The sequence below is a fragment of the Cucumis sativus genome, chromosome 3 (genome assembly GCF_000004075.3).
Source record: "Cucumis sativus cultivar 9930 chromosome 3, Cucumber_9930_V3, whole genome shotgun sequence".
Lineage (NCBI taxonomy): Eukaryota > Viridiplantae > Streptophyta > Magnoliopsida > Cucurbitales > Cucurbitaceae > Cucumis > Cucumis sativus.
In genome coordinates this window covers 30,185,853-30,316,568 of record NC_026657.2, presented here as the reverse complement: position 1 = coordinate 30,316,568, position 130,716 = coordinate 30,185,853, and the positions used below count along the sequence as shown (strand labels likewise).

The following is a 130,716-nucleotide window of genomic DNA, read 5'->3' as shown; positions in this document are numbered from 1 at the left end:
TTTTTGCTTTCCCTATATCAAAGTTAATTAACTAATAACTAAAGAGTTCAATCATGGGCTGCTCTCCTCCATCCTCAATTTGTTTGTTGCAATGCTCTTTAATTAATTACGACACTAAAATTTGAATTACACACTTGCCCATTAATCAATTATTATAAGTCCAAGTGAAAGTTGATGCACTTTCTATCCAACATGTTCTTATTCTATTATTTTATTTGACAACAATCATTTTTATGGTTATTTCTTATATTGATTAAATTATTGACATGTGCTTAACATAATTATTGACCACAAAAAATGTACTCATTATAATACTCCACCTCCAGACAATCTTTTATTATACTATCAAATATAAAGTTTAATTTATTTTTTCCTTAACTCTCAAAGAATAATCAAATATTTATGTACTCAAAAATATCATATCTTAGTATTTTCAACTTGGCATTAAGAAAAAACCATTTTAATCATTGCTAATTATTTGTAAATTCTCTAATTGAAACCGAGATATGCTTAATGGTAAACTAATGATCATTTAGAGAGACTGGAATAGAAAATTACAAGAAAAATGTAATTGAACCTCAATGTTATTTATTTATTTATAAATGTTGGATCTTTCCATTTCATTTATAGATATGCTTTTATTAGAGGTCTTCATTAATTTATTGTATGGAAGTGGTTGAGTTTGGAATTGGATAACACTATGAACTTATCAAACTAAAAAAATTTATATTTAATTTATTATTTGTATTTTTGAATTGGTATATAATATTTGATATTTATTAATTAAAAATTTTAATATAGAAAAATTTATTTGTTGGGTGTCCATTCAGGGAAATCTTATGTTCCCAAAATAATAATTATTATTATTATTATTGAGAGAAGAGGTCTTTGATGAAAATGATTTTTTAAAAGAAAATCTTTAACTAAATTTATTTTTAAAGGGTCAAAAGAAATGGTCAAAGAAAGGCCGAAATGTTTGAAATTATCAAACATCGTGAAGAGACTTCAACATCCCATTTCCTTTCTTTTCTTTCTCCTTCAGATGTTAATGTATTGAAATTATTGTATCTAAATTTTCCTCAACTTTGAATATTTTTTGTTTATCGAAATCTAGATTTTAAAAAAAATGAATATGAGATTCTAGTAATAATTACAATAAGTTTATAGTTGAGAGAAAGAAGATCAACAAAACATATATGAAAACAATTTGATGTCAAAAGTTAAAACTATATTGTAGAGAAAATAACTTTGGTGTCTAAGAGTTCATCTTAATACTAAGATGATTAGAATATAATTTTTTCTTAATCTTAAATAAATTATGATTAAATCTAATTATGGAACGATATGTTAGATTTTACTTATTTCAGCTGATTCTATTTTGTTTTGAACTTATTCTCTTTATCCTTCCTTTAACTTTTGACATATTTCATTGAGTTCAAATTTATACCCATAAAAATTTTAAATATCGATTCGATTAAAGGTTAGTTGTTGATTTGTCTCCAACTATATCAACTTAAAAACAAAAACCAAATAATAATTTTAAATACGGTAAAATTGGAGTACCAATGAATGAACTTTAGAATTTAGGGTTTAGTTAAAAATATGGGAGTGTGGGGTTTAGAATCCTTTATGCTTTTAGTCTAGGATATTAAATCTCATTCATAAATTTGTGATATTTAGAGTTCCTTCGTATTGATTTAATAAACAAAATGTTTTTCAAAAACCTAAATTTTATTTATACACCTCTATAAAAAAAAGTGGAATAAAAAAATTTAGACCAATTATAAATTGTCATGCCGTTTACTAAATCAATAACAAAAAAATATAAATAATTGAAGTTGAGACTAATTATAAGTTGCGATGTGTTCTAAACTAAAATTGAAAGTGAAATTGAAGACATAAATTAACTAATTTGTATGATGCAACATGTTTTGATTATGGTCCATGGATCAAGTTAATTATTTTGAGTTAATTAAATATTATTCGCTTAAGCTAAAGTTGAGTTTCATTTCATTTGTGGTGGACATAAATTTTTTACTTTTACAAGAAGGTTGAGAGAGAATTCTCTCAAGAGCCATAACACTCCTAATTCTTTAAGCCGACCACACCTCTCCAAATACTAAAATTTATTTGAATATACAAGTTTTCTTTCAAAATTCCAACTTAAAAAACATTATGTGCTCCGTTTTATCAAATCAAACATAAGCATCCAATTGAGAGATAATTAGAGGATCAAATACTAGAGATCAAACTACATTGCATCAAGTCAATGTAATAACAATATCAACACAAGTTCAGCTTCACAAATTAAATTTCTCAAGAAATCTCGTGTGAGAAGAAATATTTAAAATTTATTTTAAAAGTTATTTTGCAATTTTAACCTTTTTTAAAACAACTTATTTTTTAAATACACTTTGAAAGTATTTCAAATACAAGTTTATTGGAATGAATCTCAAAGGATAAAATAAGTATCAGCACTTCCATGATGTTGCTCCTTTGGCCTTTGAGGAATTTCGGATTATAACTGCTTTCATATGGTTTGTTATTTTCATTTTCTTTTTCTTCGTCTTTAAATTGCCATTAAAATTTGGATATCTCGACGAGCTTTAGAATGGGCTTCGTAACGCGGGCCAGTTTTCCATTAGGCCCTGTCTGGTGGCATTAGTTTGGGCCTTTTAAAGCTTTTTGGGCCAATCGTGAGATGACACCGAACTCTAATGATTGTTGAAGGGCTTTTCTGACATTATGCAATAATGCTCAGCCATTTCTCACTTCCAAAATTCTTTTTTCATATTTTGTAAATATTTTCCTTTTTTAGTACTTGTAAATAAATCTATTTGTTTTTTTTTTTTTTTGATTGATTAGTTATTTAACATGGTTTAAATTAGGATATCAAGTAATTTAATCGACTCACACTCCATTTAATAGTCTATGATATAATTTTTTAAAGATATTTGTGTTAGGTGTGAAAATTCATACACAAATAATGTAGGATGTCATATTTTTTATACAATGAATGGGTGGAGTGTTATTAGACATTATATAAAATTTAACCTTATCCACAGGCTTCATTTTTTTGATCAATTAGTAATTTCATGTGTATGAAATCGTTACATTATTTTCTCCTTTTCATTTAGGCTTAGATAATTAATTTCATTGGTTGTGTCACAACAAAAAAGTAAAAAGATCATAACTCACTCTTTCAAGCACACCACCCATTTCAATAAATATTTGATTATGCGAAACCAATGTTACACTTGATTTCTGTTTTTATACATTGAATTTCACTCCATATACTTTTTAGTGTCAAATTTTACTAGTTACATTATCAACAAATATATGTAGTAAATCTATTCACAAATTTTGAATTTAACATTTTCTAGTTAACTCTAAAAATTCATAACGAAAATTGGACAATTATCTAAAATAAAATGTAATAGAAAGTATATAGGACCAAAATATTCATAGAAATGAAAGAAAGAAAACCACAGACATGACCAGCCTCAAATTTGAATTTTAACCACATGAAAACTATTTAAATTAACTATATTTCAAATAATTTGGCATAAGTATTTATATATTTTCTACAATAATTTGACAAATTATTTATTAATTGTTTAAGAGCGGTGCACAGCAATTTGAATAACTCAAAGCAGAGGAGGCCCAAAGCGGAGAGAAGCTTTTCGCCGTTTCAACAAAACAGAGAGACCCCAATAGCAAAATCCAGCCAAAAACGTACTCACAAACCATGCACTCCCATATATAACACTGAATACTTTCGGAACTTTCGACACAAGCTCCACCTTCTCCAAAAATCCAGGTATCACCGGCAACACTCCGACCACCAGCGCCACCACAGCTACTAAATTAAACCCACCGGAGTAGTAATAAGCCGCTGTCGGACTCGTAGAGTACAGATCCTCAACACTCAGTTCCTTCCCCCGTATCAAATAGTAATCCGTCATCATCACGCCGCCGATCGGACCCAACAGTGCTGAATACCCTACAAGCCAAGTGTAAACGAAGCTCTCACTCGAGCTCAAAAGTCTCCATGGCTGAAACAGAATTCCGATCACAGCAGTCAGAAGAGCCCCTCTGGTGAAAGTGAAATAAGAAGGACTGAGATTCACCAACGCATTGGCTGGCGCCACCACATTGGCGGCGACATTTGTGGTCACGGTGGCTAAAATAATCCCAAAAATTGCCAAGACTTTAGTGGCAAAACCCCCAATATGGTCAAGAAGATCGATTGGGTTCGAAATTATATGTCCAAAAATCACTCCGGTGGAGGAAGTGACAGCAACGCCGACAAAAGTGAACGCCCCCATGAAAATTGGAAGCCCCAATTGGCCGATAATTTGGTCTTTTTGGCTTTTGGCATAGCGAGTGAAATCAGGGATATTCAAAGCCAGAGTAGCCCAAAAGCTTATATTAGCCGTAAGTGAAGGAAAAAACAGAGCCCAAAATTCAGAGAAAGATAATTTGGAGGTTAAAGAAAGCATATGCCCAAATCCACCGGCTTTAACGCAAGACCAAATCAAGAGACAAACGGTGAGAAAAACAAGAATCGGAGCAGAGAAGGTTTCGAGTTTACGAATTCCATCCATTCCTTTCCAAACACTTGCTAATTGAATAACCCAAAAGCCTAAAAAGCAAGTAAATGCAAGAGGAGAAGTTCCTAACCATGGAAGAGTCTGTGAAAATGCGGATTTCTTGATACTTTGAGGTAATAGAAGAGAAATGGCCTCACCGGCGATCCACGTTTCGATGCCGTACCACCCACAACCAATCAGTGCTCTGAGAAGTGTAGGGATATGTGCGCCATGGATTCCAAATGACGATCGAGCAAAAACAGGGAAAGAGATGCCGTATTTAGTACCTGGATGGCCGTTGAGAATTAGGGCAATTAAGGTTACAGCGTTGGCAGCGACGACGGTGGCAATACCCTGCCACCACGACATTCCAAGATCGACTAAGCTTCCAGCGAGATAATAAGATGGAACTCCAACGATGAGGCCAATCCAGAGCAGGGCCATCTCCGGCCACGAAAGCGTTCTCTGCTCCAGCGTTGTTGGGCGGAGATCTTCTTTGCCGGAATCTTCGTTCTGAGTATCTTCCGGTGGATTGGCGGTGGCGGAGGCCATGGGAGAGGTGAATTGAAGATTAGAGCGACGTTTGAGAAGTAATTTGGGGGTGATCGGAGAAAAGGGTAGAGGAGAGGGAGAGGCGGTGGGGCGGTAGCGGAGGGTGGAGAAAGAAGGAGGGAGGTGGAAAATGTGGCGGTGGAGATGGAGGTTAATGCAGTGAGTCACCATTTACTTGACCGGAATCCTTGGAGATTCCAAAAAGGGCATCGGAATTGAATCTGAAGAAGATGATGATTGAGAAGTGGGTGGTATAGAATTACTGATATGTCCTTCCGTTCACAAGTAAAGATAAACCCTTTTTTCAAATAAAAATAAACTAATAATGTAAGTCTTTTTTTAATAATATAAATTGTTCAATAATTTGTAAATGACAAATCTTCAAACGTAATGTAGCAAACTTTTATATGATTAAATGATCTCCATTATGTTCATTCATCTTTGATTTTATATTAGTTATTTTGGTAATATGGGTTTGATGTTGAAATGGTTTGAGAATAATATTTTTAATGGTTTTTTAAAGCTTTCTTTCGTTTATTCCTAGTAACATGTTTAAGGGTAAATTGGAAACAATAACAAGAAAAGTGTGAGAAAGAAGCATCAAGCAGAGAAGGAAATAAATCTAAGGAAGGGAGAGGTGTTACCAAACTTGACCACCTAGGCCTTGGCTTAGAGTTGGGCGGGTCATTTGGCCCAACTTACCCTCCTCAATTTCGGATATCGAAGTCGAGGATGGTCATTTTAAATCCATTTGATTGGTCTCAATTTGTATTCTCTATTAATCCTTTGTAAGTTCAAAACTCCAAGTCCACTCTACTATAAATAAGATGTCATAAGCAACACTCAACATAACTCATCTTTCCATCTATAATATATTCTAAACCCTTTGTTAAATGCTAACTTAAACATCCCGCAAAACACCACATTAGGGTTCTCTTTTATTCTTTTCTAGATCATCTTCCTTCTAAAAACAACTATAAATTCAAAATGTAGATAAATTTTGTTAGATGTATTCTAAATTTTGCCATCAACACACTTCTAACAAGATTTGAACCTTAAGTTCACAATAAAAAGCTTAATCAATAATCTATGTTATATCAATATATTATTGATATTATTCATACATCCAAATGTTTCTAACATTGAAATCTCAATATTGATAAATATATATGTTTAAAAATTTGGGCTCTCGCAAAAATAGCAACAAAATTTATAATAATAAAATCTATGATTATCGTCTGATATCACTCATTTCTAAATTGCAAAAATAAGAAATTTAAAAATCGATAATTTATGATTATCATATGATATCACTAATTTTGATATATTTGTAATATACAAAAAAAGTATATATATATATATATATATATATATATATATATATATATATAATGAGCTACTTTTTTTTCTAAATGTTTTTATGTTTTGATACAGTTTTCCTTTCAAATCAACTTTAGAGTGAGTTCTTTCCCTCACATCTATATAAAATTGTTTTGCTTTACAAAACGTGCTAAAAATGGTTTTTGTCTCTGGAGGACCATTGACAACTGCATTTTATTTATTCTTTTTCAACTTTCAATATTTATCTGATTATTATTATTAGTACCGTGAGACAATAATATTGGATTTATTTAAGGGTTTAAACATGTCATAATAAATGATCAATGTTAATAAAATTGTAATAGTCCTTTTTATGTGTGGATCTATTTTCATCTATATATATATAAAATGTTTACCCAATACTATTTCTACCTTCAAAATATTTATTTTGTTTACCTTAAAAAAAACTTGTACTGATCTTAAGAAACCGAAATATTTTAATATTATTATTATAAGAACAATAATTCGATGGATGCATCTGTTTCAAATGTTTCACATTTCACTACCACACAAAATACAATATTTTTAAATAATATTTAATAATTATTTTATACTGTATTTTATTTTTATAGTGTAGATAAATGGAAAGATTATATAGTACAAATAATTTTTTTTCTTAGGATGATTATTTAAATTTACAAAATGTATGCAGGAAAAGAAACATATCATTTTATTGTATTTTTCATAAGGTTCAATTTTAAATTATATATAGATAAATATTGCTATGTATAATTCAAACATTTTCCGTAGAGAAACTTTTTGTTGTCGTTAGATTTTTTTTATGAAGTTTCACATGTTATATTATTGTTACTAAAAATTATGAGTTCCATTTTAATTTGACCCTTAATTAGATTACAAACGATTGTAGTATTACTTTTTAGTTTTGTTTTCCATTTGATCCGTATGTTTTAAAATTTGTACGTTCACTCTTATTTCAAGTAATTGCTCAATTACAACCCTTCACATTCATGTTCAATCATTGATAGAAAAATAAAAACAAATTAATTACCATATTTTTCATCATTATCGAGATCAATCTCAATATTTTACAATTTGTTCAATTCTAATTCATTTACTCTCAATTACTCAAATACAGTGATCATACTTAAAAAAAAAGCTAGGATTAAATAATTCAATGTAAAATATTAAAGAATGTGATTAAATAAAAATAATGATAATTTTCATAAATAAATTAAATATGTAAATACATTTCAAGATAACAACAAAAAATTATAAGAAAAGGAACCCTAAGCTCGCACTATGACGGGTGAAAATATATGGATAAAAATTGAACAATTAAAAACGTATGGACTGTAGATAAAAACTAAATCCAAAAATTTAATATAAGAATATATAAAAATCAGATACAAAATTCATAGATTACTGTTTTCTTTAACAATAAAAGAGTTGTTTCTCTAATTAAATCACAAATCCCGAATCTGAATCTGATCTGAAATTTCCCAAGCAAATATTTATTATTTAAAAACCCAAAATAAATATATATTTTTTTTAAAAAAAAAAAAGAGAAAGTCAACGAGAATCTTTAGTTTTCAATTTAAATAAATAAGAGAATCTTTTAATATTCGTGCTGACCAATCAGTTGTTGCCAGCTCAGATGTCAAAGCCACCACTTGAAAGAAAATACTAATTTTTAACCCTAAAGTTCTCTTCTTTATGAAGTTTTCTCTTTTTATTATTTTATCATCAAAATTGTTTTTTTTTTATTCTCACTATAAAGTTATAATTCTTTAAAACTTCATTCCATATTCTAAAATCTAAATTATTTTTCTCTATGGTATTATTGTAGGGAAGTTCATGTTCGTGAGTTCATCCCATATATGAATTATTTTTCTCAATGTTAACTTCACTATTAATTATATTAATAACAATAACAATAATAATCCATTTTTATACTTTTCTTTTTTTAACTATGATAGATTATTAAAAACTTCATATTCATGTTTTTCAATTAAATGATTATTTAATTTGTCAAACCCACACATTATATTTCTAAAGTTTATAGATAGTGTTTTCCAAAACAAATTGAGATAATCCGAATAAAAAACCCATCAAATTAATTTGACCACTTTAATCTTACTATCGTTATTGTAAGTTAGTAACCAAATTTAATGCAATTCACTAGAAATGTTTTTGGGTTAAATTGTAAAGTTGGGCTTGAACAAAGTTAGAGTTAGAGTTTAATCTTTAGTTGTAAACATTAGACTTTAGTCCTTACAATTTAATCAATATCATAAATACTCCTTACTAATGCTTTGATTAAAACATTGTTCTAAAGCTTTTATTGCAAATTATATAAACTAAATTATAATTATAAAACATATGAGATGAATATACGAGCTAAATGCTTTTCTAAGTACATGATAAATGGAGAAGTATAGGAAGATTTGAATCTTCCATCACCATTGAGCTATCTTCAGTTTAAAGATTCATTAGAAATAATGCTTTAGTTTTTGTATGGTTGTGGTAGATTAATGTAAAAATAATCAATCAGGTTAATTATCTTGTTAGCAATATTATTTGACCTTGTAACAGTAATAATAATGATGGGCATTTAAATATTTAAATGCAAGGTTGAAGTAAATTTTATGGCTACAGCTTAGGTACTTTCACCATAGAATTTGGGGACAATAATTAATGGCTTGATTTCAAGGTTATGTTAACTCAAATTTCCAATCTATAAATTAGTCATGATCAACAAATTTCTAAATTTATTACAACAAGCTATTACCTAATTAGTTCTTGAAAATTAAAGTTATAAATCCAATTTTCAAAAAACAACACCAGCACCACCAACAACAAAGCCTTGTTTTGCTACATCAAGGGACAAACCCATTTTTCAAAATCACTTAATAAAAGAAACGAAAACACATTAAGAAATAAAAAACCAAAATTAAAAATTAAAAGGTAAATTGTCACAATTTACATAAATAAGGTAGTATACCTAATTGTTTGGCCAAATTGTGGAAGATGTGTAGTCTAAGAACCTATAAATCCATCAATCCACATCAACACTACCTACTTGGTTTCCTCCCAATACACCCCCTCCACCTCACATTATTATTATTATTTCATTCATTAATATAATTTTTTATTTATTTCATTTATATCCCATTTAATAATTAGGATTTTGTTTCTACTTATTCATCATATATTCCAATGGTTTTTTTTTATTGATATTTTCCTCTTCCAATTTTCAAAAAAACAAAATGTAGCTTTTTATATATATTTCATCCAATACATAGTAAAATTATATGATTTTAGTAAATTAGTTGAAGTGTTTTATATCATATCATTTTTTTCCTTTCTTTTTATTTATTATCTTCCTATATTTTGATCTGATTTGTTGTAATACATGTGATAAAGATATAAATGTCATAATTCATAAAAAGTAAAAGCTATTAAATAATAAAGTCTCTAGCATAACTATACATAAATCATTTTTTTTAAATATAAGATTAAAGAAACTCAAAACTATATATATAAAAGCTAAACTTGCCCCTAAAATACTAATTAACTCAAAAACTTAGGTTAGTGGGTGGATGTAAATACAATTATATATAATTTTAGTCCACCCTTATTTAACTATTTTAACCAAAGCTAAGGAATGAAAAGTTAATTAAACTGATTTGAGGTTTAAATTGACTAAATTGTCATTGAAATTAGGGCATGAATTTAAAAAAACAAAACAAAATTAAATAAGAAGGAAAGGAAGGGGGAAAAAAACAAATAGATGAAATGATAATTATAATTAAAGAAAGATGAATAATAATATGGTTGTTTAACCATAAAAAAATATATTAATAAAAATACAATTAAAGTATTTATTTATATAAACGACCCATGTGGTCAGTGGGCCCCCGAGAACTATGAAACGGACTCCACAAAGACATGTTCTAATTTCTCTTCTTTTTTCTTTTTTTTTTCCTTTTCTTTTTTTCTTTTTCTTTGGGGAAATTTAATTTCTCAATAAACAAATATACATCTTGCAATTATCAACATAACAATTCCTCTATTATTGCTTCTTTCACATCCTCAAGATAGAATTTGTTGTGTATGGGACCCAAGCTTTAGAAAGAGAAAGAGAAGACCCTTTTTTTTCCCCTATATACCCTATTTTTTATATATAAAAAATAATTATTTTTTTTTATTTTATTTTTCAGGGACATACCCACAATGAGTGCCCTATATTTTTATGGACAAAGACCTCAAATTATGGTATGTAGAATGATTAATTATTTTAAAAGAAAAAAGCCTTCAAAGAATTGGGTTTTGGAAGGCAGTAATTAATAATTAGGACCCAAAAGGTGCCCTATGAGGAATGCCTTTTCTTCTCCTTGATGAAATTCCTTCTCTTCTTTCTATTCCCATTGCCTCTTTCTTTGCCTCCAAGTTAAAGCTTGCATCCCCATTTCTCTTTACCCCTACAAGCTATACACACACACACACATTCACACACATTTTTATTTTAATTTCAACGTATAAATTACATGATTACCCTTTTTTTTTCCTTTCAATTTTTCACTCCTTTCTCCATAATATATCTTTAAATCTTATGGTAATGCAAAAAGATGATGAAAGGGAAGAAAAAAAAGTGGGTGATGATGTGTGAGTGATGGGTCACTAACTTATCATGAATTATGAATGATGATGATGATGGTAATGAAGACCCCAAAAATATAAATTTTAAATTAGGAAAAATTAGAGAGAAATGCTAACCTTACAGCCAAGTGAACAGAAACGAAAAGGATCCAATAAACTTCTTCCACAAATTTCACAAATATGAGCTCCTCCTTTACCAGCTTTTGGTTGTGGTCTTTCATTCAAAAACATTACTCTAGCACTATTAATCACATATGTTTGTACTCCACTTATATCCAATGCATCTTCAATTTCTGCTACTCTTACCACATCATGATACGAAGATCTTCTTATCTACACACAAAAACAAATGAAGATCCTATTTTTAATTTCCAAAAATTTAAAATTAAAATCTCATTGCACAATGCTTAATATTACAAAACCCATTTCTCCAGATTCCTAAATTCAAAATAAAAATCATTAGATTACTTTAATGAAAAGGAATCAAAGAGACCCAGTTTTTATTTCAACCCATTTCTGATAACACAATGTTTAACATTAAAACCCATTTCTCCAAATTCCAAATTCCAAAATTCAAAACAAAAATCATTACTTCGATTAATTAAACCCAAATTATTACCTGAATGACTTGATGATCATTGTGGTGTGATGAGCGACAATAAAAGCAAAATGCATCAGAATGGCAATCAAGACAATACATATTCCGTTCACTTCTGGCGGAGTCACCGTGCGTGTGACAAATTGAGAAGAACGGCGTTGTCAGCAATGGCTCAAGCCACGGCGGCGCCGACATTACTGATTTCTGCTTCATTAACCATAATTATGAACCAAAATACAAAAATAAAACAAAACAGAGAAAATTAAATGAAAATTGGGGTTCTAAAAAAAAATCTTACCATTATAAATTATAATTCCCTTCCCCCTCTTGAAGAAGCTGGATCAATGTGCGAAAATAAAATTGAGAATCAGAAACAATGTGATTTTTTGCCTTATTTTCATAACTCTCTCTCACGAGAGAAATGAGAGAGAGGAGGAAAGAGGAAAGAAGAAAGAAGAAAGAAGAAAGAAGGAAGAAAGAAGAAAGAAGAAAGAGATGCCAATTTTGTGAGAGAATTGGAACAAAATTGAATAGGCCAAGACTGAAGGGACAAGGTTAATGTATGTTATGGACGGTGTGGATGGGATTTGGTGGCTTAGGAGTAATTACGCCCGTCAGATTGAATTGACAGAGATGGCAAAGTTTGGCGCTTACGCTGCTTTTGGATCTTCCTTGCGTCTCTACGTTGGCACCAGGTCGGCCTTTCCTCTACGCTTGATCTTATTCTTAAACATTCTCATCAACGGCTCTCATTCCTCCACGTGTCCTGTATTTACAGCTTTGATCTTGACGTCGAATCATGAACGTCCATATTCCCGTTTACTTTCCCCACATGAGGTTCTCGCATAACAATTGCTTTGGTGATGTCAACTTTTATTTTTTTATTTCTTTCTTTATAGTTTCAAATAAAATAATTACGTCCGATTTCGTTGCATAAATTTCGTGGATAATTAACCCATTAACTTTATACATTTATTGAAGTCTTTTGGTTATATTAAAATTTTCGTTACCAGGTTTGTGTTTATTTCATTTATGCATTTTAAATTATTTAACTTTAAAAAAAACACATTTTTCATTTTTTCTCACACTAAAAGAAATATATATTTTACTATTTCGTGGAGGAAAACGAAATATTCCTTTGAAATGAAATGGGATCTAAAGTTATAACTTCTAAACTAAATAAATTCTTTTTTTAATAATATATAATATTTCATATTGCATATTGCATATATAATGTGGCCACGCTGACGGCTGACTAATTAAAAGCTAAATTTAATGTCATTAAAACAACCCTTTTTTCAAAAATAATATCTTTAGTATTGTTTTCCATTTCCACAAAATTATTTTTGTATTTTTTAAATGGAGAAAGATTAAAATCATATGAAAATAATCCCCACCCACCACTTTTTTTTCACAACTTTTTTATCGTTTGTGTTTGTCTTCTGTTTTGTTCATTCATATAAGTACAATCAAACTCCAATACCACACAATACTTTCTTTATTTGGTTAATGAAAAAAAAATCTAATATTTGTATATTCCAAAAAAGTATAAAGTAAAGTAACTTTTCTTTGTGTGTGTGTGTGTGTTTGTGTGTGAATGAAAATGAAATGAATGTAGATTAAATATACAGTTAGATAATTGTACAAATTTGGGTTCAACTTTTCCACTTGATTAAAAATATTTTAGGTAAGGTTTGTGAGTAGGTTTGGTTGCAAGATACAACTCAAATTTTTTGCCATATTTTGGTTTTTATTTGCTTCATTTTATTTTTCTTTTCCACAGAAAATTCTCCACGAGAATTGTAAAAAATTACAAAGTGGGTAAAATATTTACCCTTAAAAAACTAATTTCCTTTCCTTTTGGTTAAGTTTGATCATGAAGCTTTAAACAATATTTTACAAATCAAACAACCATTCAAATAGAGTTTGATATATATATATAGATTGAAGTCTTTTAAAAATAAGATTCTCCCATCTTTCAAATTAAATCAAAATAAAGAGCCTAGTTTAAAATGGAATGCAATTAAACTTAGTTAATTAGATTCAATTCAATTTTAAACTAAAATTGAAAAATCAACCTACCTATGATACACAATTAATGGACAATCGTGAACATTTAAAATAACTTAGTTTAGCTCTTTAAAAGTTGAAAGTTGAATCTTCATCTTTATAACGTTGAACTAATTCTTTTTATAACAAAGACAAACTATTATTAATCGCACAACCTAATCAAGATACAACATTGTTTTTGTTAATTTTCTAATGATGAAAAATAAACGACAACGATGTTATTGACTTTTCATTTTGTTTTCATTAAATTATGTTTGGATTGAAACCACACAAATTGCAACCAAATAAGAAAATTCAAAGCTGCAATAATATACTCAAACCTAATCACAGAAAAGTACCTTGATCTAACCATAACATCAAGAATAAATTATTTTAAAATAGTTACCATAAAAATGTCCTAAACCCAACCAAAAGATAATAACAAAAATCTAAAGAAAGGACCCAAATAACCTAACCCCACTTTCAAACTAATTATTATTTTGTAGTTTTATTTGACTACTAGACATTATCGAGTTGTTAATTTATTAGCTTACATTTTCAAAGTTTAGGTTAAATTAAACACAAATAAATGATAATAACACATTTATTTTCATCTCTAAGCTAAAAAAAAATAAATTAATCACTTTCACCTCCACCTTCACCTTTGTTAGAACTCAAAGGAAAGAAAAAATGTAATTTTCACCTCCATCTTTTTAGGATTTGCTCGAACAATTATATTATTCTACTATTATATTTCTTTCGATATAACCTAGAACTTTAAGCCATAGACATTCAAACCTAACCGAACTAGTCTCAAACACAAACATCTCCCAATAGTTCGATCTCATTGCAACATACAAAAAAAAAAAATAGTCCCCTTGGAAAAAAGTAGAGGAAAATGAAATGTGCAGGAAGAAGGCAATGAAGTAAAGTGTATGTTAGTGGGAAAATATAAATGGCCTAATATTTCGGTACTTAGCAGTGAAGGAAAATAGTGTCCTTGCATTGCATGTATTGCGCCGACGGGAAAGGATATGGCAGAACCCCTCCCATAAAGAAACCCAACTTTTTCTAATCCCTCTTTTTCTTTTAAATTTTTCTTATTTTTAGAAGAAAAAAAATAGTGTTATTTCATTATTTTTTTTTTGTGAGAATAAAAAAAGAAAAAGTAAAAATAAAATGAGTTTATATACATGCTTTTCGTGAAAGGCAAATGTTTGTTCCTAAAAATATGAAAGAAAATAAAGTGAACAAAAAGAAAAAAAAATGGAATTTTGATTACTGGATGATGAATCATATGAAGTGGCATTAGATTCGAGTCTTTTATGTAAAGTTCGGATCTCTCAATAATTCTTTTCTATATATAAATAAATACACTCTATTCTTTTGTGAAGTTTTCCTTTATTATGATAAGAATTAATGCAATCCTTCTTCTTTCTTTCTTTTTTATTTAATTTTTGCTAAATTGTATATTGAGGTAAAAAATTATAAGCTTAAGAATATTTTTTAAAAATTTAATAAATATCAAATGAGCTACGTTATTATACAAGCTTGAATCTCTTAATCGACTTTTCATCTATTCTTTGTTAGATTGTATAGAAAATTAGTATTAAATTGAAATGCATTGGAAAGGTAGGAACTATACATTGAAATTAGAAAAAAATGTTCACATCCATAAAACTCGAAGATCCATCCATACAAATCCGTTCACATTTACTTTTGTATGTTTTTGTTTTTTGAGACGACATTTACTTTTGTAATTGATTGATACAAAAAGCTATGGCGATTCCTCCACTTGGCACTCTCTAAAGTCATCCAAATCCATGTGAAAATCATTTATATATATATATATCCAAAACCAATAATTGTTTAAAACCTTTAATTCAATTCTTCTTAAAACCTTTTTAAAAAAATCCCCTCAACACAATATGTTTGTTTGTTTATTTTTTTCTTTTAAATACTATCTTTCTTTTTTTTTTTTGTTATACTTCAAATTTAATACCCAACTGATTTTTTTTTTACTATTAATTTGAAAACATATTTACATGTTTATTAAATTTTGTATACTTAAAAGACTTTTTTTTTCTTTTAAAAAAATTAAGATTTATTGAAATAACTAGATTAGAATTCGATAATAGAAAGTACATATCAAACGATTAAAGCTAAGGACAAAATTGTATTTTAATATTTTTTTTCCTTATAAGAACCATCAACTCAATATATACTATTGAGAAAGTTATGATAAGAAAAACATTAAGTTGATGCGACAAAATAATGAAGTGTTAGGCATCGATTTTAGTGGGAAAGTACGCGTAAAGTGCTTCATCTCTTCTTTCCTTTATATCCTTTTATTTGCACACATTTTAAAATAAACAACCAAATTAATAAGAAATTTTTGAATCCAATGGAAATTGACATGTGCATGATATTTTTTTTAGATAAAAACAATTAATCTTACACATTATTTATAAATAATTTGAATTTCAGATTTTATATAAAGAATGAGAAGAACATTGCCTATAAATGGCCATCAATGTGTGATGTAAATGATGACAGAACACAAAGAATTTCTAGAAGAGAAAGTTAGGTAAGAAATATTGAAGAATTTAATTACTTTTTATCCTTCCTTTGTGAGTATAGATTTAAATATTTAATTCTTTGCTTGTAATGTAATTTACTCCTCAAAATATATATTATATAAACATTCTTTCTTAATAAAACACTTACCTAAGATTTGAAAACCCCTTCCCATTTCCCCCCTCATTTTTATTCCATACCAAACCATTAAAATTAATTTTTTTTATTATTCCACTCTCAATAAATCTTAAATTTAGTCTCTCCTACTAAATTGATATTCAAATGCATGGAATTACTCATTGTTACTTTGTTGTTGTAAGGTAATGGAGGGTGAAAGTTGTTTTTTGTTTCTAATTTTTGAAGAGATGGGTGAAGTTTTTGTTAATGAATGATGATTGTTGTTGGTGTTGTTTTCGACTTTGGAAGCTGAGGGAAATGAAATGTCTTTTTCGAAAGAAAAAAAAAAACAAAAAAAGGATTTATGGAATATTTATTAAGAGTAAAGAAGTAAGAAGTAGAATTGAAAATATATATTAAATTTGAAGAAAAGAAAAGGAGTGTTTTAGATAATTGAAAATAGATTTTGCTATAAAAAAGAATAATTCCGTAAAATGGGAATGATGAGGTAGTAGAAGTACAATGTGTCAGTGAAGAATGTTTTATATATATAAATTTTAAAGAAATGAAAATAAAAGAGGAGGGAGTTAGTGAGTGGGACACCGAAAGGTGAGGCGAAGAAAGTTGAAAGGTGTGGTTCCCAAAAGGGGTCTACAGTTGGAGCCGTTATTAACCCCATATGCCCTCACACACACACCCTTTCCCCTTTTTCTTTTCTTTCCCTCTCCCCCTCTATTATTGTTTTTAATTTATTATTAAATTATATGCCTTCCAACAACAACCTCTTTTCTTTTTCATATAAGTAATGAAACACTTTTCCACTTTCCTTTCACAATTCTATTTTATTTTACCAATCTATTTTTATTTTTCTCTCTTCCTCCCTCTACAACTCAACCTTTACAAATATCAATTTAATTTGTATCAAATTAAACAAAAAGATTGAAAGAATATTTGGAGAATTTGATGATAGAAAAAAGAGGTGTGCAATAATTTTATTTAATTTTACATATAGTACAGATGTGGAATTTAATAGGATGCATAATAATGAATGTGAAAGGACTTGAGTGAATAGAATACATTGCCCTTTATCTCTATCAACATTACCTTTTTAAAACTTTCGATTTTGATATGTCTCATCATCATGGAATGTACATCAGTTTTAGGTTAAATGTTACATTCTTCTTCTTTTTTTTTTTTCCACCGTCACATAAACATATATTCAATTTCATTGTACATATATATAATAAATAAATGTTAAGTGAAACATCAATATGTGAAATCATGTTATATTTTATTTGTTATTATCGAAATTAATTGAAAGAGTTTGAAATTGATGATTAAATCTCTAATCTATCTCCATCTCCATCCGAGTAGAAAGAACAAAAATACCTTATAGAACAAGTTGATGTTGTTGATAGAAAGATGATAGTTCTATTTTTACGATTATTAATTATTTTTTACGTGTCAAATGATAATAAAACTAAGATGAAGATGTAAGAAGAAGGGTTTTGGTACAGTTAAAATGAGATTTTGTCTTTAAGACTTTCACATCTCAAACCTAATTAAAACTTAATGAATGAAAAGAAAAATGATGGCCATTAGAAAGGAGGTAGGGGTGTAAGAACAAGGTGGAGTGATGATGAGAGAGAGTAATAAAGTTTAGGGTAATTCACAAATGTTAAACAAGGAACATGATTAACTAGCTTTGCTTTGCCTTGTGTTCAATCAATCATTTAATATTTGCAACTTTATTATTCAAATCACATTTATCAAATCTCCAAAAGATCTCTCTACCATAAAGCATCTATCTTATTTGTATCTACCTAATTTTTAATAATGCTTTATCAATTTGTTTTTCATATAATGTCCCAGAAGCCCATTTAGCCTACAATATACACAGTACACACAATCTCATTAACGATAAAACCTGAAAACTTGGTTTGGTTTTGATATGTGCAGTGTGCACCCTAAGTTTGACTCTTCATTTTTTAAATTCAATTCAAATGGGTTTTTAAACATGTTTAAATTGAAAGCCTAAAGCTATGTAATAACATGTGTGTTTAAGATTTATTTCAATTAAATCTTACGAGTTGAATTACGATTCTTAAATTTAATACATTTTGATTGGCAATTTATTTTTGAAAAAGATCGATAATATAGTAAGTTTCAATCAAAGCCATTTTTCAAGGAGATCAACCAATTGTCAACCTAACCACAATTATTATTATTATCAATCATATTAGCTAAGAGTATAATACTATACCTTTTTCATTATAGCTTTTCGTCCAGATTGTTGAAAGGAATTCTGATATTTTTAATATGTTTGAGTGTCTATTTCATCAATCTTACGTAAATGTAAAAAAAAGAAATAAAGTTTTAGAAGAAAGGTAGAATGTTTATTGTTATTTAAACAAGCAATGTAGAGGATTTTGGTAGAAACAAGTTAATAAAATTGGATACTTTTATTTTCCTTCAACATCTGCCCTTCTAAATTAAGAAAAGAAGAAGAAGAAAAAATGAATATTTCATTTTCTCTCTTTTCCAAAAAGAAAAGTAAAGCACATATTTAATTTCATTTCAGTTAGTTACATTACGTTTGTATTAACTATTAAGAAGTCATTTCCATTTTTATTATTCTATTATAAAAACCGCTTTTATAATCTATAATTTTCTCTTCTTTTGAAAAGAAAGCATTTAAGAAATCTGCCCACTTCTGTCCACTAGCTCTCACCTTTTTAGTTTTTGTAATTATGTTTGCTTGATGCTTAGGGTTAATGGGTTTGGCTTTTCTTGATTTCAAATTATTTTATTCGTGAAATTAATCTCTAAAATAGTATTGATTCTTCCTCGAACGAAAAACTAATAAAATTCTCTTAATTTTAAGACTTATCATACCAATACCATCAAAAATGTTTTATTTAGTTACACCTAGTTGTAAGTTGTTCTAAAAATTACTTCTTTTAAGACGTTATATTTGGCAACGACTGTTTTTGTATTCAAGAGTAAATTGGATATTTTGAATCATGGGTCATTTAACGGTGGCCCAGTTAGATTGAACTGAACAACATCGGCCCAAGTTGGGTTAAAAGGCCCATTTCTCCAAGTTTGTACGGCAAGGTAATTAGGCATCTATAAATTCAGTTTATGAAATGAAATTATATATCCTAATTTTGCCTTCAGATATCTTTTCCCCTATGTTATTGAAGGTCGAAATAATTACTATTTTTCAAATCATAATATTTCCCCTAAGTGTGATTAATTTGTTTAAAATTTACAAATTACCTTTAAAGCTATATAAAATTTGACATTAAAATTCCAAGAAATTTACTATACGCACTATTTTAATTAAAAGAAGCAAATCAATGAATCAGCCTCGAAGGAAAATTGAAGAAGAAAAGGACAGCATCGGTGTTTGAAGTCGAATTAATCATCATCAAACTCCTTGCTCTTAAAAATTCCGACTTTCTTTGATTCCTTGCTAAGGAACTCATTACGCCCACGCAAATTCCTTTTTATTTCACTTCTGATTTGTTCGCCGGATCCTTGCCTTTTCCGGTCGGAGGATTCTTCATCCTAGGGTTTTGCTTTTGTTCTTAATTATCTCTCCTCAATTTCATCCTTTAACCCCAGGATCAACCATCCTTCCGACCCATGTTCAAGTTTTGGTATCATTTCTTTCTTCTTTTCATCTTTAATTTCATGTAGTTTAACTCTTGATTCATTTTCTTGTTTAAGCTGCTTTCTTGACTTCGCCTACGAATTGATTTTAGATCGAACTTGGTTTCATCATTGGTTCTCGATTTTTTTAGTCAATTGGAAAATAGTCTGAGGTCTTTGTGGCTGTCAATTGAGGGGTTTAATTGCGCATGTCTGTTTGAACTTCATTTCTTCAAGTGTCTGCTGGATGTGTGCCGTATTTGATTTTAATCTCGTTTTTTTTTTTTTTTTTCCAATTATTGCAAAGGTGAGCTTTTGGGTGTTCGATATCGCTGAGAATGTTAGTGGGTCTTCTTTCGTTTGAGGTTTATTAGGGATAGATATACTGTGCGTAGAGCTTGGTCGGACTGAGTTCAAGAATTTTCAATCCCATATTCCCCCTTCTATACCGTGTTGGCACTTGGAAAGCCAATTTCTTGGGTCCCAAAGAGGGTATAACCTTAGAGCCAGTTTCTTCAAACAGTATTTGTTATGAGGTGTGATGGACTAATTGCTAGCGAAAAATATATCATTTAGACAGTACGTACTTCCGTCCGAATTCAGCACTACTACATTTTTTTATAATTACTGAACACTGTATTTCACCTGATTTTGCTTTGGATTCTTCGTACTCCCCCTTAGATCAGTTGATAGTAAATATTTTGTTCTTAGTTGCAACAATTTTTGTTGAATGGTGATTTGATCTGAGTCTATTTGATCCCTTGTTTATTTTATGCTACTTGGATAGTCGTTGACACCTTTGATTATTTTTGTATCCACCTTCAGGGGATCTCAGGAGGAACAGGTCCGCCCTCCACCAGATGTTTCCACACAATCATGGTATCCACCATCTGTTAGCTCCTCTCGCCCTGGAACTCCAGGTAGCACCTCCTCCAACCATTCCAGTTCACAAAGGCTTTCTGATAGGCCACAATCTCCATCACACGTTTCACCTGCTGAAGCTGCAGGCATTATTTCTGCATTGAAAGACAAAAGGTAAAACTAAAGGTCCATGACTACCACAATCTATGCTTGTGCCAACTGCCTTCTTTGATTCTCAGCCACTGCATTCGTATTTAGAAGTGTGTGCATGTATTCCATAGATGTATTAGGTTGTTTCTTTTTTAACAAATAAAGATAGTAATGCTACTAGTAACGTTCTCTCTATAGAAATCTCTATGCAAGTTCTGAAGTTTTTCTAGTCATGCCTCTGAAGCTATTCATTTGATAACACTCTCGCAGAACTCACCCTTTTTTCTTAAACAACTAACTTTAAAGTTGCTTGTGAGCTATTGAGGCTTTTGGCAGAAAGCGCCAAACTAAATTGAAATCTTGGAAAAGAGAAAAAACCACATGGCTTGAGCATAGGAACAATGGAGGAAAAGGATGAAAATTTTCCCCATGGCTGAAAATTGCCGGTTGGTAATAAACTGGTGTGATGATTCGCCTTCTAGTAGGCATTTCAGCTATTTAGGCCCACCCAACAAGTGATTCCTACAGAAAAATCTAGTCGTCCTTGTTACTCCAGTGATCTAGATGTAGAGACTTCATTTCATAAAATGAGCTCTACAAGGATGATCTACTGATCTTTAGATTGGTCTAGTGTTCATAGGATTTGATTGAAGATGGGATTTTCCCCCCTCTAAAGAAAATAATTTTCCTACTTCTCTAGAACAATAAGCATAGTTTCTCAATTCCCCTTCCAGTACAAAGATTCTAGAAACGAAAAAAACTTTCATCGTATCAGCGCTTGAAATCTGGTATAAGTTGTAGAGATAACTCTTAAATATTCCACCCAACAATTGTTTTAGAAACTAGAGTTCTCTCATTGTGGTTTTTTATGGTCATTTCCACAGCTTCATAATTGGGGCAATTTGTTTTTACTACATTATGAGTAGAGGCAAATTTACAAATTTATCCTACAAGTTTTAGTAGAAGGCATTACCATCATGTTCATATATGTGCTTTGTGCTAAAGTCAACATCTGGAATAATGAGAAGTTATTTGTTTGTTTTCTAGATTCTCTCATTTGTGATCACTCTTGGTGTAAACTCTCAATAATTTTAGTCTTAATAATCTTTTTATCATTTGGAAGAGATTTTTGTACTCTCCAATTGCTAGGGGCTTGACTTTCCTCCTCTTTTTGAAAATCTGTACCATCCACTAAATTGTTTCCTCCCATTTTTCTTCCTTGCTTTCTTTCCAATTGAAACTCCAAACTCCAAACTCTATTATCTCTTCCTTTAATTTTTTGGATGGTGACATTCTTTTAGTGATCATTCTTGTGATAGTGTTTGCTTGTCTATGGGTCCTGTTAACCATTTTTTTAAAAAAAGTTTAATATTATATTTTGTGGCAGTTATGAATTTTCTGAACGAGATTAGAACATTCTTTGTTTCATCATTCGAGGATATTGATCACCTTTTTTTCTTCCCTTTTAAATTTGGTCAGTGTTGATGAGTTACGAAAGCTTTTGTCAGACAAGGATACATATAATCAATTTTTCCTTTCACTTGACCAGGTCAAAATACAGAACAATGTAAGTTACCCTTTTTCCCCTTAAATCTTGAACTTCCTTAATTGTGAAGCTGAAATGTAAGAAATTTAAGTTTGAAGGTTAATTTGATTGTTTCTAATAGAATATAACTAATATGGTCGTCTGAAGGTTCTCCAATGTTTTTATTTGTTTATTCATGCTGTTATGCTGTTCTCATTCCATACTAGCTAAATGTAGAGTATTTTCGTTAACTTTCCTAGTTTACTGTTTTAAGCATAGCATATTCGTCCTGTATCTTCATATTATTTAAATGAATAGTTCATTTCTTGTTCAAACAAAGCATTGCATATTCATCTTGGAGAAACTTCAGTTTAGAGGTAGTGCAATAACTTGGTCTCCAAAACCTAATACATCCTGAAGTCTCATTTAGACTGAGTGAGTAATAACTGTCGTAGACTGGCTCTGTTCTAGTGCCTACTTCTGTTCCAAGGTCGGATCAGAAATCCTTCTTGGCTTTTGTAAAGCAAGGTAATCAAATAGGACTGTAGGTCCCACAGTGAACTCTCCATATGAAAGGAACAGCAAGCTCTGACACAATGCATTCTTAACTCATATTAAAACTTGACTGGATTTTCATTCTCGTATTGTCTTTCCTGGCTTAGAATTTGTCAAGCTTGGACATATTTTCCATTAAAGGTGGAAATTAGCAACATGGCAACAAATAGGATTGTAGGAGGAAGTAAATTTTTATATGTTGCGTGTATATATAAATTAAATTTCCTTGCCGAAGCGTGGAAAGTTTAGGCTTGGATCACTTCTTTTATGGATCCCTCGTTTGTGGAGGCAGATCGAGATTGATATCTCAATTGCATTGAGGAAAAGGGTTTGAGCGGCACATTGTGCATTAACCTCAAACCATCAAGCCCTTGTCTATGTTGGGAAGCTGCTTGCTGCCCCTTCACTCGGTCTAAGAGTCAAAGCCATCACTTCTGTTAATTGCCTCGTCGTGTTAACTGAGGAACTTTGCAACTATACCAGTTCTATGCGTTAAAACCATCATTTTAATAACTGTTTGATTCATGATTTCTGATGTTTGTTAGGTCCATATTATGTCTCTCTTATGGAAGTGTCATCGTATAGCTTATACACTGAATTATAATACAATGGTGTTTCTAGTGTTTCTTCCCTTCATAAATTTAAACCATTCCTGATTGGGTCTTTCATGTTTTCATTTTTTATTAACTGTCACCAGCTGAGAGATGAGCTGCGTAAGGAGACTCTTCAGCTTGCTAGTAAGTAACATATCTTTATTTTTGTAATGACTTTTATGATTTCCTTTTCTTCTAATCACTTCTTTACACAACAAATATAAACCGTGATTTTAACTTTAAAAGGTGAGAACTTGGAAAAGGAACCACGTATCATGGAACTCAGAAATCAGGTATGGGATTATCAGAAGATAGTGCATTTTCTTGCTTTGTTGTATTAAGTATTAACTCACTCTTCATGCTGACTCCCTTCTGTATATTATCTCAGTGCAGCATTATTCGGACTACTGAACTGGCTGCCGCCAAGGAGAAGCTAAATGAACTTGACCAAAAGAAAGAGGAGATTTTGAAGCTCTGTTCTCCTGCTTCACTTCTACGAAGACTTCAAGGTAATCGTAATGGTAGTCTTTTGGGTTTTGTAATCATTGATAATTACCAACAAACCTGCCAAGGAAACCGGGTCTACAAGAAACTTTCCTTTCTATGTTAACGAATAGAGTAGTCTTACGCAACTGAGAGATCCTAGTGTAGATATATTCCAAGGGTTTGTTTGGGGGGTTAACTTTTCAAGTGCTTTGGATATTTATCTAGTACATGAAAGTGGTTCCAAGATTACAAGATACTAGTGTGCTTTGGAACTTCCTTGAGATCCTCTACTTGAGAGAACTAATTTCAAAAGGTCGGATTTGTTTGCCTGTTGAAAATTGTTTTTGATTATCTGTTTGTGAATCCACTCTTACATGTTATTGTAGAAGTTCAATTTGAACAAAATCATTATTAGTCCATCGTAAAATGAATCGTCGGGAAGTTCCCTTTTAGAATTAGAGAAGACACACTTTCTAGTTCTCCTGTTGTAGCATTTTCACACACCATAGAAAATATCAGCTATAAATCTGGTCATCGTCATGTTATTCAAATATGAAAGGGTTTTGTTTGCAGAGAGTATGAAGGAGACAGAAGAAGAGTCAGACAACCTGCACAGGCAACTTCTTGATAGAGAGATAGATTTGAGTTCTTTTACTCATAAATACAAGAAGCTTCGTATTAGTTACCACCAGCGAGCTCTCATTCAACTTGCTGCTAGAACCACCTGAAACTTAAAGAACCCTGACAGTGGCAGTCAATGTATATTCTTACCGTCGAATTTTACTGCCTTTACTGCTTATGCAATTGCTACAAACTCTTCTTTTTCAGGGTTAGAGGTTGAAATCATTTGAACCCCAGATGGGTTTTCTACCAAGTTCGTGTCTTTTCTCTAGTGAATGTTTGTTCGTTTTACTGATGATAATAAATTGATTCTTTTTCATTTTGATGTTCTTCCTTTATTTCCTTGTATTCGTTGTAAAATGATATTTGTCCTCTTTTTGTTTCACATTATTTTTCTATACATAGTTTACAAGGTTGCTAGTTAACTACCCTTTTGCATTTTTTTTGTACTCTTATGTAGTTGTACTTTATTAGTGAATTATCAGATCTTTTATCGGGTTGCTCTTGCTTTTGTGAATTATTGTCTTGTCCTACGAGTCTTGATTACAATTTGCTCTGAAAAATGTGAGTTTCTTTTGTGAGAAATGTGAAAGGATGCAAATAAATATTTAAATTATTGGTGAATCTAAGTGATAAGAGTTTTTTTTAACTCATCCAATCCATCTTTTCCAAGTCACCCAGTTTGTCAAACAACACAAAAGTTTCCTATGCTATGTATCATTTGAATAATGGTACTAATAATACAAATCCACAAATAATCGACACTCCCCCTTTCATTTTGTATTTGACAATCATCTTTTAATTTCTCTATAATTTCGTTTGCTGTCTACGTTCTCTAGTTGTCATCATCGTACTTTCTTCCTAAGAGTATTGGTTAATGGGTATTGTTAGTTCATAGTTTGATTGCTTCGATATTGGTATGGTTCCTTTTACAAAAAAATGATTTCATCAATAGACAGACTTTACACTGTTCCTGAAAAATCGAAATTTGTATGAAATTCTTTACAAGTATGTATTATTAGATAAACATCAATTTAAAATTATTGGATGATATAATATTAAATTGCATGTACACCCGCTCGAGACAATTTAAATGTGCATCTATCTGATATATTACTAAATGAAAAATTCAAGTGAACACAGTTGAAAAATAAACGCCAAGCTGAAGAGAAAAAACAATTCATGAAGAAAAAGATAATGCAATTTGTAGTTAATTCTAATTTAATGAATATTCTAAACTTCTAATTAATTAAATAACAAATGAAATAAAATAATTTGTATATGGAAAGAAAAATGCTGAGAACACTCACTAAAAAGTTCATTTCATATAATTAATGAAACGATTTTTGCTACTACATTCTTAAACAACTTTCAGCTGCGCCTATGAAAGTGCTATCATTTTGTATATGCCAACATACTCCAAATTCTTTTCTTCTTAATTCTATGACTCCAACAAATTTTATATCTCTAAAGATATGAATAATGCTGATTTTACCTGAAAAGCAAAACCAATGCAAGCTCAAAGAGAAGAAACAACTTATTTCATTCTACTAGACGATCCATCTCTTTCTCCCATTTCAATCCAAACATTTGGCGCCCGAAAGGAACTATTAAGTTATACCGAAAAACCTGCAAGTGTAAACTACATTGTTTATAATGGTTGTGAAATGTAATGCATAAACTAACTCAACGCTAGTTGATAACACGATGTTTCATCTCAAAATCAATTAGTAAGGAGTGGAATAGTTCGTACTTGATCCCTTGATTTCTTCAAATTAGAATATCAAAAGTGATCAAGTTTCGTTAATGGGACCAAAATCGAGCATTTTCTATCAAATGTTCAATTTTAAAATCTAGGGTCTAGTTTGGGACCAACCCAAATCAAATTGACTAGTAATAGTCTTGAGATAGAAGAATTCCAGCAAGGAACTATTTTAGAATGGTTGGATTAACTAACTTCTGGTTATGTTAGATAATATAATATTAAATTTATTTTCAGTCATCAAAAGTTTTTAGATTCAGTGATTTAACATGCTAGAAAGTATACGATATTGAATAAGAACTTAGGTATCAATCTTCCATTATCAAGAAGCCATGAAACTGATAACTAACCTTGTCATTTATGTGTTGCAATTGAACTTGCAAACCCTCTTTACTCTCAGTCCATATTGAATGATCACCATTGCCTCTACTTTCGAATGCTTTCTTCAACGACGATCGCCATTCGGATATGTTACTCCTGATCTCTTTGTTGAGTTCAACCCATTCAGGTGCACATCCATTCTTGGACAAGATCCGATACAGTGTGTCTTCTGCCGGATCAGCATGAGGATTGATAGACAGGTTCAGAGGTTTTCCTTTTCCTGGTAAATTCTCAAATTGCCCTTCTTCCATGGAATTCCAAATCCTTCGCTCAACAACATTTATCAGATCAGTTTCTGACCTGTCCAAAATATCCTAACGAATCAACCCAACAATAGCTGAAAAGCAAAGCTCTTCAATATAGTGCAAGATAAAATGTTCATCATAGTGAAGAATAAGATAGACTTAATTTCAATAAAATGTTTCAGAAATTGAACAAGAACCATAATGATAGCAGATAGGCTCATGCATAATATGAATATGACCAGTTTTGCCGTTCACATAAACTAAAGGTTTGTTTGTTTGTTTGTTTTTTCCAACAGAGATAGAAGTATTGGTAATAAGTTGCTGCATATTTGGTCGATAGTTCAATACCTCTAAGTTTCAAGGATTGGAAGGAAGTGAGTGACAATGAAATCACATAAAGGGGATAACAATCTTCAGTAAGCGTATTTGTGATGATAATCTTTGTAACAAGAAAAGGAATGCAGAATTCATAGAACACGATCAATTTCAGATACAAAAGAGGTAGACACTGTTTCATGAATTAACAAAATATCAACCAAAACCAACAATCAGGATTACATCTCGAAAATAAAAAATGAAAGAACGAATCAGATAGAGGAAATCAAATATAAAGTAAAAGGCAGGGATAACCTAACAGAGTTACGTTGGCCTCGGAGCTCTGGAGGGAGTTTACGGTCGTTGACTGCGTCTATCACCGATGAAAGACGGTCCACTAACTTCTTCTCCGTTTTCTGTGATTTACCCGGCGGCGACGCCGTCGTCGACGACGCCCACCTTCGGCTAGATCCGATGAGAGCGGCAGCCAGAGAGTTTTCGTCGGGAAATAATCTCGAAGTTAGAAAAGAGAATGGCTTCGTCGTCGGAAGGCGAGTCGCCATGGCGGAAAATCGAGCGGAGGGTGGGCGCGGCGGAGGGGTTTCCCAAATTAGGAATTTGGCAGAGATTATTGGCCACAAACGGCAATTGGAATTTGGAGCTCTTCCACGTTGCTTCGGTAAGGCCTTGCCACGTTTTCTTTCCAATAAATACATTTCGATTATTTATTCCCAATTGATATCTTCATTTTCATGCCTCTCCTCCCTTTACTTTGAGTTCAATTTGTAATTATTATAAGAAAAGTATTTGGATAAATATGAATTAACGGTTTAAATTAAAAATTTGTAAAATTTAAAGTGCACATGATTGATTTTTTTTTTTTAATAGACTAATGTTTGATGAATTGAGTATGTAACTTAGATGGAGATGTTGTAATTAATGCTATTAACCGCGCCAATCTTGGTATGGAAGTTGAGAATTAAGAAAACGAATCTATCAATTCACTTTTTACACAAAGAGATTAGAACACTCAAATTGGTATATAGATTTTATGTCTTAAACAATGTAACCCTTCCTCCATTGGAGCCACTGAATTAAAATATGTTGAACACAATCTACAAAGTGCACAACTAAAAGTTCTAATTGGATAAACAACAGAAACAAAAGGATAGTCGAGTTTTTAGCATTCAAAAGTAGTAATTGAAATAAATTTAATGGACACATTCAATGTGGTTCGGTAATTCAATCATAAGTTCATAACCATATTTTCATTCATTCACAAGATCAGTAGTAACAGCAACTTCGAATTGATCCACAAAAAGAAAATTTTGAAAAAGACGATGTTTTCACTAATATTTCCCGTCGTTATCATCGGAACCACTTGTATCAGGTTCCTCACACATAGGCGAAGTGAAGTAAAATGGTCCGAGGACATACTTTACAAGATCGCGGTACACCAAGCTCGGTCCCCGGAGTTGAACGCCGGAGCGACCACCGGCGAAATCGGTCATGACGTTGCACGCAAGATCCGGAGACGAAACGAGCCGCACCGAGCATTTCTTCGGATTCAATTTCTTTCCGTTAATAAACTTGTTGATAGTGATATCAAATTGCCCTAATTCGTCCGTCAGATCGCTCGCGTAATGCATCACTCTACTTCTCTCATCCAAACACGTTACAGATACTTTACAATCTGAGGTCAAGAGCATCGATAAACATCATTAGAAAATGCGATTTCAGTTTTGAAGTACTTGTTCGTTAATAATTGATTTGTATTACCTTTGAGAGGCTTTCCGTTGATCCACTCGTTCCAGCCCTGAGTGCAGTCCTGGCAGAGAACTTTTCCACCGATATGAATGACGTCGCCGGCTGCTACAATGTTGATGCAGCCGATCAAAAGTGAAGCTGCCATTGTGAGGCGCAATAAAGGTCCCATTTTGAGCTTTTTGTTTCTGAAAAAGCCAGTGTGTGGATCGGGCAGGGTTGCGGAGGTTCATATAGACAAGGAGAAGGAAGAAGAAAATGGAGAGGCACTACTTGGCGACGTGCGTTCCACCATTGGAGCTCCATTGATTATGTGTTTGAAAGTCAAAGGCAAGGAGATGCAACGTTGAAGGGGGAAGAATAGAGGTTTAAATATTTACTTGGTCTCAAACTTTGGAACAAATTCTTTTTTCTCATTTAAGTTTTGTCACAGACCATTTTTATTTGTTTTGATTCACCCTCTACATTTTTACTTCAATCTGTCACTAACCATTTCTTTGCAATTAATTTAATTTAAAATGGAAACCCAATAGGTTTTGAGTTTCGACAATTTTAGCATTGATTTTCATTAAATACTCCTAAGTTTTTTCAAGTTGATGTCTTTTATTAATTAATTGCAAATATCAAATGCTCGTAAGCTAACCTACACTACAAAACGCTTGCTTTTACCGATTCTATGATCCTTGATTTCCGTTTCATTTGAAGATTGAAAAGAAAAATAAGGCTATTCTTTCCAACAGGTTTCATCGATAAAAATTATTTAGCAAACTTGCATGACTCTTCACGATATATACCTCAGAAGCCAAATGTTAAGTTGAAGGCAAAACAAAAACTGTGCAGCGTTGCTTCAATCCATTTCTGCATCCATCTTGTTCCAAGGTTTTAATCGCCTTTTTGGTGTGTGGTTGGCATCAATGGAAATTAGCTATGTAAACTCCTTTTCTATACATCAAATCAATCCAGCAGATTTTAAGGCTGCTTCAATGTCCTCATCAGTGTCTCTAACCTGAAATATACATTTCAAAAGGTACTGAGATAGAAATTCGATATCCAGATAGGTCAGAAAACGGGTGGAATTCAAATGTTGTCAACCAAAGAAGGAATCTTACCTCTATTACTTCAGAGCCAAAATGCTTCTGAATTTTGTCCATTCGCTTGATTTCCTGATCGCCACAGAGCAAGTTAAACACAGCTCCTGTAGTGATCACACAACAGTCATGAGCTTTCATTTAACAATATACCCAAAAGATTGTATGTTTAGCAACTCTTCATTGCAAATGATACTACAAAAGCGTTTGCAAATCAAGAAAAAAGTGATGGACGCAATCTATATAAATAATTTTTATATCCATGAGTGTCCGGGACAACCAAGAAGCCAGTTTAAAAGATTGCTTCTAACCCTTGTAAAGTTGCTTAGCATCAACAATCTAGAAACATGGAGGCATATCCAGGGTTTAGGGCTGGAAGAATTTAGAAACATAGATATGAAAGTACAATAGCAACGGAAACTTACCCTTGCGCCCAAAACGACCTGCCCGACCAATTCGATGGAGGTACACCTCGAAGTTAGGCTCTGATGATGAGGAAGATCTGTATTTCATTGCTTGTGAAGAAGGATCGTGTTTAAGAGGAAGATCATAATTGATAACTAGATTGACCTAAAATAAACATATATTAGAGATCTGAAAAGGCATCACGTTATATACTATCACAGCAAACAGAGGAGTGGATGGAGAACTGATATTCGTACTTGCTGCTGATCAAAGCCTCGAGCTAGAAGGTCAGTTGAAATAAGAACTTTTGTCAAACCATCCTTGAACTCTTTTATTATTTTGTCTCTAATGTCATTGGTCATTGCCCCTTTGATGGTAGTCACATCATAACCAAGATCAACTAGTGCCTTGTGTAACACTCCAGCACTCTTTCTTGTGCCCACAAATATAATTGTTTGACCCAATTTGTCTGCTAGTTCAAAAATTCTATCTTTTATGACTCGAATTTTAGTTTGTTCATTTGGACATATCAACTTGAATTGCTTCACACTCTCCAAAGATAGTTCTTCCTTCTTCACAAACAGTTGGTTGTAGTCTTTAACCACCCTAGAGACAAAGTTTTTAACATTCTCATCGAATGTAGCAGAGAACAGAAGCACCTGAAACAAAGTTTTTAACAATAAGAAAAGGAAAAATGAGATTACTATGATTAGAAATGGTTATGTGATAATATAGACAAACCTGGAAATGAGAGCTACTTCTCTCAATGTCCCTCATGATTCTCAATGAATCATCCTGAAAGCCATCCTGAATAAAAACAAAAGACAAAGAAAAAATAACTACCATTGTCCACCCTCACAATAACTCAAAATAACTAATACATTTAACGGATCATTAATGATACAAAAATATACATTACAAAACTATGATCTTGAATAACAGATCAAGAGAAGATACTGCTTCCCATGGACACAGATGCTACAATATGTCCAGTCTATACATAGTAACTTACCTCGCCAAGCATATGATCAGCCTCATCAAAAACAAGAATCTTCACGCAACTTACTCCCAACTTCCTCCCTGACATCCATTTCTTTATTGTGCCAGGAGTTCCAATCACAACTTGTGCAGTTGTGGGTGGCCGCTTTGATACTGGCATATAGTTTGCACTGTCAGCGGGAACAGCACACTCTGAAGTTATCCCGGTGTATTTTCCCATTTTCTTAAGAACCTCAATATTCTACAATAATAATATTCAAGAAGAATTAAGATCTAACATAGATAGAAGCCAATGGCATTCATTTAAACATAAAAGAGAGCTTCTTACTTGCATTGCTAACTCCCTTGTAGGACATATGCAAAATGCCTGAGGAGCCTTTAAGTTCACATCAACACGACTCAACATCCCAAGCACAAAACATGTAGTCTTTCCAGAACCATTGTGTGCTTGAGCAATTAAATGTTTGTAAGGAGGAGTCAGGATCATAGGCAAACTTATAGCTTGAATTTTACTTGGCTTATGGAATCTCATCTCAACATACAAACCCTTCAACAACTCCTTAGACAGATTCAAATCCTCAAAAGTACTAGCCGATGAATATGGAGTATCACCAGTTGTCACCTACATCAAATAAAAAATAAATTAACCGAAAAGCATAACAAGAAACCCCGCATTGCTATACAACCGAGCACACAAACTAAAACCTCAAAACAATTTCACCGGTTGTCAACGATCTAAAAACAGTTCTTTTATATCTATGCAGGTCGGAAATTTCAATCATGTTAATTCCGATACACAAAGAACCAAATCCTATCCTTAATCCTCGCTTAAACCCTACAAGTTTCATCAATTAAAATATGACAAGATTCCGCCTCAAATTCATATTTCATTGCCTTTTTCCTATGTCCTTGATTCCTAGACGCCATTTAAACACATTTGATGGAGTACGTGAGAGACTTACAGCTGTGATGTTAGAGTCTATGGGTTCTTCAAGCGTTGTTTCGTCTTCAATTTTAAGGGATTCCATGACCTCGGACGGCACAGAGGATAAATCTCCAGTATCAGCAACCACATCATGGTGTTCTTCATCGCCCCAACCTCGTTTTGGCAATGGTGAAACTACGAATGGGGCAGTAGTCGGGGAATGAGTGATGGTGGCGTCACAGTACGAGTCATTGGTGGTAGAACCTGGAGCCGCATCATCTACCATCGCTGGTACACAATGGGGAAGGTGAAGAATCAAATAGTAAGCTTGACGCGGGTGTTGGAGAGGGCGAAACAGAGAACGGTAGAACTTAGGAGGGAAGAAAAAGAAAAAAGGGTATGGTTTATATATATATATATTTTGGGGGGGTGAGGAAACAACAAATATATTTTATTTATTAAATTTAGATTTTTATTAAAATTAATTGGGTTGTAACTAAAGTTAAAATTTTAAATTATTTTAATTGGCTTAAAAGGTAAATAATAAAAGTGTTTACATTTGATGAATATATATATCAAAAGTTGAGGACCAACCTAGATATTTTAATAGTTTATGTTAAATGGGCAACATTAAAAAAATCATAAAAGGTTTAATTCCAAAATTTGAGATTTTCTTTTTTGGTGGGAAAGACCCAAAATTGACCTTTAGAAAGTTAAATAATCACCTACAAGTACACCCAAAATGATATTTAAAGCATATAATATAAATTTATATCAATAGATAAAAGAAAGGGGTACTTCCGACTATTCACATCCAATTTGGACTGTACATGCTGGAGCAGATCCATGGCGGTTTAAAGCTTAAAGCTTCTTTTATAACTCCAACTTTATTTCTTAATCCAAAACCAAATATTTTCTCCCCAACTCCATGGCAATGTGCAGAATCAAACCCATAACTCCATCTTTCCTCATAAATCTTCCCATTTGACAACTCAAAACCAACCCACAAAATTCCACCGGAAATGCGGGCCTTCTCTTACTTGATCTTGGCCTTAGCATCCGTCCTTCTGCCGGCGACGGTGGTCTACTGTCGCTTCCCCGTTCCACTTCTCTCTCTGTACAGGGCTCTCCCTTCTTCTTCCCCTGTTCAACTCGAAACCCTTAGAGCTCGGGACCGACTCAGACATGCCAGAATCTTGCAAGGTGTTGTCGACTTCTCAGTCGAAGGTTCTTCCGATCCATTGCTCGTTGGGTACTTTTTTCTCTCCATTTCAAATTTCTTTAGATTTTTGTTGTTTTTAGCAGTTGGTTGTGTTCGTATATCATCAACTCTAGGATTATTGTGCTTTTCTTGGATTATTATCGATTTCTGTGTTTTGTGATATTTTCGTCCCTGTGATACTCTGTTTAGCGGTTGGTAGGTCGTTCAGGAGTGAGCGAGAGGAAGATATGGAATTAAATCAAAGAAAGCGAAAGAAGGATAGTGGAATCGATATTATTGACTTGAAACTGAAAAAAAATGCTTTATATTCTCCTTTTTCTTTTCTTCTGTTATTCTAACCTGGAAGAGTAGTAATAATTAATAAATGCTACTTTACTTCTTTATTTGATTCTTCTTGTTCTTTTATTTAAATATTTCTTGTGTTTGCCACTTTACTCACGCCGTATGTTATAAAGCAAATATAGCCGTTTGAATTTCATGGATGGTTCTGTTTTGATTTAATCAGACTAACTCTCTGAACTTTATTTCTGAGTGAACTTTTTTTTTTTTTTTTTTTTTTTTTTGTTGATGGATTGTTCAGGCTTTACTTTACCAAAGTCAAATTGGGCACTCCTCCAATGGAATTTACGGTGCAGATCGACACTGGAAGCGATATATTGTGGGTCAACTGCAATTCTTGCAATGGCTGCCCCAGATCAAGTGGACTTGGAGTAAGAGTCTTTCTTTTTATATTCTCTTTTGGTAGTCTTAAATTACCCCATGGCCTGCATGTTGAAATTCTTATTTTAGTTTGCCCTGTGCAGATTCAACTAAATTTCTTTGATGCTTCTAGCTCATCAAGTTCTTCACTCGTCTCCTGTTCTGACCCAATATGCAATTCTGCATTCCAAACGACTGCAACACAGTGTTTAACTCAGAGTAATCAATGCAGTTACACTTTTCAGTATGGTGATGGAAGTGGAACATCAGGTTATTATGTATCTGAGTCCATGTACTTTGACATGGTCATGGGACAATCTATGATTGCTAACTCTTCAGCTAGTGTTGTTTTTGGGTGAGTTTGGGTGCGCACAAATTTTACTTTCTGAATATCCTAACACGCGTAATTCAAATAGACTCAATCAGAATCTGGTTTGAACTAACCTTTTACCTCACTGTCATGCTAATTGTCGTATTATGACTGTTATTATGTCTATGCACATGAAGAAGAATATGAGTTTAATGTTTGTCTCATCATACCAGTTATATATTGATACCAAATATAATATATCCTCTGGTACATTTTCAATATATTTTCCCCTTGCTCGATGCAGACATGCATTTATTTTTACATTTTTTGAAAAGACACTGACATTACTGTATGAATCTTTAAATACAGTTGTAGCACCTATCAATCAGGAGACTTGACTAAATCAGACCATGCAATAGATGGCATTTTTGGATTTGGCCCCGGGGATTTGTCTGTTATATCACAGTTGTCAGCTCGAGGGATAACCCCTAAAGTATTTTCCCATTGTTTAAAGGGAGAAGGAAATGGTGGTGGCATATTGGTTCTTGGTGAGGTTTTGGAGCCAGGCATTGTGTATAGCCCACTTGTGCCCTCTCAGTATGTCCACCTTCATCATTCCTTTTTCTAGAAATTTGTTATTTTAAAATAAAATGTCAAAGTAAAACAGTAAACATAGGGGATCATCTTTTCTGAGAACAGTTTTTCAATATTATAGGCACATGCAAATTATATTCAGAAAGAATTTAGTATCTTAGAAGCCTAAAAATAGAGAGTTTACAACTGGAAAACCACAATTAAAAAAGTTGCAACTAATTTCGTTTTATTGGATTAATTTTTTATGCCAAGACTACTTCCAATTTGAATGTTCCTTTTGCATTCATTGCTGATTTTACTTTTTGGAAAGCATAAGCTACTTGTAGAGTTTCTTTTGTCACAAATGGTTGTGCTTTGATGATTGTTTTCTTCTGAAAGCTACTCCTTTCCTGGATGATCCCACCCTAGCTTTGAAACTAGGAAGTAGTAAAATTAAAGATTCTATCAATTTAAAATTTTATTTTATTCCAGCTATGACACTCTTTCGAAGTTATGAATTTGTGTTGCCATCCAGCACGAGTCACCTGTTTCAGGTTTTTATTTCACAATTGTTCTTCTGTAAATAGAAAAATGTAGTATTTCTGTTGAAAGTTTATGTTAGGTCCCTCCTCCCTGTAATCAGTAAAACCCAAGGCATCAAATATCCATGATAACAGAGCAAGAGTTTCTCTGTTTCTATATCTTTACCAATGGAAAATATGAACTAAGTTCAACAAACAAACAAGATAACAAGAACAGAAAATACAATAAAGGAATGTAGGCTTGCCACATTCGAGAGAGCTCAGCAATTCTCTCCAAGAATACTCTTCCTCCTCCACATTCTTCACACCCAGCCATATTCCTCAAAACCCTACTTAACCCCTAATTCCTTCAATCTCACTTTTCTATTTCGTGTTCCACTCTCTTTCACTATGCGTTCCCACGTTCCACTCGGTCTCCCCGTTTCTACTCCTCTTGTTATAATATGTATAATTGGGGGTCTTACAGTAACTCTATTTGGAATATCAGGCCTCACTATAACTTATATCTGCAAAGCATCTCTGTCAATGGTCAGACACTGCCAATTGATCCATCTGTGTTTGCAACCTCAATAAATCGAGGAACTATTATAGACTCTGGGACAACATTGGCTTACCTTGTCGAAGAAGCATATACTCCATTTGTCAGTGCTGTAAGTTTATTCCCCATGTTCAAATAATGTTTTGTTCTTGTTATGACATAGTAATTGTACAGGTTAAGGAATAAAAATAAAATTAACATTGAAAACTCAGCTTCTATGTCAATTTCCATCATTCATTTTGAGGGAAAGTATTCAAAAGAATTGTTGTAATACCATTTTAAAGGTTAAAGGTCACTATGGAACTTTTTAAAAGTTAACCAGCAAATATTCTTATTGTCTTATACATGCAACTAATCAATGTGTGTTTTTCTTTTGACTTGTTTAGATAACTGCTGCTGTTTCCCAGTCTGTAACTCCTACTATTTCAAAGGGCAACCAGTGTTATCTAGTATCCACCAGGTTCGTCTCTACTTCTAACTATATCAAAAGAGGTGTAGTTTGATCTTCAACTAACCCAACAATTGAACGGGGCAAAACTCTCTTCTATGTGCAGTGTGGGCGAGATATTTCCTCTGGTTAGCTTAAACTTCGCGGGCAGTGCATCCATGGTGTTAAAACCCGAGGAATATCTTATGCATCTAGGCTTTTATGTAAGTTGTTTGAGATTCATTCCTTCAATTGTACATTGACTAGAGTGTTGATAGAATACTAATTTGCCATAGTCCATTGGGCTTAAGGTTTTAGGTTGATTGGTGATTTTACATGGTATGAGAATAGGAGGTTCTGAGTTTGAACCTTGTAAAGTTATTTCATCCCTAATTATTAATGGATTTCAACTTGTTGAACCTTCAACAAATTTTTGAGCTTGAGCTCACAAGTATAGAGAAGTGTTAGATTGTTGATATAGTATCAAATTTTACTGTATAACTCCATTAGTTAAGCTTTTGGGTTGACCGATAATTTAACACCGATCATTTAGAAATATTTGATATTGCTCTATCCTTGCAGGATGGTGCTGCATTGTGGTGTATTGGTTTTCAGAAAGTTCAGGAAGGAGTAACGATTTTAGGAGGTTAGTACCTGAACTTGGACACTTCTTTTTTAATATGAATGTCTGCCAAATCTTGGGCAGTAAAATGCTCAGACTCCTTTTTGTAAAGATCAAATTGCATCTGTGTATCAATCTGATCCCACGAATTAATGTGTACTTGTGATTAATCATTGAACCTCCTTTTATGTGTCTTCGTCTTGCAGATCTTGTTATGAAAGATAAGATATTTGTATACGATTTGGCTCGCCAGCGAATTGGGTGGGCGAGCTACGATTGTAAGTTGAATGGACGAACAAGGCATTGTGTATAATAAATACGTACAACCCCATTGAACAACTTTAATTCAGTTTTATTTTGTGAAAAACAAACTTCATTTCCAGGTTCTCAAGCTGTAAATGTATCTGTCACATCTGGGAAGAATGAGTTCGTCAATGCAGGACAGTTAAGCGTGAGCAGCTCGTCCCGAGATAAGCTCCTTCAGTCACTAACTATGGAAGCACTAGCAATGTTAACGAGTCTCATTTTGTTCATCCACTCCCAGCTTCTGTAACTTTAATATGTAGTGTTCTCGCTTCTGAAATCCCCATTCTTTACACCAATTGTTTGCCTCTCCAGTCTATATTTACGACGATTGGTAGTGGCTGTGTAGTGTGTTGTGATCTTTAGACCATGAGAGATGCAATGGGCCGGAAAGTCGATTCACAGCTTGAAGATATTCTGGCCAACTTCTTAAATTGGGCCTGGCCCATATTTCGAGCAATGCTAGAAGTGTAAATTATGTGCTAGTTTGTTGTAGAGAGAGGTTCATGGTGATAATTGGCTCTTGATGAGTGATCTCGAGAGGTAACTGTATTTTAGCTTGAGCTTTTGAACAAATATATTGCTCTTAGTCTTAGATGGTAGTGTCTGGTAGATTTGAATTCCTTATTATTTTTCTTTTAATGTGCATTTGTAATGTAATTTTGTTAATTTTGTTATTATTTTAAGATGATTTTTGTGGCTTATTCCTTATTGCTTTCCTTGGATTATATTATATCCAGTAATCTTTTAGTACATAACATTATGATCAAATTTTCGACCTTGTTTTTTAAGGTTTCTGAATTTAAGAGTTTATAATAATTTAATAAATAAATTCTGAAGATTAAAATTTTCAGTCTAACTGATTCATTCCTAGAAGTTAATAATTTGAATCCAATTCTCGGTAGTTGTATTAAAAAAGTTCATTAACAAAGAAATTTGAATTTTGCGGTCTACTCTTAACTTCAACTTTGTATACCAAATATCACTAACAAACGTATAAATTAGATCCAAATAAGAAGAATAAAAAAAAGATCAAGATAACTTACTTAACAAATTATTAACTTTACTTAAGTTTTTTTGTTTGGCCCAATAAATTAGTAAAAAAGGGTTTATTTTTCACAAATAATGAATTAATTTTTATTAATTGACTTCGTAACCTTTTCCGAAGTGGATTCTTACTTCTTCCCCATCACAAGACAGCCAAAAAAAGAAAAGGAAACGGATAAAAATAGACCTCCCGCCCTCTTGTTTGAAGAATTCTCTATTTTATTACTAATCTCACCCTCTTCCGCCCTCTTGTTTTCTACACATTCCCTCCTATTTTCATGCAACCCTCCGTTGAAATTTCCAAGTACTCTCATTCTTACCGTCTACCTGCTCTACCAGTATACCATTTACTCCAAAACATCAGTATAACCATTCACTTCTAACACGACGCCGTTTAACCACATTAAGAATATTACACTTTTACAATAATAACAACAAAAATTTCACGTTAATTATAATTTCCACGTCAGATTAAAAAGAATCAAGAAATTAGCGAGCGGAAGTTGGATTCCAGTGTGGGATATGGCGCGTGAGCTCGTTTCTATACCGAATCTTTTATAGCTAACGGCTCAAGCACTGGATCCATGCAAAAGCCTCACTCTCCAAATTCCTTCTCTTCTTTCTTTCTTCTTCTTTTTCCTTCTCTCCAATCTCCCGTTCTAGAAACCGAAATTCAATATTCTTCTTCTTCTTTCTCTCTCACTCTCTCCATTTATTCCATAATAATCAACCACACAGATTCTAAAGAAAACCGTCACCACCATTATTCAGGTTTCGTCGTCTGTGGCTTTCTTATTATTATGAAGTTGTTGATGATGATCTGCTTTTCTTTCCATTGCAGGTGTTTGTGTGATTTGCGTTTCAATGGCAGCAGTTTCTCAGCCTACGGCTCATGCCTCTCCGGCTTCCCTCTACGTTGGAGACCTTCATCCTGATGTTACTGATGGACAGCTCTTTGATGCTTTCTCTGGATTCAAGAGCCTTGCCTCTGTTCGTATCTGTAGAGATTCTTCCACTGGACGCTCTCTCTCTTATGGCTACGTCAATTTTATTTCTCCTCAAGATGGTGCGTCTATTCGTTTTTTCTTCTCTTATTCAATTATTTCTCGTCTCATTCTTAAGTATTCCGTACATTTGTTTCGTTCGATTTTTGTTTTTTCTTTTTATTTCTTTCTTGTTTAGAGAAATTATTAAATGACGTACGATCGATTAATAAAAGACTATATGAGTCTTTGGATTATATTCGTTGAGATTCTGATGAATTTATTATTGTTATTATTTAGTTTATTGCAGAAAAGAATGTTTGCTGATCACGGTTTTAGTTAATTTAATTTGTTCTTGTTCTTGATGAGATTTGATAAGAAAAAAAAAGGAAAATAATAGTAATAAAGAGGTTGTTTAACAGCCGGTTAAGGCTTCTGTTATTTCTTTGCTTTCACCAACTTCCTTAATTTTCTGTTTTTTAATAAATTTTTATTCATCATTTTGCTGCTTAATTTGGAAATGGTGGTTTCTGAGATTAGTTCTTGGATGAGTATTTGAATCTCTATAACTGTTGAGTAAATGATCTTGTGACGACTATGTATTTTTGTTCTGTCTGTCTGATTTAAAACAGCAACCAATGCCATAGAGGTAATGAATCACAGTATGCTGAATGGAAGAGCGATTCGAGTCATGTGGTCACGTCGCGATGCTGATGCAAGAAAAAGTGGAATTGGGAACGTGTTTGTTAAGGTTTATGCTGTTTTTACCAGAGAGAATAATTTGGCCTGTAAAATCAATATCACGTTATATGCCTAAAATTGACATTTTAATAATTGTCTTCTTTTGTTCTTTTTCTGGTTAACTTGACTAACCAACACAGAACTTGAGCGATTCAATCAATAGTTTAGGACTTCAAGAGCTATTTAAGAAATTTGGAAATGTTCTGTCCAGCAAAGTTGCCACATCCGATGATGGAAAGAGCAAAGGATATGGCTTTGTTCAATTTGAGTCTGAGGAATCTGCAAATGCTGCCATAGAGTCACTGAATGGATTTACTGTTGGGGATAAGCAGATGTAAATACAGCACTTCTCACTTCATCAGCCATGCAATGAAATAATTAATATACATGAGAATTCACAATTTTTAGTAACTGTTCGATGTTTATTATTTGTATGTGTTAATTTACATTCATAACATGTGTCACAGATATGTTGGAAAGTTTGTCAGGAAAAGTGATCGAGTTTTGGCCAATCCTGATATTAAATATACCAATTTGTACGTGAAAAATCTTGACCCAGAAATTGGGGAAGAGCATTTGCAGGAGAAATTCTCTGAGTTTGGAAAAATTTCCAGCATGATTATTTCAAGGGATGAGAATGGGGTGTCAAGGGGTTTTGGCTTTATCAACTTTGAAAACTCTGATGATGCCAAACGTGCATTGGAAACACTTAATGGATCACAACTTGGTACAAAATACATCTTTTTTTTGTCCCCTTTGTTCTCAACTAGATTATTTAATTTTAACTCAATTAATGTCACTATGGGTCTTTCTTTATCAGGTTCTAAGGTTATCTACATTGCGAGGGCACAAAAGAAGACCGAGCGTGAGGAAGTATTACGTCGACATTATGAAGAGAAATGTAAGGAGCAAGTGTTAAAATACAAGGTACCTTTTAAAACTCGTCCTTTTCATTCTTGGTATAATTATAGTCTCTTTTTTCCTAACAAACAACATGTTCCTATCACACATAGGGATCAAATGTGTATGTGAAGAACATCGATGATGATGTTACTGATGAAGAACTAAGAGAGCGTTTTAGTCAATTTGGCACCATCACTTCGTCAAAACTTATGCGAGATGACAAGGGAATAAACAAAGGGTTTGGATTTGTCTGCTTTTCCAATCCCGATGAAGCTAAAAGAGCTGTGAACACTTTGCAAGGTACATTAGTAGTTGATGAGTGCACAGGAACTACTAATATAATTTTTTTCTTAAACGTTCAATATACGTGTTTAGTTGTGTTGCTCGTGTTCCTGAATTGTTTAAGTTTTGAAGGAAGTTTTCATTTTCTTCCTTACTCGAACTGAAATTTGGTTAGGCAATCTTGTAGAAACTTGAATCCATGGATTTGTAGAATTAAGTAAAGTTTAAGAATGAATGTTCAAGTATGAATTGTTAGATGGAAAAAACTTAAAAATATATTTCACACAGCTTAATTGGCATCTATTTCTTGTTTTATTGTCTACCTATCATATATTTCTTATGTTCTATTGGTTAAGTCTCTGCTAATTGCCTTTCCTTGGACACCGTATACTGAATACTGTATACCCATAGGATGCATGTTTCACGGGAAGCCGCTCTATTTGGCAATAGCACAAAGAAAAGAGGATAGACAAATGCAATTGAAGCTTCAGTTTGCTCAACGGCTGGCAGGGATACCAGGACCGTCAACTACAATTTTTCCTGGTGGTTACCCACCTTATTACTACCCAGCACCTGGTGTTGTTCCACCTGTAGCATCTCGTCCAGGTCTGATGTTTCAGCCTTTAGGTATGAGGCCTGGGTGGAGACCTAACACGTATACATCTCCTGCACGACCTGGCTTTCAACCTTCACCACTACCTATTGTAAGTTAAAACTTTTCTTGGATTGAACCTATATGTCGGTTTTTTTGTAAGCCATTTTGTAAGCCATTTTTTGTAAGCCATTTTAAAAAAAAAATTAAGCATTCTTTCTTCATTTTGTCTTTTCAGCAAGAGTGGAATTATTATTATGATTCTTAGAATCTCTAACGTTTACTCCACAGATACCGACTGCTTCGAGGCAACCCAGACAGAACAGAGGCAAAATGAATGGACCAATTCTTTCTCATCAGAATGGAGTCCAATCTGTCTCATATATGCAAAATTCACAAGATGCCAATCAGTCAGTAGTTACTGCAAAATCATCCAGCAATCAGCAGGTAAACTGTTTTGGTCTTTCTACGAATTATTCACTTGCCTTCTTATGCCCTCGTTTTTGTCCCATTATTCTGATTTTTAGAGTGGGATAGACTTTATCGGAATGGTTTCTATGGTAATCTATTTTTTCTTATCTGTTGGGATCTTTTCAATTTTAACCATTCTAGGGATCTTTTCAATTTTAACCATTCTAGAATCACTCTCAAACATATGCTTGTTAGAATCATTACCAAACATGTCCTTAATCAGTCATTGGCCACTCTAAGGTGTTATATTCATATGGTGTGTTCTACTGTAAAATATGATTTTCTGAGGTTTCTGTTGTAGTGGACCGGACAGGTTAAGTATGTCCCAAATGCTCGCTCATGTGAAACGAACAAAACTTCTGGAGCCTCAGCTGCTGCTGCTGCTTTTAATTCTGTTGGAGATGTCTCTCAGGGGTCACAAATACTGAGCAGCATGCTTGCTTCCTCTCCCCCAGACCAACAGAAACAGATCCTTGGGGAGCATCTTTACCCCTTAGTCCAAAAGCGCAAGGTACAACTGATTGTGACCATATTACTTAGAGCATGTTTGCTTTTTAGGAGCGATTAAGAAATGATTGTGCCAAAGTTCACAATTAATTTGCATGCCCTGCTTAGGATACTGGATGATTCTATAGTCACCACACACACACCAACGCTAGAAAATAAGGTAAGGATTGATTGCTGAGAATTAGAAATGACACTTGCAGCCGGACCTTGCTGCGAAAATTACGGGCATGCTTCTGGAGATGGACAACTCGGAATTGCTACTCCTGTTAGAGTCACCTGAATCTCTGGCTGCCAAGGTTGAAGAAGCAGTGCAGGTGCTTAAGATCTCAAAGACTAAGCTCTCCAACCAAGACACACTCAGTTTCTTACCAGCTGAGCTTGCAGTTAACTGAAAAGGAAGCAAAACTCTCTTCCAACTCATCAAATTCACTTCCTCAGCGAATTTTTGGTAATTCATTCCTTAACTCGAAGTCCTGTGAGAGTATAATTTTTCGGTACCGAACATCAGTCAGCTGGCAAGGCCAATCAACCATCTCTAGTTTCTGGCCTGGAAGATTGTTCTACTTTCCAGATTTTGCAGTCATCTTCTTTTTCCATCTTATGTTGAGGAACACTTCAATCTTCTTCCATTTTGCTTAGAAACTACTAACCTTTTACTAGTCTCTTGGTAGTACCTTTTCTTTCGTCAGGGTCAGGATGGATGGCTTGTTTGGAACTTGGATTTGTTGAATGCTGTTTTCTAATTTTGATTGATAAAATTGTAGAAAGCATTTTTGATTTGTTTTTAGACTTGATAACTTCAATAATTCTAGTTTATTCTGTTTAGAATTTTAAAATAATGCATGACAAAGTTCTATTCACTAAAGTTGCGTTTTTAGGAAATCCCTCAGCTCAAACTCTAAATGTTTTTAGGGGAAAAAATGTTTTAGGCTCTCTATTCTAATAAAACAAATTGTATTTTTTAAAAGTTCTTTTTTAATGTGCTTAATTGGAATATTATAACGAATAAACAAAGTGCTTAATTGGAATTCCTTGGAGAAAAACGTTTTTTTTTATAATTACTTTTATATGTTTGGTTTTTTATTTATTAAAAATGTTTAAATTAATATTTTCAAGGTCAGTCGATGACAATCCGATCGAGTTGATCGTCAATAGAATTATCGAAAATGATAAAAATGACAGTAATAATTGGCCTGCAACGACCATCATATGTAGTATTTGAAAGTTGATGGACAAACTTTCTAAATTAAATTAAGAAAAAATAAAAAGCAATTCACAGATTTGAATAATGTTTGTCATTCAAACTCATGGAAAAGTTAGGAGGAAGCACAAGCTTCCAGAGTATAAAAAACAATGAATGGACTACAAAATAGGTTGTCAAACAATATATGTATTTTTTTTTACATTTTTCTTCCAAAGTGCAAATGAAAAATTAATGCAAAAGTGACATTATTCATTATTGTTAAAAAATCAGAGGCCAACGAAAAAAATAATATATATACTTATTAAAAAATATATTTTTTAATTAAAATAATTTTGAAATAATATTAACAAGTGAATTATAAGAATTTTGTAACAATCAATGATTGGTAACTACGTAGCATATAAGAATTCCCAATTGATATTCATATTTGGGTATAAGAATTTTCAATTTATATTCATATTTTATTTCTTTTCCTTAAAAAGCTTTGTTTCCAAGGATTTTAAAACAGAATTATCTAATTTGTAACATTAAATACATTTCAATATTAACAATAATATGTGTATTCAATATAGACTAATATTAATATATGATAATAACGAAACTGATTTATAGGTTGTGATATAATATAATTAAGGATTTCTTAAAAATGCCAACACTGACAAAATAAGCAAACTGATATTATTAGCAACCATAAAAATAGTAATTATATTGTATATATATTTTTAATGAAAAAACTAATTATTAATATGCATTTAAATTCATTATGCTAATTCTATTTAAATTATTGTGTTTACAATCCATCATTATTCATTTGTTATTTTTGTTGACTTAATTTGTTAATATTTCAACAAAAATTGAAAAAGAAATAAGTTTTGTTATGTATTAAATCTATACATTAAAAATAAACATTATACTCTAAAAGCAATACAATTTTACTGTGTGAAAGCTAAGTAACAAAATCTAAACATTAATTAAAATAATTTGAAAAATACTAAAACTCATATCACTCAAAGAACATACATCAAACAATATGACTTACAATAGTAAAACCCGAAAATACTAAAAATCGTAATTGATCATATCTCTTCCCCCTTCCACCGGTAACAAACTCTCAATAAAAAGATCATGAGCTTCAAATCTGTGAGGTTTTGCATAAGTTACATCCCCTTCTATTGGAAGCTTTTTGAATAGTTGAGTTGCCGTGTTATACATAATCACATGTCCTTCACTGGACTCCATTAACAGTTCTTCACAACTTACAAACAACAATGGATGCTCAACTCCAAAAGGAGGGTCAATGGTCAATAGCTTCGACCACGAAACAACACTAGATTCATCCTTCTCCATCTCCCAAATGTCAATATTTGTCTCATTACTTTCAAATGGATAGACAAAAAGGATAATGGATTTATTCAAAACCCTTAAACTTATTTTATGCTTTGTGTCATTGAAGCTCTCCGGTAGTGAAATTTTACCAAAAATCTCTTCACTCATGTCAAATGTTATAATAGAGTCCACTTCGTTAATCCTTGGTTCACCATATCCCCACCAATAAAATATTCCTTCGTGACACATATCAAATGAAGGTATAAATCTCGCATTGCCACACAAATCAGGAGCTTCAATTTCTCTCCATTTATCTTTGCTCAAATCATAAATTTCCACTCTCATACTGGATTTTGCTTGTCCTCGACAACTCACAATTCTAACAACTTTGAAATCGCTAGATTTTGCATCATACCCAAATCCGATAGTAAATGGTATTGCAGAGTAATAATCAGGATCGTCATGATGGCAACCACGAAAGATAAGAATCGATGGCGGAAGTTTATGAAACTGTCTGGTCATAGGATTAACAAGGAACGCATCGTCACAATCGGAAAGACAAACTAAGCCGTGAGAATGGCCACAAAGTTCTAAAAGTGGATCGATCTCTTGGAATGTCAAATTGATGTCCATAATAGACACAGATCCATTGAGAGAGAATTTGAGGATGGAGAACACAAGTTCTTGTTTGCCAGAGTGGTTGGTGAGGGCACGTTTGATGAGGACATGTTTATGGGGAAAAGAATCTAAGAGATGTTTTGTTACAAATTTAGGATGGTTGATAAGATGATACCAGGATTTGCAAACAGACTTGAATCGAAGAAGAGATTGTGGTGGAAGCTTGGATAGAATTTGAATCACAACATCAGAAACCACCATTATTGTTATGTTTACGATGAAAATACTAACTGTAAGAGAAAAGAGCAAAAATTAAAATCAATAGAAAAGAATAGAGTGTAAATGTGAAGTTTTACCGTGAAGAATGGTGAGGCTTGCAAATAATGGAGTGCGGTGGAGATTGGAGATCAATCTACCGTTGTTTCAAACAAGAACCTGAGGGAGGAAATGGAGAAGATGATAGATGTCTTTAGGGTTTTTCCTTTTTCCATATTTGGTTTCTGAGTTGGGTTGCCATATCGGGTGACAAAGGGAAATGACCAATTAAAACGTTTCATTTCAAAAAATCACAAAAATGACAAATCGTTTTTAGGGTTGTTTATTTTCATATTTGGTTTCTTAGTTGGGCTTCCATATATTATCTAAAGGGTTTTTTGGTTTTTCATTTTCATATTTGGTTTCTTAGTTGGGCTTCCATGTATTTATCTAAAGGGTTTTTTGGTTTTTCATTTTCATATTTGGTTTCTTAGTTGGGCAGCCATATTCGGCTGAATGGCTTTTCTGATTGATTTTCTAATTTGTTGTGTTATTTAATTTTGTAGGAGTTGCTAGATGATGTTGAGCCACCATTAGAAGATGCACGGAGATACTCGCAAAACAATAGTTAACACTTAATAACTTGAACTCAACAATCAAAGAACAAGGGCAGTATTATATGTATGTAGATAAGTAGAACTAAGAATGAAAAATATTTTAGCAGCAAAAATCATACACAAATGCAAGAAGCTAGATCGTTAAGGGAGTTGAGAGTTCTAACATGTTGAGGTTTTATACACCAAATTTGAAAAGAAAATTTATATATATCTACGACTTTTTATCCTAATAATCGAATTTAATATACTTTATTACTAATAGTCTAAATTTGCTCCATCTGTTTTTTAAAATGGTGTTTTAGTTAGTAGAAATTTCATTAAATTATTTGGAAAAAAGCGAAAAACAATGAAATATTCACGAACCATAAAAATGTATCAAAGTTCTGCAAGGATGCAATGAAAACATCAGGCATCAACTGGCAAGTACATAAACATCTATTGGGTGGTCAAAATCAGTCCAAATTCAAAGCAAAGGAAGAGAAACCTGAAGCGGGAGCTGGAGCACAAAAGAATATATGAAAACTTGGAGCACAGAAGAATATTATATCTTCATAGCCCTAAGCTGATTCAGTAGAAATTGGATCCATTTGCCCAAATTTGATCTACAACATCTTTTCTCCAACTAACTCACATCTAACCCAATTATATTAACTCACATCTAACCCAATTATATTAACTCACATCTAACCCAATTATATTAGTCTATAAGTTATTGCAAACTCCATGTATCTACAGAAGTCATTGATTCATGGGTCAAAAGTCATCGATTCATGAGTATGAGAACAGAGAAAAAAAAAAAACACATTTCACAAAATTTCAACAAGAAACACAATACTCATCTACTAGGAGACATCATACCTCACACGAAGATTGATAATTTATTTGGAACAGATTCAAAATGTGGTGGGGTGCATATTAGGGTTGTGGTTTTAAAGAGTGGTACATGCGAGATCATAGAGGTGCCAATTAAGACTTAAAATGTTGCAGTTTTGAAAGGGAAAAATCGGAAAGTATATATGGAGAAATCAAAGAGAGTATACCTCTGTCTCCAGTGTGATGACTACGAAGGGGTGAGAGAGACTGATGGATGAGGAGGGAAACTAGAAGGACGATGGGCGAGACGCGGGCATTCGTTGCAGCGGTGGTGGAGAACGATGAGTGGGTTTATGTGTTGTATAAAGAAGGAGGGAGAAGAACCCAAAACAACAGAGAAAACGACGTTGGTACAAAGCAATAGAGATTAGAGACAGAGAGGAAAGGGAGAGGGAGAAGGAAGGAGAGAAGCGTTCTTTTCTTTTCTTTTCTTTTCTTTTCTAATCTAATGCTGAACCCCAACCCGAACCGAACCTTCCGGGTGAGTGATAATTATGGTTTATGAATAAATCCAAACCGAAGCGAAAATGACAATATTATCCTCAACAAACTTCTTTGTGGAGAACATATTTCCGCCAAAATTTACAAAGTAAACACTCGAAAGAGAGTGTTAATATCAATATCAATATTCATTAAGTAAACACCAGAAACAGATAAGGTCTTATTAATATTTGTTTCTCTCAAGTTACCAAAAACCAACATCCCATCATAATAATACGAAAATGTTATTTATTATTTTTTAGTATATAATAGTTTGTTTTTAAGTACATCCTAAACCAACTTTCTACCATACAATTGATTTTGCACAAGTGCTACTAACAAATGTAGGGCAGTCGATGAGGGTAGCACCATCTTTTTCCAAACACAGTACAATTTCATTCAACTGCGACTTGCCCGTTTTAACATTTTTGTAGCAGCGGATGCCAGGATACTTTTTGGTTGTCCTTTGAATAGGGGTCATGATGTTTTGGATTCCAATGTTTTGGGAGGTTTGAGGGTTGAGCCCGGCAGCCTTTAAGATGGCCAACACATCAAATTTTTGTAGAAGATTCAAAGACATTTGAAAATATTGAAATAAGCTAAAAGGAGGATCTGAACATTTTCCATGAAAATTCCATTCATGAGTCCAAAATTCATTGTTCATCCCACCTTTTAAATCTGGCCAAGATATATTCAGTTGTCTTTCAAGTAATAAAACCTAAAATTAAAGCATGTTACAACGTTATATTAGTTAAAATGTTAAAGATAGATTAAAAAGAACACATACAAATATTAAAGAAGATGGAAACCTTGGTATATTTCGTTATTGATTGACAAAGAAGATGAGCATTACTGTGATTACTTGGCCACAAGCCATGAATAGTGAACTTGGCTTGAGGCGGAGTATGACATGGAGAGACACGAGCGCCAGTATTACATACATTCGGCCCCCACTGTTCCACGAATTGGAAGAACTCAAATGGAACGCCGCCATTAACGAACACCACCAAACTCAAAAAGTAAATAATTAAAATAGATTGAGTCATTGAGAATTGATAGAAGAGAACAAAACAATGAGATAGAAGAAGGTGAACGGAATGAAGAAAACAAGGGTATATATAGACTTATGATGTGTCACTTATACCAAAAATTGTAGAAGTGCTTTTAGAGAAGTGATTCTAATAATGTCGAAGGTAAAACAAATATTAAACTTGAAGAATTGATATTACATCCATTTGTATGTATAATGGATTTTAAAATAGTGTGATTAAGGAAAAAAATATACATTTTGGAAAGTGCAAAACTAAAACAACACGTTATTTCACATCAATAAAACCTAAATAGAAAACAATATGATATTTTATATTATGACCAAATCAATTATTCGTTTTTTAATAAATTCATTCTATGACGTATAACAGCAAGATTCAATAAATAGTAATCATATAACGACGTATAACCTTAGGATTCAATAGATAGTAATGATATGTGATGTTTGTGGGTGAGGATTAAAATTGGAATGGGAAGAGATTAGAGAGAGTTTTGAATGATAATACTGAAACAAGTAGAAAAGAAAAATAAAATAGAAGAATAGAAAAGGAGCTTTTATAAAAAAGAAATATTATAATGAATAAACAAAGTGGGTAAATGAGAATTGAAGGTGCATATGAAAAAATTAATGCAAAAGTGACATTAATCATTATTGTTAAAAAATGAGAGGCAAACGAAAACAAAATAATATATATAGTAACATATTTTTCTTAATGAAAAATAATTTTGTAATAATATTAATAAGTGTTGTAATAACCAATACTACGAGAATAAAAAATATGATATTTGTAATAGCCATATAATGATTGTATAGCTGACAATTATTTGTATATACCTAACATATAACATTTTTCATTATATCTTCGTGTTTGATTTTTTTTCTTCGAAAAGAAAAACAATAGGTGGGATACATTTCAACATTAATAATAAGTGATTTCTTTTTCTTGAAAACAAAACTATAATATTGTATAGCTAACAATGATTTGTAACTACATGACCTATAAGAATTGGGATTTCACAAGAGAATGATCTCATTTGTAACATGAAATACATCTCAATATTATCAATAATATGAGTAATACACTATTTAAAAATATAGACTATTATTAATATATAATAATAATCAAATTGGTTCATATGTTATGATATAAATTAAGGATTTCTTAAAAATGCCACCAACAACCAAATAAGCAAACTAATATTATTATTAGCTAACCATAAAAATAGTAATTATATTATATTTTCTATATTTTACAAAAACTAACTATTAATATGGATTTAAATTCATTATGCTAATTCTATTCAAATTATTGGGTTTAGGATCAATCGTTATTCATTTGTTAATTTTTTGTAACTTAATTTGTTAATATTTCAACAAAAATTGAAAAAAGAAAAGATGGTTTTATAAATAAGTTTTGAATTTCTTAAAAACAAACATTCCACCCCAAAAGCAATACAAGTTTATTGTGTGAAAGCTAAGCAACAAACGTCATTTACTCCATCTAAACATTAATTAAAATAGTTTGGAAAATACTAAAACCCATATCAATCAAACAACATACATCAAACAATATGACTTACAATAGTAAAACTCGAAAATACTAAAAATCATAATTGATTATATCTTTTCCTCCTTCCACTGATACCAAACTCTTAATGAAAAGATCGTGAGCTTCAAATCTGTGAGGTTTTACATAAGTTACATCTCCTTCTATTGGAAGCTTTTTGAACTGCTGAGTTTTATTATTATACATAATCACATGTCCTTCACTGGACTCCATTAACATTTCTTCACAGCTTACAAACAACAATGGATGCTCAACTCCAAAAGGAGGGTCAATCGTCAATAGCTTCGACCACGAAACAACGCCAAATTCATCCTTCTCCATCTCCCAAATGTCAATATTTGTCTCATCGGTTCCAACAATTGTCTCAAAGATTCCAATATTTGTCTCATTACTTTTATATGGATAAACAAAAAGAACTATGGATTTATTCAAAACCCTTAATACTATTTTATGCTTTTTGTCATCATAGCTCTCCGGTAATGAAACTTTACCAAAAATCTCTTCACTCATGTCAAATGTTATAATATGGTCCCTTTCCGAAATCCTTGGTTCACCGTATCCCCACCAATAAAATATTCCTTCGTGATACATATCAAATGTACATGTGCATGCAGCACTGCCACAAATCTCAGGAGCTCCAATTTCTCTCCATTTATCTCTGCTCAAATCATAAATTTCCACTCTCATCCTGGCTTCTGATTGTCCTCGACAACTCACAATTCTAACAACTTTGAAATCGCTAGATTTTGCATCATACCCGAATCCGATAGTAAATGGTATTGCAGAGTAATGATCAGGATCGTCATGATGGCAACCACGAAAGATAAGAATCGATGGCGGAAGTTTATGAAACTGTCTGGTCATAGGATTAACAAGAAACACTTCGTCACAATCGGAAAGACAAACTAAGCCGTGAGAATGGCCACAAAGTTCTAAAAGTGGATCGATCTCTTGGAATGTCAAATTGATGTCCATAATAGACACAGATCCATTGAGAGAGAATTTGAGGATGGAGAACACAAGTTCTTGTTTGCCAGAGTGGTTGGTGAGGGCACGTTTGATGAGGACATGTTTATGGGGAAAAGAATCTAAGAGATGTTTTCTTACAAATTTAGGATGGTTGATAAGATGATACCAGGATTTGCAAACAGACTTGAATCGGAGAAGAGATTGTGGTGGAAGCTTGGATAGAATTTGAATCACAACATCAGAGACCACCATTATTGTTATGTTTACGATGAAAATACTAACTGTAAGAGAAAAGAGCAAAAATTAAAATCAATAGAAAAGAATAGAGTGTAAATGTGAAGTTTTACCGTGAAGAATGGTGAGGCTTGCAAAGAATGGAGTGCGGTGGAGATTGGAGATCAATCTACCGTTGTTTCAAACAAGAACCTGAGGGAGGAAATGGAGAAGATGATAGATGTCTTTAGGGTTTTTCCTTTTTCCATATTTGGTTTCTGAGTTGGGTTGCCATATCGGGTGACAAAGGGAAATGACCAATTAAAACGTTTCATTTCAAAAAATCACAAAATTTCCAAATCGTTTTTAGGGTTTTTTATTTTCATATTTGGTTTCTTAGTTGGGCTTCCATATATTGTCTAAAGGGTTTTTTGTTTTTTCATTTTCATATTTGGTTTCTTAGTTGGGCTTCCATGTATTTATCTAAAGGCCTTTTTGGTTTTTCATTTTCATATTTGGTTTCTTAGTTGGGATGCCATATTCGGCTACTAGATGATGTTGAGCCACCATTATAAGATGCACCCAGATACTTGCAAAACAATAGTTACCACTTAATAACTTGAACTCAAAAATACATGTATTAATCATCTTTTTAGAATTAGAATTGTATTGTTTACCTAAGAACTTGGTAAAATTTGTCATTTTTAGATCTCACTTTCCCATTCCAAATTTCAAAGTAACCTCTCCATCATTCCGACATTTTTTACATTTCACCAACCTAATCAATTGCCTGTCAAGTTAGAATTTGCAAGATAATGTAAGCATTTTAAAAGATAAAGACACCCTATATTGCCGTTTCTGAAGTTCTTTCCATTAACCCCTTCATCCCCACATTTGCTAAACTAAAATAGAAAATTAAATAAACAAATAAAATTTGCAACCGTCGTTCTATTTGTAAATAATAAAATTATCCCCTAAAATCTATCTCACAATGAACTATATAATAAACACATGGGATATTTAGGCAGTTGAATATTCACAAGCACGCATTGGGTTACCAAGCATGAATGGGAAAAAGGGTGTTTAGAATGGCTAGTGGTTTTTGCCTAAAACCATCACCTACCAAGACCGTCTATATAAGGGCAAGGGCAAATGAGAAGGTTCGAGAAAGCTACATTTGAATATGTAATATTAACTAAAATGGATATTTAGCTACCCTACCACTGCTCTCACCTTACTGAATATCCTAAAAACAGGAAAAACTTTGTAAGCTATACACAGACAAAGCTACAGAATGATATGGTGGAAGAGAGGAATGGAGAGAGGAAGGGGGAGATTAGAGGGAACCTCACACCCTTCCATGGTTGGTCACAAGGGAGCACCTACAACCCGACACGACGGAACCGTTTTCTGAAGCATGGATGTCCCTTTGAATGTCACCATCTGGCAACAACTTCTTCTATAGCTGCTGAGCTGCAGAGAGTCGACACAGAATTTCATTTAGCCGTGGCTGGAATTCAAACCGTTTCAGATAATGAATATGTGCTATTCTTATGATCCTTGAAGTATGTACCTGGTCTGGTTTTATTCTCTCAAAACCAAATTTTTCAGTCCAAATGGACTCCGCTTCTTCAGCAGCTGGTAGAACAAGGCATTTGACTTTCAAGAAAGCTAGCAGCCTCTCAATGCACGAAAACAATGTTTGGAAGTAGCCCTATCATCGTTACATGTAGAAAAGAGTCAAATCAGAATGGCCAACAGATTGCAAACTCTTGATTAGAAAGTCGAAGAAGAATTCAAAAGCATTCCAAATTGCTTTACAAACTCGTAATAAGCCATGGTGTAGGGAAAAATCAAAGAACGCAGTATAAGGTAATTGTCACAGGCAAAAGCAAAAAACAAAAAAAGAAATGAAATTGACTGCTCAGACCTTGCCATGGTTACCATTACTTGTCGCAACCAATGGCAGCTCTGCAATATCTTGCCCAAAAACTTGAAGGATTGCAGCGGATACAACAAATGAGCTGTGCAATATAAAGAAAGATGTATGTTATTAGACTTTGTAACAGGTAATGGGTCGCATCGATAAGCTAAGATTCTTAGTTGACAATTAATATGGCACAATACATGCCTCCAAACTCTTGTCCACCAACATCCCTCCTGTGAGATAGAGTGACAGAGAAGAACACAAAAATAGATATTACCATTAATAAAACTGAATATGGCCACTACTATTATTGATAATGATGCACATTCTGCAGACACGAATGAAATTGCAAATCAGAAACTCTAAAAGAACGAAACATTTGACAGAAAAATTGGTGCAGGGGGTTATGGAGGAATTAATGGATTGCACTTGTACCCAACCATAACAAACACAAGAAAAACTGTAACCTAACCTCCATTTAATTTATGTTCAAACTATCCTAAATCTTTGTTCACAAATTACTAAATGTAATTAACTAAACTAATTTATTATATAGTAAATAACCAATTATCTATTTTGTATTAATGTTTTAGAAAATGAAGCCAAATTTTAAAACTACAATTTTTGAATTTCTAAAGGATAATATTTGGTTTGTTGAAAGTTTTGTGTGTCTTCTTCTCTGAGGGCAGAGGAGATGTTTGTTTGTTAGTTCATATGCTAAGGGCAACTCCCATCCTTTGGCATTTCTCCAAATTCTCATAGAAAGAAAAATCTCACACTGTTCTTCCATTCTCCTGATGTGGGCATCAAGAAAGTTCCGTATTTTTGGACTCAGTAACGCTACGGTTATATTATATGCTTTTTATTTATTTACTCTTTGGTAATTTTTTTGCTCTTGATTTTGTATCCTAATAATGCAACGGTTGGTGGTAGCTTATTAAATATGTATATATATATAATATAATATATAGGTATGGCCACTTGAATATTATCAATAATGCTGTGTACTCTTTCTCTGTGTTGTTGGAAATTTGAAATTATATGTTCTTTTCTTTGATTGACTTCCAACCATTATTTTGATTATGTAGAACCAAATAGAAAGAGTTATTCTAAGAATTTGAAATCAACTCTGGTTCAAATTTCTTATCCATACCAGAATTATTCTAGGAATTATATCAATATTCATTCAGTAAACACTAGAAAGAGAGAGGGTCTGATTAATAATTATACCAACATGGTATTGCATGATAATAATATGAAAATGTTATTTATTATTGTTTAGTATATAATAGTTTGTTGTTAAGAACATGGCAAACCAACTTTCTACCATACAAATGATTTTGCACAAGTGTTACTAACAAATGTAGGACAATCGATGAGGGTAGCACCATCTTTTTCCAAACACAGTACAATTTCATTCAACTGCGACTTGCCAGTTTTAACATTTTTGTTGCAGCGGATTCCGGGATACTTTTTTGTTGTCCTTTGAATAGGGGCCATGATGTTTTGGATTGCAAGGTTTTGGGAGGTTTGAGGGTTGAGCCCAGCAGCCTTTAAGATTGTCAATAGATCAAATTTTCGTAGGAGATTCAAAGAAATTTGGAAATATTGAAATAAGCTAAAAGGAGGATCTGAACATTTCCCATGAGTGTCCCATTCATGACCCCAAAATTTATCGTTATTTCCATATTTTAAATCTGGCCAAGATATATTCAGTTGTCCTTCAAGTGATATAACCTAAAATTAAAGCATGTTACAACGTTATATTAGTTAAACGCTAAAGATGGAGAAGAAAAAAACACACATATACAAATATTAAAGAAGATGGGAACCTTGCTATATATCGTTTTTGATTGACAAAGAAGATGAGCATTACTGTGATTACTTGGCCACAAGCCATGAATAGTAAACTTGGCTTGAGGCGGAGTATGACATGGAGAGACACGAGCACCGGTATTACATACATTCGGCCCCCACTGTTCCACGAATTGGAAGAACTCAAATGGAACGCCGCCATTAACGAACACCACCAAACTCAAAAAGTAAATAATTAAAATAGATTGAGTCATTGAGAATTGATAGAAGAGAACAAAACAATGAGATAGAAGAAGGTGAATGGAATGAAGAATAAATGAAGAAACAAGAGTATATATAGACTTATAATGTGTCACTTATACAAAAAATGGTAGAAGTGCTTTTAGAAAAGAGATTCTAATATTGTCAAAGGTAAAACAAATATTAAATTTGAAAAATTAATATTACATCCATTTAATGAATAATGCATTTAAATAGTGTGATTAAGAAAAAAAATATAGATTTTGGAAAGTGCAAAACTAAAACAACACGTTATTTCACATCCATAAAACCTAAATAGAAAACAATATGATATTTTATATTATGACCAAATCAATTATTCGTTTTTTAATAAATTCATTCTATGATGTATAACATAAGATTCAATAAGTAGTAATCATATAATGACGTATAACCTTAAGATTCAATAAATAGTAATGATATGTGTAAGAATAGAATTCAATAAACAGTATTCATATCTCAATGTTTGTAAACAATGAAAAATAATTTTGTAATAGTATTAATAAGTGTTGTAACAACCAATACTATAAAAGAGAAAAAATATGATACTTTTTAATAGTCATATATTGACTGTACAGCAGAGAATGATTTGTAAATACTGACATATAAAAATTTTCATTATATGTTCATGTTTGATTTTTTTTTCTTTCAAAAGAAAAACAATAGTTGAGATACATTTCAATATTAACAATAAGTGATTTCTTTTTCTTGAAAAGAAAACTATAATATTGTATAGTTAACAATGATTTATAACTACATGACGTGTAAGAATTTTTAATTTATATTCATAATTCATTTATCTTATTTGAAAAGCTTTGTTTAAAAGAATGATCTCATTTGTAATATGAAATACATTTCAATATTAACACTAATATGAGTAATACACTATTTAAAAATATAGACTATTATTATATATGATAATAATGAAAATGGTTTATAGGTTGTTATATAATATAATTAAGGGTTTTTTAAAAATGCCAACACTAACAAAATAAGCAAATTGATATTATTAGCAACCATCAAAATAGTAATTATATTGTATATATATTTTTAAAGAAAAAACTAATTATTAATATGCATTCAAATTCATTACCCTAATTCTATTCAAGTTAATTTTGTTGACTTAATTTGTTAATATTTCAACAAAAATTGAAAAAAGAAAAGATGGTTTTATAAATAAGTTTCGAATTTCTTAAAAATAAACATTCCACCCCAAAAGCAATACATTGTGTGAAAGCTAAGCAACAAACGCTCATTTGCTCCATCTACACATTAATTAAAATAGTTTGGAAAATACTAAAATTCATATCACTCAAACAACATACATCAAACAATATGACTTACAATAGTAAAACCCGAAAATACTAAAAATCATAATTGATCATATCTCTTCCCCCTTCCACAGATACCAAACTCTCGATGAAAAGATCATGAGCTTCGAATCTGTGAGGTTTTACATAAGTTACATCTCCTTCTATTGAAAGTTTTTTGAATAGCTGAGTTTTCGTATTATACATAATCACATGACCTTCACTTGACTCCATTAACAATTCTTCATAACTTACAAACAATAATGGGTGCTCAACTTCAAAAGGAGGGTCAATCGTCAATAGCTTCAACCACGAAACAACACCATATTCATCCTTCTCCATCTCCCAAATGTCAATATTTGTCTCATCAGTTCCAATATTTGTCTCATTACTTTTATATGGATAAATAAAAAGAACAATGGATCTATTCAAAACCCTTAAACTTGTTTTATGCTTTCTCTCATCATAACCACCCGGTAGTGAAATTTTATCAAAAACCTCTTCATTCATGTCAAATGTTATAATATGGTTTCCTTCAAAATCAGAACTGCTTGATTCACCCTCTCCCCACCAATAAAATATTCCTTCGTGATACATTAGAAATGAAGGTATAAATCTTGCATTGCCACAAAACATAGGGGCTTCAATTTCTCTCCATTTATCTTTGTTCAAATCATAAATTTCCACTCTCATCGTGAATTCTGTTGGTCCTCGACAACTCACTATTCTAACAACTTTGAAATTGCTAGATTTTGCACCATACCCAAATCCGGTAGTAAATGGTACTGCAGAGTAAAAATCAGGATCATCATAATAACCACCACGAACGATAAGAATCGAGGGCGGAAGTTTACGAAACTGTCTAGTCATAGGATTAATGAGGAAAACATCATCACCATTCGTAAGACAAACTAAGCCGTGAGAATGGCCACAAACTTCTAAAAGTGGATCAATCTGTTCGAATGGCAAATTGATGTCCATAATAGATACAGATCCATTGAGAGAAAATTTGAGAATGGAGAACACAAGTTCTTGTTTGCCAGAGTGATTGGTGAGGGCACGTTTGATGAGGACGTGTTTATGGGGAAAAGAATCTAAGAAATGTTTTGTTACAAATTTAGGATGGTTGATAAGATCAAACCAGGATTTACAAACACACTTAAATCGGAGAAGAGATTGTGGTGGAAGCTTGGATAGAATTTGAATCACAACGTCGGAAACCACCATTATTGAAGTGTTTGCGATGGAAAAATGAAGTGTAAGAGAAAAGAGCAAAAATAAAAAAGAATAGAAAAGAAAAGAGTGTAAATGTAAAGTTTTACCGTGAAGAATGGTGAGGCTTGCAAATAATGGAGTCTGGGGTAGAGATTGGAGATCAATCTACGGTTGTTTGAAACAAGAACCTGACGGAGGAAATGGAGAAGAAGATGGTATATGTCTTTAGGGTTTTTCCATTTTCCATATTTGGTTTCTGAGTTGGGTTGCCATATTGGGTCGAAGGTCCTTTTTATTTATTTATTTTATTTTTCAATTAAAACGTTTCATTTCAAAAAAATTACAAATCCTTTATAGGGTTTTTTATTTTCATATTTGGTTTCTTAGTTGGGCTTCCATATATTTATTTAAAGGGCTTTTTGGTTTTTCATTTTCATATTTGGTTTCTTAGTTGGGGCTTCCATATATTTATCTAAAGGGCTTTTTGGTTTTTTGTTTTCATATTTGGTTTCTTAGTTGGGCTTCCATATTTGGCTACTAGATGATGTTGAGCCACCATTAGAAGATGCACAGAGATACTTGCAAAACAATAGTTAGCACTTAATAACTTGAACTCAACAATCAAAGAACAAGGGCAGTATTATATGTGTTACAAATAAGCATTGATTTATTTGAAATTAAATGGTTGACAAAGTACTGTTGATTTGTTGATTGATGAGCCATTGATTTCCATCAACATACGAAACATCCAAGTAATGCTGAGCTTCAACTTGATTCAGCTGCTTTGAATATGGCACTCTCAACCTATAATTTGCACCATCTCCAAAGCATTCATATTCCCCAAACAACACACTCCTGATAATAAAAATGAAAAACAAACATCACCACTTTGTTTTTAAGTGAAAAAAAGAAGAAAAAATTGTTTTTGAACACTCAGAAATGACTCTGATATTACTGGTCTCTTGAAGGGTCTCTCCAGTCATTCCATCCGTCCACAGCAACGACATCGGTCATATACGTTTTAGAGAATACGACGGTGGCACAAGCGCCCCAAGCACGACCAAGCCACACCTTCCCAGAGCCACTGATGGTGCAATTGATGAAAGCAAAACCAGTTTCCTCACTTCTTGTTTGCCTTCCATGAGCTGTGATGGCTCCACTCACCCCACCACCCAACACTTCCTTTGCTATTGATTTGATCCTACAACCCTGAACCATTTACCCAAAACAGACAAATCTTCTAATTTTAATCCCCTTTTTTCTTTTGTATATAGAAATGATGATTACATACATCGTAGAGCGATCGAGCATTGCCGAAGATGAAATCAATGGATCCTTGAATGAAACATTCTTTGAAGTAATGCCTTCCTTTGTCATCATAAAGTGTGTCTTGAGCTCCATAAAATCCACATCCATAGAAAGCAGCTTCGTCTCCTGCAATTCGAACTGCAACTGCTTGTCCTCCAACAGTCCCTGGAGTTGCCTCAGGAGCTGTGTTCTTTTCCCCCAAAAAGAAAAGTCAGTCATTAAAGATTAAAAGTAATAAAGACAACACATTTTGATTTACCTTCTAAGTGCGTAAAAACGCTTTTTAAAAACGATTGAAGAGGCTTACAAAAAGAGAGTTGAACAAGAAAAGGGAAGATGTTTTTTTGTTACTTTGAAGCTGATGTTGTAGGCAATGAAGTTTGAAGCAAAGATGGTGACTGAAGAGCTGTAAGTGGTGCCTCCTGTGGAATTGGCTGTGTCATTCCATTCTATTGCAGTGTTGAGGTAACCTTGACCTTCAATTATCAAGTTTGTTTTGTTGGCTTCTATCACTACCTTCTCCCTGCCAACAATTTTTCTTTTAACTCAACAAAAAGAAAAAAGAAAAAAATAGCGAGTTTATGAACCTCATACCCTTTAATTACGAGGTTTTTGTAAGATGGCCATCTCTCAAAGGTTCTACTCCTAGATTAATTATTCACTCCTTAAAAATATATGAAATCCAACATTTTACTTATATCATAGCACACTTGCAATCTTAGACTTGATATCACATTAGGGACATCTTGCCCATCGTGAAATAGGCGTAGTTCGATCCCGATGGTAATGTCTATCACGGTTTTCACTTTTTTTCACCCTTTTACCGGTCGGCCTCTCGGGTTCCCTCCCACCCCGATACTTAAGCGTACCACTTCAAGAAGAACCTCACCCATATACTTCAAGGACATTTCATGTCTTGTTTAAAAATCACAATGTTTTTTCAAAAATTGTGACAGAACTATGTTTGAATATCCCAATTGGATGGCACCACCGAGGGCGATTATTGGCGAAAGGGTGAGAATTTTTTTTTAAAAAAAATTGTCATGCCCATCGAGTTAGAGCTACAACCATCTCACGATGGACAAGACATCTCTAACGTTATACCAAGGCCAAGGCAATAAGTGCGAGACAGACGTAACGTTTTTGTTCATATTAAGGAGTAGTTCATTGATCCTTAGGGTGTCTAGAAGAACATCCATATAAAAATTTGATTTAACGTTTTAACTAAACTTGATAAAGGTAATAATAGGACTTAGAAAATTCTAGGACGAAAATAAAAGATGGTTTAGAAGAAGTTAAAGAGAGACTAAAATCACATCAAAATCAAAAACTTCTATTGAAAGCAAAATATTTTAACTGCCCTCGCTTGCCAAGAATCGATGTAGCTGGAAGATTTAAATGTGTTATGGAAGTTAATGACCTATAGATTCCAGAGTCAATTAGGATAAGGGTCCTTGAAGAGCCATAATCAGGAACAGCATCCACTGCAGTTTGTACGCTGCTGAAATTTGCACATCCCTTCAAATCAACAGTTAAAGTGAGTGAAACATTGTACAAAGATATCAACTTGGAGTCCCATTTCTTCTCATCACAACTTTTCTCATCTCTCCATTGGTATTGGGTTTTGGACAGATATTGAGTCACAAGAGATAAAATCTCATCCAAACCACTCCCTTTCACTATACTACTGAAAACGCCAAGTTCAAAAGCAGTGTCGTGAGGACCAACAGTGGCAATAATAGCCGTCAAGGGAAGCGGGAATGAACGCAGGACAATGGTGATGAAAAGAGCTACAATGAGAAGAGTATAGAACCAAAAGAAGTTCGTTTTGATCCTCATGAGCTACAAGTTTTGTTATATATTTGAACTTGGGGGAAAATGGGAGTTCAGTGGGGGATTGGCTTGGCAGGTAAGAAACCTAAAGACTTTGGCCATGCATTATTGTTTTGGTTTCTGATAATGATGTCAATGTCAATTTCAATTTCTTAAAGGAAAAGGGTTTTTGAAATCAAAGAGTTGATGAGCAAAACATATAAAGATGTATATTTTATAAAGAGAAGTTTAAAAAAAATGGAATCTTTTCAAGGATTGATATTTAAGGTAAGTTTTGAGTATCATTACGCATCTTTCTCCATCTCTATTACTAATTATGCTTTAAGGCAAAGCATGGAGGCTGTTGTGAGTGTGACTATTTGTGCACATTGTCTTTTACTTGTAAACCAAAATAGTACACTTTTCACTGTTTTTTTATACCATTACTGTAGAATCTAAATTGAATAATATCTTACAATAATCTCTTCTTAGTTTGGTTAAAATATGTATTAATAATCTTTTTAGAATTAGAATTGTATTGTTTACACAAGAAGTTGGCAAAATTTGTCATTTTTAGATCTCACTTTCCCATTCCAAAGTAACATCTCCATCGTTCCTAAACAGTGGTATGACATTTTTTACATTTCACCAACCATATCAATTACGTGTCAAATTATAATTTGCAAGATAATATAAGCATTTTAGAAAGATAAAGACACGCTATATTGCCGTTTCTGAAGTTCTTTCGATTAACCCCTCCATCCCCATATTTGCTAAACTAAAATAGAACATTGAATAAACAAATAAAATTTGCAAATCAGAAACTCTAAAAGGATGAAACATTTGACAGAAAAATTGGTGCAGGGATTTTTTGAGGAATTAATGGATTGCACTTGCACCCAACCATAAGAAACAAAAGAAAACTGTCCAAACACACAACCTAACCTCCATTTATTTTATGTTCAAACTATCCTAAATCTTTGTTCACAAATTATTAAATGTAATTAACTAAACTAATTTATTATATACAAAATAACCAATTATCTATTTTGTATTAATGTTTTAAAGAATGAAGCCAAATTTTAAAACTATAACTTTTGAATTTCTAAAGGATAATATTTGGTTTGTTGAAAGTTTTGTGTGTCTTCTTCTGTAAGGGCAGAGGAGATGTTTGTTTGTCAGTTCATATGCTAAGGGCAACTCCCATCCTTTGGCATTTCTCCAAATTCCCATAGAAAGAAAAATCTCACACTGTTCTTCCATTTTTCTGATGTGGGCATCGAGAAAGTTCAGTACATTTGGACTCAATAACTACTATAATGCATTCTAAAAGAGTGATTAAGGAAAAAAAATAAGCATTTTAGGAACTGCAAAACTAAAACAACATTATAATAATAGGAACCTCAATAATTGGCTAATTTCAATTTTTCTTCTTTTAATAAATTTATCCTACCGCATATAACAATAAGATTCAATAAATAGCAATTCTCTTCCTACATAGTAATTAAAATTGCAATGGAAAGAGAAAAAGAGAATTTAATAGTAATAATAAAACGACCTCAAAAGAAAAAGAAATTAGAAGAATGAGAAAAGGATTTTATTATCATGAATAAACAAAGTGCGTAATTTGAATTCCTCGGAAAAAAACGTTTTTTTTCAAAATTAATTTTTCTATCTAAACACTTCTGATAGATACTTCTTCAAATAGAAACACAAATGTGTTTAATAACTATTTTTAAAAGTAAAAGTTTGGTTTTTTATTTACTAAAAATGTTTAAATCAATATTTTTAAGGTCGGTAAGTGGCAATCGAAGGTTGGTCAAGGTGGTCATCGATGAAGTTGTTGAAAATGAGCGTTAGAGATAGGCCTACAGCGATCACCATCACCATGTGTGGTATTTGAAAGTTGATGACCGAACTTTCTAAATTAAATTTAAAAAAAAAAAAAGCAACTCACAAATAATAAAATTTAAGATGTTCTTTCTTTTTTTTTTTTTTTTGTGATTTTTCTCCAAAGTGCAAATGAAAAAATTAATGCAAAAGTGACATTATTTATTAGTAACTACATAGTGTATAAGAATTCCCAATTTATATTCATATTTTATTTCTTTTCCTTGAAAAGTTTTGTTTCCAAGGATTTTAGTACGGAATTATCTAATTTGTAACACTAAATACATTTCAATATTAACAATAATATATATGAGTATTCAATATAGACTATTATTAATATATCATAATAATGAAATTGATTTATACTTTATGATATAATTAAGGGTTTCTTAACAATGCTACCACGAACGAAATAAGCAAACCGATATTCATTAGCCAACAATAAAAATAATAATTCTATTGTATATATTTTTTTAAAGAAAAAACTAATTATTAGTATGCATTCAAATTCATTATGCTAATTCTATTTAAATTATTGTGGTTAGGATCAATCATTATTCATTTGTTAATTTTGTTGACTTAATTTGTTAATATTTCAACAAAAATTTTAAAAAGAAAAGATTGTTTTATAGATAGGTTTTGTATTTCTTAAATCTATATGTTAAAAATAATCATTCCACCCCAAAAGTAACAAACCTCATTTGCTTCATCTAAACATTAATTAAACTAGTTTGACAAAATACTAAAACTCATATCACTCAAACATATATCAAACAATATGACTTACAATAGTAAAACCCGAAAATACTAAAAATCATAATTGATCATATCTCTTCTCTCTTCCACTAATAACAAACTCTCAATAAAAAGATCATGAGCTTCAAATCTGTGAGGTTTTGCATAAGTTACATCCCCTTCTATTGGAAGCTTTTTGAATAGTTGAGTTGCCGTGTTATACATAATCACATGCCCTTCACTAGACTCCATTAACAGTTCTTCACAGCTTACAAACAACAATGGATGCTCAACTCCAAAAGGAGGGTCAATCGTCAATAGCTTCGACCACGAAACAACGCCAAATTCATCCTTCTCCATTTCCCAAATGTCAATATTTGTCTCATCGGTTCCAATAATTGTCTCATAGGTTCCAATATTTGTCTCATTACTTTTATATGGATAAACAAAAAGAACTATGGATTTATTCAAAACCCTTAAAACTATTTTATGTTTTTTGTTATCGAAGCTCTCCGGTAATGAAACTTTACCAAAAATCTCTTCACTCATGTCAAATGTTATAATATGGTCCGTTTCAGAAATCCTTGGTTCACCTTCTCCCCACCAATAAAATATTCCTTCGTGATACATATCAAATGTAGATTTGCATGATGCCCTGCCACAGAAATCAGGAGCTTCAATTTCTCTCCATTTATCTTTGCTCAAATCATAAATTTCCACTCTTATTCTGGATTCTGATTGTCCTCGACAACTCACAATTCTAACAACTTTGAAATCGCTAGATTTTGCATCATACCCGAATCCGATAGTAACTGCTGCAGCAGCGTAATAATCAGGATCGTCATGATGGCAACCACGAAAGATAAGAATCGATGGTGGAAGTTTATGAAACTGTCTGGTCATAGGATTAACAAGGAACGCATCGTCACAATCGGAAAGACAAACTAAGCCGTGAGAATGGCCACAAAGTTCTAAAAGTGGATCGATCTCTTGGAATGTCAAATTGATGTCCATAATAGACACAGATCCATTGAGAGAGAATTTGAGGATGGAGAACACAAGTTCTTGTTTGCCAGAGTGGTTGGTGAGGGCACGTTTGATGAGGACATGTTTATGGGGAAAAGAATCTAAGAGATGTTTTGTTACAAATTTAGGATGGTTGATAAGATGATACCAGGATTTGCAAACAGACTTGAATCGAAGAAGAGATTGTGGTGGAAGCTTGGATAGAATTTGAATCACAACATCAGAAACCACCATTATTGTTATGTTTACGATGAAAATACTAACTGTAAGAGAAAAGAGCAAAAATTAAAATCAATAGAAAAGAATAGAGTGTAAATGTGAAGTTTTACCGTGAAGAATGGTGAGGCTTGCAAAGAATGGAGTGCGGTGGAGATTGGAGATCAATCTACCGTTGTTTCAAACAAGAACCTGAGGGAGGAAATGGAGAAGATGATAGATGTCTTTAGGGTTTTTCCTTTTTCCATATTTGGTTTCTGAGTTGGGTTGCCATATCGGGTGACAAAGGGAAATGACCAATTAAAACGTTTCATTTCAAAAAATCACAAAAATGACAGATCGTTTTTAGGGTTTTTTATTTTCATATTTGGTTTCTTAGTTGGGCTTCCATATATTGTCTAAAGGGTTTTTTGGTTTTTCATTTTCATATTTGGTTTCTTAGTTGGGCTTCCATGTATTTATCTAAAGGGCTTTTTGGTTTTTCATTTTCATATTTGGTTTCTTAGTTGGGATGCCATATTCGGCTACTAGATGATGTTGAGCCACCATTATAAGATGCACCCAGATACTTGCAAAACAATAGTTAGCACTTAATAACTTGAACTCAAAAATACATGTATTAATCATCTTTTTAGAATTAGAATTGTATTGTTTACCTATGAACTTGGTAAAATTTGTCATTTTTAGATCTCACTTTCCCATTCCAAATTCCAAAGTAACCTCTCCATCATTCCTGACATTTTTTACATTTCACCAACCTAATCAATTGCCTGTCAAGTTAGAATTTGCAAGATAATGTAAGCATTTTAAAAGATAAAGACACCCTATATTGCCGTTTCTGAAGTTCTTTCCATTAACCCCTTCATCCCCACATTTGCTAAACTAAAATAGAAAATTAAATAAACAAATAAAATTTGCAACCGTCGTTCTATTTGTAAATAATAAAATTATCCCCTAAAATCTATCTCACAATGAACTATATAATAAACACATGGGATATTTAGGCAGTTGAATATTCACAAGCACGCATTGGGTTACCAAGCATGAATGGGAAAAAGGGTGTTTAGAATGGCTAGTGGTTTTTGCCTAAAACCATCACCTACCAAGACCGTCTATATAAGGGCAAGGGCAAATGAGAAGGTTCGAGAAAGCTACATTTGAATATGTAATATTAACTAAAATGGATATTTAGCTACCCTACCACTGCTCTCACCTTACTGAATATCCTAAAAACAGGAAAAACTTTGTAAGCTATACACAGACAAAGCTACAGAATGATATGGTGGAAGAGAGGAATGGAGAGAGGAAGGGGGAGATTAGAGGGAACCTCACACCCTTCCATGGTTGGTCACAAGGGAGCACCTACAACCCGACACGACGGAACCGTTTTCTGAAGCATGGATGTCCCTTTGAATGTCACCATCTGGCAACAACTTCTTCTATAGCTGCTGAGCTGCAGAGAGTCGACACAGAATTTCATTTAGCCGTGGCTGGAATTCAAACCGTTTCAGATAATGAATATGTGCTATTCTTATGATCCTTGAAGTATGTACCTGGTCTGGTTTTATTCTCTCAAAACCAAATTTTTCAGTCCAAATGGACTCCGCTTCTTCAGCAGCTGGTAGAACAAGGCATTTGACTTTCAAGAAAGCTAGCAGCCTCTCAATGCACGAAAACAATGTTTGGAAGTAGCCCTATCATCGTTACATGTAGAAAAGAGTCAAATCAGAATGGCCAACAGATTGCAAACTCTTGATTAGAAAGTCGAAGAAGAATTCAAAAGCATTCCAAATTGCCTTACAAACTCGTAATAAGCCATTGTGTAGGGAAAAATAAAAAAAACGCAGTATAAGGTAATTTTCACAGGTAAAAGCAAAATACAAAAAAGAAATGAAATTGACTGCTCAGACCTTGCCATGGTTACCATTACTTGTCGCAACCAATGGCAGCTCTGCAATATCTTGCCCAAAAACTCGAAGCATTGCAGCAGATACAACAAATGAGCTGTGCAATATAAAGAAAGAAGTCTGTTATTAGACTTTGTAACAGGTAATGGGTTGCTTCGATAAGCTAAGATTCTTACTTGACAATTAATATGGCACAATACATGCCTCCAAACTCTTGTCCACCAACATCCCTCCTGTCAGAGTGACAGATAAGAACACAAAAATACATATTACCATTAATAAAACTGGATATGGCCACTACTATTCTTGCCGTCAGACAAAATAATAATGAAATGTGTCACTAACCCATAAACCATGGCTGGAATAAGATCACGTCCACTTGTTATATCAACTATAGGATCAAACCGATCCTGTAAATTAATGATACGTTTCAATCAGATATTGCACCTATGGATCATAGTTCAAATGCTGGCAACAAACTCTACACAGCTGAAATTCAGAGACTTCTAATAATATGATATCCGTACATGCACACAACAAAGAAAATCTAGCATGAATTGGACAGTACTTCTTGGACTCATCAGCATTGTGCTTTTGTATTTGTAACTTCCAAGACTGAAATGGTATTTTAACGAAAAATAAAATAATGAGACAGAGAGAGAGAGAGAAACAAAAATGTTATTTAAAATAGCATCTTAAACGAAACAGATCATTGATCAAGCCTCAAGGAATGAACTTAACAATCAAAATAAGAAAAAAATAGTAAGACATCTTACATGAAAGATAGCAATGGCCTCTGACAATAGCAAACGAGTTTCAGGTGAAGCAATTTTGCCACTGATAAGCCTCCAACTGACGTCAACATCAACCTGAATGTCTGAACAATTTTCTCCAAGTTTTCTATTGACAGCACCTAAAAGTGAATTTGGAAGCTTTTCTGGCCCACGAATTAGCAGCTTCTGTAGAGCAGAATGTATCCTCGTACAAACTATGCTACAAAACCACTTTCCTCTTGGCAATTCCTGTTTCATTAACGGTCTTTCAAATTTTTATTCCAGAAAAAGGAGAGCATTGAACAAGGGAAGAAATCGTTTTCACACAAAGGATTTCAAGTAAAAAGCAAGACTATGATCTGAGTTAATACCTTAAGAAATGCCATTTTGTGGTCTTTTAAACAGCCCACGTGAAATTCCTTCTCGCACTGACCAGAAATCAAATGAAGAAATTTGAAGAAAAAGCACAACAGCAAGCAACATGGCAAGGAACTGGAAACGAGTCAATAAAAACAGCACTTGAAAGTTCAACTGGAAGTTAAGATGATATGATAAAATACCTGATCACAAAGTATAATTGTGCGGGGACCAAAACCTGATTTGCTGAAATCAGAGCCACTGCATACAAAAGAGGTAAGGGTTAAACTTCAATGCAAAAGCAACATATAAGATAGCACGATGAAAAGAGAAATGATGAGAAGTCTTAGGCAGGGAGAAGGAGAATTGATATTATTACCGACATAGCACACATCCACTAAGATCTGTTTCTATGTTCCTAACAATTCGAATGCATCTTTTAGTTATCTGCTCAATAGGGTCAACTCCATGTACCCTTCCCGCTGCAACAGCATTGACATTATGCTCAACAAACTTTTCTCTCTGGAACATATTCTGGCAAAATTTACAATACCAATCACCACGAGGAATACTTGATAATGATGCACATTCTGCACAGACGAATGGAACTGCAAATCAGAAACTCTACTCTGGCAAACTACAAAGTCCACTATTAAAAAAATGAACAAGCCAAGGAGGTCGATTTGACACGTGAGCTTAACACATAAACACATAAACGCACAACATACATTTGAACAGAAGAAGAGTTAGTTTTTGTTATTATTGTTGTTAATTTTTTAAATTGTCTAACCACAGTACTCCATATTATGATTCACCTTTGTGGAATGCCCTTGGGCAGCCATCACAAAGCAAAAGATTTCCACCATCTAGACATATTATGCATAAGTCATCATTATCCTTTGCAGAATACTTGCGCCCTTTTGAGAGAGAGATTGCCAATTCATGCAGAGAAACCCCATTTGATGTGTAAATGTATGCATAACTGCCAAATAAATACCCATGAGACATTGAAAAGCTTGAAATTAATAGTTTGAGCTGCCATAAAACTGAAGGAAAATATGCTCACGGTTTCTTTCGAGAAGACCAACCAGCATGAACTTCGAATTGTGAAGGACTAACCTGCACATGAAACGTAGAAAGAAAGTGTTCACTATAGCACTAAAGAATCTGGATACAAGAAGTTCAAAGGCCCTACCACACAATTGCAGCAGCAACACAAAATTCCAGATCCCTTCTTATAACCCTGGAGCAATTTCTGTATGTGAAGGGAAGAAATAAATTGCTATACACGTTAATAATCAGAATTAATATGTGATTAGTTACACAGACAAGCACTCATGATCTGCCTTAACTACCTGACCCCTGGCAAAATAAGCTACTTCAGTTCCATCAGGCAATCCGTCTTCCTCAAAAACCAACTTATGCAACCTCTGATCTCTTAAGAGTAAAAGGTATTCAAAGAAAGTAATCAATACATTTATCAAGACTATGAGGTACTTGCTTCCAGAAAAAAATTTGGGCCACTGAGAACTAAAAATCAACAAATGATTAAAAAAATCACTAACTTTGTTGTTATTTTCCATTGATTTTTAGCTAATGAAGAACTGCACTTTGAAGCACTTTGGGAGGATTTTAACATTAAGGCTGGTTTCAATGACCTGCAATTTAAAATAAAGAAAACATTAAAAGGATGAAACATTTGACAGAAAAATTGCTGCAGGGGTTTTTTGGAGGAATTAATGGATTGCACTCAACCATAACAAACAAGAGAAAATTGTCCAAACACACAATTTATTTATGTTCAAACTATCCTAAATGTTTGTTCACAAATTAATAAACGTAATTAACTAAACTAATCTATTATATGTTAAATAACCAATTATAGAATGTATTCTTGTTTCCAAAACCATTCGCATCTTGGAAAGAAACCCATCATCAAGTTTAGGTGAAAAGCAAAGAACAAAAATAAAAAATAATTACATTTGTCATATGACCCAATAAATTCCAACTAAAAAAACTCTTCAATATTCTTCTGAAATCCATATTAAAAACTACAGCAATCAACCAAATTAATCCAACAAATTGGATTCCAAATTTCCAAACTTTTTGTCTCCTCATAAGAATAGGCCTTTTTTAAGATAAAAAACACGTCATTGATAGAATGATATAAGCATCTAAAGGTGATTATTACTACTTCCTGTTGGAAACTAAGTAAGAAAGACCAATGTGTTTAAAACAACAATGCAGAAGCTTGAACTCATGACTTACCTGACCACCTACTTTGAAACCATCTTAAATTACAAATTGACTCAAAAGCTCAAGCTAATGAGTAAAGGTAAATTAAATTATATATTATCTAATGATCGTATTCATGCCTTCAGTTGAAGTCTTTGGAGAGGAACAAAAGACTCACATTTTCTTGGATAAGAAGAGGGATATTGGCTGCTTTATTGAATCTACGTCTCTATTAGCTATCACTTGAAGCAAGTTGCCCCCCCATGGATTCAGTTCCAATAGGCTAATAATCACAACATAATCACCCTTACTGATCAACGGTAGTGTTTTTTTCGTAACTATCTCTCAGTAGGATCTTTTTTTTATCCCATTTCATCTTCAACTATCAATGCTCCAAGTGGTTCATTAATAAATGGTTCAATATGAGTCGTCCAAGAATTTCCAGGTTAAAATTTCTCTTCATGACAGATCAAAATTTATATGCTCAAAGGATATAGAACAAATAAAATCATTCTTTTGCTAGAAACTATTAACCAGCAGCATATCAGAAACTCTCCAATCATCAATCTTCACAACAAAATCATATATTTCATCATCATCCAAAAAGTCTTGGCAAGTGATGTTATCATATCATCAACCTAGACTATCTCCCTAAGATTATCCTCAAAGTAATTCATTTTCTTCAAGCTGAGATGTTGCACAAAAAACTGGATCATTGCAAAAAGGGTTGAGGGCGTACATTTGGGCAAATGATGGTCTGCATCCTGAACGAGCAAGTGTGTGGGTTTCGTTTTTTGTCTTCTCTAGCTCTTTGCCCGTTACTACTAAGGTTTTACGTTTAGCAGATGAAGAAACTTATTTTACAACCAAAGGCAAAGGCAAAGGTAAAGGTAAATGTGCTGCTGTTAGGAAAAGAAAACGAGCATGCAATAGTTCTCATTTTTCAAGTAACCAGCCACTGTGGTTCCTTTTCCTCCCTCTAAGATCGCCACTATGCTCTTTCACACTGTTGCTTCCAAGTTCACCAATTCCTTTGGGTCATCTTTGTTTAGAAAGATTTGGTGGTATGGTCATGGTGCCAGATAGTGACCAAAGCTGAAGAGAAAGTGAAGGGAAAACAAATTATGATGTGCCCTACTCCACCGATTATTCAGCACCAATTGCTACACATGGCCACCATACCTCCCCAGGTAGAACCAAGGATATAGATTAAGTAGGTTTTACTGTTAAAATGGATTATGCCAAATCCATGGGAACAAAAAAAAAAAATTCAAAATGAGAGAAAACCGTCTAAAAACCCTCAATTCATAGTGCAACTTAAAAAAAAAAAAAAATCATAAAATGCTAATTGAGAAATTAATAAAACTAAAGCATTAAACTAAACTAATCTACAAGATAAAAAATAAGCAACTAAACTAGAAAATATGAAACCTCAGTGGCATTAACTTTCCATCTCAAGAACAAGGAAAACCCACCGCATAAAAGAGATCAAGTTAAAGATACTAAGAAAAAGAAAAAATCTTGCCAAAAATCAAAGTGGGCAAAAACAGTAATCTAGAGATAAACCATACTGACTTCTTTCTCATCTTCAATGCACTCTTATTCTTTGAAGGAATACGCATTGGCGCACTTCTGGGGGACCTTGAGATGGAAGTGTATTCGGACGATTTTGACCTGAAAGTTATACCAGCGATTGAACTTCAGGTACTAAAGTAGAGTATTTTAGAAAAAGAAAACGGCATACTGCTAACTTACTGGCATGAATTTCAAATTTTATTCTTCAATCCCCAAATGTGACGAGGAAGAATGGAAAGGAAGTGGAATAAAAATAAAATAAAGTATATTCAGTAGTCTACTATTAGGGGAAATAGAACATAGACAGAATAATACTCACTTTGCTTTTGTTACCCATTTGCGTTTATATCGTGAAGAAATAGATACTGAAGCACTTCCAGATGATTTTGACGTGGTTGGTTCTGCCAGCCTGAAAAACAAAACTAATTTAAATTACATCTTAAATATTATAATTATACATTTATACTCAAGAAAAAAAATCAAGAACACCTTTTTGTACATAAATATTTTAAATCGTAATAAGTTAGAATCCACAATTTTCAGCATAAAAAATGACGTACTAGAAAATTACACTGTTGAAGACAGTACATCAATCTTACATGCATTATGCAAGCCCATCTTTATTTAGAAGCGCAACACGACCCAGTTTAAATACTTATAAGTTTTACTATCTGATGAGACTTCTGCGTGGCACAAACTAGCAAATAAGATACTTTCAGAAGTAGTTTGTGTACCATCGTCGAGAATTTTTAAATAATTACATTACTGGGTATGACTGAATACGTTGTCGTATTTAAAAGGCATACCAAGGAAGAATACCAAAGTCTTAACTTTATTTTCCAGAAGCTATAACATGAACGAAGCATTTGGATTCAGGTAATAGGAAAACCCGAAAAGGGGCAAAACGAAATAGTGAATCGGCAGGAACCTATGATAATCAATTAAATTAAAGACAAAAATCTTATTCCAGACAACAGGGAGACATCAAAAAGTCGAAAGAAGCATATACCGTACCTCAATCTCTTACCAATTCCGGAAGTGGGAGGGGCTGGCAGTGTTAGCATCCACTTAGATCGCTTTGATTCCTCGCACGAAGGGCATAAAGGTCCCACTTGTCCAACAGATGAAGGAAAGCATCCTAGAAATAGTTAAACTCACTGATCATCTAACAGATTATAAATGCTGTAAACTACTTGGTTTTGGTTGCGCTTATCATGACCTGTGGCTAGTGGTGACAAATAATAGAAACCCAGAATTTCACCTTTACAGTCTCTACACGTAAAATGTTTTTCTTCTGGGGAAGAGCTAATCAGACTTTGTACGGTAGCCTCAAGGGTCTGCCTACTTCCCTTGCATGCTTTCAACAAGTCGAGCAGGCTCTTCCCATTCTCAAGACATATATACTGTGCTGCTCGTTTATATTGGTTACAAGCGTGGATCTCAAATTGTGAAGGAGGAATGACCTAGATTGAAGAGAAAGAAGTTAAAGAAACGCAAGTGGGGTGAAAGAAAACACTAGCAAAAATCATTTCTTGAATTCTCATGTTAAATCAAAGAGATTACAGACTCTGCATCCATTGCAGGAGGAGCATGTACACAAAATCCCACTATCTTTAATTGTACCGCGCAGACCAAAGTCATCTGCCTGAGATCAAAATGCAGCAAGAAAATTAACCCAGTTCCCAAAAACACATCACAAGCCCAATTCATATGATTGAACACACTGAGAATTAAATAGTTAGAATTCGAGAATTTAAATGAGCAAATAGCAGTGACCTTCTTCACACCCATGTAGATGACAGGTACACCCTCGAGCAAACCAGTTTCAAACAGCTCTCTCACAGTCATTGGCCTCTTATTCAGTGCAATCTTCTTCGACATTTTCAATTCCAACTTATTCTTTGGAGTTGACAGAGAGTTGACTGTCTCACTTGTTTCCCCGCCGACATCTGAAATAACTTCCTCTTTAACTGAGCCTATTGCAAGTGGGGTGATATCCATGGGCTCAACCTTCGGCCCCAATGAGGAGCGTGTAAAGCGCTTAATTTCCCACCCAGGCAAATTCCCCTCAACTTTTATGTCCTTCGCAATAACTAAAGAACTCCCTTCAGCCCCTTCTTCCTTATTTCCAGAATTTTCCACGACCTCATCGGACTCTTTCTTACAGACAGAGCTCGTCTTTTGAATTTGAACCTCTTCAGTTCTACAACTTTCCTCAGGTGCGAAGCTTCCAAGAACCTCCCTCCCATCTGTACTATCGCACTTCTTCCTGTTACCATTATCCAACAATCCGCTGTACACATTGATCTGAGACTTCCTTACCCTGGTATACACAATCAGACCATTCACAACAGAGCCTTTAAACCTTTTGCAGCCACCACTCCGAGCAGTCTCATCTAAATAACTACTACCTGGCCTCGCCTCAGCTAGAATCTCACTACGAGTATGATCAAGAGTCCCTTCAAGCTGAGATTGAACTTCCAAAGCAAAAGCCAACTCCCGCTTCATACCTAATAATAATCTTTTCTCAATCTAGAAATTTACAAAAAAGAAATACCAACCTCGAACTTGTATAATTTGAAAAACAAACTCCGAAACAACGAATGTAGCAGTGGATCGCAAGGATGGGCGTGAACAGACATGGAGAAACAGAGAGAGAGAGAAAAAGAGATCGAAAAAAATTGGAGTTAGGGTTTTGAAGAGAGAAAGGAAAGGGAGAAAGAGGAAGAAGATACAACATGAAGAAGCATCTTGTGGAAGAATTGGAGGGTGAAGGCAGTGTGAGCTGAGAGTGAAACAATGGAGAAGGAAGGATAAAGCTGGAGGCAGAGAGAAAGGCCTCTACAAGGAACGGGCAGATGGGGCAGCATTCCCATTCCCAAACTACGCTATTTTACGGAATTAGAAATGAGGAAATTGAAATGTGGATCGTCGTCGTCATCGCCACGGGCCGAAATGGGCCCATCGTATCTCTTGAGCCGGCCCACTTTCAGTCTGTGTATAATGTGGAGAAAATCTTTTCTTATGCAACTTCTTCACAATTTAATTATTTCGTTAGAACTTCAAGTTTTGGACCTTTAATTTTTATTTTATTTTATTTTTAAAAAATTTGTAATAACATTCTCATTCTCATTCTCATTCTCTTCTATCTAATTTTTTCTTTTTTAAGGTGACATTTACATTTTTTTTATTTTCATTCAGTTATGTCTTTACATATTTCATTGAAGACAATGATTGTATGGTTTTAAAAAAATGGTTGAACAAGATTGGAAAGAAAAGAGAAAAATAAAAAATAAAAGGATAATGTGCAACCTTGCAATTCAATGCATCATAACCTATATTCAAAAGACTAACGACAAAAAAGTTCGACATCCGTTGCAACAAAAATGGTAAAACTCGCAAGTTGCAATTGTATGAAATTGTATGTGTTTGGATAAAAGTGGTGTTACCCTTATCGACCGTCCTCCATTTGTTAGCACCATTTGAACATCTAAATTTAGGTGGCTTCTTCCACAAGAGAACTTGATTGGTATGTTATGTGTTCATGACTATTGTGATCATTAAGTAGTAGTTACATGAATTTGAATAATTTGCTTTTGGATGTTCAACTGATTAAAGTCCCTCGACCATGTATGTAATATTATATTTTATAACATAAGTCATTCTTCAAATAGAACCTAATCTACACAACTATTGTCAAAACAAAATATAGAAACTAAAATTAGACATTTAAAATTATATAAACAAAAATTGAATAAATTCCAATGTACAGAAACTCAAATAATATTTTAACCCAAGTGAATGTTGTCTTATTATTTTTTATTGTCAACAAGAGTATATATATAACTTGATTGCATTCCAAGTATCCAATCATCTAGCTTTACGTAGCTAACTCAAGGATCCAATCACGAGTTGGTATCTAACAAATTTTTTTTCTAAAATGTATTTTTATTTTGTTTGTCATTGAAAGAGATGTATTGGAAAAAAGAAACTTAAGGAACCAAATCAAAATGCAAAACATAATACATCTATGAAAGATGTTATTGACCAAGTGAGATTGTAGAATACATAAAAAATGAAAAGTTAAGTGGAGTTACATAATGAAATTCCAACGCTTCAGCAATGTTGATGTTGGAGATTAAATTGTTAATTTTGAGACTGCTGAGAATCTGCTTGATGCATAATCTCTTCGATCAACCGCTTTAAATTGAGATGAGAAGAACCTCCTTCTTCCATGGTAGCCTTTGCTATTGCAGCTAATTCCCTCACTCTTTTTCTCATCTCTTCCCCTTCTCCACTCATCACCTTCTCAATTGCACCTCTAATGGCTTCCTTCTTCACTTGCACTCCAATTTCCTCCTCAACTCCCCACCTTAAACACTTCTCCACTCCTACACTCACTCCAATTCTCAACACTTCAACAATCAACTTCTCATTGAACGTCTGGTCGGAGAACAGTGGCCAAGTCACCATCGGTACTCCCATCGATATCCCTTCGATGGTAGAGTTCCAACCACAATGTGTGACGAAGCCACCAACAGCTGGATGTGATAATATCAACACTTGTGGAGCCCAACCACGAATCACAAGGCCTCTATCTTTGATCCTCTGTTCAAACTCTGACTCCGCCAACCAATTTTCTACTTCCTTTTTTGTTGACTTGGTTTGTCTTATAACCCAAATAAATGGCTTGTTGGATGCCTCTAGGGCTAGCCCCAACTCTATGATTTGTGGTGCTATTACATTGCATATGCTGCCTAGCGCGGCGTATATTACTGATTCTGACTCTTGCTTGTCTAACCACTTCATGCATTCTTGTTCGTCAATGGCGGCTTTGTTTCCTCTTTTTGCTTTGTCCTTTGTGTCTTTGTTGCATAGTGAAACTGGCCCAATACACCAAACTTTGTCTGATCCTAAACCATATGAATTCAAACATTATATTTTATTTTCCATACTCTGTTGATTTCCAATTTTGTAAATAGTGTTTTACAATTTTTTTTTCAGTCCATGTGAACTTGTAGATTGATATTAGTTGTAGGAAAAAAAACTTGGGTGTTTATTTCTAAATAATAATAATAATAATAAATAGATAAAACAAACTTAGGTGTTCCTAGCTATATGTCTTTGTGCAGCAATTGTCAAGTAAAATGTTATCATTTGGCAATCTTTTATAAGAAATATCTTGATTGTGGGTGAAGTGTAATATCTTAACTATTTAGTTTGACATGTGTCGCGAGTCAGTTGTGTGTAGGGAAGGTGTTAGCACCCTACAACACCCACAAAATGGTTAGTCAGTTTTATCTTTTTAAAATTAAATATAAGAGTTTACAAAACAAAGTTTTTATTTAGGTTTTGTTTAAATGTCTCATGTTTATTAATTCATATCGAAGAAAGTAAAACCTAAGCATTAATTGATATTTATGAGAGACATAGGAGCCATTAGAAAAATGAAGTTTATTTTTGTTTTAAAAGATTTTTATTCACCTTAAGAATATTAAGATACCAAAACTTGATATTTTAATTTTTATCATAGGTGTTTAATGAGAAACTTCATGTATCTATAATTAATAAATTCATAGAAAACACTACTCAGTCTCATTTAATTTATGAAATGTGTTTATTTAAAAAAATCTATTAATTAAATTTTAAACGAAAAAATTTCATGTATTCATGGAATTTAAATTATAAAATTCATAAAAAACAATACTTTTTCTCCAATTTACATTTTTATATTTCAATTGAAAAATGAATAATAACAATGACAAAACATTATGAAATTTGAAAAATACTTGAAGGATAATATGCTGAGATAAAATAAATACATGGATAATATAAGCAATATGCAAAATGTACAAGATGATTAATTAACGTATGATGCAAGATAATTAATTAATACAACACATGCAAGATAATTAATTAATGCAGGATGATGCAAAATAATTAATTAATTCAAAAGGATGCAAATAATTAATTAATGCAAAATGCAAAATAATTGATTAATGCAGAATGCAAAATAATGGAGAAATATGCAAAATATGTAATTAATGCAGAAAGATGCAAAATAATTAATTAATGCAGAAAGATGCAAAATAATTAATCAGGCCAAGCCATAGTAACGAATAATTAAAAAATGAGGCCAAATGGGTATCAAATAATAACTAACCGTAGAATGCCAAGGTAGGTTTAAGGCAATATGCAAATAAATAATCACAGTAGCCAAAAGAATGTCAAATAATTATAGAAGATGCATACTGATTAATTAATTAATACATCATGCAAATAATTAGACTGAGTGAGTGTCAAAATAATTAACTATATGCATATAATTAGCTCAGAACTGAGAATGCCAAAAATTAAAACGGTCAAATATAGGGTGCCAAATGGATAATTAACACATATGCCAAACATGCCAAATAGATAACTATTAACTCAAGATACCACGTGGATACAAACAATTAACAGATGTAAAATGGATGTCTAAATAATTAAAAAAAATAGCAAATAATTAAATCACGAATGTCAAATGGGTGTCAATTGGGTGCTAAATAATTAAGACAACAACCAAATAATTAACCGATCATTTAATTAAGACAGCAACAAAGCATCATTTAATTAATTAACCAAATGAAATAATTAACATAACACCCAAATGAGTGTCAAATAATTAATCCAGAACACACTAATTAATTAATCTAGTAGCGAAATGGATGCCAAATAATTAACCAATGCAAAACACTAATTAATAAGCGCACCAATCAAATAATCAAATTGGTGCCAAATTAATTAACCAGATGCAGAACTCAACAATCAAAATAGTCAAATGGTCAAATGGATGTGCAGAAATAAGTGTAAGTAATTTACACACAATGAATGTGAGATGTCAAATAATTAAAATGATGCAAATAATTAAAATGATGCAAATAATTAAAAGACAGTCAAAATGGGTGTCAAATGATTCAAATTATGCAAATAATTAAAATATATCAAATTAGTGTCAAATGATTAACTTATGTGTCCCCCTTCTCTATCAAATAATCTTCCTAGCAAAAAAATCCCCCTTCAATTGAATCTTCTCATTCTCTTTTTATAGGACAATGTCTCATTTTTTTAGATAGAAGTATAGTAGTTTTAGAGAGTAAAGTGGAGTGGATAAAGGGAATGAAGGTGGAAGACTGGAAGAACGTGAGAGATTGGGAGAAAGTGGGAGCGTAGTGACTAAGAAAAACATGTAATGGTTGAGAAAAATACGGAGAAGGAAAAAAACGTTTACTTTTAATTTTAAATATGTTTTTATTTTTAATTTTGTTTTAAAACATAGATTTAAAATTAAAAATTTAAATTTAAATTTTTTTTTAAAAAATAAAATAAATGAAAAAAGTAAAAAAGACTTGACAAAATACAGTATCCACTACATGTATTGCCTATTTTAGATTACACTCATTTTCTTCCTTTCACTTAATTGTCTAATCATCATAAATTTTGTATAATTAGTTTTTTAAGTGGTTAAGTTAAGTTTTTTTTTCTTTCATAAAAAATAACTATACAATACAAAAAAGTTGAAAACATTTATAAAACAGAAGAAGAAAAAAAGAGTTCACCCCATGTTAAAATGTTGTTGGACATGCACTTGACAATATTTACTTAAAAGTATGCTATTGTACTGATTAATAACATTTACCTCCTCATCCATTAGCTTTGAAGAGATGATAAGTTTTCAATAACAAGGATGAACAAATTAATGAATGAAGCTTTTTGGGAAAGAGAAATAATAGTTAAGTACCTATTGTCTTCTTAAACTCCTCGAGGTATTTAGGCTCTAACCCATTGAATGAATTCATAATAAAACCATAAGAAGCGCGGTCAGCTTTAGCCATTTGATTCCCCCACTCCAAGAACACAGGATCCAAAGTAAAGACAAGTTGAGACTTTGTAACTTGAATCGAATCAGGGAAATTAGGGATAGAAATTAGCTCATAATCAGAAGCAGCCATGATTTTCTCCCCAAAATCGGTAGCTCGCAAAGTGGCCATAAAGAGAAGATAGAAAGCAGACAAGCTGTAGAAAACAAGCCTAGGAACATTAAACTTATGAGCAATTTGAATAGTCCAAGGCAAGGCCATGTCTGAGACAATACAACATGGTTTTGGAGAGAGTTGAGGAAACAAATGCTCTATTTCGGAATAGAGGAAGGAAGTTGCGGTTAAGAATTGAGGGAGTAAGTGAAGCGAAGGTAAAGAATCAAAATTTTCGCAGTTTTGGAGAAGGTGTTGTTGATGAGATGGGAATGGGAGTTGGATAATTTGAGTAAGAGGAGACTGAGAGAGAAGGGATTGGATTCGAGTTGCGTTTTGTGGGGTTGTAATGAGAGTGGTTTTTACACCACTTTGAGATAAGAGCTTGGCGAGCTCGGCCATGGGGATTTGATGGCCTTGAGCCATAACAGGGAAGAGAAGGAAATGGGGAAGAAGAAGTGATTGTTTGGATTTGGAAGACGCCATGAGAATTTGTGGAGTGAAACATTACAACTTCTTCTTATATAGATATCTCTTTGTCCTTTCTTGGTTACCAATTAAATCACCTTATTTCAACTATTATCATAGAAGAAGACACGTTGCATTTTATTTGTTTCACATTTAGACCAAAAAGAAGGAGAAAGTATCATTGTTCCGGTTTCGTATGGTATTTAGATTTCAAAATTTAGGATTCTTTTTTTAACTTATCAATATAAATAAATAAGAGAAGAAAGAAAATAAATTGATGTAAAACATAAAAAAAAAAAAAAAAACAAGTTTTAATTTTGTTTCTGTGTGGTGGAGAGATTAAATCATCGTCTTTTTTCTTTTTGTAGATTTTAATAAAATTTCAACCATTTTGATAAAAGATTAAACTTTTTTATGTGTTATTTTTCCAATTTCCAAATTTCCAAATTTTCAATTTTTAACTTTCATTAACTTGAATATGAAAAAACCAGACACAAAGAAAATTATATGAATTGGATTGATGTAAGTTCTTTCTTCTCCTGCTATCCAAAATTTTCTTAATTTTCATCATTTCATCTCAAAATATTTTTAAAATTTTATTTTGTAATTATTTTTCATTTCAGTTTTTAAATTTATACTCCCATATTGATTTACACATATATTTAGAATAGACATATAAATGTTTGTCTTATTTTAGAGAAATTAAATTGTGATTAAAAATGATATATTATACTCTAAATGATTAAACTAGTTTTATCAACTAATTATAACAATTTTCCTATTTTCTTTCATAAATTTCAATGGAATCACAACCAATTCTTTTCCTAATTGTCCTCAATTCATTGTGCAGATCTACTCATTATTTAATATGGTTCAGGTTTCCTTAACCTCCAAAATTTGTAAATTAGTGAGATGAGTGGAGATGTGTGTAAACTTGTCCTAATACTAACAATTATTTAAAAAAAAAAAAAAACTGAGCAAAACAATCCTTATTACTTATAAAAAATAAAGTAATAGAAAAATAGAAAAATCTATCGTTTTGGGAGAAATTGTTTAATCGTTGGTTTCTTCTACAAAACCCAAATCAGAGCACCAAAAACTGCCACCGTCTCTTTCTTTACCAGCTTCACTTCCCATGGCTTCCCCTCCTCACTTTCTTCTCTTCCCATTCATGGCACAAGGCCACGTCATCCCCATGATTGACCTTGCTAAGCTTCTTGCCCACCGTGGTGTCATTATCACCATCGTCGTCACCCCCACTAACGCTGCCCGCAACCACTCTGTTCTTGATCGCGCCATTCGTTCCGGCTTACAGATCCGTATGATCCAACTTCCGTTCCCATCGAAAGAAGGTGGTCTCCCAGAAGGGTGCGATAATTTGGACTTGCTACCTTCCTTTAAGTTTGCTTCAAAATTCTTCAGAGCCACATCTTTTCTTTACCAACCTTCTGAAGATCTCTTCCATCAACTCAAACCTCGCCCAATCTGCATAATCTCCGATACGTATCTTCCTTGGACCTTCCAACTTTCTCAGAAGTTTCAAGTCCCCAGGCTCGTTTACAGCACTTTCAGCTGCTTCTGCTTCCTCTGTATTCACTGTTTAATGACCAACCCTGCTCTTTCCATCTCTGATTCTGACTCTGTAATTTTCTCCGACTTCACTGATCCCGTGGAGTTTCGCAAATCGGAGTTACCTAAATCCACGGATGAAGACATACTAAAATTTACATCTGAAATTATCCAAACCGATGCACAATCCTACGGCGTCATTTTCAACACATTTGTGGAAATGGAGTACAATTATATAACAGATTATAGAAAAACAAGACAAAAATCGCCGGAAAAAGTGTGGTGTGTCGGCCCTGTTTCCCTTTACAACGATGATAAACTCGATTTACTCGAAAGAGGGGGCAAAACCTCAATCAATCAACAGGAATGCATCAACTGGCTTGATGAGCAGCAACCATCTTCGGTTATCTACGTTTCTTTGGGCAGTCTATGTAACTTGGTGACAGCCCAACTCATAGAGTTAGGACTGGGATTGGAAGCATCGAACAAGCCATTCATTTGGTCAATAAGAGAAGCAAATCTCACAGAAGAACTAATGAAATGGCTGGAGGAATATGATTTGGAAGGGAAAACCAAAGGCAAAGGATTAGTGATTTGTGGATGGGCTCCGCAAGTTTTAATACTAACGCACTCTGCAATTGGGTGTTTCTTGACGCACTGCGGTTGGAATTCGAGCATTGAAGGAATATCGGCGGGGGTTCCGATGATCACTTGGCCGTTGTTTGGGGATCAAATATTCAATTATAAGTTAATTGTAGATGTTCTGAAAGTGGGTGTGAGTGTGGGGGTGGAAACGCTTGTAAATTGGGGAGAAGAAGATGAGAAAGGGGTGTATGTGAAGAGAGAGATGGTGAGAGAAGCCATAGAAATGGTGTTGGAAGGAGAGAAGAGAGAAGAGATGAGAGAGAGAAGCAAGAAACTTGCAGAAATAGCGAAGAGAGGTATGGAAGAAGGAGGATCGTCTTACAAAGATATAACGATGGTGATAGAAGATATTATTGGTAATGGAGGATGTTGATGGTTGAATGATGCTCAAATGGGGGATTTTTCTGTTTGATTCATTGTTCAGGGTTTGAATTCTTGCAGATTTATTGGTTTGAATTGGCCATTGGTGAGTGAACTTTCATGGTGAAATTGCAATTTGATGGGGATTTGGAAAATAAGTTTGTTGTCACACTGCTCCACCCCCTTCAACTCATCTAATACAAAATCTTATTGTTTATTGTTCTTAAAATATTTGGGAAACCACATCTTATTCTTTATTATTATTTGAGTGCGTAGAAAAGAGATTTATTTACTTGTCTAAAGTATTTTATTTTATTGAGTTAGTAACACTGACAAAAACACATGCACCTACTGCCTATGCCATGTGAAAATATATCACCTTTATCCAATAACTTCTAAGCGAATGAATGAATAAAATACCAAAAATCACCTTTGTAACACTCACATTCCACCCGTTTGAATTTGAATTGAATTAAGAATAATGTTTTTAACCAAATTCAATTTTGTTAAAAAGAGTTTAAAATAAATTATTTAAAATATACTTAAAATACAACTTTCACATGCTTTAAATCTTTAAAAAAATAACTTGTTTTTTAAATTAAACATTTCAAAATATAATCCAAAGACACGCTACATATTTCACCAACATAATATCATAATACTAAATAAATCAATATTATTTGTTATTAGTTCTTTATTTCAGTTATTCAATTAAACAACATATACTTTTAAGTATAGAAATATTGGTCACTCTATGCATCATAATAAGTTCTAACAAAATTTTATACATTTCTTACAATCTAGATGGACGTTGATAGAAATTTTTTAACGTTTATTTGTGAGAGAAATTGATATAAATCTATCATTGATAGATGATGATAGAAATTTATCAATGATGGAAACCGATATAAAACTATCATCAATAGAGGTTGATAAAAATCTTCAGTATCTATCACATTACTAGAATTTTGGATTTTAACAATGCAAAAGTTACATCATAAAGAATTTCAACGATACAATTTTTGCATCGTTGAAGTCCCAGTCAAGAAAGACTACTTAATGATGCTTTTGCAAAGCGTGTCATTAAATATGCTTAAATAACATCAAAATTGTATAACTAATACTTTTACCTTGAAATAATAAAAATGTCACCGTTTTCTATAACTTGACACCAATATATTGTCATCAACATACTTACATTGACGCTTTGTCACCGTTATTTATACATTGATACCAATATATTGTCATGGATACCACTGCATTGACGCTTTAAATGTGTCAGCATTATCTATCACCTGACACAAATTTATCGTCATCGGTACCCTTATATTGACGCTTTAAATGTGTCATAGTTATCTATACCTTGACACTAATATTAATACTCTTACATTGACTATTTAAATGTGTAATCATTATCTATCACTTGACACGAATATATTGTCATTAATACCATTATGTTTACATTTTACCTTGACGATTAAAGATTTTTTAAAAATATTGATTAAATTCATTTTTTCTTATGATCAAATCTCGGACTCTCAAAGATATTGATCTCTCACCTCAAGAAATCTAGAAAATCAGACTCCCAAATTTTCTACATTCTGTCGTAGGATTTTATTTAAAGAAAACGATTAAGTTATTAGAAAAGATTGATTAAAGAAACCCTATGAAACCATAGATAAAATTTTGAAGGATTTGAAAAACATAAAAAAAAAATTATAACATTAGAGACAAAATTGCTCAATGATTAAAAAATATTTTTATTTTAAAACATAAAGAATTTTAAATTGAAAATATTTTAAAACATTAAAAATTTTAAACACAATAATTATGATAGTAATGTGAATAAGTAAAAGAAATGAAACATAATAACAAATAAATAAAATAAGGAAATAAAAAGAAGAACCGTAATAGTAATAAAATATAATATAATAATAAAATGGTGATAATAATAATAACGGTAATAACGATAATAATGATAAAAAAAATTTTATTCTCATTCCTGCTCTCTATATTTTAGAGAAAAGAAAATAAAGGTTAAGAGTTGAAGTAATGAAATACGAATAAAAAAACTACCTTTTTTCTGATGTCGTTTTCTTTCTTCCTATTTTTGTTAGAATAGTGAAGAAAAAGACTAAATATTTTTTTTAAAATGATGATAAAAGAAGAAAAGTAGTAGAAAAATACTAAATTTTTCCTACATTTTATTTTCTTTTCTTTCTCTTTCTCTTTTAAAAAGAAAAGAAAAGAAAAATAAGGATTCGAATCTCAAACAAATTAATTGTTGTATAAGGTGCGAATCTTGGGATTAAATCTCTACCAAATGCAACATCCAACTAAGTTTATTTCAACATGCGATTTGATTTGCTTAAGATAAAGTAAAAAAAAAAAGTAGAGACGATAAAGTAACGAAAAGAAATTTTAAAAAAAATCACCTTTTGCAAAAAAAATTCACACAGATTCGCTCTAAATAATAAAAAAAATTCTAAGCAGAAGTTTTTTTTTCTAAGAAACTTTCTGTCTTTTCCAAACGACAAATTTTGATATTATGTGAATAAAATAAATTTTCAATTTCCTAAAATAAACCAAGTAAATTAAATGTGATATTTTGAGATTTTGTAAAAATAAATTAATAAATCAAATGAATATTTTAAAATATCTTTGTTTAAAATTGATTTTTTTAGTAAAATGATAAAAGTGATATTAGAAGATTTTATTTAAAACAAATCTATTTCTTTTTTTCCTAAAATAGTACAAATGTGATATTAAAAGATTTTTTTAAAATAAATTGATTTATTTTTATTTCTTAAAATGATAAAAAAAATATTATAAGATATTATGTTATTACTATTTTTTTTTTACTTTTTTAAAAATAAACAAACAAATAAATAAGTTTAACCATTATTACTAATATTATTTTTTTAAAAAATGGATAGGATAGAAATAGGTGGCTACAATGTTATTTAATTAAGATTATTCATCAATTATTAAATAGTTAACTTAATTTACATTAATTGCTTGTCAGTAGTGTTCGCACGAGACTTTAGCATAAATTTGGATTCGTGGAGTTGAATTTGAGTTGATGTTGTATTTTTGTTGATTTGATGCGATGTGGTTCGATCTCTAGAATTTGATCCTCTAATTCTCTCTTGATTTGATGCTTATGCTTTATTTGTGTAAGCAGAGTACGTGATGTTCTTGAAGTTAAAGTTTTGGAAGAAAGTTTGTATCTTCAAAGGAGCTTCAATTTTTGAGAGAAGTTGGAATCTTGGAAGAAAACTTGTATCTGATGGTTGACTTCAAGAGTTAAAAGAGTCTTCTAGCTCTTAGGAGAATTCTCTCTAGACCTTTTGGACTAAAAAATTTTCAACCTTTATAAATGAGGAGAATTCCTCTATTTATAGAGTTTTTTGGCGTGCTTTATGAGTTTGAGCCTGGTTGGTCCATGTTTACCATTTGTGTCCATTAAGCTTGTTTTTTTTTACTTAATTGAACAAAAATAATTAATTTGATCACACGGTTACGATGAAAACATGTGATATTATCATAATTGACCAATTTATGTTTTCAATTTGAATTTGGGACCCATATAAATTTCTTTAATTAATTACAAAATCAATTATTTACATTTTTCACTATCAATTTAATAAATGATGTGGCAATTTGTAATTAGTTTCAAAATTTATTATTCAACGTTTACCACGTAAACTTAAAAACAAATACAAAAATAATGAACTAATAATAAAAGTGCAGGAGCTATCCTTTTGTTAGGTTAATTAAAGTCAACTTTGCTTCTTTTTTTAAACAAAATAACATTTAAATCCCAAGTCCAAATTGTACATACCAATTAAAGATGAATATTGAAAGTTTGGTCATATAGTTTGAAAAAAATGTCTCAATTTAATTTTAATAGTTTTAATTAAAATTAGAATCCAGTCCTTTTAATTAAATAAAATTATCAACTAATCACACTAAAAACTTCTTTATAATTTTGTATTTTAGTGAACGATAAATGTTGTTCTATCGTCCAAAACGTGATGAACTCAAATCTGAAATCTATCTACCAAGTGTTGCATTGATCTCATATTTTTTTATAAAAAAAACGAAAAATTAATCTGAGAGTTTAGTTACAAATAAAACAATTAAATTCAAAATATTAGTATATATAATAACATTTTAGAAAAATTACAAATTTAACAAAAATGTGTGTAAATTTATTAATAATTTTCTAAATCATTGTTAGACTATGCATGTTGAAAAAATTGGTCAAACTATGACTTATGTATTTTGTTATATTTGTAATTTTTAAAAAGTGTTGTTATATACTTAATTTCTATTCATAAAGTTGCTATCCATTCTAATTACCCAAAACTTTATAATTTATGTGAAAAAATATATATTTTTTATTTTCATGTCCCAATATTCATTCCAAAGACTACTGCTTATATTGTTGGAATATAGCACTCAAGTGAGTTTATATTAGTTCAAGGATAGTTAATTAGGAAACATCCATGTGTTACTAACATTGGAAATAGCATACATATATTTTAGGGAAAAACCAAAGTTCAAAGTCGTCTCTTTTATAAAACCCACAAAAGCATTAGGGAGGACAATCTGTGTGGGTGAATAATTAGACAAGAGGCCGGTAAAATGAACTAATTTATGGACTACTTTGAGACATGGAATTGGAACTAAGTAACTAAAATAAAAATAATTGGTAGTTCCTAATTATGATATAATTTGACAACCACAAGGATGATTATTATTTTATCATTACATGAATCAAACAAACAAAAAAAAGGAAAACAAAAGGAAAAGAGAAATGAAACTCCAAAAGAGAACTAACTTGAAGAAAACTACCCGTATCCTGCTGCTACAATGATTTGTGGATTACTAGCAATTGGTGGACATTACAATGCATGAAGCCAAGTTGTGTTTGTCTATTAGGCTTTAATTCGTATGAACATTCCAACGAGAAGTATGAGAATACAACAAATCCATACTTTGTCATCCCTGCAGTTAAATTCCAACTTTGGCATTACGCATAGCTCAATTTGGAATAACCCAAGAATGCTGATGCAAGCCCTGACCTCACACTCTTTTTAATTTGAAGCAGTAACCGAAGATAATACATCTTATATCTTACTCTTAAATCAAAAATTAAAATACTTTTAAATTATGATGTAATAATTTCGATAGAATGATTGGGGGAAAAGTTGAGCTTGGGATACACGCACTTTTTTTTTTTAATTGTTCTCTATGAAAGTTCCGAGAAAAAGATTTGACTAATCATCAACAGCCTTATAAGTTCTTAACTAAGACATGGCAGTGAACACCCCCTTGTGCGTCTATTGAGCTAGCCCTCCCATGGATTCTCACACCCATGGAACACCTCATTTTCTTCTCTTCCCTTTCATGGCACAAGGCCATATGATCCCCATGATCGACCTAGCCAAGTTTCTAGCTCGCCGTGGAGCCATTGTCACCATCGTCACCACTCCTCTCAACTCTGCTCGCTTCCACTCTGTTCTCACTCGCGCCATTGATTCCGGCCATCAAATCCATGTCCGTGAACTCCAATTCCCTAGCCACCAAGAAACCGGCCTCCCAGAAGGCTGCGAGAATGTCGACTTGCTACCTTCACTTGCTTCCATATCCCAATTCTACAGAGCTATCAGTCTCCTTCACCAACCATCGGAAAAGTTGTTCGAACAACTCACCCCTCGTCCCAATTGCATCATCTCCGACATGTGCATCCCTTGGACTTTCGATATTTCTCAGAAATTCCACGTCCCCAGACTCGTTTTCTACAGTTTAAGCTGTTTCTTCCTGCTCTGCATGCGGAGTTTAACCACTAACTATGAATTTCTGAACTCCAACCCTGATTCCGAATTCCTGACTTTACCAGGCCTCCCTTCTCAAGTTGAGTTTCGCAGGTCCCAGATCTTTACATCCACCGATGATTACTTAATCCAATATAGTTTCAGAATGTGGGAGGTTGATCGGCAATCGTATGGCGTAATTGTAAATGTGTTTGAAGAAATGGAGCCAGAGCATGTAACAGAGTATATAAAAGGAAGAGAATCCCCTGAAAAAGTATGGTGCGTTGGTCCTCTTTCACTTTCCAACGACAACGAGCTTGACAAAGCCGAAAGAGGAAACAAAGCGATAATCGACGGCCATGAATGCATCAAATGGATGGACGAACAGAAGCCGTCGTCGGTGGTTTACGTGTCATTAGGAAGTCTCTGCAATCTGTGTACAGAGCAAATCAAAGAGCTGGGATTGGGATTGGTGGCATCGAACAAACCATTCATTTGGGTGATAAGAAAAGCAAATCTGACCGAAGCTCTAGTCAAATGGATGGATGAATATGAATTCGAGGAGAAAACAAAAGGGCGTGGGTTAGTGATACGTGGATGGGCTCCACAAGTTCTGATACTCTCGCACTCTGCAATTGGGTGCTTCTTGACACATTGTGGATGGAATTCAAGCGTTGAAGGGATATCCGCAGGGGTGCCGATGATCACATGGCCATTGTTTGCAGATCAACTGTACAACCACAAGTTCATCGTGGAGATACTGAAAGTGGGTGTGAGTGTTGGAGAGGGAACAGTTGGAGATTTGGGAGGTGTGCAAAAGGTAGTGGTGAAGAGGGAGAAAGTGAAGGAAGCCATTGAAATGGTGATGGATGGAGATGGAAGTGAAGAAAGGAGAAAGAGATGTAAAGAGTACGGTGAGAAGGCGAAGAAGGCGGCAGAAGAAGGAGGTTCATCTCATCGGAATCTGAATCGGCTAGTTGAAGATATTACTGCTCATGCCTTTGCCTGTGGTAATGGAAATGGAAGCTGCTGATGTGAATTCTTAGTCACGTCGTTTCAAACATAGGACCCATTGCATAAAATAGTTATAAGAATTTGGAACAAAGAATATCATTGGTCCCAAATTGAGAGATACGTTTTACTCTTTCCATAACTTTTGAACGAACTAGGGATTAAGAAGGCCTTCGATTTTATTTACACCTATGTGAAGAATAAATAAAGTATTTTTTTATATAATGGTTATCATGTAAATTTATTTACACTCCATCAATTCACCTTTCTCTAAAAACTATTTTAAAAAGTTCCAAACATAGAAGGAAAGCCATAAGTATTGAACTGTAATAAAATTCACCTCAAAATTTATGGTTATATATATATATATAATTTAACTATGAGAAGGTAGATCCAATCTTACACCAACTTATTTATCATTATCAAACATACATTTTCTAAGTTCAAAGGTAAAAGTAGGATATTTAAAAAATTAGGTGAAAAAACTAAATAACCCAATCCAACACATGTTGTTTAAATAACTTATTTTCCAACCGATTCTAAAATAGTGTTTAGCATTTTAGTTGAAAAAAAAAAGTATAACTTAAAATAATGCACTTATTTAAAATTAAATTCTAAAAATAAACCTTACATAAAAATTGAAGTATATCTACATGACTTACAATTTTCTTTTCTTTGCTTGATAGTGTTTAATTTTTTTTTAATGCTTAGAAAAAAAATGTTAAGGAGAAAATACACCCGATAAATACATATATATTAGCCCTCTTTTATATATATATATTTTTTCATGTTGTACTTGAAATATATATTAAATTATTCTTTTAAATTCATTTGTTGTTTCTTTTCTTAAACATGATTTTAATAGATAAATTTTTTAAAATAACAAATTTTACCAAAAAAAATATTTACTATCTATACCAAATTCTATCACAGATAGTGATTGATGTGCTATAATCAAATAAAGCTATCATTGATAGAATCCAACATTTTACTATAGCTCATAAATATTTTAATTTACTTTGCTATTTTTAAAAATGCCTCAATTTCAATACTTTTTATCATAAATTATAAATAGAATTTGCATATGATAATTAATTTAAAAGAAAATCTACCTTTTAAAAGGATATTATTAATGGCATTAAGTGAGATATTCATAGGGATGAGGATGCCACCCGTCCCCGTCTCTATCACATTCTCCATCCCTACCAATATTTTTTAGGAACGGGACAAGAATTCAGTGTGGGATTGGGTTCGGGAAAAAATTCCCCACTTTGTTTTTTGTTTTTTTGTTTTAAATTATAAATAAGTATAACTAAATAAATATAATAGGACAATTATGGTAACAATATAATATCACAGCAGATCTAGAAATTTCATATAGGGGCACTATCTAACAAACACTAAAAAAATATTAATTAGCTTTAAAAATTAATTAATTTAATACGTAGTACAATTGTCCTCTATAAGTTTTTATGTTTTGAAATCGATCCATGATAAGTTTATTATAAATTATCTATGATAAACTTATTATCTAACTCATCCAATAAATCTTTCTCAATATAAGACAAATCATTCATCTATTGATCTCTCATTCGATTGCGTAGTTGAGTTCACAATATTCATAGCAAAAAATGTTCTCTCTTCGTAATGACCATTTTCGTAAAATTCATAGTAGAAAATGTTCTCTCTTCGTAATGACCATTTCGTAAAATCAATGTCAATGTGAGCAACCAATAAACTAATGGGTAGACCTTATCTCTTTTCCTAAAGACCATTTTCACTGCAACCAATAAACTATAGTAAGGAGACACAACCACATAAACCAAATTTACATTTAAAGTGCATTATTTAATATATATTGTATTTTCAAACTTCAAAATTAATAAAATTCATCTCAATATTTAAGGGGTTTTATATATATATATATATATATATAAAAGTTAACTATCAAATAATATTTTGGATCTTACAAAAAGATATTTATCTCTATCAAACACAACATTTTATAAGATCAAAGTTAAAAGTAGGATATTTAAAAAAATCTTTGAAAGAACTTTAGCAAAATGTGTAATAGTTAATAACTTAAAAAAGAAAAAAAATACAAATTAACTTGTTTACTAAACAGAAACAAAAATAGTAAAATTCATAATTTATAAAATTTTCGCCTTCTACAGACAACAAACTCTTAACAAAAAAAAAGTAGCTTTCATACTATTTGTGTCTTTCAATTCTTGATATCCTTTTGATTGGAAGCTCTTTTGATATTGTACAAAATCAGCTTTCCTTCCTTACATTCCATTAAAAGTTCATTAGAGCTCACAAACAACAATGGATACTCAATTTTAGAAATAGAACCGATTGTCAATAGCTTCAACCATAAAATAACACCAAATCCATCCTTTTCCATCTTCCAAATGTCAAACGATTTCTCATTCCGCGCATAATAGTCAAATAGAACAAGAGATCCATTCAAAATCTCTAAACTTTGACAGCTAGACTTCACCTTCCTTCTCATAGTCTCTGGATACCAAATTTGGCCAAAAACCTCTTCACCAATGTCAAATGTTTGTATTATTTCAGACATGTATTTAGTTGGGTCTTCAAAATTAAACGTAAAATTATACGCCCACCAGTAAAATTTTCTTTCGTGATACATGTCAAACAAAGAATTGTGATGTACAATTTCACAACCAGAAGCATCAATTTCTCTCCATCTATCTTTTGCTTAAATCGTAGATTTCCACCCTTGGAGGAATATAAAAATCATAATCTTCTATTAAATATGGACGAACGACTCTAACTACTTTAAAATCCTTAGATTTTGCATCGTAACCAAATCCCTCCAAGCCAGAAACCAAATACATTCTCATGTTTATATCCTCAGGTTGATTTTCTATTATATCTTGGTAAATAATTTAGGGTGGAAGTTTATGGAGCTGTCTAATTGCGATATTACAAAGAAAAATATAACCATCATACCCATGTAGACAAACTAATTGAGGGTGGAAGTTTACGGGCAAAATAAAGAACATTTTAATAGAAAGAAATAAAGAACATTTTAATATAAAGTTAGTACTCAACTACATGGACAATTATATATTGATTGTGATAGGAAATAGTAATGATGTTGTTCTCTTTGCATTATGTTTCATGCAATTGGAAACCTTTGTCGGACATAGGGTTGGTTATGATCCTTATTATTATTATTATAGGATTATATTTCACTTTCAAACTAAATATTTATTTTTTAAAAAAATTTGGACATATTTCTATTTTACTTTTATTGCTGTGTGTTTTCTTACATAAATAATGAAGGGGTTTGTGTGTTTTCTTCGCATCTCCCCCTCTCATTTCATTTATATTTAAATGTGTAAATATAATGCTTATACTTAAAGTTAATTTTATTATTTTAAAAATTAGTTTCTAATTATTTTCACCGTGAGTGTAACACGAAATAAAATAAAAAATCTTCATAAAAACATAATAATAATAAAATAAATTTGGTCTAAAATTTATATCACAATATTTTATTTAATTGGTTATAGAAATTAATATAAATAATTGCTGACCAATTTGAAATATAACCTAATGATATTAATAACTTATGCTAAACAAAAAAGGCAGCTTTAAAACGTAAATATAAATGTGTAATAGTTAATAACTTTAAAAAAAAAAAAATAACTTGTTTACCAAATAGAAATAAAAATTCTAAAATTCATAGTTTATAACCTTTCCCCCTTCTACCGACAACAAACTCTTAACAAAAAAAGTAGCTTTCATACTATTTGTGCCTTCCAATTCTTGATACCCTTTTATTGGAAGCTCTTTGTACTCTCCAGTTTTGATATCGTACAAAATCAGCTCTCCTTCCTTACATTCCATTAAAAGTTCATTAGAGCTCACAAACAACAATGGATACTCAATTTTAGAAATAGGACCGATTGTCAATAGCTTCAGCCATAAAATAGCACCAAATTCATCCTTTTCCATCTTCCAAATGTCAAACGATTTCTCATTCCGCCCATAATAGTCAATTAGAACAAGAGATCCATTCAAAATCTCTAAACTTTGACGGCTAGACTTCACCTTCCTTCTCATAGTCTCTGGATACCAAATTTGGCCAAAAACCTCTTCACTAATGTCAAATGTTTGAATTATTTCAGGCATGTATTTAGTTGGGTCTTCAAAATTAAACGTAAAATTATACGCCCACCAGTAAAATTTTCCTTCGTGATACATGTCAAACAAAGAATTGTGATGTACAGTTTCACAACCAGAAGCATCAATTTCTCTCCATCTATCTTTGCTTAAATCGTAGATTTCCACCCTTGGAGAAATATAAAAATCATAATCTTCTATTAAATATGGACGAACGACTCTAACTACTTTAAAATCCTTAGATTTTGCATCGTAACAAAATCCCTCAGTGCCAAAATCCAAATACATTCTCATGTTTACATCCTCAGGTTGATTTTCTATTATATCTTGGAAAATAATTGAGGGTGGAAGTTTACGGAGTTGTCTAGTTGCGATATTACAAAGAAAAATATCGTCATCGTACCCACGTAGACAAACTAAGCCATGAGAATGGTTGACCATACGTAAATGAGCAGAATCCTCAGCGAAATTGACATCGTGAAGAGACACAGATCGATCCTCGTCGAATGCAAAATGGACGTCTTGAATAGAGGTCAAAGAGCGATGGAGGGGGAATTTGAGGATGGAATGTACAAATTGTTTAGAGTTGGTTCTCACGAGACGACCTTGGAGAATAATGTGTTTTTGTTGAAGAGAAAGTGAGAGATGTTTTGATATAAATGTAGGATCGTTGATTAAAGCATTCCACGATTTGCTCACAAATTTTAATCGAAATAGAGAAAGTGGAGGAAGCTTCAATAGAATCTCGATCAAGACATGGAGAGTGAGCATAATGAGAAAGTTGTAAGGTGTTGATATGTTTTAATGGAGAAATATGATATGTTTATTATGTTATAGTCCTTAAATAAATATATAGGGTAGAGGGAAATGAAATTAGGAGATGGAGTTAATTACGGAAACAGACGATCTTGAGGAGATGCGTAATTCAATTTAGGTACAACACACCATACATAAATACATAATCAATGTACTTATAATTCATTCAATCCATATCCATATTTGTGAGTATCAATATCACTACAATTTTTGGGAATATGCCCATCAAATTTATTTTAATTATATCAAAGCTAAATAACGAAATTAAATAAGATTTTGCAGATTTATTTTTAATAACCATATATGTACCCTTCTCTCTCATTTATTTCCTTCCCATTCTTCCTTCGATTTCAATTTAATTGCCAATTATCTTTTTTTTTATTAAGAAAAATCTGCATTAATTCTAACTGTGGTGTAAAGTATAACGCTAAATTATATTATCCTTGAATATTCCAAATGTGAAAATGTTGATTTTATATTAAACATGAGGGTATTTCAAGATTTTGTATCGAATCTTCAAAATTTGTTTGTCACCAGATGGTATGTTTCTTTATTATTTAAAGAAAATATTCAGTATATGACGGTAGCAAAAATGTATCCATATTTAAAATCTCAACTTCATATAGCTATTAGGGTTTAGAATGGTATGGTATTTAGACCACTAGTATGTATGCCATTTCTCGAACATAATCCTCTTCCAAACCTATTTCGTCAACTTTTCTCTATTGTTTTGTTCTCTTTCTTTGAGGAGGAAACAAAAAATTTGTTATGTTTCTGAATCGTTGGAAAAATCTTATATCGAAAAAAATGGATAGGCAACAAAAATAAAAGAAAAAAAAAAACCACATACTTTTTTTAGAATGAATAACAATTAACCTAATTCTATGAGATATAGGTTTCATTATTTAGTTAGTATAAATATTAAATAAATCAAACAAACAAAATATTAAATAACTACGAAAATATCAATGCACTTAACAGCCGTTTAATTATAATTAAATACAATGAAATTCGTAATAATAGTTTTTGTAAAAAAAAAATAATCATTATAAGCTGAAATTCCTCCAAAACAATGAGCAAAATCTTATTAATGGAAAAAATCTTGAAATTAAGATAATTGTGAAATAATGAATATATATTAGGTTACATCTCGAAATTTTCCTTTCCAATTGAACTATATATGTATAAATTATTTTAGCATGTTTTAGTCTCAAAAGTTTTTTTTTTTTTAACAATGGGCCGGTACTGATTAAATGATGTTACTTGATGTCCGACTTGGGAGATAATGCACATCGGCTTATATCTAATATGTACTAGTTCTTAACATGCACGTGACATTTGTGTTTCATTTTTTATTTTATTGTTTAGCTTGTATTTTTTTCTCATAACATTTTATTTTTGTTTGTTAAGTATCTTTGTTTTTAATTGATTAATTTCCTTCCGATTGTTGTTTGAGATTAAACTCATAAATAGTTCTTAAAATGTAATGCTATAATGATATTGGTAGACAATTCTACTTTACAACCGTTTGAAAATTACACTAAATATACTACATTGGTTTACCATACTAAATTCTAGAAACTTTTTAAGGAAGAGAGTTGATGAATGAATTAAAAAACATAAATTAAGAGAATCTAGATATTCTTAGCTAGAGATGTCAATTTATATACATACGTATAAATATTCTTAAAGATGTCAAAACGAAAAAAGAATAGAAATGAAATAAACAACTCAAGTAAACATGCCATAAAACTTAGATATTCCTACTTATTAAACCTAAATGTATCACCCTAATTTTGAAACTCATAACAAAGTTGTCCCGGTATTGAAGGAACTTTACCCCGAGTTTACAACTTGGGGGTGATCTCAAGACAACCAATGTCAATATCTTCTTTAAAGATCATTCCAATACTTTCACCAACAACAACATAATAATCAACAATCAAATTGTCATCAATTGAAGAGCATGAAGTTGAAATTTGGTTTTAAAGTGGTGTTGAGTGTGGGTTGGACTTGAAATTGGGTTTACAATTGGAGTTGGTACTCATATTTGGACTTTGTGAACCTTTATTTGTTGAAGGTGATGAAGTCATTGATTTTTGGAGCCTAGCAAATTATCAGACAAAATGAAACAACAATAATAGGTATATACATAACTTAATACTAGAAAAGTCAATGATTAACACAACAACTAATTAATGAGTGATTTAAATGTCTAATTAAGACAACACTCATGTGGGTGCCAAATAATTAACTCAGTATCATCAAGTATGAATACAGAAAAAAAAAAAAAAAACTTACCAACATATATGCCTTAAATGCAAAAGGTTCTTTCCCCCCAAAACTTCTTCTTCCCTTTTTATAGGGCAATGTCTCTTTTCTTTAGACAGTGAAGTGGAGTAGTTTTAGATAGTGAAGTGGAGTGAAGAAAAAAGGGAAGAAGGTGGGAGCGTGGAAAAACAAAGCGTGACGAGGAAGAAAAAAACAAAAGTAGGGGATGGTTGAGAAAAAATAGGGATGGAAAACTTTAAATGAAAAAAATAAAAAGGCGGGACAAAATACGGTATCTACATTAACGACAGTTAAAAAAATGTCGCAAATTCGTTTATTATGAAAAAATTTAAATGTCAAGGATATGTCATGACAATTAGTTTTATAAAATCAAATGACAATAGGCCAATTGTGACAGCTTTTTTATAAAAAAATTGTCATTGTTTTAATATTGTCGATTATAATAAATGCTGGGTAGGGATTTGGACCTGAGATCTCTTGTCCACAGGAAGATACAGGTGTCGGTTGAGCTAAGCTCATGTTGGCTACAAGTATGAAATTTCAGCCCTTAATCAAAACCAGTGTAAATTCCATCAGAATACATATAACATGATTTTCTACACAAACATAAACAACCAACCGGTAAGTCTTCATCTCTGAAAATATTCTTTGTTGCTTGAACCATGCTAGCCAATGTATTTTGATGGTCTAGATAAACTTCTTTGAAGGAATACTCATGAAGTTGTCAGCTCCAGTTGAACCTACAAAGACAACATGAATATAAGCATACATCATAGTGCAAGAGAGTATAACTCGCTTAAAGAGAGTACAACATAAATATAGCAAACAGTCACATAAAATTTTACTATGTAGCAAGCACAAGGAATGTAAAAAAGAAAAAGAATAAGATGTTGTCAATTAATGAGATCTATATTTAAATACTATTAGTGATAGACCACAGTTACATTAGTTGCAAAACCAACTATCATGAAATAAATAAAGAAACGTATCATTTTGCCCTTAATTTATTATACAAGACAACTAATTCTCTATACGAATGATTGATGTTAATATGCTGCTCATTCTATACGAAGGATTCATTGTTGGATATCTCATCAACATCAACCACGAGATGGGATGAGATATCCAACAATGCACCTTTTTGATAGAACTAAGTCATGCACAGCGGAAAAAGAATCGAATTTCTACCATAATTGCCACAATTAACATGTAACCATAAACTAATCAAATTAGGGTTTTAAGAAATATTACCTTTGAAGCTTTCAAAAGGTTTGATATCTTCTTACCAATTCTAACCGAGACCACCACTAGTACTCAACTGCTATCCTCTAGACAAAGAACCGGGTTGTGGGACCCAATTTTGGTGTAGAAAGTAATGGAGATAAAATGGGATTGGAAGGTTTTTTTTTCTTTTGTTGAGATGATGAAAATGATAAAAGAGGCAAAAGTTCTTCAACATTTGAAAACACCTCTATTTATAACCTAATTACATGCAAAAATGCATGCAATTCATTTGCCAAATCTCAACACCTAATGTTCCACTAACAATTAGTGGAACTTAGTGGGCTAGGTGTCTATATCTCATATAGCCACATATCCCACTAAGAGTTAGTGGGATTATCCAACAAAATGTTGTATTTTCCCACTAACTTAGTCCAAGGGTAAAATGGTCATTAGATATTTCTAGTCAAAAGTCAATATTTTGACTTTTTACCATTTTGTATGTCTTGACTAATTCCAACCTCCCGAGCATGAATCCACATTCATTTTTCCAAAATTCAAATCACATTTGAATATAAGGCCGGTCAAAGTTTGACTTTTCAAAGTCAAAAGTCAACATTTTGACTTTTTTACTATTTTTGACCAATTCCATCAATTCCGAGCTTCTTAGTATGAATCCGCATTCATACTTATAGTATGTAAAACATAAAGCTCTATTTCTAATTAGAAGACCGACGACTATATCACTATATTTGTCGGTTTCCCTTTCTTCTCCCAATTCGAACAATTCGACTTATTTCATCACACTGTTCTAAGTTTAATCCATATGAGCTAGCAGAGGAACCTAATGGACCTATAGATCATGGGCTCCAACGATTCAAGATTAACTAGCTAAACTCTTTTAAACCGAGTTAATCAACATTCGTTAACTAACGGGTCATTCCACTAAAGTCCCGTAGTTGCACTCCCCTCACTATAGATATATTTGTGTCCATTTGATAAAACCATAATCAGTAAGTTAATCCTTCACAGGTTGCTCGTAACCTTGGCTGGGTCAAAATATCGTTTTACCCCCAAGATTACATCTTGCTCCTTAAGTCCCACTAATCCACTATTGAATAATTGGTTTAAGGTTCAACCTATAAACTTAATCCCTCTCGTCCTTGTTCAAGACTTGGATTCAGTGCTTAAGAGAACAACCTATCTACTAACCCTAAAGCGGGTAGGAGTGAATTCCATCTTGTACCCTATGTTCCCAACTATCCACTCAATCTTACCCCTGAAATGGGAGGCTTATTGGACCAACGCTGATGAGCTGCCCTCACCTATGCAGATCTAAGGATAATCTCGTGTGAACAGGAGTTCATAGTTAACTCAGGATTAAGACTAAGTTACCTAGGTCATCAATAATTGAGATAGTCAGTTTTAAACAGTAAACGGTGTTATAACGTAAAAAAGACTAATTCATGGTTCAGTCTTATGTAAACATTTTACATAGGATGCCCCCACTTTCATGTCTCTACATGAACGATTAGGATCACCTCGTTTGTACTACAAAGTGGGCCGCATCCATAGTTTCTCTAAATAAGGCGCTCAACCTTTATTTCATATACTATAGACTATTTAGGCTATATACTATAGACTATTTAGGCTATATACTCGAACTTGATCCACATTTATGTTTACACATAAAGTTCAAGTTTATTCAGAAATAGCCTTGGAACTTGATTTATTGGATTTAAGATTATAATATTTAATTTCTCAATAAACAACTTTATTGAACAGAATATGATTTACAAATTACTACGAGTTTTAGGACAAAAAATTCCAACATTTTTATGTCTCTCAAATACAAATATAAAAGACTGGAGATCCCGACACCACCCCCATTTGACAGGCCAGTTCCAAAAATGAAGATATCTTGTCTATAAAAGAAGAGAAAATTAAAAAACAAAACAGAGCCATATATGTGAAGTTTGTATAATATTGACAACTGACCTTAGAGCATGATTAAACCTACAAAACAGAGCAACATTGAAGAATAGAACACCAATAATCTCATGACAAATAAACAATAAAAAACCTGAAGTGAAATTAATTTTGAAGATCAATATCCAAATCCTTTATTCTAGCTAGATTGACAACTACAGTGGGTAAAGGTAAAAGTAGCTCGACAATCTCAACTTTTAGAAACACAATATCTAGACATAATCTGAAAGCTGCAGAGAATTAACCCCATCAACAAAAACTCATTGATTGATTAAAAATCTAAAAAAGAAAGAAAATGAAAAAAGAGAGAGAGAAAAAAAAAACCCCTTAGAACAATACCTTTAAATCTCCTCTTGACAAGTATGTAAATTGTTTACCACATGAGTGGCACCATCACTAGAGTCGATGACTACCCAGCCAGTAAACTTGCCAGCACAAAAAGAAAAAACTAAGTAAAAAATGAGATGAAAACTATAAGAAAAAAATAGAGAAAGAAAAATAGTGGAGAAAGATGGCAAGTTCAGAAAAATAACTAAGCACAATTTTGACTTTCAATTCATCTTTATAAGCACCTTAAGCATATAAAGTTAAAACTGCTTGGATTTGAATGAAGACCCCAATAAAAGTTGCACTTCTCAAACATGGTCTCGACCTATAAGGTTAAATTGACCCATGTTATTGAAAGAAAATCAAATATCACAAACCATTTTTTCACAGTTCTTTGAAGGATTGAAAGATGGGTCTGTGAGCAAAATTTTACAAACCATTTTTTCATGGTTCTTTTAGCGCAACATTATGATTTGTCCATAGAAAAAATGTATAAAAACTCAAAGTAGGTGGTAAATGGAAATTTAAGTATAGTGGGGTATACATTTTTTAGCACAACAAAAAAGGGAAAAAATGCCCATAACTAATCAATCTAAATGATGACCAATGAGATCACACTTGAAGTATGAGCACCAACAATAATAGTTGAGAGTAATACAAGTTTCGAAAACCATACTCAGTAGCAAGCGTCCACATGATACAAAGATAACCATAACCAATGGCCATTAAAATCAAGAAAATGTGAAAATGAAGATGCAATATTCAATCTACAATACGCATTTCCAGTCATTAGTGAAAATGGTTACTTGCAACAAAGAAAAAAAATTGTTTTTTCCTTATAACTATCTCAATACTTGGCTAGGAGCAAATAATATGGTATTGTGCGAGGAAAAACTTTTGCAAAAGACAACTTGAAATAATTAGGAATCGAAGAACTTTAATCATTTCCAACTTTTCTTCTCATGTATCAATACTCAACTTATAAGATATAACTCAACTAATAAGCTATAACCACTATTTGATGCATTCAAGTAGCATATTCTTAAAACTCCATATACCTTGGATACCCCTTGTTGTGGTGTAATATTCTTAGAAAACAAAATCGGCAGTAAGAGGTGCATCATTGACGTTGGCTGCAACATTCATGAAATAAACAATCATCAACTAATAATATTTAGAAAACATTTGCACCAAATATTAACTAAAGAAAATAGTTAGTCTATCTCTCTCCAAATTAGATTACCTAATATAAGAGGAAAGAGGCTACAATATAAGAAGTTCCCAATTTCCGTCCAGTGTGCCTAAAATTAAAGTGTCCAATTGTCGTGCATTACAAAACAAAAAAGATTGAAGGTTTATAACTTCAAAATGGCAAAACAAAGTTAAATTATAAACTTAAAAGCAATAAAATACCAATTCATTACATAAGAATTGTATTACCTAGCCTTTTCATCAAGAGGTTTGCTATCGTCCACGAGAGTCGAATTTCCCACCACCTCACTATCACCATCAACCCCAAACTCCCCTACAATCAACAATCAAACCATTTTTCAGAAAATGCCATAACCAAAATGAAAATAAAAGAACAAATGAAGACTGATCTTGTAGGAAACAAAAAAGTTTAAAAAGAAAAAAAACATGTCTACATGCATATATGTTGTTCACTCGAGGGTGAGAAGCCAAACATGACACAAGCTAATAAGGTAATTAATTGAGTACATGCCCGTTTAAATGGTTGAGCCAAAAAATATCTCTAATAAATGCCAACAATAAATCCTACACAAGTCTAATGCTATTTTCATAAACAAAAGTAACTGAAAAAGGGAAAGCAGCAAGACCCAAGTCACAAAACCCAGAAACAATAGATATAATTAAAAACAAATTATCGAACGTCCATGAAACAAATATTCATTTCATTCAATTCTCATGCTCGTTTTGCAGCAGAAAGACAACAATTAATTTTAAGAAACAAACTACAACACATATTCCTTCCATTTAAACAACATCCCTAAATTTCTTTTCCCCCAATCTCCCAAACAAAGAAAGAACACAACAATCTAACTATTACTCAAAAATATATATATATATATATATATATATATCTGCAATATAACAACAGTTCGCACAAAATAGTTCAAAAGATGCTAAGAATGGAAAATTTATATCCAAAATGTTCCTAACAAACCCAAAATTTTATTCGTTACTGATTAATCATGATTCATTAGTTAGCTCAATAGCTAAGCCTAAGCCAAAAAGTGGACTTCAAGTTAGTCAATAAAAATAACTCAAAATCAATTTTCATTTGGATGGTAATGTTAGAATGTAAAAACATGACGACCAAAACCACACCTACATCATTTTTGTTTCCATTGCATGATCAATTGTAAAATTTTAGCTTCTTAGTATCCAAAGCCAAATTCAAATCCGTAACAAGTTATAAACTTCGTTCACGTGTGAAAACACAACCAAAACCTACTTTCAGTAATCAGAACTGCAATTGAGGAATCATTTTTACCAAGTACAAGCACTTCAGATCTATATTAACTCAAGTATAAAACTTATGCTCTTAATCCATAGAAAACTACAGAATTGATGATTAAATGAGAAATTTTGTGCATTTCCCAGCATGTACACAAAAAACTAACAAAATCCATACACTCGAATGTAGAGTAAAGAATTCATGTAGTTGATTGACCGATTTTGTTACATTCAAAATTTGAGCAACAATTTATATTACGTAGAAGAAGGAGAGTTTGAGTATGACCTCGAGTAGAACACCTACCGTCGTTCGCCGTGGGTCACCAACAACCGTTTGGGTGTGCAGTTCAGGTTGGTATGGGTACGCGTTTGCGTGCGTCACTAAAGAACTTCTGTGTGGTCGGCCCTCAACTTCCGTGGGTCACCGCCAGCCGATGAGAATACAGAAAGTGGGAGTGTAGGAGGGAAAGAGAAAATTAGAAATAACTGTCACAAAAAGATACAATCCGAAAACAGTGTTTTTTTCCATAAAAAATGCTTATTTTGACATGATATTTTTTTCTTCCCTCTTTTTAATTTGGATTGTATCGAACTTTGGTAGAATGTCATTTTTGTTAGAGTGTATGTATACATTAATCAAAATTTGATAGAGACAAAGTGTTTGTAACAAAGAAAGGGGATCATAGCCTTACCTATTCCAATCCTTATTCCCATCCATCTTTTCATTTTATCACATATAGTAATGTTGAATTAAAATAATTAGGGGAGGAAATAAAAGATTGATATTTACTTGTAATATTAATTACTCAAATTACAACATACATTAAATGTAACATATATATTTCAACTATATAAAACCTTTGAGGGGGGGAAAGAAAAAAAGAATCTCATGGAATTGAAATTGAATATCAATCAAATTGGGGTAAGTATTTAATTTGTTGATTATGGATAGAAAATAGTAATAAATAATGTTACTCTTTCCTCATGCAGATGTTGTTGTTTGATTGGGTCATGCATGCATGCAGTTCTTTTCTTAAAATTAATAATATTATTTTGCTTTAAAATATATTCCTCTTTGAAAGAGACAATATTGATAGTAATGGTCATTATTGGCTCTTCTACACCTACTTTTGGAAGACAAAAATCAATTTATTTTTTAGAATTTGAGGGGATATGAACTTTAACTTTTCTCACTTTCATAAATCATGGAGAAGACAATTACTAAACAAATTAAACATATTGTTTTGTTTAAAAAAATTACTGATCAAGTCTGTTCAATTTAACGATAATAATATTAGATTTTAATGTTTCATTGCTCTTTTATAAATGTCGAATTTATTTATGTAAAACAAAGTATATTAGAAGAAAAGTGAGTCGTGAAAAATATGTCCATCACATGCTTAAATACTTCCTCTATTTTAAACTATTTTATTTTTAATAATTTCAATTTGTATATATAATTTCAATTTGAAATTGATCATCCATGACTAAAACACACCACTGTAGCACACAAAACAACTATTACTGTATACCTTGGCCAACCTGCTCAATGAGATGAACCTTTTCAAAATTGTTGGATAACTATTATTGACAGAACACACATCATTTTCTTCTTCTTCTTTCTTTTTCTACTTTTCCATTTTTATTTGAATATTTTTCTTCTTCTATCTTTCTCTATATTATTATTCCTCTTCATTTATCTTGTTTGGTGAAGTAATGTTTTTACTTTCAGCTTAATGGTTCTAAACTAGCTAGGACTCCTATGATATATATATATATATATATATATATATATATATATATATATATATAAAACGTGTGTGTGTGTAAAACCTTTGGGCAAAATAAAGAACATTTTAATATAAAGTTAGTACTCAACTACATGGACAATTATATATTGATTGTGATAGGAAATAGTAATGATGTTATTCTCTTTTCATTATGTTTCATGCAATTGGAAACCTTTGTCGGACATAGGGTTGGTTATGATCCTTATTATTATTATTATAGGATTATATTTCACTTTCAAACTAAATATTTATTTTTAAAAAAAATTTGGACATATTTTTATTTTACTTTTATTGCTGTGTGTTTTCTTACATAAATAATGAAGGGGTTTGTGTGTTTTCTTCACATCTCCCCCTCTCATTTCATTTCTACACTGATTTCCATTTGAAACACAAAATATGGCTGCCAACCAAGTTTTTCTACTTGTTTTGTTAGGCTTATGGTGTGTGGATGGTCAGTATCAATTCTTTCAAATGGTCCAACAGTGGGGGCCGGCCAAATGTAGTAGCGGGCGTGTTAAGTGTCATGTTACACCCAAACCAATGTTCACTATTCATGGGTTGTGGCCTAGCAATTTTACGGATCTAATGCTTCATTATTGTTCACTGCAATCGTTTGATGCTTCTCAGGTTAGTATTTCTATCTTACTTCATCTCTCTTTTTTTTTTTATTATTTTTTTTATATTATAACCAATAACCTAATTCTATTTTCTCAAACTCTTCTGTTTTAGATGGTTTTAATTAGTTATTTTACATCTGAAGGGTGGTTTTAATTTTATATAGATTAAGACACTGCAATCAGAACTAAGTAAATATTGGCCGGACGTGGTGAAGGGAAAAGATGTTGATTTCTGGAAGCATGAGTGGGAAAAGCATGGAACTTGTTCAAATCCACCTTTCAACATATTTCAATATTTTGAGCTTGCTTTAAATATTCGAAAGTATAAAAAGTACGATCTGATGGCCATATTGAACAACGCCGGACTCCATCCCTCCACCTCCAAACTTCACCAGTATGATGACATTGCAGATCTCATTCAAGCCGCTGTAGAAGCGAAGCCATTGCTCAAGTGTAACGATAAAAATGGTCAAGGTCAAAACAACCAACTATGGGAGGTAATCTTGTGTTTCGATCACGGTGGAGTCAACCCCATTGATTGTCCTGCTCAACCTGTTCCCCATAAAATGTGTGTTGGAGATTTTAAATGGCAGAGTTTGGCCAATTTTGTTGAAGGGGAAGAAAGTTTGGGTATTCATGTAATTTAAATTTCTAGATTATGTTTGCTTAGTTAATAGTTATTTGAGTATTTCTTTATTAATTAGATCAGGTTTGTTTACCATTTACGTCTGTGCCGTGTGTTGTTATGTAGCTTAATATCCATTTTAATGGAAATTAGTTAAAGAAATTAATTTAAGTAATTGAGTGATCAGATTCTGTTTTTTCATAATTTGAAATATTAAATCAATCTTAGTAACATATGCTATAATTTTTTTTTTTTTTTTTATAGAAAAAAAGCAACTTTGGCATGTATAAGATTAATGTGTAATAGTTAATAACTTAAAAAAAAACAAATCAACCAATTTACCAAAATATAGACAGAATTTGATAGATGTATATTACTAGTAGACCTACAAATTAGATTTAAAAAAATACTAAAAATAATTCACAGTTTATAATATTTCTCCTCAAAAGGACTAACAAATTAAATTTTAAAAAAGAAGTTTGATTTTAATTTCTCTTCAAGATGACATGAAAAAATGGAAAAAAAATATATCATTTTTCTTTGTTGTCTATGCAGTTATCTTGTTATATATATATATATATATTTGATTTCTTTTCATGATTTCCTCCAAAGTCGTTTTTATGGAAAATTTATTTGATTTATATTGTTATAGTTGAAATGTAAATGTTATATATATAAGAGAGTAACAGTGAAGTTAATTAATATTAATATTTTGTAAGTTTTATCTTTTAAGAAAAATTATTTTAATTCATAATACCATTTGAAACCGACAATGAAAATGAAAGAAAAAGGTTGGAATGAGACTTAACTTTTTACCTTAACTTTCCTTCAAACGTTAAATATAAACCTTAATAATATATTAATTAAAAATTTAGTCAACAAAGAAACACTATCTTTTCTTTTAAAGAAAAAATTACCAATAACTAAAACTATATATATATATATATATATATATATATATATATATATATATAATTGTTTCTCTACCTATATATATATTAAAATAATAATTTATTATAGTTGTTATCATATTTTAGTTAATGTGATTTTAAATGTGTAAATATAATGCTTATACTTAAAGTTAATTTTATTATTTTAAAAATTAGTTTCTAATAATTTTCACGGTGAGTGTAACACGAAATAAAATAAAAAATCTTCATAAAAACATAATAATAATAAAATAAATTTGGTCTAAAATTTATATCACAATATTTTATTTAATTGGTTATAGAAATTAATATAAATAATTGCTGACCAATTTGAAATATAACCTAATGATATTAATAACTTATGCTAAACAAAAATGCAGCTTTAACACGTAAAGATAGATGTGTAATTGTAAATAAACAAATTAACTTGTTTACAAAACAAAAATAAAAAATTCTAAAATTCATAGTTTATAACATTTCCCCCTTCTACTGACAACAAACTCTTAACATAAAAAGTAGCTTTCATATTATTTCTGCCTTTCAATTCTTGATACCCTTTTATTGGAAGCTCTTTGTACTCTCCAGTTTTGATATCGTACAAAATCAGCTCTCCTTCCTTACATTCCATTAAAAGTTCATTAGAGCTCACAAACAACAATGGATACTCAACTTTAGAAATAGGACCGACTGTGAATAGCTTTAGCCATAAAATAGCACCAAATTCATCCTTTTCCATCTTCCAAATGTCAAACATTTTATCATTCTGCCCAGAATGAATATAGTCAAATAGAACAATAGATCCATTCAAAATTCCTAAACTTTGACGGCTATACTTCACCTTCCTTCTTAGAGCCTCTGGATACCAAATTTGACCAAAAACCTCTTCACTAATGTCAAATGTTTGTATTATTTGAGGCATGTATTTAGTTGGGTCTTCAAAATTATACTTAAAATTATTAGCCCACCAGTAAAATTTTCCTTCGTGATACATGTCAAACAAAGAATGCCAATGTATAATTGCACCACAAGAACCATCAATTTCTCTCCATCTATCTTTGCTTAAATCGTAGATTTCCACCCTCGGAGGAACATAAGAATAACAATCTTCTATTAAAAAATGAAGAACTCTAACCACTTTAAAATCCTTAGATTTTGCATCGTAACAAAATCCCTGGGTACCAGAATTCAAATACTTTGCCACATATATATCCTCAGGTTGATTTTCCATTTCATCTTGGTAAATAATTGAGGGTGGAAGTTTACGGAGTTGTCTAGTTGCGATATTACAAAGAAAAATATCGTCATCAGACCCACGTAGACAAACTAAGCCATGAGAATGGTTGATCATATATAAATAAGCAGAATCATCAGAAAAATTGACATCGTGAAGAGACACAGATCGATCCTCGTCAAATGCAAAATGGACGTCTTGAATAGAGGTCAAAGAGCGATGGAGGGGGAATTTGAGGATGGAATGTACAAATTGTTTAGAGTTGGTTCTCACGAGACGACCTTGGAGAATAATGTGTTTTTGTTGAAGAGAAAGTGAGAGATGTTTTGATATAAATGTAGGATCGTTGATTAAAGCATTCCACGATTTGCTCACAAATTTTAATCGAAATAGAGAAAGTGGAGGAAGCTTCAATAGAATCTCGATCAAGACATGGAGAGTGAGCATAATGAGAAAGTTGTAAGGTGTTGATATGTTTTAATGGAGAAATATGATATGTTTATTATGTTATAGTCCTTGAATAAATATATAGGGTAGAGGGAAATGAAATTAGGAGATGGAGTTAATTACGGAAATAAACGATCTTGAGGAGATGCGTAATTCAATTTAGGTACAACACACCATACATAAATACATAATCAATGTCCTTATAATTCATTTTAATTATATCAAACCTAAATAACGAAATCAAATAAGATTCTGCAGATTTATTTTTAATAACCATATATGTACCCTTCTCTCTCATTTATTTCCTTTCCATTCTTCCTTCGATTTCAATTTAATTGCCAATTATCTTTTTTTTTTCTTAAAGAAAATCTGCATTAATTTTCGTTCCAATCACTACAACATTGTTTGTTTCAGAGTATCAATTTAATTTAGTTCAACCATCAATGGCTACAACGTGGTTTAAGCTTTTAAAGAAAAATTAGAATCGTTTTAAAATGAGTAATAAGTGGATGGCAAAACAAAAATATTTATTGGAGAAAGCAATGTTTATAAGGATGGTATGGTTTTTCTGAAAATAATGATGATAATAATAAGCACGGTAGGATTATAATTGTTTTTTTTTTTTTGTAATTTGATAGTTCAAAATTAATATTAAATATAAAAAACCTGTGGAGGCAGTGGCGTTCCCCATGAATGAATCAGCCCCTTCTGAATTGACTAACTATTTCAAATCTTGAACAATTCTTCGACTAACTCCTTGAGATTCTGATGTGACGAACCCCCTTCTTCTACAGCTCTTTTCGCCATTTCAGCAAGCTTTTCGGCTCTCTCTTTCATCTCTTCTCTGTTCTCTCCATTCATCACCATTTCAATGGCTTCTCTCACTTCTTCTCTCTTCACCATCACCTCTTTATCCTTTTCTTCTCCCCAATACAAAGCTGTTTCCTCTCCCACATTTACACCCACCTTCAAAACCTCCACAATTAGCTTTGCATTGAACACTTGATCTGCAAACAACGGCCATGTGATCATCGGCACGCCCGCCGAAATACCTTCGATGCTTGAATTCCAACCGCAATGCGTCAGAAAGCTTCCGATTGCAGAGTGCGATAGTATTGCAACTTGGGGAGCCCAACCACGAATCACAAGGCCCCACCCTTCAATTTTCCCCTCAAAATTATACTCCATTATCCAGCTCTGTAATTCGTCTGTGAGGTTTCCTTTTCGTATGGCCCAAATAAATGGTTTCTTCGATGCTTCCAACCCCAACCCGAGTTCTATGAGTTGGGGTGTGCTTAAATTGCAGAGGCTTCCCATGGAGACGTAAACTACTGAAGATGGTTGCTGCCCGTTAAGCCATTTCATGCATTCGTCTTCATGGATTGAGGATTTCTCACCTCTTTCGGCTTTGTCGAGTTTATTGTCGTTGCAAAGCGAAACAGGACCGACGCACCAAACTTTTTGTGGCGAATCTCTGCTTTTTCTGTACTCTGCCACATACTCCGCTTCCATCTCCTCAAACACATTTAAAATAACACCGTGAGAAACCCGATCCGCCTCTGCCATGTCATAACTCAACTTCCCCATTTCTTCATTTTTCATTGTAGGCAACCGGGATTTGCGAATCTCAACTGGATGGGGTAAGTCAGGTAAAGTCAAGAATTCAGAGTCAGAGATGGAAGTCACAAGAGAATGATTTGTTTTCAAACTCCGCATACAGAGAAGGAAGAAACAGCTCAAACTGTAGAAAACCAGCCTTGGAATTTGATGGTTCTGAGCAAGGCGTAGAGTCCAAGGAAGGCACATATCGGAGATTATGCAACTTGGACGAGGGGAAAGTTGGTGGAATAACTTTTCCGATGGTTCGTAAAGAAGATAGGTTGCTCTGCAAAAGGCGGACACGGAAGAAGGAGGTGGAGGTAGGGAGTCCAAATTTTCGCACCCTTCTGGGAGACCGACTTGGGTGGATGGGAATGGTAGAAGAGCCACATGGATTTGTAAGCCAGAATGGGTGGCGCGAGCAAGAACAGAGTGGTAACGATGAGCATTGTGGGGGGTGGTAACGATGGTGATAATGAAACCATGGTGGGCGAGAAGCTTGGCGAGGTCAAACATGGGGATCATGTGGCCTTGAGCCATGAAGGGGAAGAGAAGAATGTGAGTGGAGGCCATGGGAGAGTGGGGTGGAAGCAGTGCAGAAGGCGGACCTGGTTTTGAAGAAATGGATAGAGCGAGCACCACCAGTTTTGGTTTTATCGGAAGGACAATTATTAATGCATCAAAAGTCTTTAAAAAAAAAAAGAAAAAAGATATATTTGTATGAATAAGTACGTGTCAGATTTTTAATGGTTGCTTGGGTGGACTGCACCCAAGTTTTTGACTTGGAAATGGACTGCCACTGTGGGCAATAAATACATATTACTATGGTATTGGTATTCAATTTTAATTCTTACACTTTCATTCAAAATGTAGGAAGCATATTTAGACATTTCAATCTTAAATTTTGTTTTTAAATATATTCGCTTATATTATTTCTTTTAAATTAATAACTTATTTTACAATAATTTAAATTATTTGATAACCACTTAACTATCTTTTAAAATATTAATGATAGGGGGATAAATTAATTCTTTCATTAATGCTCTTTTAAATACTATTAATTGAAAGGTTTGATAAACAATACAAAAGTACTGCAATTAACCATAATTGAAAATATTAAACCGTCTACGACAAGTTTTCGGAGTTCTTTCTTCAATTGAGGTCGAATCAAAATTTTTGGAGATTTTTACTATTTTAAACAAGATAGAGCGAATTTATCTTAGACGTGGAATGTTTTCAAGCATATTCATTTTCTAGCCCTCATATGTAATAGGGTTGCTTGTGCTTTTGTTCCTGTAGCGACAAAGGTCTAACTTTTCTATGACAATTCTTGTAGTCTATTTTTTATTTGGTTTCATTTAACTAATTTCATTTTAGATTATCAATAATAAATGTGACAACCGGTTAGGGTGAGTTGTTGAAAATCTAATTTTTTGAAGGTGGTAAAAATATTTACCAGTCACGAAATATTGGCTACTTCATTCAATAATTTCTCTTTTTCAATACTTTGTACGAATTATTTTGAGTGCTAATCCCATTCCGCAAATGTATTTTATTAAATTTTTTTAGGGTGAAATAAGTGTTTAAACAATTAAAAAAAACCATCAATGTTTTTCAACTTTTACTTTTACTTGAGGATAATACTCGTTTGAAAAAGTTGAAATAACTAATTCTCTATTACAAAGGTTTAAGTTGTTTAGTCTTCAGTTTAGGTTACTGAATATAAACAATTCATGTGCATCTCACTTTTCTATCACAAAAAATACTAATTAAAATATTTCAAAAAAAAAAAGCGAGAAGCAATTGCGATGGATCAATTTTGTGGAATGTAAAAGGATGATTGATACCCGAAAAACATAGAATAAATGTATAATCTCCATCATCTCAAAGTCACCCATTCTCTTAAAAATTTAGGTGGGGATCCAATGCACCCATCTTCTATTCATCTCAATCAGTTGGTGACAGTTCAACTTTTTCAAAACAAAACAAAACTTTATTTATCAAATAAAATAAGTTGAGAGTGAAGAAGTAACATTGCCAAATTTATTATTACCTTAGCACCAAACTTTATTTAAAACAACATATCATGCAATTGAAAACAAAATATATCAGCAATACATCATTCAATTTCAAATAACTTCACAGCTGATGATGTTTCTGAATTAGGAGTGTGAGGTTTCGGTGAGAGGAGCCACCTTCTTCTACACCTCTCTTCGCCATTTCAGCAAGCTCTTTGCATCTCTGTTTCATCTCTCCTCTGTCTTCTCCTTCCATTACCATTTCGATGGCTTCTTTCACTTTTTCTCTTTTCACTACAACCCCTTTCTCCTCTTCGATGCTCGAATTCCAATCGCAGTGTGTTAAAAAACACCCAATTGAAGAGTGTGAAAGTATAAGAACTTGAGGCGCCCACCCACGAATCAAAACGCCTCTCCCTTTGACCTTCCCTTCAAAATCATACTCTTCAAGCCATTTCAGTAGCTCCTCTGTTTAATTCCCTTTTCGTATGACCCAAATGAATGGCTTGTTTAATGCTTCCAACCCCAATCCAAGCTCTATAAGTTGGGCGGTCACCAAATTGCAAGCGCTTCCGAACGACACGTAAACCACCGAACATGGGTCTTGCTCATCCAGCCATTTGGTACATTCGTGTTTGTCAATTGAGGCTTTGTCTCCTCTTTCAGCTCTCTTGAGTTTGTTTTCGTTGCAAAGCGAAACAGGGCCAACGCACCACACTCTGTCAGTCGATCCAGATATTTTCTTATACTCTGCATTATACTTAGGCTCCAGCTCCTCAAATACATTTAAAATCACGCCATCTGACATCAAATCGGCTTCTTGCAATTCGTTCATAAAAGTCATAGATTCGTCGTTGAATTTAGGTAGTTGCGCCTTGCGAAATTTGAATTCTTCTACTAAAGTTACAAATTCGTAATCAGATATAGAACAAATAAGGGTCTCCTTCATTTCTAAATCCTGCTTGCACAGGAAAAAGAAGCAACTCAAACTGTAGAAAACGAGCCTGGGAATATTGTGTTTGTGAGCAAGGCGTAAGGTCCAAGGATGGAAGCTATCGGAAATGATGGCGGTTGGTCGAGGACGTAGTTGCGGCAACAGTTCGTCGGCTGGATCGTAAAGGAGAGATGTAGCTCTGTGGAAGGTGGAGATGGAATGAAAAGATGGTAGCAAATCAACACTCTCGCAGCCTTGAGGGAGGCCGACTTTGTTGCAAGGGAATGGGACTTGGACGACATGGATTTGGCAGCTGGAGTGGATGGCACGAGATAAAACAGAGTGGTAGCGAGCGGCATTGATGGGGGTGGTGAAGATGGTGATAATGGTGCCACGGCGGGCGAGAAGGTTGGCGAGATCGATCATGGGGATCATGTGGCCTTGTTCCATGAAGGGGAAGAGAAGAAAGTGAGGAGTGGAAGCCATGGGAGTGGAGTGTGGGACGGAGGAAGGAACAAGGGGATTTGGTAATTGTTAATTGAGTGTTGTCATAAACCTTTATTATTTGGTGTGATTTGAGTTGTTAAACTTTGCTTTTAAACTCAATTTAACCAAATTTGTTGGGTTTAGGAAAATTAGGTAAAATAGGACAGTTGTTGATTCATTTGAATTTATGGAAAATTGTAAAATAAATAATTTCTTTTAGCGAGACATGTGGAGATCATTTCAATCTAACACTTGGGAATTCGAATTTGTTGAATTACGTATTCTTATTCACATGAAAAACATATATTAATCGAAAACAGAAGATAATTGAATTACAATTAGTTTATAGTTCAAAGTTTTTTTGAGCATCTTGAATTAGAAGAGTGAGGTTCCGATGAGAGGAGCCTCCTTCTTCAACCGCCATTTTCGCCTTCTCCCCCAGCTCTCTGCATCTCTTCTTCAGCTCTTCTCTGTTTTCTCCTTCCATTACCATTTCAATGGCTTCTTTTACCTTTTCTTTCCTCACCACAATCCCTTTCTCCTCTTCCTCTCCCCAAGGTACACCCTCTTCCACCCCCAAACTTACGCCGATTCTCAGTATCTCCACAATCAACGTCTGGTTGAATACTTGATCTGCAAAAAGCGGCCAAGTTATCATCGGAACCCCCACCGTTATCCCTTCCATGCTCGAATTCCAACCGCAGTGCGTCAAAAAACACCCAATTGAAGGGTGTGAAAGTATCAAAACTTGAGGTGCCCACCCACGAATCAAAACGCCTCTTCCTTTGATCTTCCCTTCAAAATCGTACTCTTCAACCCATTTCAATAGCTCTTCTGTTAAATTTCCTTTTCGTATGACCCAAATGAATGGCTTGTTTGATGCCTCCAATCCCAATCCAAGCTCTATCAGTTGCCCCGTCACCAAATTGCACAGACTTCCCAACGCTACGTAAACCACCGAACATGGGCCCTGCTCGTCCAGCCATTTGGAACATTCGTTTTCGTCGATTGAAGCTCTGTCTCCTCTGTAAGCTCTGTCGAGTTTGTCGTCGTTACAAAGCCAAACAGGGCCAACACACCACACTCTGTCCGGTAATTCTCCTATCTTCTTATACTCCGCAAGATTCTTAGGCTCCAGCTCCTCAAATGAATTAAAAATAACGCCGTGTGACATCCTATCGGCTTTGTTTATTTCCTCAATAAAAGCAATCATATCTTCGTTAACGGATTTCGGTAGCTGCGCCTTGCGAAATTTGAATCCATCGACTAAAGTTACGGTATCAGAATCAGAGATAGATTGAATAAGAGGCCCCTTCATTTCTAAGTCCTTCAAACAAAGAAAATATAAGCAACTCAAGTTGTAGAAAACGAGCCTGGGAATGTTGTATTTCTGAGCAAGGGTTAAGGTCCAAGGGAGGCAGATATCGGAGATTATGGCGGTAGGTGGAGGGCAGAGTTGCTGCAACAGTTCATCGGATGAATCGTAAAGAAGAAATGTGGATCTGAAGAAGGTGGGGACGGAACGAAATGATGGTAGCAAGTCCATATTCTCGCAGCCTTCAGGTAGACCGGCTTTGTTACAAGGGAATGGGATTTGAACGACATGGATTTGCAAGCCAGAGTCAATGGCGCGAGCTAAAACAGAGTGGTTGCGAGTGGCGTTGTGGGGGGTGGTGAGGATGGTGACAATAGCACCACGGCGAGCGAGAAGCTTGGCGAGGTCGAGCGTGGGGATTATGTGGCCTTGTGCCAAGAAAGGGAAGAGAAGAAAGTGAGGAGTGGAAGCCATGGGAGTGTTGGCGTGGACGGAGAAGGAACAGGGAATTCAACGATTGGGTTTCTCTATTAACGTGGAAGATAAAAAAAAAAAAAAAAAAAAAAAAAAAAAAAAAAAAAAAAAAACTTAACATCCATCGGCAATTTGGTAATGACGGGATCAGGATTTTGTGGTTATATTCTATTTGATACAAGTTTTGAGTTTGGTTTTTTGTGTGAATAAGTAAGAAAACGAATGTGGTATGTATTTTATTGGGCGATACTTTTGTTTGGTTTCAAAACATTATCAAAATAGCAAAACGGGTAAATAGATGAGTTTGAATCATGAGGACAATACTAATAGCTAAATTTAAATATCACTTTTTAAAAAACGGGTAAGCGACTTCATGTCTTACACTTTTGGAGCTTCTATGACTAAACTCCTCCAGTTTCATAAATAAATTATTTCTGCAAATAAAAGTAGAGTTTGTTTCTCCATTTTTAAATTAATAACAAAATCACTGTTAAACCGACCTAAACTATAACCAAAATGAACATAGCTAACTGACATAATATAAAATTATCAAAACATTAAAGTCAGTCAGAAGTGAAGTTCAATTCTCCCACTCTGCACATGGTCCAAAAAGAAAACTATACAAATTCATATTCATCTATGTGGTGAACGAAACGTGGATAGTATAACTGTTCAGAGATTTGTTTTAAGGCAGACATAATTTATCAAACCAATAGGTAATACCTCAATGTCGTGTAGGAGGCTTGCTGTATGATGAATACACAATCCTATTAACATTTTTCAACTCCTTAATTGGCCAAAGAACAAGATGTCCCTAACTTCAAATGGACTCACGACTAAAGAGAGAGATGTCCATTAAAAAATTCAAGACCGTCACACTGATTTAAATTAAATATCAAAGGAACATATCATAGTTATTTAGACAAGGGAATTTAAACTTCTTTTAAACAGGATTCTCTAATTAATGTTATCAAAACCTCAGCCTATTTACAAATGATGAAAAACATATATGCTGGGATAAATATGAGAACAAAATTAGCAACTTTTCACTTATGCAAAAGGAGTTGAAAGGTTAAGATTGTAGAATGTAGACTTTACTAGGAAGTTGGATTGGATGATGGCTCAGGCAATTGGTGAAAAAGGCGAACCAACTGGGGCTGCAAGCCCGAGGTACCGCATTATCCTCATTCGACGAAATTTTCTTGTTGATTTAAGAGATATGGTCATCTCTTCCTACAGAATAAATTTATTTTATCATAATATAGAACTGCTTTTATTTATTTTCCATTCCTTGGAGGAGAAAAATGAGACAACTTACATCGAAGGGAACTTTTGGCTTTCTTTCCCTTTTCCCTCTTCCTCTGTCTTGGTGTAGGTCATTATCTTCAATCCTGCTTGAGTTTGATGAAGACCCCTTATCTGCTTAAAGAAAACAAAGTATAAATCGATAAGATATAACTGAAAGGAGTCGATAAATATTCACAGGCATAAAAGTTACTTTTAAGTAAAAGTTGGTGTGCAATCTTTGTAGCTCTAGCATAAACCAAAATTGTTCATTACATTCGATGTAAGATAACAAAACATATACAAGGAATCCGGGAGACATTGATTTTTCAAACACGTATAAAGCTTCAGTATGAAAAGTATTGTTATCTCCACCTCCCGTACATAAATGTTAAAAAATTTCTCCAAATAAGATATTTTCTATATGAGGTTAATGTGTATTGCAAAATGGAAGGTGGTATACATGTTTCTTAGCTTAATGATCAAAAATAATTTTCTTTCTATTCCAGAAAACATAGAGTTCTTGGCAGGAATAGTATCTCTAAGATGACTTCAATAAACTGACAGATACTGATAAAGAAATCAAGTGCATACCACAAGATTGATCTTGAAACTCTACCGTGGTGTTTGAACTCCTCTCCTCGAAACTCTGAAGGAAAATGTCATGCACAAAGTTTTAATCATAGACATAAAAAGGAAAAGTAGAAAGGCCAGATATTTCTAAAGGAAAATCAAAATATGCAGCTAACAAATTCAAACTAAAAAGGATTTGTTTTTGCAAATTTAATGACAAAGAATAGCACATTACTCACTTCAGTAGACCACAACTGTACATTCTCTGGAGTACCAGAAAGACTGTTGCTTTCTGAATCTGGTAATTTTTTACCAACAGGGAATGATATCTTAGAAGTACCTTTTCTCTTGCTCACAGCCTTGCATGAACTGAAGAAGGATAATCAAAACAGTTACTAATATGAAGAGAGAAGAGAAAATTGAAAGTGGATATTCAACAACGGTAAAAGGCAGACCTATTACTGAGGTGGCATTCAACTGATTGCATTTCATCGGGACTTGAGCATAGGCTAAGTCCTTCATCTACCTCCAGGGAGTTGCTGCATTTCACCAAAGAGCTAGAGGAGAGTTCTTCAGTTGTATTATCTGAGTGATGCACCATCAATTTCGACGATCCAACTTCATTCAAGGACAATCGTAGCAAGGCAGCTGTGTCTAAAATGTGTCCATAAGACTTCAGGTTCAGTTTTAATTGTATAACATATAATCCAAATCTAAACACCAAGACTTAACAAATTTAAAAACATTATAGACAACAGAAACGAATGGCAGATGTCCAGAGTGCACTTCAACAGGGACAGGTTAACAAAATGAAATGAATGATAAAACTTGTGGAATTGCTAATTGCTATACAAAATCCATCGAGCCTGACATTTCTGATACAACAACTATCCAAATTAGTAATAACAAATAAACAAGTAGTTAATGATATCTTGATCCTTATATTGGATGATAGACATAGATGCATCTGGCTGTTGTATTGTTATAATTCCCATCATATTAACGAACACTAAATCATAAGTGATAAATATATCACTCATTCACACATATCACTCACTAACAGCCACCAATTTCACCTAAAAGCCAACTACACTACGAATACCCAACTGAGAGAAACCACCTCCAAGAAGTCAACATGGTAACAGGAAAATTGCATCCAGAGGTAGGGATCATCTGCCACCGAATCATTAGAATTCAGAAAACAACTTACTAACTTGGCAATTCGTATTCTTTCAGATTTGAACTTCCCAACTCCCAAGATACACAACATGGAACACACCAACCACAAACAACTCCTACCCTCCTTTTTCAAATGTTCCCAGAATTATGGATGTAAGTTATTGTCCATTTATAAATGAAGACAACTAACTAACACATAATGGCGAATATTATAACTGAAAATAAGCACAATTTACATGAATCAGTCTAAAGACTAAATTTTTTCTATCCAAGAACCAGATGCAAATACAGAGTCATGCAATTAATTTGTAGCTTTATCCGGCAATCAAAGATAATAATGTGATGACAATCAAAAGAACAAGTAAGGGAAGTCAAGAGATCTCAAATTCAGTGCACAAAAAAAAAACCCAAAAATTAATGAGAAAACTAGGTTAGTTCAAAGAGTATAAAAAAGAACAAAATGGGTAGATTAAAAGGTATACCTTGGTGGGGAATTGAAGAAGAATAGAAAAAGAGAGAGGAGAAATCAGTGCGGCGTTTAGGCGGTGAGCTTCGACGCTGTTGAGAATATTTGGGTATATTATCGATAAGGGGTGATTGTTTTTCGCCCTTTTTCTTCTGGGATGTCTTCCTCTTCTTCGCCATTGTCAAGAAATTGAGATAAACTCTTTGAAAATTGAATTCTTGAGGTAAAGAAGGAGCCCTAGAAGAAAAGGAAGAAGAAGAAGAAGAAGAAGAAGAAGAGGATTTGTTTGGTAGTGGATCCGAAGGAGAGAATAGAATGGGGGCAGTGAGGAATTCCTAATTCATATAACATTAAGAATGGCCCATTCCATTCTATTCTAAATTCCCAATTCTTTTGAAAATCACTGCAAGACGCTGCCCACTCCAATTTTAACGAAATTAACTGATTTTTTTTCTGTTTTCTTTTCTCTTTTTTTTTCCCTTCCTTTCCCAATACATACATATATATTGATCTACATTATTCTACACTCCACATTCAATCTCAATCCTTCCTGAATTCAATTTCATAATGGCACCTTTTTCTACTTTTCAATATACCATCCCACCTAACTCAATATCTTAATCATCTTCTCTCAAACAAAAACTTGTATGATTGAAACATCATCTTTCTTCTATATTAATTAGGAATAACCACCTAAAACCTAGATTATGTTTAAGCCCTTATACATGGAAATAAATTAAATTTTCAAGTCTTTATACAAGTTTATTCATAAGTTCACTTCGTCGTGACATAGAAAGTATTAGACTGATTTTTTTAAATCGGTAAAGTTTGGTTTTGAATAATACAAGTTTTAGTTTTGGACAAAGTCAAGAAAGTGTTTCTCCCAACTATGAAAACTATTAAAAAAAAAAAGAAAAGCAAATTTAACAAAATATTTACAATATACAATAAAATTTTTAGATTCTATCAATAATAGACGTTGATATTCACTAATATGTTTCTATCCGTAGAACTGATACAGACGGATAGAAGTTTATCCGTAATTATACAGATATAATCCAAAATTTTGTTTCTAAATATTTTAATTGTATTTCTATTCAATAAACATGAGACATTAACTCAATGAATAAATTTAAACAAAGATAACGAAGGTTTGAAATTGACAATGAATAAATATTATCCATTTTTTGGAACAATATGTACTCTTTTTTCTTTAGAAATTCTTTCTGAAATGTATATAAAACAAATGTTTTAAGATGATGGAGAATAACTATTGTAGAATTACATGATTGTGGAGGATTAATTGATACAGTTGTAGTTTTCAACAAAAACATAAGAAAGTGACACCAATCTTCATCAAAATGGTAGCCCTAAAATGAATAATAATGCAAACCCTTTCAAACATACACAACATAAAAGGAAAGAAAACAAACTATTACCAAAATGGGTTAAGTCCCAAATAAGAAAAAAATGTTAATTCTCAAAATAAGAAATAATTTTCCAAAAACATTAGAACCATTTTGAGACATGTAGAACATCGTGTGAAAACAAGATGAAGAACAAAGTTGGCAACATCCCTGAATCACATTAAAAAGAAACATACCTAAGTAGCAACATCTACTATATATTTAAAATGTATCTAAAATTTTTTCAAAAGGTAAAATATTTTTAAATTTTAAAACCCCATTTTAAGAAACTATGAATCCTGGGAATTTTATAAAATATTTGAAAAAAGTGGTGTTAAAAGATGGCTGCAACATTACTAAACCCATTTTCTTTTTGTTGTCTTAACAATCCATCTCAATTTCGATCTCCATATAAAAATTTAAAGATTAGGTACAAATAGATAGGTTTAAATAAAATTTCTTATTTAAGATTAGTTGATAAAAAAAAATTGAAAACTAATATTGAGACATTACTAATTCCTTCAAAAATTACAAATTTATTCAACTAATTATCTCTCATAAATTTAAATTATGGGACAGAAGGTTACATTAATAGTATTAAAACCAGTACATCCGTACGTCGGCGGCGTATTATCCCGAGGATATACATGCGCCAAACCGCACAATTCCTTAAACTTCGCCGAGTAATAGTCCGGCTGACAATCCCAACCGCTGCAACAATACTCCGGCGACTTGAGGGCATCGCACGCGCTGTAGCATCCGACGTACACGCCGTCCTTGTTCTTGGCGACAAGAAACGAGGGGCAGACGTTGCTCAAGTCCTGGACGCAGTCGACGGTGGGGCAGAGACCGGAGCCACCGTCGACGAGGTGGCCGCCATCCGGCTGGATCCGGACGGGAATGTTGAAGCCGTGAATGAGGCTGAGGTCGTAGTGAACGACGGAGTTGTTGATGGCGAAGTTGAGGAGGGTGACGGGAAGAGCCGGTGGAGAGGAGTCGCAGAAGATGGTGCCTGAGCCGCAATCGCCGGTTTCGCAGGTGAAATGGTAGTCTTGGTCGTTGGAGCACTTGGTGCGGACCCACAAGGAGCCAGTCCAAGTGTCAGGCATAATAAAGATCTCAAGAGTGTCCGGTGGACTCTCTGGGTCGGCGTCTCCGATGGGTGGGTTTGAGGATAACCATATTGAATATGGACATTGGTTCTCAAAATGGAATATCACGTCTTCCGAAACTACCCCTGAAAATATTTCTTTCCTATTACTATATATAATATTCAAGCATCATACACCCATATTGCAAAATTCAATCCTAATTGCTATCAAATTTCTAGCATATTTGTTTGTGAATTAAGTTATAGGTTCGATTTTGATAAATATATAATTAATTTATACGAAAGAATTGTATTATTATTGGTGTTTAAAAATAAAATAGAAAAGGAAAAAAAGGGCTAGAGAAGATAGTTAAACCTGCTGCAAGAAGGGAGAGTTGCAGGAGGAGAAGAGAAGTTTTGGAAGCAGCCATTGATTTAATGCTAATAAATGATGAAGAAATTAGGATAGGAGAGATTCATTTTATAGGGGGGGAATTATTGAAGTTAGATATGATCAATTTAATCAAAGATTATTTCGAATGTTAGTGAAAATTAAATGGTGCACTATTTGAAAACTATATAGTTTGCTATCATTTATTCGCCAATTAGCAATTTTAATATAAAGTCAGTTGCAAGATTACATTTATAGCGGAATTTGATTGTGATGGAAAACAAGCCAAAATCAAATGAAAGTAAAATATGGTAGTATATCATTTAGCAAGTTATCTTTTAAAATGGCACTAACTACTACTTATATCGTAAGAGTATTAATTTACTTGTAATCTCAACTTATAGAGGTGGAAATTCTTATGTATTGGGTTGTATTAGTGCTAAAAGATATTAGGTTTCCATGGAAAAAACTAACCTTATTTTCTCATGTTTTCTTTCAATTGCCTCTTATCTTTTTCACGATTGCATTAAAATTATTAGAAAATTTTCAAAACAAAAACTAGTTTTTTTTTTAGTTTTAAAGTTTTGGTTTGGTTTTTAAAAACATGAATAAAAAGTAGATATGTGAACAATAAATTCAGAGATTACAAATTTTATAACAAAAAATTAGTCGAAATATTAGTCTCTTCTATACATTCAACCAGTTATGAAACCTTAAATCAGAGTCAATGTTATAGATCGTTTTTATTTTAGAACGATAATTACTAATCACACCTTAAAAACTAGTGACGTTTTCCAACTTCACTTGAGAAGATATTTTGAATAAAAGATGTTATGATATATATAATTTATTGGCAAATTATTTTATATTTTGATAAGTTAATTTTGAGTGGTGAATGATTTTATCAAATTCCTTTTTAAATCAGAATCATTTTCGATTCTTTAGGCAAGTTAATTTTGAATTCCTCAAGAAAATTCTTCAAATAAAATTCTCAAGAAAAGAAAAAAAAAGAGTAATGAGGGCTGATCAATATGTAATTTTCTTGGAGTTTTGACTCCTGGGTATTTTAAATATCATGGAATTGAACCTTAAAACTTTCTCAAATTCTTAAATGAGAATTTTCTTTTACTGGACAAGAAATTTTAAATAGACCACAAATTCATGGCTATGACTCTACTAATAATAATTATCATATTATCTCACCTTTCACTTATTTAAGTCAAGAAAAGATGAGGTGGGAATGGGTCCCTACACATTTTAAGATCAATTTAATTTGTTTTCTTTATTTTAAAAAATTCAACAGATTATTTGTTAACTAAAAATAATTTTTCATGTAGCAATCCATTTTTCCGGTCATAAATAAACAACTCGATGACCTTCTCCAAATCGCCTTATTATTTTTTTCTAAATTTGGTGACCAAAATCATCCCTTAATTAACATTGTTCCTGAATATTAATTTCTTTTTTTTAAAAAAAAAAATTATTTGAAAGATGACATCAACCCCCCTTTGTTATGATCACAGTTTAAAAAATATTTTATCTATTGATATTTGAAAATCTTATTCAAACCGGCCTACTAGAATTTATTTAGATTTTTTAAGAAAAAATTGCATTCACTAGTTGTTTATATGTCTTTATGCAATCTATTTTAGCAATCAATAATAAGATGTCGCCTGAAGATTTAAAAAAATGTAAATGAATACAATTCATACTATCTAAACCCAAATATTACTTCTTTTTTTTTTTTTTTTTTTTTGTGTTAGGTTTGACGTTGTTGATGACGATGAGCAGAAGGATTAGTCTGTGGAGAGAGTTATATTTAGAAGTTGTCTCATTTGATTTCTTATAATTTAAAGTATGATATATATTGATTATTATGTTGACATATAATAAGACAGTAAAGTTAATTTCGTAACATATCATTTATAATCCTATACTCTCAACACCCTACAGTAAGTGCTGACTTTTTTTATTCTCAAATACTTTTCTTTCGTTGGCTAGCACTGCCAAGCCAATTATTAATTACTATCTTCATATTATCTTCTCAACCGCAAAATGTGATCAAATAATTTGGCCTATTGTTGCAAGTAAAGGTGCTGTTCTTATCATCATATGCATAACTGTAAGCTTCTGGGCATTGTCTCTCGAAGATCATCGAATAATTTGTTGGCTTGCACTTTTTAGGATCATTGAATTCACCAGTGCAGCAATACTCAGGTTTGTTGAATGCAAGACAAGCACTCTTACAAGCAATCACTTCATTGCCTGATTTCACCTGCAGCTCCGCTGGACACACCTTGTTCACGTCCGCACGGCAGTTTGATGATCGACATGGCCCTTTGCCGCCTTGGATGGTGATCGTGACTGGCAGGTTGAAGCCGTCCACTAGGCTGACATCGTAGAAATCTTGGCCACCATCGGGGGCAATGGTGAATTCGGCTAGTGTGACTGGTGGAACTCCTCCGGCGCCATTGCATGAGAGGCCACGACCGCAATCGCCAGTCATGCAGGTGAATCGACCGTTGTTGGAGCAACGGGTTCGTGCCCATACCCGACCAGTCCACGGTGCGGGGACGTTAAATGACTTCGATTCTCCAGGAGCTAACTTGAACCCAGTTGTTGATAGTTGTGGTTGGCCTGGACCGCTCGTTAATGTTGCCGGCCATATGCTTATCCCACAATTGTTTTTCACAGTCATTTTTGCAGCTTCAACTCCTACATTAATAATGCACATTACTCCATGTGAATACTTGTAATTAGCGATGTTATTAAGAGGCACTCATCTCCGTCCATACAATTACAACCCGTTTAATTATTACATAATAAAAGAAAAAACTATCAATTTTTAATTGGACAACCAGAGTTTTGTTAGTTACACCCTATTTCCAAATTGATAAGTCCAACTTTCACCAGCACCAAGTATTTTTCAAACAATTAAACCTACTATAAATAAGCAAAGTAAATTAAGCTTCAAACTCTTAATGGGTTAGTCAATTACTTATTCATTATGAAACCCAACTAAGTACTGTTCGCTAAATGGTAAGAATATATATATAATAAATAATTAAAGTCGATTAATAATCAAATATTCTCAGTGAGAAAATTACAAATCAAAGAAACTGAGAAAAGAAACACACAAGTTTTAAGAATATAATAGAAAACTAAAACCGAGACTGAAATAATTAATGAGATATACCAAAATGGAGAAGGAAGAAGAAGAATGATGAAAGAAGGAATGCATGGTTCGCCATTTTTGAGACCTTTCAATTTGCTTGGTTAATCAATTAACTTTTTTACTTAATCTGCAAACTGAATGATCAGTTGATATGAATGAAAAGAGAGATACACAATATGGTATTTATAGGCAGATGTTTGGAGCACAGTTAGATTGGTGGTGAGCTTGCCGTGTTGAAAACTAATTTCACAGACCACTAAAAAACAGACATGTAATTAATTGGCAATTAAAAGAAATTGATTCATGGTAATACAAAAGACTAATCAAACTATATCCATAAAAATCAAGAGATCAAGATGTGTGAAAATTTTACACATCAACTGCATTTTTTCTTAATATTGATTGGTTCTACATTGACTTGTACACGTTATATATAAAATTCGATAATTTATTTATAATTAATGAAAAAACCTTATGTTGTGTATTTTTGTTCCACATTTCTTATTACTCTATATTTTTTAAAAAAAAAATATATACACATATGTAACCATTGATGACAACTGTGGTAAATTTGTATTTAGAGAAGAAATTAACCTTCAAACAAGCAAAAATTGTAGACCAACTATAGGTCACACATAGTACTCCGAATATGATTAAGTTAGCAAGTTTGGAGATGAGGTTCTTTATGGAATTTTTAATGGAGATTATCAACTAACTTTACCTATTTCTTCACATTATTTCCTTTCTGGTTTATAAAGTTGGATGACCTAAATTCATCTCTGAATTAGGGTTTTTAGGTTAATCCCCAACTTTTATCCTTACTTGTAATTACCTTACGTGAAAACATGTGATTTTAAAGCTTTTGGATCTTACCCTTCGTTCTAAAATTATTTAATGAAAATTCTAATTAGAACAATGTAATGAGCTAATCTTATACCATTTTTAAATTGAAAAAATTACATAAAGTTTTCATATAAGAACACCAAACAGTTTGATCAACTTTACTCTCCATCCGATGGCCTCAAAATAAGAAATTAATACATTACGTACCAAAAGTTTAATTAATTGATACTCTTTGGTTATTTTCATTTTTATTTTCTAAAACAAAGAAACACATATATTATAAAAAAGACAACATGATATAAATTAAGGAAATAACGCCGATGTATTCTAGAAGAAAAGCTAAGAGAAAAGAAAAGAAAATTGAAGACGTAAGTAAAGTTAAGTCAAGTCAAGAATGTAATGAAGAAGAATTAAAATATCATCATTTAGAAAATGAATCATATATTAAGAATAGAATAATAAAAAAAACATATAATCTTGGCCCTTGGGTTTCACTGTTTGACCCTTCACTCTGAATTTGAGAAAAGTAACAAATTGCAAAAATAAGAAATATAAGTTTATATATCATGTTTAATAAAAAGTATTAATTAACAACCCAAATTTGTAATTAGAGTTAAATAGAACTAATATTAAGTAATTTGAATTTAAACTTGATTTTCATCAGAGATAGAGAAGAGAAATAGAAAAAGATGTAAAATATTTGAATGTGTTTAGGTTTGAAAAAGGGTGTAATGTGGATTTTAGTAATTTAATTAAGACCGCATCTCTCATTATAGAATGAATGAAATTGAAGTCTTAATTAAGTGCGTTGGAAAATTACATTAAATAGCTCTCTCTCTTATTTGACTAAAATACACCCATTCAAAGGTGTTTGTCTTAACAAATGCCTTCTCACCCATTCTAATATATTTAAATATATATGAAGTTTGATTTTTCAAATTAAATTCTTAACACGTTTTTTGGTTTTGGGGTTAATATACAATGTTTTTAGTCTTCTAGTTATTACCAACCTAACTTTACAAACCTAACTTCACAATATAAGTATTGTTATCTCTTAGAAGTAAATATAATTCAACTAAACATACAGTCTTAAATGAAGATATGTATTTTAAATTGTATTGAAGAAAGTATTATTATCTATGTTCTTTAAAATAAATGAATAGATAAATATAGGCTGACTATTCTTTCTTGGGTAAAATAAAAATAAAAACAGTAAATTAACTATAATTGTTAATTAATGTATGTTAGTAAAAATGGTCCTATTTGATTTTATTATATTTAAATAAGAATGAGTGTCCAAATTGTTTTACAACTAGAAAATTAGGAATGAAATACTAAAAAATTAAAGAGTATTTTGGTTGGATTATTAAAATTATAACATTAGCAAAATCTATTGTATAGACTCTATTACTAATATTGGTTTGGGTGATAAATTTATTACTTCACTAATTTTCAACATTTTGTTTCTTTCTTTTATTATATTAATTTGTTTGAAATATTCTCATTCGTGTTTTTAAAAAGAAATTTGAAGGATGGAGATATATATAGTTGGTTTGGTAATATTTCTCAATTTTTCATTTTTGAAGAAATAGAATTGTTTTTAAAAAAGAATTTCTAAATTCTATTTGTTTGTTTTGTTTGTGTTCTCTTAATTCATTGACTACTTCCCTCTTGGTTCTACTACATCAATAGGCCTTAATTGTTGTTTATTTTGGTTGGGCTCCAATTTTAAGATTTTTTTCAACTTTTATATTATATTTCTTTATTTTGTGTTGCATCTTACATTTATTTTTATTCTTATTTATTTGGTGTTGCAAGTTCTATATTTAAACAGTTTTTTTGTTTCTGGTTTTTAAAAAATAAAATATAAGAAACAGTAAACAATAAACAATAAATGAGAACACTCAGAATTTCTTGTTTTTTCATTAATATTTTCAATGTTTTAATAATAAATAATGAGATGTTTACCTTCCTCCCTAGTTGAGAAAAGAATGAAGGGAATTAATATACCCTCTAATGACCATTTAACGTCAATCTAATGTGTTTTAGGGTGTATCAAAATTTAATGCCCTATATCATTCTTCATCATTTTATTATACCTATTTATTCATATTCATTTATTTCACAAATCTTCCAGTGTGAATTTTATATACATCTTCGAGTTATGTGAATTTACTTAAAACTTTATCCTCATAGGATGTTTGGAGAGCTAAAATACAATCATAATTATTGAAAATGAGTATTTAATTATAAGGTAGCTTTCCTTATTTTAATGATAGTTAATCTAAAAGAACTATGGGCCGTCGCCAGAGCCTTTTGGGTTAATTTCGCCCTCCACGGCCCACCGCTCTTACTTTACCCAATACCCACCCGCTCAATAATACTACACAATTAATGCAACATCCCTGCTGTTTTCTTAATAAAATTCAAATCAACAATCTTGAAATGAAAATTAGTGTCTATCGTTTAATTTATTCTCATATCAATCATCTATTTAGCCATATTTTAAAGAGATGTCACCTCTTAATTCCTATATTTTGAGGATCTTCCCAAATTTCTACAACCAAGATCAACTTGAGATTACTCAATGGTATCAATCATTTTAAAAGCTAATAACGATGACTTAATAATAATAAAAAAAAAGACCATGTTGATTGTCATGTCAGATAAAATTTCTTAATTAAAGAAATTAAAGATCTAATCATCAGTACTTAAAATAACAATATCATTAAATCGATTGATGAGTGCAACGAAAGCTAAGAAAAGTTAAATTTTAAACAGATTAGAATTATGTGTGTCCACTAGGAAGAAGGCAAATCTTTGTTGTTCCACTCAAATTGTGGGCTATGCCATGCATGGTCTAACAAACTTATATATGTTAGTATTTAGAATTTTAGGTTTTCATAGACAAAAAAAACCAAATGATTACCCATAAAATTTAGTTCATTAGTTTATATCTTTACTGGTCATTCAAGTGTTCAGTAGTCTATCAATTTTAAAATGTGTTTGAAAGTTTGTAGACTACTTAATAGTTCCATGAAATTTAATAATAAATTCCAACACTAGATTGATGAACATAATCCGATAAATACCATATATAAATGTAGACTATTTTAAAAACCGATCAAATTATTAAAAATTAATTATAATTATGAATAATACAAACTTAAATTTCCCCCTAACAAAGAACATTTGCAAATTATCCATGCGAAAGGAAAAGAAAAATAGATGAAGAAATTGGGGATTAGGAAATAGCCAAACTTGTGGAGATGGGTACCTCATGGATGACTGACAACCATAATGTTTGGCACTCAAAATTTCTATCATTTAATCATGAGTTTGCCTTTTTGATTCTAACTCCATTATACTTTGTCAAATTTAAATAGTTAAAAAAACACAAATTAGATAATTTTTCACTTTGTTAAATTAACAATAACAATAATTACCTATATCAAAATTACGAAGAAAAGAAAATGTATGACATTTCTGTAGATTTATTTTAATCAAAATTACTTGCAATGATCCCATTAAGATGATGGAGCAA

The 130,716-nt window shown here is 32.5% G+C and overlaps 26 protein-coding genes and 1 pseudogene across 35 annotated transcripts; 6 read left to right on the top strand and 21 right to left on the bottom strand.

Moving 5' to 3' along the window:
• Positions 1–3,434: 3,434 nt before the first annotated feature.
• LOC101204930 (purine-uracil permease NCS1) lies at positions 3,435–6,156 on the bottom strand. Its single transcript, XM_004137809.3, has one exon. It carries the CDS (start codon positions 5,313–5,315, stop codon positions 3,648–3,650), a length of 1,668 nt encoding a protein of 555 aa, XP_004137857.1. The 5' UTR covers positions 5,316–6,156; the 3' UTR covers positions 3,435–3,647.
• Positions 6,157–10,304: 4,148 nt separating this feature from the next.
• Positions 10,305–12,671, bottom strand: LOC101204526. The gene is made up of 4 exons (XM_004137808.3): positions 12,041–12,671; positions 11,764–11,946; positions 11,262–11,477; positions 10,305–10,973 (listed from the first exon to the last, which is right to left on the bottom strand). The coding sequence occupies exons 1-4, from the start codon at positions 12,041–12,043 to the stop codon at positions 10,836–10,838; spliced, it is 540 nt and encodes a 179-aa protein (XP_004137856.1). The 5' UTR covers positions 12,044–12,671; the 3' UTR covers positions 10,305–10,835.
• Positions 12,672–19,828: 7,157 nt separating this feature from the next.
• LOC101204280 (vacuolar protein-sorting-associated protein 37 homolog 2) lies at positions 19,829–25,426 on the top strand. The gene is made up of 7 exons (XM_004137806.3): positions 19,829–20,150; positions 20,968–21,177; positions 22,633–22,720; positions 23,931–23,970; positions 24,073–24,119; positions 24,215–24,335; positions 24,886–25,426. The coding sequence occupies exons 1-7, from the start codon at positions 20,137–20,139 to the stop codon at positions 25,038–25,040; spliced, it is 675 nt and encodes a 224-aa protein (XP_004137854.1). The 5' UTR covers positions 19,829–20,136; the 3' UTR covers positions 25,041–25,426.
• A 768-nt stretch (positions 25,427–26,194) lies between these two features.
• Positions 26,195–28,394, bottom strand: LOC101220350. 2 transcript variants are annotated; one of them, XM_031882675.1, is made up of 3 exons: positions 27,952–28,394; positions 27,046–27,376; positions 26,195–26,575 (listed from the first exon to the last, which is right to left on the bottom strand). In XM_031882675.1, the coding sequence occupies exons 1-3, from the start codon at positions 28,350–28,352 to the stop codon at positions 26,549–26,551; spliced, it is 759 nt and encodes a 252-aa protein (XP_031738535.1). In that variant the 5' UTR covers positions 28,353–28,394; the 3' UTR covers positions 26,195–26,548. The 2 variants fall into 2 exon arrangements, with proteins under 2 accessions (XP_031738535.1, XP_004137995.3); XM_004137947.3 differs by having other exon boundaries at positions 26,195–26,562; positions 27,952–28,387.
• Positions 28,395–28,813: 419 nt separating this feature from the next.
• LOC101220111 (pistil-specific extensin-like protein) lies at positions 28,814–29,833 on the bottom strand. Its single transcript, XM_004137946.3, has 2 exons — positions 29,416–29,833; positions 28,814–29,329 (listed from the first exon to the last, which is right to left on the bottom strand). The coding sequence occupies exons 1-2, from the start codon at positions 29,570–29,572 to the stop codon at positions 28,986–28,988; spliced, it is 501 nt and encodes a 166-aa protein (XP_004137994.2). The 5' UTR covers positions 29,573–29,833; the 3' UTR covers positions 28,814–28,985.
• A 150-nt stretch (positions 29,834–29,983) lies between these two features.
• LOC101219875 (DEAD-box ATP-dependent RNA helicase 38) lies at positions 29,984–33,222 on the bottom strand. The gene is made up of 8 exons (XM_004137945.3): positions 32,855–33,222; positions 32,221–32,514; positions 31,906–32,133; positions 31,635–31,700; positions 31,151–31,552; positions 30,914–31,058; positions 30,510–30,595; positions 29,984–30,406 (listed from the first exon to the last, which is right to left on the bottom strand). Exons 1-8 carry the CDS (start codon positions 33,101–33,103, stop codon positions 30,350–30,352), a joined length of 1,527 nt encoding a protein of 508 aa, XP_004137993.3. The 5' UTR covers positions 33,104–33,222; the 3' UTR covers positions 29,984–30,349.
• Positions 33,223–33,694: 472 nt separating this feature from the next.
• LOC101204039 (aspartic proteinase-like protein 2) lies at positions 33,695–38,757 on the top strand. Its single transcript, XM_004137805.3, has 10 exons — positions 33,695–34,069; positions 34,620–34,749; positions 34,843–35,093; positions 35,418–35,645; positions 36,651–36,813; positions 37,088–37,161; positions 37,256–37,352; positions 37,711–37,774; positions 37,957–38,028; positions 38,134–38,757. Exons 1-10 carry the CDS (start codon positions 33,840–33,842, stop codon positions 38,301–38,303), a joined length of 1,479 nt encoding a protein of 492 aa, XP_004137853.1. The 5' UTR covers positions 33,695–33,839; the 3' UTR covers positions 38,304–38,757.
• Positions 38,758–39,571: 814 nt separating this feature from the next.
• Positions 39,572–44,415, top strand: LOC101203793 (polyadenylate-binding protein 7). Of its 2 annotated transcripts, none has more exons than XM_031882011.1 (11): positions 39,572–39,871; positions 39,942–40,166; positions 40,716–40,834; positions 40,965–41,158; positions 41,292–41,551; positions 41,645–41,751; positions 41,838–42,027; positions 42,421–42,713; positions 42,893–43,048; positions 43,386–43,583; positions 43,780–44,415. In XM_031882011.1, the coding sequence occupies exons 1-11, from the start codon at positions 39,685–39,687 to the stop codon at positions 43,969–43,971; spliced, it is 2,121 nt and encodes a 706-aa protein (XP_031737871.1). In that variant the 5' UTR covers positions 39,572–39,684; the 3' UTR covers positions 43,972–44,415. The 2 variants fall into 2 exon arrangements, with proteins under 2 accessions (XP_031737871.1, XP_004137852.2); XM_004137804.3 differs by having other exon boundaries at positions 43,374–43,583.
• Positions 44,416–45,645: 1,230 nt separating this feature from the next.
• Positions 45,646–48,926, bottom strand: LOC105434964 (F-box protein CPR1-like). 3 transcript variants are annotated; one of them, XM_031882685.1, is made up of 3 exons: positions 48,640–48,925; positions 47,084–47,162; positions 45,646–47,017 (listed from the first exon to the last, which is right to left on the bottom strand). In XM_031882685.1, the coding sequence occupies exon 3, from the start codon at positions 46,986–46,988 to the stop codon at positions 45,843–45,845; it is 1,146 nt and encodes a 381-aa protein (XP_031738545.1). In that variant the 5' UTR covers positions 46,989–47,017; positions 47,084–47,162; positions 48,640–48,925; the 3' UTR covers positions 45,646–45,842. The 3 variants fall into 3 exon arrangements, with proteins under 3 accessions (XP_031738545.1, XP_031738546.1, XP_031738544.1); XM_031882686.1 differs by lacking the exon at positions 47,084–47,162 and having other exon boundaries at positions 48,640–48,926; XM_031882684.1 differs by having other exon boundaries at positions 45,646–47,162.
• A 221-nt stretch (positions 48,927–49,147) lies between these two features.
• LOC116402724 (ribonuclease MC-like) lies at positions 49,148–50,034 on the bottom strand. The gene is made up of 2 exons (XM_031882687.1): positions 49,762–50,034; positions 49,148–49,670 (listed from the first exon to the last, which is right to left on the bottom strand). The coding sequence occupies exons 1-2, from the start codon at positions 49,996–49,998 to the stop codon at positions 49,257–49,259; spliced, it is 651 nt and encodes a 216-aa protein (XP_031738547.1). The 5' UTR covers positions 49,999–50,034; the 3' UTR covers positions 49,148–49,256.
• Positions 50,035–51,402: 1,368 nt separating this feature from the next.
• LOC116402723 (F-box protein CPR1-like) lies at positions 51,403–53,098 on the bottom strand. The gene is made up of 2 exons (XM_031882683.1): positions 52,887–53,098; positions 51,403–52,820 (listed from the first exon to the last, which is right to left on the bottom strand). Exon 2 carries the CDS (start codon positions 52,789–52,791, stop codon positions 51,604–51,606), a length of 1,188 nt encoding a protein of 395 aa, XP_031738543.1. The 5' UTR covers positions 52,792–52,820; positions 52,887–53,098; the 3' UTR covers positions 51,403–51,603.
• A 574-nt stretch (positions 53,099–53,672) lies between these two features.
• Positions 53,673–76,013, bottom strand: LOC101203549. 3 transcript variants are annotated; one of them, XM_031882827.1, is made up of 20 exons: positions 74,909–76,012; positions 74,700–74,777; positions 74,394–74,595; positions 74,147–74,270; positions 73,452–73,541; positions 73,133–73,231; positions 70,888–70,980; positions 70,678–70,759; positions 70,518–70,577; positions 70,389–70,441; positions 70,138–70,304; positions 69,702–69,912; positions 69,526–69,583; positions 69,337–69,393; positions 68,969–69,214; positions 68,538–68,602; positions 54,856–54,912; positions 54,683–54,776; positions 54,326–54,466; positions 53,673–54,225 (listed from the first exon to the last, which is right to left on the bottom strand). In XM_031882827.1, exons 1-20 carry the CDS (start codon positions 75,638–75,640, stop codon positions 54,121–54,123), a joined length of 2,814 nt encoding a protein of 937 aa, XP_031738687.1. In that variant the 5' UTR covers positions 75,641–76,012; the 3' UTR covers positions 53,673–54,120. The 3 variants fall into 3 exon arrangements, 2 of the variants coding, with proteins under 2 accessions (XP_031738687.1, XP_031738686.1); XM_031882826.1 differs by lacking the exons at positions 53,673–54,225; positions 54,326–54,466; positions 54,683–54,776; positions 54,856–54,912 and adding exons at positions 67,194–67,738; positions 67,839–67,979; positions 68,196–68,289; positions 68,369–68,425; XR_004215365.1 differs by lacking the exons at positions 53,673–54,225; positions 54,326–54,466; positions 54,683–54,776; positions 54,856–54,912 and adding exons at positions 68,368–68,425; positions 68,720–68,807 and having other exon boundaries at positions 74,909–76,013.
• On the bottom strand, positions 55,904–56,784 carry LOC116402755 (ribonuclease MC-like). The gene is made up of 2 exons (XM_031882830.1): positions 56,512–56,784; positions 55,904–56,416 (listed from the first exon to the last, which is right to left on the bottom strand). The coding sequence occupies exons 1-2, from the start codon at positions 56,746–56,748 to the stop codon at positions 56,003–56,005; spliced, it is 651 nt and encodes a 216-aa protein (XP_031738690.1). The 5' UTR covers positions 56,749–56,784; the 3' UTR covers positions 55,904–56,002.
• Positions 59,875–62,608, bottom strand: LOC101219157 (putative pectinesterase 14). The gene is made up of 5 exons (XM_004137942.3): positions 62,027–62,608; positions 60,958–61,129; positions 60,590–60,796; positions 60,254–60,507; positions 59,875–60,153 (listed from the first exon to the last, which is right to left on the bottom strand). The coding sequence occupies exons 1-5, from the start codon at positions 62,443–62,445 to the stop codon at positions 59,976–59,978; spliced, it is 1,230 nt and encodes a 409-aa protein (XP_004137990.1). The 5' UTR covers positions 62,446–62,608; the 3' UTR covers positions 59,875–59,975.
• Positions 64,997–66,628, bottom strand: LOC116402754 (F-box protein CPR1-like). Of its 2 annotated transcripts, none has more exons than XM_031882828.1 (2): positions 66,399–66,628; positions 64,997–66,332 (listed from the first exon to the last, which is right to left on the bottom strand). In XM_031882828.1, the coding sequence occupies exon 2, from the start codon at positions 66,301–66,303 to the stop codon at positions 65,116–65,118; it is 1,188 nt and encodes a 395-aa protein (XP_031738688.1). In that variant the 5' UTR covers positions 66,304–66,332; positions 66,399–66,628; the 3' UTR covers positions 64,997–65,115. The 2 variants fall into 2 exon arrangements, with proteins under 2 accessions (XP_031738688.1, XP_031738689.1); XM_031882829.1 differs by having other exon boundaries at positions 64,997–65,698; positions 65,840–66,627.
• Positions 76,014–77,140: 1,127 nt separating the features above from the next.
• On the bottom strand, positions 77,141–81,651 carry LOC101218917 (UDP-glycosyltransferase 73C2). Of its 2 annotated transcripts, none has more exons than XM_031881914.1 (2): positions 80,913–81,651; positions 77,141–78,039 (listed from the first exon to the last, which is right to left on the bottom strand). In XM_031881914.1, exons 1-2 carry the CDS (start codon positions 81,628–81,630, stop codon positions 77,279–77,281), a joined length of 1,479 nt encoding a protein of 492 aa, XP_031737774.1. In that variant the 5' UTR covers positions 81,631–81,651; the 3' UTR covers positions 77,141–77,278. The 2 variants fall into 2 exon arrangements, with proteins under 2 accessions (XP_031737774.1, XP_011652847.1); XM_011654545.2 differs by having other exon boundaries at positions 77,141–78,045; positions 80,913–81,650.
• A 1,132-nt stretch (positions 81,652–82,783) lies between these two features.
• LOC101218679 (UDP-glycosyltransferase 73C6) lies at positions 82,784–84,199 on the top strand. The gene has a single exon (XM_031881723.1). It carries the CDS (start codon positions 82,784–82,786, stop codon positions 84,197–84,199), a length of 1,416 nt encoding a protein of 471 aa, XP_031737583.1.
• Positions 84,200–89,410: 5,211 nt separating this feature from the next.
• Positions 89,411–91,267, top strand: LOC101214194 (UDP-glycosyltransferase 73C6). The gene has a single exon (XM_004151521.3). It carries the CDS (start codon positions 89,554–89,556, stop codon positions 91,039–91,041), a length of 1,488 nt encoding a protein of 495 aa, XP_004151569.1. The 5' UTR covers positions 89,411–89,553; the 3' UTR covers positions 91,042–91,267.
• A 3,460-nt stretch (positions 91,268–94,727) lies between these two features.
• LOC116402465 (F-box/kelch-repeat protein At3g23880-like) lies at positions 94,728–95,979 on the bottom strand. The gene has a single exon (XM_031881721.1). It carries the CDS (start codon positions 95,946–95,948, stop codon positions 94,728–94,730), a length of 1,221 nt encoding a protein of 406 aa, XP_031737581.1. The 5' UTR covers positions 95,949–95,979.
• A 10,482-nt stretch (positions 95,980–106,461) lies between these two features.
• On the top strand, positions 106,462–107,506 carry LOC116402936 (ribonuclease MC-like). The gene is made up of 2 exons (XM_031883442.1): positions 106,462–106,717; positions 106,872–107,506. The coding sequence occupies exons 1-2, from the start codon at positions 106,487–106,489 to the stop codon at positions 107,352–107,354; spliced, it is 714 nt and encodes a 237-aa protein (XP_031739302.1). The 5' UTR covers positions 106,462–106,486; the 3' UTR covers positions 107,355–107,506.
• Positions 107,507–108,681: 1,175 nt separating this feature from the next.
• LOC101218204 (F-box protein CPR1-like) lies at positions 108,682–110,313 on the bottom strand. The gene has a single exon (XM_004137938.3). It carries the CDS (start codon positions 109,937–109,939, stop codon positions 108,716–108,718), a length of 1,224 nt encoding a protein of 407 aa, XP_004137986.3. The 5' UTR covers positions 109,940–110,313; the 3' UTR covers positions 108,682–108,715.
• Positions 110,314–110,465: 152 nt separating this feature from the next.
• On the bottom strand, positions 110,466–112,196 carry LOC101217727 (UDP-glycosyltransferase 73C3-like). The gene has a single exon (XM_031883392.1). The coding sequence runs from the start codon at positions 112,109–112,111 to the stop codon at positions 110,666–110,668; it is 1,446 nt and encodes a 481-aa protein (XP_031739252.1). The 5' UTR covers positions 112,112–112,196; the 3' UTR covers positions 110,466–110,665.
• A 1,356-nt stretch (positions 112,197–113,552) lies between these two features.
• Positions 113,553–115,058, bottom strand: LOC116402808 (annotated as a pseudogene).
• Positions 115,059–115,214: 156 nt separating this feature from the next.
• On the bottom strand, positions 115,215–117,469 carry LOC105434432 (UDP-glycosyltransferase 73C3). The gene has a single exon (XM_011653672.2). It carries the CDS (start codon positions 116,763–116,765, stop codon positions 115,320–115,322), a length of 1,446 nt encoding a protein of 481 aa, XP_011651974.1. The 5' UTR covers positions 116,766–117,469; the 3' UTR covers positions 115,215–115,319.
• Positions 117,470–117,620: 151 nt separating this feature from the next.
• Positions 117,621–120,801, bottom strand: LOC101217493. Of its 2 annotated transcripts, none has more exons than XM_031883168.1 (6): positions 120,284–120,801; positions 119,078–119,276; positions 118,862–118,991; positions 118,644–118,698; positions 118,084–118,187; positions 117,621–117,998 (listed from the first exon to the last, which is right to left on the bottom strand). In XM_031883168.1, exons 1-6 carry the CDS (start codon positions 120,444–120,446, stop codon positions 117,888–117,890), a joined length of 762 nt encoding a protein of 253 aa, XP_031739028.1. In that variant the 5' UTR covers positions 120,447–120,801; the 3' UTR covers positions 117,621–117,887. The 2 variants fall into 2 exon arrangements, with proteins under 2 accessions (XP_031739028.1, XP_004137983.1); XM_004137935.3 differs by having other exon boundaries at positions 118,084–118,184; positions 120,284–120,794.
• A 1,407-nt stretch (positions 120,802–122,208) lies between these two features.
• Positions 122,209–123,207, bottom strand: LOC116402865 (thaumatin-like protein 1). The gene is made up of 2 exons (XM_031883271.1): positions 123,140–123,207; positions 122,209–122,910 (listed from the first exon to the last, which is right to left on the bottom strand). The coding sequence occupies exons 1-2, from the start codon at positions 123,192–123,194 to the stop codon at positions 122,237–122,239; spliced, it is 729 nt and encodes a 242-aa protein (XP_031739131.1). The 5' UTR covers positions 123,195–123,207; the 3' UTR covers positions 122,209–122,236.
• A 1,763-nt stretch (positions 123,208–124,970) lies between these two features.
• On the bottom strand, positions 124,971–126,496 carry LOC101203304 (thaumatin-like protein 1b). Its single transcript, XM_004137802.3, has 2 exons — positions 126,351–126,496; positions 124,971–125,869 (listed from the first exon to the last, which is right to left on the bottom strand). Exons 1-2 carry the CDS (start codon positions 126,403–126,405, stop codon positions 125,199–125,201), a joined length of 726 nt encoding a protein of 241 aa, XP_004137850.1. The 5' UTR covers positions 126,406–126,496; the 3' UTR covers positions 124,971–125,198.
• Between the last annotated feature and the right edge of the window lie 4,220 nt (positions 126,497–130,716).

Bases quoted from the DNA above. Each gene is read 5' to 3' on its own strand.
- LOC101204930 (XM_004137809.3), bottom strand. From the start codon at position 5,315: ATGGTGACTCACTGCATTAACCTCCATCTCCACCGCCACATTTTCCAC.
- LOC101204526 (XM_004137808.3), bottom strand. The intron at 11,478-11,763 runs GTAATAATTTGG...TTTTGTGTGTAG, and splicing joins ATGATCATCAAGTCATTCAG to ATAAGAAGATCTTCGTATCA. The intron at 10,974-11,261 runs GTTAGCATTTCT...GTGTGTGTATAG, and splicing joins TCTGTTCACTTGGCTGTAAG to CTTGTAGGGGTAAAGAGAAA.
- LOC101204280 (XM_004137806.3), top strand. The intron at 23,971-24,072 runs GTAAGTAACATA...TAACTTTAAAAG, and splicing joins GGAGACTCTTCAGCTTGCTA to GTGAGAACTTGGAAAAGGAA. The intron at 24,336-24,885 runs GTAATCGTAATG...TTTTGTTTGCAG, and splicing joins ACTTCTACGAAGACTTCAAG to AGAGTATGAAGGAGACAGAA.
- LOC101220350 (XM_004137947.3), bottom strand. From the start codon at position 28,352: ATGTATTTATTGGAAAGAAAACGTGGCAAGGCCTTACCGAAGCAACGT. The intron at 27,377-27,951 runs GTTATCCCTGCC...TATTTTGGACAG, and splicing joins GGCCAACGTAACTCTGTTAG to GTCAGAAACTGATCTGATAA. The intron at 26,563-27,045 runs GTTAGTTATCAG...TTACACTTGCAG, and splicing joins TGCAACACATAAATGACAAG to GTTTTTCGGTATAACTTAAT.
- LOC101220111 (XM_004137946.3), bottom strand. From the start codon at position 29,572: ATGGGACCTTTATTGCGCCTCACAATGGCAGCTTCACTTTTGATCGGC. The intron at 29,330-29,415 runs GTAATACAAATC...TCTTGACCTCAG, and splicing joins CAACGGAAAGCCTCTCAAAG to ATTGTAAAGTATCTGTAACG.
- LOC101219875 (XM_004137945.3), bottom strand. From the start codon at position 33,103: ATGGTAGATGATGCGGCTCCAGGTTCTACCACCAATGACTCGTACTGT. The intron at 31,701-31,905 runs GTAAGTTACTAT...GTTTTTATTCAG, and splicing joins CTGATCATATGCTTGGCGAG to GATGGCTTTCAGGATGATTC. The intron at 30,596-30,913 runs GTAAGTTTCCGT...TGATCACTACAG, and splicing joins AGGTCGTTTTGGGCGCAAGG to GAGCTGTGTTTAACTTGCTC.
- LOC101204039 (XM_004137805.3), top strand. From the start codon at position 33,840: ATGCGGGCCTTCTCTTACTTGATCTTGGCCTTAGCATCCGTCCTTCTG. The intron at 34,070-34,619 runs GTACTTTTTTCT...TGGATTGTTCAG, and splicing joins TCCGATCCATTGCTCGTTGG to GCTTTACTTTACCAAAGTCA. The intron at 35,646-36,650 runs GTATGTCCACCT...TTGGAATATCAG, and splicing joins AGCCCACTTGTGCCCTCTCA to GCCTCACTATAACTTATATC.
- LOC101203793 (XM_004137804.3), top strand. From the start codon at position 39,685: ATGCAAAAGCCTCACTCTCCAAATTCCTTCTCTTCTTTCTTTCTTCTT. The intron at 42,028-42,420 runs GTACATTAGTAG...GTATACCCATAG, and splicing joins AGCTGTGAACACTTTGCAAG to GATGCATGTTTCACGGGAAG. The intron at 43,049-43,373 runs GTAAACTGTTTT...TTTCTGTTGTAG, and splicing joins AATCATCCAGCAATCAGCAG to TGGACCGGACAGGTTAAGTA.
- LOC105434964 (XM_031882686.1), bottom strand. From the start codon at position 46,988: ATGGTGGTTTCTGATGTTGTGATTCAAATTCTATCCAAGCTTCCACCA.
- LOC116402724 (XM_031882687.1), bottom strand. From the start codon at position 49,998: ATGACTCAATCTATTTTAATTATTTACTTTTTGAGTTTGGTGGTGTTC. The intron at 49,671-49,761 runs GTTTCCATCTTC...CTTTAATTTTAG, and splicing joins CAATAACGAAATATACCAAG to GTTTTATTACTTGAAAGACA.
- LOC116402723 (XM_031882683.1), bottom strand. From the start codon at position 52,791: ATGGTGGTCTCTGATGTTGTGATTCAAATTCTATCCAAGCTTCCACCA.
- LOC116402755 (XM_031882830.1), bottom strand. From the start codon at position 56,748: ATGACTCAATCTATTTTAATTATTTACTTTTTGAGTTTGGTGGTGTTC. The intron at 56,417-56,511 runs GTTCCCATCTTC...CTTTAATTTTAG, and splicing joins CAAAAACGATATATAGCAAG to GTTATATCACTTGAAGGACA.
- LOC101219157 (XM_004137942.3), bottom strand. From the start codon at position 62,445: ATGAGGATCAAAACGAACTTCTTTTGGTTCTATACTCTTCTCATTGTA. The intron at 60,508-60,589 runs GTATGTAATCAT...TAAATGGTTCAG, and splicing joins ATGCTCGATCGCTCTACGAT to GGTTGTAGGATCAAATCAAT. The intron at 60,154-60,253 runs GTAATATCAGAG...TTTTATTATCAG, and splicing joins AGAGACCCTTCAAGAGACCA to GAGTGTGTTGTTTGGGGAAT.
- LOC116402754 (XM_031882828.1), bottom strand. From the start codon at position 66,303: ATGGTGGTTTCTGATGTTGTGATTCAAATTCTATCCAAGCTTCCACCA.
- LOC101203549 (XM_031882827.1), bottom strand. From the start codon at position 75,640: ATGAAGCGGGAGTTGGCTTTTGCTTTGGAAGTTCAATCTCAGCTTGAA. The intron at 70,442-70,517 runs GTAGGGCCTTTG...TTTCATGTGCAG, and splicing joins GTTGCTGCTGCAATTGTGTG to GTTAGTCCTTCACAATTCGA. The intron at 69,913-70,137 runs GTGAATCATAAT...TCGTCTGTGCAG, and splicing joins CCCAAGGGCATTCCACAAAG to AATGTGCATCATTATCAAGT.
- LOC101218917 (XM_011654545.2), bottom strand. From the start codon at position 81,630: ATGGCGTCTTCCAAATCCAAACAATCACTTCTTCTTCCCCATTTCCTT. The intron at 78,046-80,912 runs GTACTTAACTAT...CATATGGTTTAG, and splicing joins GGAGTTTAAGAAGACAATAG to GATCAGACAAAGTTTGGTGT.
- LOC101218679 (XM_031881723.1), top strand. From the start codon at position 82,784: ATGGCACAAGGCCACGTCATCCCCATGATTGACCTTGCTAAGCTTCTT.
- LOC101214194 (XM_004151521.3), top strand. From the start codon at position 89,554: ATGGATTCTCACACCCATGGAACACCTCATTTTCTTCTCTTCCCTTTC.
- LOC116402465 (XM_031881721.1), bottom strand. From the start codon at position 95,948: ATGCTCACTCTCCATGTCTTGATCGAGATTCTATTGAAGCTTCCTCCA.
- LOC116402936 (XM_031883442.1), top strand. From the start codon at position 106,487: ATGGCTGCCAACCAAGTTTTTCTACTTGTTTTGTTAGGCTTATGGTGT. The intron at 106,718-106,871 runs GTTAGTATTTCT...AATTTTATATAG, and splicing joins AATCGTTTGATGCTTCTCAG to ATTAAGACACTGCAATCAGA.
- LOC101218204 (XM_004137938.3), bottom strand. From the start codon at position 109,939: ATGCTCACTCTCCATGTCTTGATCGAGATTCTATTGAAGCTTCCTCCA.
- LOC101217727 (XM_031883392.1), bottom strand. From the start codon at position 112,111: ATGGCCTCCACTCACATTCTTCTCTTCCCCTTCATGGCTCAAGGCCAC.
- LOC105434432 (XM_011653672.2), bottom strand. From the start codon at position 116,765: ATGGCTTCCACTCCTCACTTTCTTCTCTTCCCTTTCTTGGCACAAGGC.
- LOC101217493 (XM_031883168.1), bottom strand. From the start codon at position 120,446: ATGGCGAAGAAGAGGAAGACATCCCAGAAGAAAAAGGGCGAAAAACAA. The intron at 119,277-120,283 runs GTATACCTTTTA...GACACATTTTAG, and splicing joins TTCTTCAATTCCCCACCAAG to ACACAGCTGCCTTGCTACGA. The intron at 118,699-118,861 runs GTGAGTAATGTG...ATTTTCCTTCAG, and splicing joins TACAGTTGTGGTCTACTGAA to AGTTTCGAGGAGAGGAGTTC.
- LOC116402865 (XM_031883271.1), bottom strand. From the start codon at position 123,194: ATGGCTGCTTCCAAAACTTCTCTTCTCCTCCTGCAACTCTCCCTTCTT. The intron at 122,911-123,139 runs GTTTAACTATCT...AAATATTTTCAG, and splicing joins ACTCTCCCTTCTTGCAGCAG to GGGTAGTTTCGGAAGACGTG.
- LOC101203304 (XM_004137802.3), bottom strand. From the start codon at position 126,405: ATGGCGAACCATGCATTCCTTCTTTCATCATTCTTCTTCTTCCTTCTC. The intron at 125,870-126,350 runs GTATATCTCATT...TTATTAATGTAG, and splicing joins CTTCTTCCTTCTCCATTTTG to GAGTTGAAGCTGCAAAAATG.